Genomic DNA, 144,179 nt, shown 5'->3' with positions numbered 1-144,179 from the left:
CTGATGAACCTAGTTGCAGGGCAGGAATAAAGAGGTAGACATAGAAAATGGACTTGAGGACACGGGGTGGGAGGGTGAAGCTGGGGCAAAGTGAGAGTAGCATCGACATATATACACTACTGAATGTAAAATAGTTGGCTGGTGGGAATCAGCAGCATAGCACAGGGAGATCGGCTCGGTGCTTTGCGATGACCTAGAGGGGTGGGATAGGGAGGATGGGAGGGAGGCTCAAGACGGAAGGGATAGGGGGACATGTGTATGCATATGGCTGATTCACTTTGTTGTGCAACAGAAACTAACACAGTAATGTGAAGCAATTATACTCCAATAAAGATCTATTTAAAAAATAAAAAAACTAAAGTAACAGTCATCAAGGCTTAGGTGTAAACATGGGGAGTTAGGGTTGGGGCAGTCACCATCATTAATAGCATATGAGGATGAGGAACTGATGACATTCTTTGTGGAACAAGGAGGGGAATTAATCAGATATTGGGAGGATATCTGCATATCAGGCTGGACAGCCTACAAAGTAAAAAAATATATTTCTCAAACACTCAGAGAGGTCTCTAAGGAAAGAAGAGCGATTTATTAGATTGGTAAAACAAAAAAAAAAATGTGTCTGCACAAGTGTGACCCAGGGTCCAATCTTCCTTCACCTTCAGACTAGTTGGCCTACTGTATGGATACATATTCTTACTTCTACTACAGGAAGCTACAGAGACAGGCTTTGCCCTGAGAGGGGAGGCCTAAGGGTTTCCTGCTTCACTGCCTACAACTGGGTAAAAACGTCCATCCATTTCTGTCAAAAGACTGAGTCATCCAATTGTGGTCTCAGGCTGCATTCTTCAATTCAGCGTTACTGTAATAAAACTGGTATGTTGATCTCCATCCGCATCCTGTGTCTACTTCTCCATTGGTTCAGGAGCCACATTGGAAAGAGACATGATTATCACTCCCCAAGCCCCAATAACCACCAATGTTTAAGGAAGGAGACATGGAAAAAACAGTCTTACTGGTGAGTGGTGTACCATGAGAGTGCAGTGTCATGGAAACCAGAAGAGTCGAGTTTCAAGAAGGAGGGGGTGCTTAACCATCAAGTTAACAGAGACTTCCATTTCAGCCAGGATGAGAATGTCCAAGTGGGGTGTAGGGAGTCCGATCAAACTTCATCCTTACTAAAATTGCCAGCTAATCAGCATTCAGCCACCAGATTCCAGCAAAGAAAGAGAATGCAAAGGCAGGTTAAAAAGGTTCTGGTCACCAATTCAAGTGTGTGGAGGTGGGGTTTTTCCCACCAGACCAGCAAGCAAGCACTGCTCTGACACCAGCTGGGTGTCCTACAGTTTAACTCAATTTTGATGCTATCTGCCTAGAGATAGCATCAGACCTCACAGGTTGAGGGTTTAGTCCTACAAGACCCTCCCCTCTTCAGACACCAATCGAAAGCCCAAGTTATCACTGTATCTGACTGACAAGCTATAGATTGTAGGTTCCAGTGACCCTCTTCCTTGAATTTCAGACACCAGTCACACGTCCAGGTTGTCACCTGTACTTCTGACAAACTGGCTATAAATCAAATGTTCCCATGGTCCCCTCCTTGGGTTCAATTAGTTTGCTGGAATGGCTCACAGAACGCAGAGAAACATTTTACTTACTAGATCACCAGTTTATTATAAAAGGATGTAACTCAGGAATAGCCAGGTTGAAGAGATGCATAGGGCAACATATGAAGAAGAGGCACTGAGCTTCCACACCCCCTCCAAGTGCACTACTCTGCCCATACCTCCTTGTGTTTACCAACTGGGAAGTTCACTGAACTCGTCTTTTTTGGTTTTCATGGAGGCTTCAACACATAGATAAGGTTTGATTAAATAATTGTCCATTGGTGATTGATTCAACCTCCAGCCCCTCTCCCTTCCTTCCCAGAGGTTGTGGGGTGGGACTGAAAATTCCAACCCTCTAGTCATCTGGTTGGCTCCACTATCAACCAGCTTCCATCCTTAGGTGTTTTCCCCCAAAGTCACCTCATTAACCTAACAAAAGATACATATATTGCTCTCTCTTCATTTAAAAAATTCCAAGGGTTTTCATCATTTCCAATGCCAGAAATGACGAAAACCCTAATATACATTTCTTATAAATCACAGTGTCATGCAGATGCTCTAAAGTAAGATGGCAAAAGGATTAAAAGCAAATAATGTATATAACAAAACAGAAACAGACTCAAAGGTATAGAGAACAAACTAGTGGTTACCAGTGGGGAGAGGGAAGGGGGGGAGCGGCAAGACAGGGGTATGGGATTACGAGATACAAACTACAGCGTTTGAAGTAAATAAGCAACAAGGATATATTGTACAGTGCAGAGAAATATAGCCATTATTTTGTAACAAACTTAAATGGAGTATAGTCTATAAAAATATTGAATCACTAGTCATACACCTGAAACTAATATAATACTGTAAATCAACTATACTTCAATTTAAAAAAAAGAAAAAATAGATCCCAATTATAATCATACTTGGGGGTGAGGGGTGTCAGTCTGGTCCCTGGCCACTTTTTACTTAGTCAGTCCAATTAACTGTTCTTGTAATTGCTAAGTGACACATAAATAATGGAGGACTTGAGCCTAACTTTCTCTGCTGTTGCCAATGCCACACTGCACACTGACTAGTGTACCAAGAAGGGACTAAAGTAGATAAGAACAGAACATTCGAAACAGAAGAGTATGAAGGAATCATATGTCCTGTTTAACTTTTGCTGTGTATCTCTTTAACATCTCTTTACGCTGAGAAACAGGCCCATTTGTCTGATTATAAAAGCTCATTCCTCATTAGAGAAATTGCTAGGGTGAATGGACCATCCCATAACTTCATAAACGGCTAACATGAAGAATGTGTGTGTGTGTGTGTGTATGTGTGCGTGTGTATGTGTGTGTGTAGGATATGTGTTTGAAATAGCCTTGTTCACTACTAAAGAACTAAAGCAAGAAAATAAAAAACTATCCTCTTTCTACCATTCAGGGAAGTGGTTGCACACAGAGGAAAATTTCCTACTAAGAAACCATGCTTCCAGAAATAAAGTTGTATAGGAATTAGGGGAATAGCCCCATGGAAAGAAAAAGCATCAAAGCATCAGGTAATATGAAGAGAAGCAAATAGGAGAAAAGAGATAACAGATGAGATTACATTTTGGGCAACGAGCAAGGGAAGCAGGGACCTAAGGCACGGTTGAATTAGCTAGTGCCAAGCTTCCAGTGGGAGCCAACTCTAAGGTCAAGTTTGGCAAAGCCACTGTGGAGTCAGCCCCATGGCCCTTGAGAAAGGGCAAGCAGAAGGTAAGTGCCAGTGAATTGGGAGATTGGGATTGACACATATACATTAATATGTATAAAATAGGTAACTAATAAGAACCTGCTGTATAAAAAAATAAATAAAATTAAATTTAAAAAAAATTTTTAATTAAAAAAAAAAAAGTTAAGTGTCAGATGGATATGCAGGCTTTGTGTAAGCCCAGAACGAGTAGATTTAAATTCAATTACATTGTAATTCAAGGATGAAATTTTTTAAGAGAAAATGATATAAATCTTTGCCATGAAGATGAAATGAACGTAGAAGTTCTTAGAAAAAAGTCTCAGTTCAGAAATAGAGAAAATGTTTTAAACTTTTGAAGACATCTCAACAAAAATTGCGTTTCATTAACTGCCCCTATTCCAAATTTCCAATAAAATACTTAAGAAAATACAGTGAAGAATATTTACTGCATCAGTGAAATGTAAGGAAAGAAGACAGTAATCCAGAAGTTGGGATAAATTTCTAACTACAAGGTTGGTGTATCAAGGTTGAGAAACACAATAAACGGCCTATGCATGTTTTACAAGGTCAAAAAGTGGAGCCTGGCTCTCCTAGAGTAAGGCTGAAGGAAGCTATAACCAGTTCACATCCTCTATCCAAACCACATCATCACCCTCCCACTACCATCTAACCACAACTCAGCTGCTGGGTCTGTTCCAAACAGAAAAATGAAAAGCCATTACTTTACTGTATCAAAATTATACTAGTGGGACATTCCATGCCATATTCCTCTTCCTTTCCATGTTCCTTCAGCATCTCTTTTACACACATTCAGAGACTGCATTCCTGGCATTATTGGCCAAAGGTGGAGGAAAATGATGGGTGGTGCCAATCTGCAACTTGTAATCCCCACATGGAAAGCACAGTAGCCTGGGGAATAGACTGGGAGAGTATTTAGAGCAATGCATGCTGCAGGCTGAGGTATTTAACATACTTCATCTTCTCACAGATTCAGAGAATTATACACTGGGAATTAGAGAGGTTACCTATCTCAGTCCTGCAGATCTGCAAAGGTTGAAAATTTGATGGGCAAAAGAAATTGGCCTAGAAGTTATGCACATTAACCTAGGCAGCAGGCCATCTTGAAATAGCTATAAGAATGCCCTGGCAGTCCAGTGGTTAGGACTCCATGCTTCCTCTGCTGGGGGCACGGGTTCGATCCATGGTCAGGGAACTAAGATCCCGCATGCTGCACGGCACGGGCAAAATAAATAAATAAATAAATCCTCATAAAAGCACACAAATAATATATATTTTAAAAAAAGAAATAGCTACAAACCCTGTGTTTTGACAAACACTGAGTCTGTGTAAATCTTTCCTCATTCATAGAAAATTAAGAATGCGTGTACACAGAGAAAGACAAATACTGCGTGTGATCACTTATATGTGGAATCTAAAGAAATAAAACAAATGAATGTATATAACAAAACAGAAACAGACTTACAGATATAGAGAACAAACTAGTGGTTACCAGTGGAAAGAAGGAAGCAGGGAGTGGCAAGATATGAGTATGGGATTAAGAGGTACAAATTACTATGTATAAAAAGATAAGCAACAAGAATATATTGTACAGCACAGGGAAATATAGCCATTGTTTTATAATAACTTTAAATTGCGGAGAATCTATTTTAAGAAAAAGAATGAGTGTACAGAAAACAATCTAGCGTGGACTGAAAATAAAGTAAGGGTTCAGACCAAAAAAATTACTTTTAAAAATTATTTATTATAAAACCCAGAAAAAATAGTTTTTAGAAACTGCTTCATATCTAATTAAGAAAAAGGAAAGCATACCTTCTAAAACAATAGGAAGTGTTTATACAGAAAAATCAAGATGAGAAGAGATCACTGGCTCAGATACAAAAATGGAAATAGAGATGAAAAAGAAGATAGATGACATAAAGAATTTCCACAAGGAAAAAAAGTACACTCAATAATTAAAATCTTCATGAGAGGGACCAAAGACTACAAACTATATATGTTAAAAGTCAAATACAATGTGGATATAAAGCTTATAAAGTTCTCCGAGGACAGAGAAGACAAGAGTGAAGGGAGAAAATTACTTGAGAGAGAAGATGAGAGGTTTGAAAAAAGGAGAGCAAAGTACCAACCTGTGAGGTATTACTGAATCTTAAAGAAGACCCCAGAAATTAATGAAATAGAATGATTAAAGTTATTATAGGTAAACAACGACAATAAAACTCCTTAGAAGAAAAAGAGAGGCCAGATTAGAAATTTTATCCACTTACCAGCAAAAACTGATGACAGAAAGTGACCTATTACTGGACAAATTTTAGCAAAATAATTTTTATAAAAGTGTACAAAAATTTAAAAAAGTCTCCCTCTCTCTCTCTCTTTACACACGCACACACACACACACACACACACAAGACAGCCAGACAGAAAAGGCAACAAAATTAATTTCACCTTAGACTTTGTAACACTATGTCTCCTTTAATAACTTTAGAAGATAATAAAACTGTTATCTACAGAGCTGTAAAAAAGATCTATTCAGTGAGGTATCAATTGTGTAGAGTGAATAGAAAAAAATTCCTTTTACCTTTATAAACAGACCAGATACGTATACTTTTTAAATAAATTACTCAAAGATGTACTTCTAGCCAATCAAAGGATGAATTAAAATGAAGGATTCGAAAATGAGGAATTCATGTTACAAAGGGCTGGTGCTGAACAATAATGTCTTAGCCATGAAGTTAGTTTGAAATAGTTGGGTTACAACAGTTAAAATGGTTACACAATAAATGAAAATGTAAAATAATATATTTTTAAAGATAATATGCATAAAATAAAATATTAGTTTATTAATAATAATCTAGATTTATATTTACAGATTATCTTAACAACGACCAGGAAACAGAGGGAAAAAGAAAGTAGAAAGAGAGGTAGATGGAGTGAATAAATACCTTGTTTTATAGGGAAGTCTTCACTTGTAGATTTAGAAAAATGTAAATTTAATTATATTTTTACAAAACTTAATGGTGACCATAGAGGGAATTGCAAGTAGACATCTTTCAAATCACTCAAAAATAAAGAAGCAAACTATTGTTCCTACATAAAAAACCAGGAAACTTGGCAATCAGAAAGGTAATACAGAAGAGAAAAAGCATTAATTACAAAGAAAAAAAATTTTAAGTGTAAATGTTGATAATAAATATAAATATAATAACATAAAGAACTTAAACTCCTAGGTAAATGACATAGACTTTGAGAGAAAAGAAGGAACAAAATTCAAATATATGTGTTTAAAAGAAACACGCACAAACCAAATGATACTCGCTGGCTGAAATATAGGTATTATTACCATGTGAAAAAGAAGAAGTCAGGAAGAAAGCAAAAGAATGATGTACAAAATAAATTGATAAACAAAACAAAACTAATTTTAATTAGGTATTTGAACCTATCACTCTTACTGTTTTATAGGTTGCATAGAAAAAAATAAGACCATTTTAAGACCACAAAGGATTGTAATAATATAAGTGATAATGTCAGATTAAAAAATGATCAGGTTCAATCTTATATCCTATAAACAGAATTATACCTTCTTTGCAAACATCCGGAGAATATACATAGCTGTAGGTACTTGACCAGAAAAGTTATCTGACTAAATTCAAAAGAGTAAAAAAAAGCTATGGGCTTATTTTATGACCACTATGTATATGTAGTGATATTTATATATCACTATATATAAATACATATATTTTTTAAACTCTAAAGTGTATAGCAAAATTTTAAGAAACAAGCTCCTAAACAATTGAAATAAAACTGGAAACAATACCATTTACAATCACTCCAAAGAAAACAAAATACTTAGACATATATGTAACCAAACAAAAGTAGAATATGAATGCTGGAAATTACAAAATTCTGAAGAAACATATCAGTGACCTTTATCATGGATTGGATATCTTAGTACATAACACATTAATACAGAATAAAGATGTCACTTCTCCCCTAACTGATCTATGGGTTCAATGCAATCCCTACCAAAAGTTTATCTTAATGTTTATATGAAAAGCCAAAGGAACTAGAATAGCCCAAACATTCTGAAAATGAATAAAGTGGGAGGAATCACACTATTTGATTTAAGACTTACTATATAGCTACATTAATTAAAACAATTAATTAAGACAATTAAAAGGAGAGAAAAGTTTTAAGAGGTGAAGTCATAGAGCATTAGCCAGAAAGTCTGAAGCAGAGGCTTTGAGAGGCTTTCAAGGTTTGCTTTGGCCTCTAGTGCTCTTTACATCTACCATGAAAAGTTCAGGCCCTGGGGAGCCACTAGTCTCCAAATGAAGGATACAGGTCAGAGCCAAATTCACTCCATAGCCTGCAATAGAGCTGCCTCAGCAGACCTGCAGCCCTGTGACGGAGAAAAACTAATACACATTGTTGGGCTACAGAGATTTTGTTGTTTGTTAAGCAGTAACATTGAAGTGGAAACTTGACTAAAACAAGTAACCAGGGGCAAGACCATATATGACTCCTTGCCAAGAATATTGGACTTTATCCTAAAATGCGTCTGAAGACGTTGGAGGGTTTTGAGCAAAGGAATGACATGATATGGTTTATGTTATAACAGTATAATTCTACTGCTGGGTGAAGAGACTAAGGTGTAAAGGTAGAAGAAGGAACACCATTTTAAGAGTTTAATAATTTAAATCAAGCAAGATATGTTGGTGACATAGTTCAAGGTGGTAGTGGGAAAGATGGTCAGAAATGGTCAAATTCTGGATACAGCTTGAAACATGGAGGCAGCAGGATTTGCTAACAAGCTACATGCAGGTTGTGAGAGAAGACACAGCTGCCATCAGCTAAGATGGGCAAGACCACAGGAGGAGCAAGCGTGTGGCAAAATCAACATGGACACTTTATTTTTTCTGGTTTAATGGCCAAACACTGAAAATGTAGTCGCTAAATGAAGGAACCCCAGTAGAGAAAATGGCAAAATATTGTTTAAAACAATAGAGTTATACCAAGCTGAATGAAACTCATGAAGGATCATTACCAACCTTGGTATTGCCTAATTTAAGAAATTTAGAAGAAGCAGGAGATATTGAGGCCTCTCTAAATGTAGAAGTAATTTATTTATGAGGACTTTTTAATTTATTAAAATGACCCTAGGATGAATGCATGTCGTCATCGTTACAATAAAACAAAAACATTTCCATGGAACATCACTTATTTATAGGGTTCTATTCCAGATTGAGTCAAATCAGCTGTGGGAACTATGACAAAAATACAACAGGGTTGTGAAGGTACATTGGCATTTCTTATTGGACAGATAGAGGAAGAGACAGCTGTATGCATTCATGCTTATCAAATAGGCTCAAACACTATCTCACTCTAGGATGGAGACATGTCTGGGTTCACCCTAGGAATTCTAGGACTGCCTTTTTCTAAATAAATGAAAACATTTGAAAGAGAATCACAGAATGTCAGAAAAGCAATATTACAAAACATGTATTGCAAGCAGTGGGAATGTGTTGGTAATTAACCATGATTTTTGGAAGATCACAGCTATATCTCCAAACAGTGCATGGCTCCAGTACCTCAGCACCAGCTAATTAACAAGAAAGACTATTCCGAAAGAAAAATTCTATGGCATTAAATTTTTAATCTGCCATCTGTAGAGAGCCCCACAAAAAAAGAAAAATATTTTTCCCCACCTGTTACTTTAAAATTTGTTTTGTTAGAAAAAATCTTCTAAAGTAAATCATACTACCAAAAGCTTGCCTTGAAGAAATCTAAAGGTTACCGATCACGCCGACAGGTAGTAGCAACACGGTATGATTAGAGAGACTGTGTTGACACATGTGCCACACACATTGTTGAGCCCGTCTGTGGACAAAAGAATTAAAGTCAAAAGTGTGTTGCTATAAAATTTTATTATCCAGTACAAAATCACTGACATTTCTTCTAATGTTTTGAATCCAATCATGGTGGAAAAAAATCATTTTCCTTCAGCACTCAACAGGATAAAACTACTTACAAATGTAAGGGCAAATGAGCTCTTATAAGAATTCCTATTTTGTGAGCCCCTTTTAGAAACTCTAGGGGCTGTCAACATCATTTCTTTGCCAAGAAACACTTCAACTGAAAGAAAATTCTGGTGTTTTGTGCAAAATAGAGCACCTTTGATGCTTGGAAATGTATCTAGTTTTGTTGCTTCGGTGAAGAGAGAAGCAACCCATGACACTGGAATGCACTGCCGTAAAGACTGGTGTGTGTTGTGATCAAAGACTCGGCCAATAACAATGAAAGAAGTCTTTTCTCCTGCTGTGAAAGTTGTCAGCTTCATCAGAGCCAGATCCTTGAGTCACCACTTTAAGAAATTTGGTCAAAAAGTGGAATAAGATTATAATTTTTTTCTACTGTATGGACACTCATTGGCATTCTAGGGGACAAGTCAATGCACATGATTAAACTTCAGAGAAAAAAAGAGAAAAATAAAACCCACTCAGAACAATTTGAAAGGGAGATATTTATTCATTGCTTGGCTTACTTGGCAAGTATTTTTGGCCATGTGCAAAAGGTAAATCTTCTGATCCAAGGCCCTGCTGCTAAAAAACCATAAGCAATTTTTTACCAAGATGCCAAAGGAAGTGCTTCACAGGATAAGGTTGAGACTGACAAATCACTGTCGATTTCTCAGCTGGCAGAGTTGGAAATCCTGCAGACATTTTCTGAGGGTTTCCTCAGCTTCTTGGACCTTAATAATAAAATAGGCATTTGAAATCCATTCCTTGCTGACAGGTCATTAGTAGTGAAAATTTTATCAAAGATGATCCCATTGCCTTGGGAACTAAGGAAATGAAGTGACCCAAATTCAACGTGAAGTATCTTATTCAGTTTGCATGCTCCAACACTAGCTCACTCTAATCAAGCAAAGCAATTTTTAGGAGCTTTGATTCATTTTGCTTTTATATATATCTGTGAGTTAGGATTTTCAGAAATGTTGGCTTTAACACAAATATTCATAATCAATCAATTCAAGGCCAAAGATGACTTATATGTTGTATGTCAAAATCCATTCCACTAAACCAAAACAGCATCAGCCTAATTTTGGAAATGTACTACTAAGAATGAAAATTTATTTTGGTTTTATTTGCAAAATTTGAACTTCTTTCCATTTTTTCCCCTCAGAAGTCATGAATTTTTACATGATGTCCCCCCATCCCCAGAAGAATGCATATGAACATATAATCCCACAAAGCTATTGAATTGCTTTGTAACTTGACTTTATACACATACCAAAATAATCTCTAGGAAAGAAGTTGTGTCTTTTTAGGTTCTGTGTGTCTGGAATGCAAAATAAAATTGACAACCAAAGTGATGTAAGCTTCATGAAGATTAAATTGATGAATTGCCTTAATCCACTATTTCTGATACATATATAAAAATTACCACTATATAGACTGATAATCTGAGAACAGTCAACTTGCATCAAAGTTGATGAATCACCATATTTCCCTAGAATACCACGTTTTCAAAGATACACAGAGAACAAAGAAGTCCTGAATGCTTAGGACATGTTGCAATTTCAGAATTTATCAGCAAATATCCCAGAGCTTAAAAATCCTCAGGATGGCCTGGACATGGAAAATATCATGTGAAGAACACATATATATTACTATCTTTAACTTAACGAACTTAACTCTGATGATTAATTTTATGTGTCAACCTGACTGGGTCACAGAGTACTCAAATATTTGGTTAAACAATATTTCGGGTTTGAAGGTATTTCTAAATAAGATCAGCATTTGAAATGGTAGACCAAGTAAAGCAGACTGCTATCCCCAACGTGGGTAGGCATCATCCAATCCATTGAGGGCCTGAATAAAACAAAAAAGCAGAGGAAGAAAGAACTCACTCTCAGCCTCACTGCATAAGCTGGGACTTATGATGGGTAAGTCGCCTGACCTTGAACTGGAACTTACACCATCAGCACCTCCTGGTTCTCAAGCCTTCAGACTTGGACTGGAGCTACATTACTGACTTTTCTGGGTTTCTAGCTTGCTGATGGCAGAGCCTCCATAATCCTGTGAGCCAACTCCCCACAATAAATCTTTTAATAAATGTACCCCATTGGTCTATTTCTCTGGAGAATCCTTACTAATACATTAACTATCCTAAACCAAAGTGAATAGGCATTCACTGAAGTATCAAAAATGGTTTAAAGCTGAGTCTCATCAGTGCCCTGATTGTGTAATAATATTTTTTAAACCTTCTTCATAAGTTTAAAGAAGGTGTTTTAAAAACTCTTTTGGGACACACTGACTTTTGAACTCACTGCATACAGAGCTAATCTGCATGCTCCTAGGGTATATAGGACTACATCTGACATAATGTATATCTGGATACTATGAAGAAAATTCTATCTTCCAGCTTACAGACACAGCTTTTTCAACAACAGAAAGTACAAATTTACCTGCATATGAAAAGCCCATATTACGGTTGGAAGCCCATACATTGCTGACAGGTCTAGGGTGGTTATTCAAGACTATTAATCCACTAATTCCAAAATAACAGTAGTAATAATGTTACCACTAGAAGTGGAGCAGAGCAATGGAAAACATCACAGCAAAGAAAGAAATTCACACTCTTTAACAGAGGTTTGTATTACTGTTTTCATCAAAAGTAGCAAGCCACAAACCAAACAACTCACCAAAATTAGATTTTGGTTTATTCCCCTGTATTTAGGGTTATTATTTATTAACCCTATAATCCATCTCTCAAAAGCAATGAGATATTAGTACAAAATTAGGTTCAAGTTTATTGGTAATAGATTTTTCAAATGAACACAGTAAGAGTACTTACAAAACAGTAGTTTGAAGATAGTGATGACTTAGTGTCTAATAAAATAAATGCTGAATTTCTACAAAGATGATGGATTATCAAGCTTTATGGTTGATATTATATACAGTTTTGAAGATTATTGTGCTCTAGGTTTTGAAGATAATTAAAATCTTTATTGTTTGTGTTTGTTACAGAGTATGGTCTTCATTGAACATAAATTTCCATTAGAATTCTTATGTTTTTTCTCTTTTGGCTGCATACTAATACTCAATGAAATATTCTGATATATCTTGGAAAATTTGTCTTTAGTGTATGCATAAGAATGGCATTGTAATTCCTTCAATATTAGTTTTTGCTTTATATTTTGTACCAGTTATTTCATCAAATGATTTATTTTCACATACTTTTGTTACCTGTGTAGGCATTCATGTAAATGAATTTTATTTTACTATTTTAATTTGTACCAATGTTTACTGAGATATTTTGTCCCCTGCATGTTCTGTGTAAATTTTTCCACATTTATTTTATCTTGTGGATTGCTTTTTAGTCCCCAATATTCATTGAGATACAGTACCAGTATGTGTTCTATATGTGGTATGGAATTCAATTTACCAGTAAATTTATTATATTTTATTGGCTGTTATGTGTCACTATGAATATATTTCTTTTTAGCTATATGATTTTATACTTTTGTATAATTTATTGAAAATTACTGTATACTCAGAATTTACAACTTCCTACTGAGTTCTGGTATACTGCACAATGCGGTTTATGACCAACAGAACATCAAAAGAACACAGAAGCCAATATGAAGAGGCTCCCATCAACTAAAGATGAAACAATCTGAGCACGAAAAAAGTTTTGAATGCTAATGACTGAACATATTAACTATATAAAACTCACGTAAAGGAGAGAAAGCTACTCCCTCTCTCCTTCTCCCCCAAAAAACAGAACAGTCCCCAGATTTGTATGGAACCGCAAAAGACCCCAACTAGCCAAAGCAGTTCTTGAGAAAAAGGACACAGCTGGAGGCATCACACTTCCTAAGTTCAAACTATATTACAAAGCTATAGTAATCAGAACAGTAGGGCACTGGCATTAAAAACAGACACATAGACCAATGGAACAGAGTAAAGAGCTCAGAAATAAGCCCACACATACATGCCTAAACATATATGGTCAATTAATTTACAACAAAAGAGCCAAAAATGTACAATGGGGAAAGGACAATCTCTTCAATAAATGGTGCTGGGAAAAGTGGACAGCCAGATGCAAAAGAATGAAACTGGACCACTGTCTTAGACCATACACAAAAATCAACTCAAAATGGATTAAAGACTTGAACATAAGAAGAGCTGAAACCATAAAACTACTACCTAGAAGAAAACATATGAGGTAATAAGCTCCTTGATATTGGTCTTGATGATGATTTTTTGGATTTGACACCAAAAGCAAAGGCAATAAAAGCAAAAATAAACAAGTGGGACTATATCAAACTAAACAGCTTCTGCATAGCAAAGGAAACCATCAACTAAATAAAAAGGCAACCTATAGAATGGGAGAAAATATTTGCAAATCATATATCTGATAAGGGGTTATTATCCAAAATATATAAGGAAATCATATAACTCAATAGGAAAAAAACAAAAAACTCACAATCTGATTTTAAAATGTGCAGAGGATCTGAATAGTCATTTTTCCAAAGAGGACATACAGATGGCCAACAGGTACATAAAAAGGTGCTCAACATCACTAATCATCAAGGAAATGCAAATCACTGTTAGAATGGCTATTACCAAAAAGAACACAAATAACAAGTGCTGGCAAGGATGTGGAAATAAAGGAACCCTCGTGCACTGTTGGTGGAAATGTAAATTGATGTAGCCACTATGGAAAACAGCATGAAGATTCCTCAAAAAATTGAAAATAGAACTACCATATGATCCAACAATTTTACTTCTGGGTATTTATTCAAAGGAAATGAAAAAACTAATTTGAAAAAATATCTGCTCCCCCTTGTTCATTGTGGCATTATTTACAACAGCCAAAACATGGAAACAACCTAAGTGACTACAGATGGATGAATGGATAGAGAAAATGTGGGGTATATATATATACAATGGAATATTATTCAGCCATAAAAAGAAGAAAATCCTGCCAGTTTCAACAACATGGAAGGACCTTGAGGATATTATGCTTAGTGAAATAAGTCAGACAAAGACAAACACCATATGATCTCACTTATATGTGGAATTTAAAAAAAAACAAAAAACCGAACTCACAGATACAGAGAACAAGATTGGTGGTTGCTCTGGGTGGGAGTGGGGTGAAAGTGCGTGTGTGGAGGGTTGGCAAAATGGGTGAAGGGAGTCAAAATGTACGAACTTCGATTTATAAAATAAGTCCTGAGGATGTAATGTACACCATAGTAACTATAGTTAATGCTACTGTATTTTATGTTTGAAAGTTGCTAAAAGAGTAGATTTTTTAAAGTTCTCATCACAAGGGAAAAGAATTTGTAACTATGTGTGATGATGGATGTTAACTAGATTTACTATGGTGATCATTTCACAATATACACGTATATTGAATCATTAAGTTGTACACCTGAAACTAACATGTTAATTACATCTCAATAAAAAAAGATTTATAGTATGTATATGAATATGTATGTATATATGTATATGAATAAACATAAGATTGGAAGTAACACAAAAACCAGGAAAAGGAAAAATAAAAAAATTTGTTCAGTGTTTTTATTATTTTTTATATCTTTATTGGAGTATAAATGCTTTACAATGTTGTGTTAGTTTCTGTTGTACAGCAAAGTGAATCAGCTATACGTATACATATATCCCCATATCCCCTCCCTCTTGGGCCTCCCTCTCATCCTCCCTATCCCACCCCTCTAGGTCATCACAAAGCATCGAGCTGATCTCCCTGTGCTATGCAGCAGCTTGCCACTAGCCATCCATTTTACATTTGGTAGTGTATCAGTGTTTTTATTTGGTTTGCAAATAGATTCCTTTTTGTATTCTACTAAAATTTAAAAAAAACAAAAAACCCATACCAGACACCACTGAAAGTAACCAGGGGACTTCCCTGGTGGTGCAGCGGTTAAGAATCCACCTGCCAGTGCAGGGGACATGGGTTCAAGCCCTGGTCCAGGAAGATCCCACATGCCACAGAGCAACTAAGCCCGTGCACCACAACTGCTGAGCCTGCCCTCTAGAGTCCGCAAGCCACAACTACTGAGCCAGCGTGTTGCCACAACTACTGAGCCAGCGTGCTGCAACTACTGAAGCCCGCGCACCTAGAGCCGGTGCTCCGCCACAAAAGAAGCCACTGCAATGAGAAGCCCGCACACTGCAATGAAGACCCAATGCAGTAAAAAATAAATAAATAACTAATAAAGATCCCAACTCAAAGAAAAAAAAAGTAACAAGGATGCCAACCCAACTCCTTATTCTGAATATTAGCTATTAAAATAAAATATTGAGCATTTATTTTGCCTTATTCCTGGCTTTCCTTTACATCAGGGTAGACAAATAGCCCTAAATGATAAGAAAATCCTGACTATTAAATGTGCAAGAAATCATAGCATTAGAAAAATCATCATTTTGTAACTCCTAATGTAATTATTTGAGCCAGGAAAAGATCATCAACGGATGAAAGCATTAGATGAAAGGGTTTATCAGGAATTTTATAATGGAGGCATCAACTTGTCGCCACAGGAACTCAATGATCAATCTTAGCATCATAAAAGCGGGACAACCAGATGTTGTATGCTTCCTGCTGTGATATAATATGAAGCATCCAGTTCTACCTTTGAAACACTTTTACCAATAAAGTTAAACAGTCATCTATTAAAACTCCCAGAGCTAACTTCCAATCAAATGTAATAACGTTAACTTAACTTGGATGAAGCAAATGTAGTAAAATCATGATAATTATTGAATCTGGGTGTAAAGTACAGAGGGAGTCAATGATCTATTTTTCCTAATTTTGTGTATATTTAAAAATTTTATAATTGAAAATAACCATTTAACAGAATCGGGATGTTACATTCTTATATATCTTAAACCCCAAAAATATTGCCCCTTAGTGGTATATAGAGGCTAACCAGACCATAAAACATTATGAAAGGGATGATTTTTTAATCTGATATTTACTGGAGTTGGCACCAGCCAACAATAAGAATTGCATTTTTCACTGAAATTTAAGGGGCCAAAGTAGATGACCAGAGACAATAGCCCAGCTACAGCAGAAATAAATTGAACCCGTAATGACTGTTACCAATATTGATAACATTTATTAAGTGCATATTCTGTGCTGGGCACTGTGCTATGTACTTTACCTCATATCAATTATGATCATCACAACATAGTGAATATTGATATCTCCAGTTTAAAGATAAACTAAGGCTAAGAAAGATGTTAATTATTTTGATTAAGATCACAGAGCTACAATACGGAATTCAAACCCAGCACTTACACCACAAAGATCATATTTTTAATTCTACACCAGGGGCAGTCTGTACTCATATCCATGACCCCATTCCCCACAACCCAATAGTTCCCACAAAACCACAAAGAGTTTATTGCAAGCATGGTTAATGTAAATACATAATGATGTACTCCTCTATAGTTTCAAGAAAGAAAACTACACAATCTCAGCATCTGAATCTCTCTACTTTGTGAGTTTTGGAGGGAGAAAAAAACTGCCTTCCACTATCATGATTAAAAATGCAGGTGTTGGGCTTCCCTGGTGGCGCAGTGGTTGAGAATCTGCCTGCCAATGCAGGGGACATGGGTTTGAGCCCTGGTCTGGGAAGATCCCACATGCCGCGGAGCAGCTGGGCCCGTGAGCCACAATTACTGAGCCTGAGCGTCTGGAGCCTGTGCTCCGCAACAAGAGAGGCGGCGATAGTGAGAGGCCCGCGCACCGCGATGAAGAGTGGCCCCCGCTTGCCACAACTAGAGAAAGCCCTTGCACAGAAACGAAGACCCAACACAACCATAAAAATAAATAAATTTAAAAAAAAAAAATTTCTCCATATTTAAAAAAAAAAATGCAGGTGTTTACTTCCTCAATTTCCCTTGAGCTAGGGCATGAGCTATGCCCTACACTCTAGCATATAACACACTTGCCCCAGATATGGAATTGAGGACCAGTAGACCAAAGAAGCAGGGAACGTGAAGAATTCTCCCTGGTGGCAGTGGTTTTTGCAGCAAGGTTGAGTGTCCTGGGCTGCATGTGCCTGGAATATCCAATGTCCAAAGCCATTGGTTTCAAATGTGTAAACTACAGGCTTCAGTGCTCAGTCGGAGTAGCAGTGGGTCGGTCCTCAAGAGCAAATATGAAGCATGATATTAGACTATGCTGTCTGCATAGCCTCCACACTGTTTCCCTAAACCTTTGGTGATTCTGTGTCTTACCCAATATCCATTTAATAAGTGTCTTTTCTGCTCATACAGCCAGAGTGAATTTCTTGCTAACTAAAAACATTAGCTAATTTACCAAAAGAGAATCAATTTAGATCCTAATGTCAAAGTATACACCAAAATAAATGCCAAATGAATGAACAGATTAACTGTTTAAAAATAATATGTCTAAAATGAAGAAAATGTAGGTGAATATCTGTATCTGAATAGGAAAGTTCTTTGTGGCATTTCAAGTAAAAAATTTTTGCATGAATAAAAGAGTTTTATAATTGAAAGAATAATTATATAAACAATAAGCTAAAAGAAATATTTGCAACCTTTATGGTACAGTTGTACTATTATATATATATTAAATGTTTTACAGGTTAAGAATAAAAACATCAATCAGTAAAATGACAAAGGATATGAATAGAAAACTAACAAAAGAAAAAATATGAGCCAATATACATATGAGAAACTATTCAAGCTCACTCAATAATGATAAAAAGCCCACAAGTAACCCAGAATTCCCATTCATTTGTGCAACAAATACCGTGTGCCTTCTGTGTGCTATTTTAAGTGACAATAACACATCAGTGACCAAAGTCAAGTCAGTGATACTGTTCTGCTATCATCTCAAACCTCCTCTAGGGTTGTCATTAATCGTCGTAATAGCCAGTTGTATTTTTCACTCTTACTTTTTTTCTTGCCTAAAATCTGGTGAGAAAATTTAATGATCAGGAAAGTACTCAAAAGGCAGAGAATTAGAAGTGAGCAACTATACATAATAATCTACAAAGTGGATAAACATATGGGAATAGTTACATGAAATTTATCAGCCTAATGAGTAAGTGAACAATGGTCAGGAGGTGAAAAAATTAGTTACTCCCAAATATAAGTCAAAAAGTAAGTCATTTTCTAGGAAAAAAATGAGGCAGACATGTTATTTTAATTTATGTCTATGACTTGCTTACTCAGACTCCAAAATTTTTCAGAGGAAATTGCAGTATGTGACAAACACTCAAATATTCCCCACAGTCCTACAAACTCTGTACTTGACCTCATTTATCTTCTCTGCAGTGGTGATTTATGCTGGAAATAAAAGTATGCCTTGATTGTTGATTTTCATTTCTAAAACTACAAATTTATCTTTAACTTGGTGTGGTCGGTCAATCACTTAGGAGGGACCAATTTAGCCCTCATGGCTGTGATACATTATGGAAGGAAATTCTCAGAAAGCTACAGGTCATTGGTAATACATTTCATTGTATGACTTTACTGAACTATTCCTAGGGTTCATGGGCCCTGGGAAAGATGTTCACTCCAGGGTATCAATTACATGTTTTTAATTTATCCAGCAGTTTGGGATTTTCTGAGTTCCATCTTTAAAAAGTAATAATTAGATGATGAGAGTAATTAAAATGTGTTGAATTATGGAGTGTTAAATATTAGTTTAGCAATCATGTAGTACAAATCTCTACCAACTGTAGCCATTGATTCTTTCTCCCTCAAATCCTGACTTATTTCAATTCAACCTGGATTCAGAGTTAGCTTCACCACCTTCCATAAGAAGCCTGAACAAACTTGGTTTATAGCAACAAAGGTTGCATGATATATCCCCTTTGTTCTCACCAAAGAGAAAAATGTCAACATAATTTTGAATTTGATAAATTAATCTAAAACCAGCTAAATTTCCACTTGAAGTAAATAATACTTTTATTGACATTTTCAAGACTTAAAAATATAAAAATATTTAAATGATGTATTCATGAACTAATAATTTAGGATATTACATTAGTTTTCTATTGCTGTGTAACAGTTCACCACAAATTCAGTGCTTTAAAATAACCATGTATTATGTCACAGTTCCATAAGTCAGAAGTCCAGATGGGCTCCCCTAGGATCTCTGCTTATAGTATCCCAAAACCAAAATCATGGTGTCAGCCTGGCTAGAGAAAAAAATCCATTTCCAAGTTTATTAGGGCTCTAATAATAAAGATCCACAGACTAAGTGTCTTTAAACAATGGAAATTTATTTTCTCACAGTTCTGGAAGCCAGAAGTCAAGATTTGCTGTCAAGAGCGGTGATTTCTTCTGATGCTTCTCTCTTTGGCTTGCAGATAGCCATCTTTTCTTTGCCTTCACTTTGTCTTCCTTCTGTGCATGTTTGTGTCCTAATTTCCTTTTCTTACTGTATCAGATTAGGGCCCACTCTGATGACCTCTCATTCTAATTAAATTACTTCTTTAATCACCCTATCTCTAAATACAGTCACATTCTGAGGTACTGGCTGTTAGGACTTCAGCATGTAATGTTATGGGACACTATTTAGTCTATAACAAAGCTAAATCAGGTTGCTGATAGAATTCAGTTCTTTGCAGTTGTAGGTCTGAGGCCCCCTTTTTTTTTAAATGGCTGTCAACAGGGGACAACTCATGGCTCTCGAGGCCACCCATGTTCCTTTTCACCTGATTCCCTTAATCCTCAAACCAGCCTCCGGTCCTTGAATATTTATACCTCAAATATCCCTGACTTTCCCTTCTGCTATCAGCTGGAGAAAACTCTCTGCTTTTAAGGGCTCATGTGATTAGATTAGGTCCAGAAAGAAAACCTCCCTATCTTAAGGTCAACTGCACCAAATAATATAACATAATTGTGGGAGAGACAACTCAAACTCACAGGTTCCAGGGATTAGCACAGGACATCTTTGGAAGGCCATATTAGAAATCTTGCTTACCACAAATATTGAAGTTACGTTTTCAACAAATGGGTCATTTTGGCATGGCAAGAATTAAATATATAATGAAAGACATGAACTGGCCTAAAAGAATGTGGGTATGAGGAAGTTCTCCTGTGTGATTCTCATCACCTTCGTTGGATATTCCTTGAAGTTAGCAGATGGAAAAACAGCTCTGTGTTCTGTACTCTACATAGAATTTTACCAATGCTCTAAGCTAGTCCATAATATCTGAAGACAGTTTTAAATTTGGAACAGCAATAGAGCCACTGGCTAAACTTAGAGACAAGAACGTAACAGGAAATAACTTATTTAAAGATGGTTTTTCAGCTATTCAAAAAATACCCAATTTCATTTTCCCAATTGTCTAAATTACTCCCTGTTACTTGCTGAGGTGGTTACACAAGAATAAACTTTCATGCATACTGACTGAGCCCATGTGTATACCACATATGATAAAAAACTAATCACGTAGGCTCTAAACAATTAACATGCTAATGGGAGAGGGTGATTGGTGGTGGGCTTATGGAGGGGGAAATGCACAAAAATTATGTTTAAATGTCACATGATTCATAACTGAAATAAAACTTTGCTGGATTTATCATCATCTCTTGCCCAGATGATTCCAATAGCCTTCTTACTGGTCTCTTTTACTCCAATCTTGTTCTGTCTCCCTCCAATCCATTCCCTTCACTGCTGCCAGAATGATCTTCCCCCTAATACTCCCTACTACCTAGAGGGTGAAATCCAAACTCCTTAGCATGGCACATGTTATCCATGAATCCCTAATGGTCTTCAACTATTTTTCCAGGCCCATCTCCTGTCATGGCACTCTGGTACTCATGCTCTAGCCAAATGATATACCAATGAGTGTTTCTGTAAGCACATTATTTTTTACCATTTTATTCTCAGGATGTAATGGATATTACTAGAATGTGTTAAATGAATGAATAACTTACGTTCTGACCTGCCTCTGTACATTTCTATATGTTGGTACTTAACAGAAATTCTCACTCTAGTCCCTATTGTTTCTCTTTGAATTCTCATTCATGCTACCAAATCCTGCCCAAGTGTCATCCTCTGCTGAAGCTTTTCCTGATCACTACCTCCCTCCTACAGTGGGTTTAATTATTCTCTAATTAATCCCACTTTGTGTAACCTTGTGAATTCTTTAGCACATAAATCACACTTTAATCATACATTTTTATGTTCTTTTTGTGATCCATAGACCAACAGCATCAGCGTCACTTGAGAACTGTTTAAATTTTGGGTTCCCACCTCAGAGCTGCTGAATCAGAAAATTTGGGGGTGGGGTTAAGCAAGCTCTTCAGGTGATTCCAATAAAATTTGAGAACCTACTGTCCTAAGGACTTGCCTTACTCATATCCTTACTCATAGCACAAAGTAGGTAATAAGCAAATGTTTACTGAGCTGAACTTTAGCTTCTAAGCCTTTAATTTAGTACAAACATCACTAGTCTTCTGGATGACTTCCCCAGATAAGATTCTCAAATGTCTAAAAAAAAAAAAAAAAAAAACAGAGATTTGAAAGATAGTTATTGACCCTGAACTAATTTATTTTGGCAATGAAATTGGTAAAAAATATATACATATATAAAGTTGTGATGAACTTTTCCAAATAATCTTTATAAGAATGTTTACAGAATATGTCCAAAAAACATGGGACCAATGCCAGAATTTAGTGCCAATTTATTTTTCCCTTAAAAAAAATTGTCTTTAACCATGAATTTAAGTTATGTGAGGGTCATGAAGTTGTTGGCAGGAATAGTCTCTCATTGAAATGTAGAATCTGATTGTTGTAGTTGTTGTTATGAGTTTCTCTTTACCACAAGAAATTATGTGCTGGGCTATGAATCTTAGGCATCTAGGGAATTAAGAAATGCTGTGTCTCTCGCCATTTACCTCCAAAGAGCATCCTATTCTAACAAGAATGATACTATTAAATGAAAGAAATTAATTCTCTTCTGGTTGAAATCACCATTGCCTAGTTATCTGACATTGTGTTCTTCCAAAGGAGCCCAAAGGAATTAGAAGCAATCAAAAGTAGAGCCTGGAATGAACCAACATAACAAAACAGAAACAGAGCCATAGACACAGAGAACAACAGGTAGTTGCCAAAGGGCGTGGGGGATAAGTGAAATAGGTGAGGGAGATTAAGAGGTACAAACTTCCAGTTACAAAACAAACGAGTCACAGAGATGAAATGTACAGCATGGGGAACGTAGTCAATAAGAATGTACTATCTTTATATGGGGACAGATGGTAACTAGACTTATCATGGTGATCATTTTGAAATGCACAGAAGTATCGAATCACTACACTGTGCACCAGGAACTAACATAGTCTTATACTTCAAAAAGAAACAAACTCCTAGAAAAAGAGATAGATTTGTTATTACCAGAGGTGGGTGCAGGGCAGGGAGGGCAGGCAGGGAGTGGATTGTATGAAGGTGGTCAAAAGGTACAAACTTCCAGTTATAAGACAAATAAGTACTACGGATGTAAGGCACAACATGATTAACATAATTAACACTGCTGTATGTGACATATGAAAGTTAAGAGAGTAACCCTGAGTTCTCATCACAAGGAAAAAATATTTTTTCTTTTTCTTTTATTTTGTATTTATATGAGATAATGGATGTTCACTAAACTTATTGCGGTAATCATTTCATGATGTATGTAAGTCAAATTATTATTCTGTACACCTTAAACAGTGCTGAAGATCAATTATACCTCAATAAAACTGGAAGAAAAAAAACGAACAAATTTCAACAACAAAAAATTTTTAATAAAACTTTTAAAAAAAAATTTTTTTAACATCTTATTGGAGTATAATTGCTTTACAATGGTGTGTTAGTTTCTGCTTTATAACAAAGTGAATCATCTATACATATACATATATCCCCATATATCCTCCCTCTTGCGAGCCTGAAAGCAGCAAATGCTCTCAATTCAATCCCTAGTATTACATTAACCAAATAATAGTAAATAAGGAAATTATTTGACCAAGTAGTAGCCTAGTATTCTTTTTTTTTTTTTTTAATTATTTATTTGTTTATTTATTTATTTATGGATGTGTTGGGTCTTCACTTCTGTGCCAGGGCTTTCTCTAGTTGCGGCAAGTGGGGGCCACTCTTCATCGCGGTGCGCGGGCCTCTCACTATCGCGGCCTCTCTTGTTGCGGAGCACAGGCTCCAGACGCGCAGGCTCAGTAATTGTGGCTCACGGGCCTAGTTGCTCCGCGGCATGTGGGATCTTCCCAGACCAGGGCTCGAACCCGTGTCCCCTGCATTGGCAGGCAGATTCTCAACCACTGCGCCACCAGGGAAGCCCTAGCCTAGTATTCTTGAACACTGCTTCTGGCACCTTCTTTGCTTCAGACTAGTACCTATATCCAGAATACTCTGAGCAGTTCACTATTGATAACATTCCCGTGGTATAAATCAATACTTTTAATATTCCTCCCTGTGAAAGAGAAGATCAGAGCAGGAGGAGAAAGGTCTTTCATACCTATGATGAGCCTCCTCTCTAGAATGTATTATACCCACCAACGCCAACCAATCCATCAACACTTCCTATCCCTTTTTGAAAAGAGCTACTCTTTGTTCCATGAAAGTTAAAGATCAACACAGAAGAGCCTGAGATTGAGGTAAACTTTCTGAGCTGGCAAGAGGGATGTACAGAGCCTCCACGTTCTCTTTCCTCTGTCTTTCTGCTTACCAACTAAAAAAAAAATGGTTATGCAAATTTCAGCTACAGAGAAATAATACAGGAATTTTGATAAGAGAAGAGCTATAGACTAATAAATCTTTGTCTAAAACATTCAAGTCCTTAGAAGGGATTAAGAAACAAAGTTTTACTCCCTGCAATCCAAGGAACAAGATTCCAGAAACCTCTGCATTGCCTAGCACTATGGTATAAATGTTTGTGTACCCCCAAAATTCCTATGTTGAAATCCTAATGCCCAATGTGATGGTATTAGGATGTGGGACCTTTGGGAAGTGCTGGGGTCGTGAAGGTGGAACCCTCATGAATGGGATTAGTATTCATATAAAAGAGACCCCACAGAGCTCCCTAGCCCCTTCCACCACATGAGGACACAGTGAGAAGCTGTTAGCTAGAACCAAGAAAAAGGCCCTGACCAGAACATGACTATGCAGGCATCATGATCTCAGACTTCCCAGATTCCAAAACTGTAAGAAATAAATTTCTGTTTTTTGTAAACCACCCAAGCTGTGGTATTTTGTTAGAGTAGCTCAAATGGACTAAGACATCTACTATGTATCTGTTAATAGATCTGCTACATATAGATAAAAACTCAAAGGTCTCTGCTTATCTATCCAAATTGCTAAAATCCCTAAATAGCCTACTGTAAGCACCAAGGTCCATGTCAGATAATGCAACAGAAAGACTTGAAAGGTGTTTGGAAGAGCTGAAAAACTAAAGGTGGGTCCTTGAAGCAACCCAGAAATTAGTAACAAAATCTTTAACCACATCTAGGTCTGAACCGACTAAAAGAGGAGGAGATGAGGGGGCCAATCCCAAAAGCCAAGCTGTGCAGCAAGAGCTGGACCATCAGGGTTAGCAGGAACAATGATGGAGGGCCAGTCCCGCAAAAGCTATAACCGTGATGAGACGCAGCCAGTGCCCAAGAGGACTCTTCCCAACCCAAGCAAATGAAGGACGTCTTGTCCCCTGATCTCCCACCAAGATCTTCCATTAGCCAAATCTAGCCAGAAAGCATTTTCAAGAGAATACAAAAGGGCTTCCCTGGTGGCACAGTGGTTGAGAATCCACCTGCCAATGCAGGGGACACGGGTTCGATCACTGGTCTGGGAGGATCCCACATGCCGCGGAGCAACTAAGCCCGTGTGCCACAACTACTGAGCCTGCGCTCTAGAGCCCGTGAGCTGCAACTACTGAGCCCACGTGCCACAACTACTGAGCCCGTGTGCCACAACTACTGAAGCCTGCACGCCTAGAGCCCGTGCTCCACAACGAGAAGCCACTGCAGTGAGAAGCCCGCACACCGCAACGAAGACCCAATGCAGCCAAAAATAAATTAATTTTTTTAAAAAATAGAGAATACAAAAAAATAGAGTGGGTGGAGGGGAGTTAGGAAATGGATCTGAGAGCAAATAGGCCACTCTGAGTAACTCATTATTGATAACATTCCCATGGTATAAATCATCTCACCTACCATTCCTAGTTTTTGTTTTTAATGCTTATTGGGACAATAAAATGCAATGAGACATATAGAGCTGTCATTGTTTAACTTTTGAAGATTAATGAATGAATAGTAGCAGTTCTTCTACATGAACTATTCCTAACTTAGAAACAAAAACTGTTTTAAAGCTGTTCCCAGAGTGCAGCCATGAGAACATATACACTAGCACTTTTTATTTATATAGCATCATAAATGTATCCCACATGTTACAGCAATTATGCTTCTCTGAAATGAAATCCTTGCATCCCATGACAGCCTTTGAGAATGGGTTCCCTATGAAAGCATACGGTACTAACTTCATAAAACTCACATGGAAACACATGGCATTAAGTAAGGTTGCACGTAACTTGTAGAATGTAGAGAGGATTGCTGAGGATTTAGGTAAGAGCATCTTTTTAAAAAAATAGTAATTATGATGATAATAATTAAAATATATTTAATTAAAATACATTGACTAAGTCAAACATTAACTTACTAATCATCTCTTACAAATCTCCACCCACTACAGCCTTTGACCATTTCTCCCCCAAATCCTGACTTACTTCAATTCAACCTGGATTGCATGTCTCTCACCCACAGAGAATTAGATGCTTATGAGGCTACACAGCAAGGTAAAATTAGGTATCATTTGTTGATACCATCTGCAGCTATTGTGCTAAACACATTACATACTGCATCGCATTTAGTCCTCCACAAAATCCTATGATTCAGTTACAGAATAAATGAGTCACTGGTGTGAAGTGTACCATGTGGGAATATAGTCAATAGTAATGTAATATCCTTGTAGGGTGACAGATGACAACTAGACTTATCATGAGGATCATTTTGAAACGTAGAGAAATATTGAATCACTACACTGTATACCAGGAACTACACTGTATACCAGGAACTAACAGTGTTATAGGTCAGTTATACTACAAAAACAAACAAACAAACAAAAACTCACAGAAAAAGAGATCAGGTTGGTGGTTACCAGAGGTGGGGATTAAGGGGAGGGGGCATTGGATGAAGGCAGTCAAAAGACACAAACTTCCAGTTACAAGATAAATAAGTACTAGGGATGTAATGTACAACATGATAAATATAATTAACACTGCTCTATGTTGTATATGAAAATTGTTAAGAGAGTAAATCCTAAGAGTTCTCATTACTAGGAAAACAAATTTTTTCTATTTCTTTAATGTTATATCTATATGATATGATTGATGTTTACTGAACCTATTGTAGGAATGATTTCATGACATATGTAAGTCAAATTATTACAATGTACACCTTAATCTTCACTTTTTTTTTTTCTTTAAAGAGATTGGAGTTTATTTATTTATTTATTTTTTATTTTTGGCTGTGTTGGGTCTTCATTTCTGTGCGAGGGCTTTCTCTAGTTGCGGCAAGCGGGGGCCACTCTTCATCGTGGCGTGCGGGCCTTTCACTGTCGCAGCCTCTCTTGTTGCAGAGCACAGGCTCCAGACACGCAGGCTCAGTAGTTGTGGCTCACAGGCCTAGTTGCTCCGCGGCATGTGGGATCTTCCCAGACCAGGGCTCGAACCCGTGTCCCCTGCATTGGCAGGCAGATTCTCAACCACTGTGCCACCAGGGAAGCCCTACACCTTAATCTTATACAGTGCTCTATGTAAATTATATCACAATAAAACTGGAAGAAGAAAAAGAAACCCATGAAATGGATATTGTCAATATACTCATTTTACAGACAAAGACACTGAGGCATAGAGAGATTAAGGAATTTGCATATGGTTACACAGCATATTACCTAAGCAGATTTTTAGTCTGGCAGAGTATGCGACTCTGCCACTAAAATACACTGTTTCTCTAAAACAAAGAAAAGCAAAAGAGCAAAACTTAATGTTGAAGGTAAAGTAAATAGAAATGACAATGCCCCAACATGAGTGAAATAAATGCTACAAGGAAAGGTACAGTGTGTTACAGGGGCAGAATCAGGATAGTTTGGTCTATCAGAAGATCATTTAGCCCCTACTAAGTTTCAGCACTGTGCCAGGTTCTAGGCATATGAAGATCAAGAAGATATGGTACCTGCCTAGAAGAGCACACAAGCTAGTAAAGGGATCTGTGTATATACTACTTACAAAAGGATGCATTATACAAATCATATACAAATACAGAATGTGCAACGTGTAAAAGTAGGCACCATCATTTTATTTTATTTTATTTTTATTGGAGTATAGTTGCTTTACAATATTGTGTTAGTTTATACTGTACAGCAAAGTGAATCATCTATGTATATACATATATCCCCTCTTTTTTTGGATTTCCTTCTAATTTAGGTCACCACAGAGCATTGAGTAGAGTTCCCTGTGCTATACAGTAGGTTCTCATTAGGCACCATCATTTTAAAATTAAGATTACAAAAAAATATGTTACTGATCAGTTCTTGAGAAAATTCCCAAGAATTACAAATTCTAATTCGTAACATGCCTTCTAGATAGATGGTTTTATTTCCCTATTACCCGACACTATGCATTCCTTTGCAAAAATTAGTCACTTTTAGGACTGGATGGACCTTGAGAGGTCACCTCCACTCTCCTGCAACCATATCCCATCTCTGTCTTAACATACCAGACAGATGAGAAAACACTACTTCTGTAGGCAGCCAGAGGATGGGATTTCAGTCTCGCTTAGTAGCCCATTCCAAAGTTAAGCAGTCCCTTATAGCAGTCAGCCAGCTTTCCCTTCCATGTTGTCTTTTTTTTTTTTAGGATTTATTTATTTATTTTACTTATTTTTGGCTGCATCAGGTCTTAGTTGCTGCACGCAGGATCATCGTTGAAGCATGCAGGATCTTTTGTTGCGGCACACAGGCTTCTCTCTAGTTGTGGCATGTGGGTTTTCTCTCTCTAGTTGTGGCATGCAGGCTCCAGGGCACGTGGGCTTTGTAGTTTTGGCACGCAGGCTCTCTAGCTGAGGCGCACGAGCTCAGTAGTTGTGGCACGCGGGCTTATTTGCCTCGCGGCATGTGGTATCTTAGTTCACTGACCAGAGATGGAACCCGCGTCCCCTGCATTATGAGGCGGATTCTTTACCACTGGATCACCAGGGAAGTCCCCCATGTTGTCTTAAGGGCTGATATTTTGTTCTTTCTAGAAAAGGAAATTCTAGGCTCCTGACATCATACAGACAGATAGATAGATAATGTTTATATATATTTATACATATATGTTTATGTTTATATATAAACATAAACATATATATATATTATGAAAGTTGAAATATCCTCAGCAACTTCAAAGCTGTGCTCAAAACCCTTGATCTCTAGATATCCTAACCACTTGCTGTCATGACCTTCACCTGCAGAACACAGACTAATGGCCTTAAATCAATGCATTGAAAACAAAACAAAACAAAACAAAACTGGTACCTACAAAGTGTTAAGACTTACGTGACACATCTTCACCTTGAGCATCCCACCTAATTCCTACAACCTAAGGTGAAAAAAATGTTATTATATGTGTTCTTTGGAGAATGTCTTTCTATTCTATGGAGGACATTTTTCTCCATAGAATAGCTCTAATAATTTATTTTATTAATAAGATTAATAACATTATTTTTCACATAACAACTTTATTTTCCCCAAAGACAGAAATGAGATTTGAGTTTCACTATGAAAGTCATATATTGTGACACTGGTGATAAGGAAGGAAGCTTAATATTCTCTATTACCCGATTGAGAAATTCTTCCCAGGGCTCATTTTCCCAGGTAAACACCTGGCAAACACACACTTTCTTCTCCTTCTTCCATCAGAGGCTGTCTGCTGTTGAAGGCAAAAATAAACCCAACACTCTCTAGCTGGTTCTTGAATTGAATATTACAAGATGTGCACCACAATTTATTTCTCAGTGGTTTATATAATATTCTTAAAATGTGTGTTATGTTTAAAATTTTAAAATAAAGTCAGGCTTTTTCCAACAGAACATAAATCCAATTTGCTTAATTAATTTGAACACAAAGATTACTTTGGAAATTAGGTTTTTGGCCAATATGTTCTATAAATTGAATGAGCTAAATTTGCAACTTCAATATTTTTGAGAAAAATATATTTAAGGCAATATTAAAAGATAAAAATATATCAAAAATGTTAAATTGGCAAAGATTAAAAAATTACCATTCCAAATTTCCCACTTTTTTAGTATATTGAATTAAACAAGGAGCATCTAAGTTAAAAAGCAGCACAGGGCTTCCCTGGTGGCGCAGTGGTTAAGAATCCGCCTGCCAATGCAGGGGACACGGGTTCAAGCCCTGGTCCGGGAAGATCCCACATGCCGCGGCGCAACTAAGCCCGTGCGCCACAACTCCTGAGACTGCGCTCTAGAGCCCACGAGCCACAACTACTGAGCCCGCGTGCCACAACTACTGAAGCTCGTGTGCCTAGAGCCCGTGCTCCACAACGAGAGAAGCCACCGCAATGAGAAGCCCGCGCACTGCAACGAAGAGTAGCCCCCTCTCGCCACAACTAGAAAAAGCCCACGTGCAGCAACGGAGACCCAATACAGCCAAAAATATATAAATAAAATTAAAAAAAAAAAAAAAAAGCAGCACATATTACCTGTAATTATTTGTTAAGTCTTGGTAAAGCCATTTTGGATAAGATTCCCAGAAACTGAGAAAGTAAATTATTCTAATGATTGAGTAACAAATGCTTTTACAAGTCAAATGATTTCCTTTTCTTTGCTTTTAACTAAAATTGAAGATGTAAGTTAATAAATTATTAAATATAATTTTTCATGATAGATTTAGAATGTGTATGTTATCTATTGCTGAGTGATAGATTTCCTCAAAACTCAGTAGCTTAAGACAGCACACATTTCTTAGCTCATAGTTTCTATGGTTCGGGAGTCCAAGCATGGCTTATTTAGGTCCTCCAGGTAGGGGTATGTCAAGAAGCTGCAATGAAGGTATCAGCAGTGCTAATGTCATTTCAAAATTCAACTGGGGTAGAATCCACTTCCATGCTCAATTAGTGGTTATTGGCAAGATTTAGTTTCTTGCAGGCTCTTGGACTGAAGGCCTCTGTTCTTCATTGGCTGTCAGCCAGAGGCTGCTTCAGTTCCTTGTTATGTGAGCCTCTCCATAGAACAGCTCTTAGCATGGCAACTGGCTTCATCAGAGTGAGCAGGGGAGAGAGTAGGAAAGTGTCAGATGGAAGTCACAGTCTTTTATAACCTAATCTCAGAAGTGATTCCCATTACTTTTGTCATTCTACTCATTAGGAGCAAGTCACTCAGTCTAGCCTGCTCTTAAGAGGAAGGGACCAGAGAAGGGTGTAAATGCCAGGAGGTGGGGGTCAGCGGGACCATCTCAATGGCTGCCTACCTCAAATTGGTTTCTGTTGCTTTTAACAGAAAGAGTTCTAATTGAGTTTGCTGTGAAGTTTTAATGATATTAAGTTGGTATTATGACCATTGAAATGCAGGAATACCAGAATTCTAACAAAGCCACCCCTTTCGTGAGGTTCCAAATGGAATTTTAATACATGATTAAAACAACAATTTTAAGGCAATGCAAACCTTTTTACTTAACCGAACTTGCACTGAAACCCATACACACACATACACAAAATTAAGTTTAAGCCTGTGGTATGCCTCATAATCATTGCTAATTCAAAACCCTAACATTACTAAGGGCTGGCCACATAGGAATAAAGGAAACTAAAGAGATGAAAGTGCCTGAGAATAAACATGAGAGTGCCCAAATTTATACATGCCTAAATCCAGAAAACAAAGGAAGAAATGAGTCCTATGAATAAAGAGGGTTTTAAGAGGACATTTGAAAGACAAAACTCAACATGAACTGAAGCCAAATATGTAATTGTGATAATATGACTGCTTGTTGGCCTTGATGGAAGCAAAACAGAATCTCCTTCTTGTCAACTTCAAAACGTATATGCACTATTCTCAATTTCATAATAATAAAATGTAACTACTCACTTATCCAGATGTCATGTATCCAGCAAATTGAAGTTATTGAAACAGCTAAACACCAGAAAGAGAAATACTACAGAACAGCCTCAATTCATATACAAGGTCCATGTACTTTACTAAAGAAAGACTCTTAGGCTATTATTTTAAAATTATTTGCTCTAAGTACACGAAGTTTAGAAAGTAAGAAGATGGTAGAGAGCAAGTAAAAGAATGTATCTTTATAGTACTCCTAAGAAAGAGCAGAGACAGGAAATTAATAATCCACAAAATACATGGAGAAATTTAATTCAGAAAAACCTCGATCATCCCTGAGGTCATCACCCTAGTTCATTATGGCATAATAATCAATGTCCTCATCAATAAATATTTATTGAGCACGTACCTTGTGTTAATCCTGGGCACTGTGGATATGACAGATACTAAAACACGTTCTTACCCTGGCACTTGTATTCCAGGGTAGAGGGACATTAAAGAAAGAAAGAAAGAATATATCAGGGAGTGGTAAGTAGGTATTTACAAGGGAGTTCAACAATAACATCTCTCTGCTCTGGTTACAAGCAAACTGAAAAATAAGACAAAAGTGAAAGACTGACAATAGATCAAATATCAACTTTACTACTGACAAAGGCTAAGTTGGGGGATGTGCCTAACAAGTAAGTTAGCCAGTAATTCTGAACCCCTAAATTGGACAGGTTTTCCCACCCAGTCATAGGCAAGCCTAGAAAAGGGAGGACATTCTCTTATGGGAACAGCCTGGGCTAAGACTTATGGCATGTAGAACCAGGATGTCGCTGACTGCTCAGGAGAGAAATGAAGGAGCTGAACACCAAGTGTGCACAATTTATTCTTCCCAAATGTTTAAATAAGTCAGTTTCTCCTCCTTAGATGTGCTCTGAGCAAAGGATTGAAGAGATACCATTAGTATTACACTTACTTAACTCCTTCGACCTGGAAGGAGACATCAGCATTTAAGAAGCACTTCTATCCCCTTCTTCAAACATTTACCAGCTTTTTGATCTTTTAATCCACTGGGCTTGACCATTAAGTCTATGATTAACTATGGGTTTTGCTATCCCTCAGAGAATAGAAGAAAGCAATTTATTAGAATAATCCTGCTGTTGTCTTCTTGAGGCAACTCCTCCAATACCAGTCACTTCTTTGGGGAGTATATTCTTGGGAGGTTTAGAATTTGCTGCCAGAAAACCCTAAAATATTTAAAGCAACTCCAAGGTCACTCTGTGCCAAGGTTGGCAACCTATTTCTCCTGCCCAACTGTGATAAGCCACGTTGTCCAAAAGAGCACATCAGAGATTCTTCAGTAAAAGTAAACAATTTAAAGGACTTCCCTGGCAATCCAGTGGTTAAGACTCTGCACTTCCACTGCAAGGGGCATGGGTTCGATCCCTGGTCAGGGAACTAAGATCCCATATCCCACATGTCACGCGGCGAGGCCAAAAAAAGAAAAAAGTAAACAATTTAAGACACTCTATAATAACATGCCTACATAAAGATGATCGACAATTAATCAGCTCAGTGCTTTGTGACCACTTAGAGGGGTGGGATAGGGAGGGTGGGAGGGAGGCTCAAGAGGGAGGGGAAATGGGGAAATATGTATACATATAGCTGATCCACTTTGTTATACAGCAGAAATTAACACAACATTGTAAAGCAATTATACTCCAATAAAGACGTAAAAAAAAAAAAGATGATCCACAATTAGATATAAACTCTCTTCTATTATGTAATTTCAGAGAAAAATTAAAAGTTCAAAGATTACATCTCTGCAATTTAATGTCCAAAAGGATTAAAATTCAGTGGAACCAAATATGCTTGCCTATGTATGTTGAAGGTCAATAAAATTCAGATCCAAAATTTTTCCACCAAAGTCTCTTACTCTGCTCCAAAAGGGCTCATGTTGCCAGGGTGAAGTTGGGGGTCTTTTAATCAGCGGCAGTGTGCGTTGTCTCTTACGAGAAGGGAGTGGTTGCCTAGGGGCTACATAAGTGCAATGCCAAGACTTTGATGCACTTCCCTTATTACAGAGTCCAAAAAGTTAACTGGACACATAAGTATGTCCCAGCACCAGCCAGTACCCACTAAGTTAGAACATAAACATATCCCTCCAATACTATTACCTCAGGAAAAACTATGTTTCTTAAACCAAATATTTAGTGTTGCAGAGACTCAATGTTGTCTTTTTTAAAAAATGAGGATAGATAGTTTTGCCAGAATGTCAGTCAGCTTAACCTGATGCCTGAAGCCCAAGACCTGGGGACTTACCTTAGATTGAGTGAAATATTCCAGTAAGAAGTTAAGTTTGGCATTAAACATTTATCATGTGGAGGAGGGAAGAATCCACCTCCCTCCTGTATTCTGTCTCTCTTTTCAGTATGTGGCATTGTTAAGTTGCTGTCTTCTCACAAAACTGAAATTTTACACTGGTGAGAGCACCAATGACCACTTCTTTGTCAAGGATCCTTACATTTCCAATGTGCTTATCCGATTTCCGTTTCCCTTTTGAGCTACAAATTACGACACCCCATTCGAAAAGGAGTGTGGGCTCTATCCAGGATCTTCACGTTCATACTCCTTTGAAATCAGGTATCTCTTGGTTCTAGGCTACAATGGCTGTTTCTTCTACTCATCAAGAGAGTATTTAGACCTAAAAACCCTGCCTCCTGTCAATTTCTCCCTCTTACAAAACTAACCAGGTCAGGGTTTCCCTGGTGGCGCAGTGGTTGAGAATCTGCCTGCCAATGCAGGGGACACGGGTTCGAGCCCTGGTCTGGGAAGATCCCACATGCCGCGGAGCGACTAGGCCCGTGAGCCACAACTACTGAGCCTGCGCGTCCGGAGCCTGTGCTCCGCAACAGGAGAGGCCGCGATAATGAGAGGCCCACGCACCGCGATGAAGAGTGGCCCCCGGTTGCCGCAACTAGAGAAAGCCCTTGCACAGAAACGAAGACCCAACACAGCCATAAATAAATAAATAAATAAATAAATAAATAAATAAAAATTAAAAAAAAAAAACTAACCAGGTCAAGAACCAACTTGAGACCATGTGGTGAGAAGGAACTCTTGAGCCTATGGAAAGAGCACATAAATCCAAATTTAACTCTCCACAGTCCCTTCCTCAGGAATTCTGAATGGAGTATGGGGCCATGAATTTGGTTCTGCCTACCAGGCCTGGCACTAACAATTAAAACCGGATCCCAGTAATGCTCTGTAGTATACATAAGACTTAGTTGCCTTGATGTTGAATGGTAATGAATATCTTGCCTTCCCCTAGTGTCATAAAGGGCTGTATATGGAAAGTCCCTTCAGCCTACTGTCAAATCTTTGCCTCAGCAATATCCCAGGCAAAGCTGCATCCACCAATCTGGAGGTCCTTACACCTGCCAAGGCCTGCTCATCCTGCACCTGTGTGTTCCTGCTTTTGTGAGGGCTGCCCACACAGTCAGCATTTGCCAAGGCCCAAGAGACCCCTGTGCCCTTGCTAAGGCCCAAGCAGCCCTGGTTCTCTGAGGCCCAGAATCCACAGTCTTGACCCTGTGGAAATAAAGTGGACTATGGAGACATCTGTCCACAATGTAGTCATCACCAAGGGTAAAATATTGCATGGCCTAAGGCCTAAAGCCTCTTGTCCAGGCCACAGTAATTAAAAACTGCCCAAGTATAATCCTCTACAAATAGCTAAAGTCAGTACCCCCTACCCTCACAATAAAATCCCAAACCAAAAAGCTGCATGCTCTCACCACACCAGAATCCTCAATTGTTCACAAATTATTGTACTTCCCCAACATCCAGTCCTTTCTTCATTTCTCAGTGCATCAATCATTAGGGTCTCAAGGTGTCTGGTAAATATCACTCCTTTTCCCTAAGCTCTGAACAAACTAAGATATAAGATGACATAGCATAAAGAGCACAAAATAGCACCCTTGTTACTGATAAAGACTAAATAGGAGAGTCTGGCTAAAAAGGCCAAAACGTCATTGCACCTCAGATTGAGGAAAACTTACCCATGCAGTCACAGATAGCATGAAATGGAACAGATCCCCTCACTTGCCCTTGGAGGGAAACATACCTCCAAGAGAAAAAAAAAAAACAAAAACCAATGAGCACTGAGCCAAAAACACCCAGTCTTTTCTTACCAAATATGCCAATCAGATAAGTCAATCCACTTTCCGGGGGTGGAGTGAAAAAAGAGACCAAGAGTTTTACCCTAACTGTGCTCCCTCCACATTGAAGGAAACACCTGGATATAGTAAGTGACTAAAACTAGCCAACAGTAAATGAAACAGAGAAAAATAAAACCGTGTACGGTTGATAGGGAATAAGAGTGGGACAGCTAGTTTATCTTAAGATGGTATTTGAAACAGACCTCACCGAGTGAGGGAGCAAGCCATGTGGTACCTGGGAAAAGGCAGAGAGAACAAAAGAAGAAAAGTTCCTGAGGAAGAAGCATGCTTGATACATTAGAGCAGTGGTTTTTGACCAGGGTGTGTTTTGCTCCCCCATGCCCAGAAGATATTTGGCAAGGTCTGGGGATATTCTTTATTGTCACAACGCACAAATGATACTGTCATCTACTGAGTAGAGGCCAGGGATGCTACCAAACATCTTACAATGTACAGGACAACCCCCCCATAACAAAACATACGCCAGTAGCCTCGAGACTGAGAAACCCTGTATTAGGAGCACACAGAGGAAGCCAGTGATAAAACAGTGAGTCAGTAGAAGAGAAACAGAAGATGAAGTCAGAGAGGAGGTAGAGGCCAAGGCTGTGTGGGACCTTGTAGATCAAGGTAAGGACTTTGGATTTTACTCTGAAGGAGCTGCAAAGCCGTTGGAGGGTTCTGACCAGAGAAGTGACATGGTCTGATCACATTTTTAAAGGCTCGATCACCAATAACCACTAGGTAGAGAATGGGTGCTACGGAGGCAAGGGCAGAAGCAGGGAGAGGCTATTGAACTTGGAATGAGAGGCAATGGTAGTCACGGTAGAGGTGGAGAGACATGGTGGGTTTCTGAATATATTCTGAAGGTAGAGTAAAAAGAGCTTACTGATGGCTTGGATATGTGGGATGAGAGAAAGAGAGAAGTAAAAGATGACACCAAATTTTTTGGCCTAAGCAAATGGAAATGTCACTTGCTGAAATAAAATGACTGCAGGAGGAGGAACTTTTAGAAGGAAAATGAGGGGTTCATTTGGAGATGTCAGGTTTGAGATGCTCTACAGGCATCCAAGCGAAAGAGACAACTGTATAATTGGATATAAGCAAGAAGTCCAGAGGGAGGTTATGATGGCGATAAAGTATTTAAAACCAGGAAGTTAGGGAGCTCACCTGAGGACCACGTATGGAAAGAGAAGACTGGATATGCAAGGATTGAGCCCAGGGCACCTGAAAATTTAGGGCTTAGGGAAAACAAGAGGGAACCAACAAAGGAGACAAGAGGAGCCACTAGAGTAGGAGTAAAACAAAGAGAGTGGTATCTTGGACACAAATGGCATTTATAACCATGACTTCACATCATTTATAAAAAGGTGGAATATTATTCAGTATGTTCTTTTTAAGATATGGCAGTTAAGTTAGCTAAAATGCGTAATATTTTAAAAAGATATCCACTAAAATATAATTTAAATAGGCTTTATAAGTTACACTAGTTATTTTGAAAATTCAGGTATGGTAATGCTGGAGCTTCCAAAGAGCATTCTGATGCACTATGGGCACCCAGGACAAAAGCAAAAGACTAACTCATTTGGTTTTCAGCTTACATTGCTATTTTGTTGTATTTCACTGATTTTTAAGACACATATTTTTAACATGTTGACAGCTCTAAAATCAGGATGTGTCTCACAACTGAGGTGAGAAGAAGCATGGTGTTTCAATTGGCAGTGATTTTTTTTTTCTTTTACAGTGTATGACAAAATAAAACTATAAAAATAAAGGTGTTATATAAAATAATAAACATAAAAATGAAGGTGCATGATATAATCAGATGATTATAAACTTGATGATATAACTTCTTATGACTATAACTAAGGTTCAGATTTTCACATACTAAATTGTGAAATAAAGACAAGAAAACAAGTCAACATTAGCCTACTGCCATTGCATTAGGCATGCCACCATCTCCCCCTAGAGGCTAAGAGGATTCTCGCCACTCAGGCACAGAGCTGGAAGAGATGTTATCAGCAACCCCTCATATTTTCTCTTAAGTTTCTTAAGTTGCAGCCCAGAAGAAACACACTGACATGAAATGAGGCAGAGCAATAGTCTTCCCACATGAAAAGAGTATTAGGGGATAACTCCCTGCCCCAGCCACACCCCTTCACTACTACACAAAGCCAGCTTTTTACATAAAATCAATAAGCCACTGCCTTAGTTCCCACCAGCATCACCCCTTGTCTGGACTACTGAACTGCCTTCCAACCAGCCAAGCCCCTGCCTGACTTTTACTACTCCTAACCCACATGCAATCCATCTGCAAACCCTGTAATATTTATCTTCAAAGTATCTCCAGAATGCCATACCTTCTCACTTTCATGCCATCATTCTCTGTTGCAATAATCCCCCTACCTTTTCTCCTCCTTCTGTATTTGTTTCCCTGTAGTTAATTCTCAACACAGACCCAGGGTGATCCTTTTCTTGTTTTTAAAATTAGAAGGATATCTTTTAATTTTCTTTAAATTTAAATTTTTATACAGTTTTTAAAGGTTACTTTCCATTTACAGTTATTACACCGACTTCCTCCCTATATGCTCCTCCCCCACTTAAGCCTTCACACTCTGAGCTAGCAGAATACACTGCCAGGCAATGTTCATCCAGAGCGCTGACAACACAACGAAGCAAGGAAGAAAACTCAAGAAGGAAGAAAATATAGAAGTCACACCGAACCACAGTTTGAAGAAAGAGTGTGCTGACGAGGAGTTCTAGAAAATGAAAATCCTCCCTGGTGATCACAGATCAAAGGGTATGAGGGTAAAGTTGAAGGAGCATTCAATTTTCATAATGTAAGGCAGCCTTGGATAAAGCTGACAGAATTATATACATTAGTGGGACTTATAAATATACTCATTATGGGAAAAAAGTAAAGGTCATACTTTATTAAATTTAGTTGTAACCCAATTTGTCATCCCTGTAAATAACACAAGTAAATATACAAATTAAATGCATGGTATTTGCTTTTTTATAAAAAAAATCTATACTAGAACGATCCAGAGTGATCCTTTTCAAAGGTAAGACTATGCCATCCTTCTGCCCTGAACCCTCTAACAGCATCGTTTGTCCTCAGAGTAAAAGCCAAAGTCCTTACAATGGTTGACAAACCTCTACATCCGGTATCAGCAAATTATAATCCACCTGGTTTTGTTTTTAAAAAAAAGTGTTGTTTTCTACTTGGTACACAGCCACATCCCATCCACTTCCATATTGTCTGTGGCTCTTTTCATGCTACAACAGCAGTCATGAGTTGGTTATTCATTTACTGATAATGTTATTAGCACTATGCAACAAGATATAGCTTTTGATTCATCACAATTTCAGGAGAACTAATGCTTATGAGAAAATAAATCCAAATGAGAGAAAACCTAGGCTTCTCAGGGGCTGTACATAGTGGGGCTGGTCATACTTCAGGGGTGGGGAAGTGCATGGGAAGTGTGAGCATGAACTTCAACGGGGAGTTGGCTATTCAGGGAAGAGGGCAGGGGGCAATTAATGGGAAGACAAATTTACCCAAGAAAGTAACTGAGGTTTTAGCAGCTGTCATGAACGCCATGGAATTTGTGGAGACAGTGGAACAAACAACTAGGAATACTCTAAAGTGTTTCTCGGAAGCTTCTTATGTGTTAGACTCTATAAAATCTCTGGGCCATCTTCTTTAAGAAAATGACACCAAAGCTCTACATTATTCATCAAGGCTTCTGGAATTGGATTTCTGTTCCCTTCGATTTAATTCCATGTAAAGATTGGGCCACGTGGTACATCCATTTTTATTTATGTTACATTTGCCAACATTTTTTGAAGGCTTACTATGTGCTGGGAACTATACTATGTGCTTTGCATGAATTATCCAATTAAATCCTCCCCCCCAGGGACTTCCCTGGTGGCGCAGTGGTTAAGAAGCCACCTGCCAATGCAGGGGACACGGGTTCAAGCCCTGGTCCGGGAAGATCCCACATGGCCGCAGAGCAACTAAGCCTGTGCACCACAACTACTGAGCCTGCGCCCTAGAGCCCACAAGCCACAACTACTGAGCCCGCGTGCCACAACTACTGAAGCCCAAGTGCCTAGAGCCCGTGCTCCGCAACAAGAGAAGCCACCGCAAGGAGAAGCCCGCGCACCGCAACGAAGAGGAGCCGCCACTCGCCACAACTACAGAAAGCCTGCGCACAGCAACAAAAACCCAACGTAGCCAAAAATAAATAAAATTAAATCTTTAAAAAAAAAAATCCTCCCCCAAATAAGCAATTTAGGGATTATTTTTTCCTCATTTTCACAGATGAGGAAATTGGGGCTTGCGGGGGTAAATAAATGTGCTCGAGGTCACAGTTGGTAGGTTGTAGAGCCAAAATCTGAAGTGTCAGATTGGCTCCCTGACTGCGAGTACTGACAGACTTGCTTCCTGAGCGAGGACCTCACAGTAGAATGGGGAAGACAAGGCATGGGGGGTACAACGGGAAACAGAGGAGTGATTAGCATATCACTTGGAATCTCACAACTCTTCCCTGTAACTTAGGTGCTTCACACTCACACAGTGAATGACCTCCTCCCCCTCTAACATTCTCCTTTCACTAACATCTTCAGTGGCTCACTGACAACACGGTTTGTATTTTATGATCTTTGTTTTCGTATGTCCAGAACAGCCCCTGGCAAATAGTAGGTTTTATTAAATATGTGTTGAATTAGTTCTAAGACCTAGAATAATATTTTAATCTATATGCCTTTTTGGGTCAAAGGGTGATATTTAGAATAACAGCAAGAAGGAGTCTAAACTGCCTTATCCTGGGTTGGTCCTTTGGATAGAGGTGCAGAAAACTATTATTTAAATTACAAATATTACCTAAGAGAGATAACACATTGAACAGTAATTGGTCACTGAAATTATTGCTAAAATAGAATTTTTAGTTTTAGCATCAGAGTCTGAAAGAGCCTCAGGGGAAATGACACAGGAGGAGTTATGATGATGAACGATAAAGACTCTGGGTAACAGGAAAGGAGAGAAGAGCTTGGCAAAAGAGGAGAAAGAAGCTTAGGAAAATTATTTTACCCATGACTTTATTGTTTCTGGTTTCATATAATTATCATGTGTTTCAAGACAGAGCTGAAATTCTGTAACACATGAAATTGAAAGCCCTTCCCCATAAGGTTCACTCTAACTCTGTTAAACTTCCGTCTTTGACATAAAATATATTATCTAACCTTCTTCTCTTAGCCCCCACCAAGAAACCAAAGCAGTTCTCAGAACTGTGCGTTCCCATTAGCACCGAAAATTGCTTATCTGGGGAAACAGCAACAATCTCCCCCGCACTCCACCTTCCTGGATTTATTTTCCTTAGTATTCAAGAGCTGGACCCCTCCAATCTGTAAGTAAAAGCTACTTACTACGCAGAACTCATTTGCCAAGACGTCTGATTTTATTGTTAGAAATTGGCAGGCTATCCCACACTTCCAGGTCTAATTCTTCCTCAAAAGACCACTGTTCTCATACAGACACTGTCTCACAAGTAGCATCTAGTGCATTGCTTTTGCCTTTTGGTTAAATCAAAAATCATGTTATCCAATCCCAAGACAGTCACATAAATAACACCTTATGAGAAAGAAGGTCTGTAAGGAATATATTCTGGATTCAGATACTGGGATATTTGGCAAAAGCTTGGACTTGTGGTGAAACTGGGAATGAAATATGAATAGTATTTGACTTTTGGCTATTTGAAGCCTAGGGAAATCAATCCCAGAATCTCCAACTATTATAAGCGTACCTGAGATGGGTGGAAAAGCCTAGGCAAGTACAGACTGGTAAAGCCAGAGTTAGGTTTAGTGCCACTTGATACATTTCACTAATACCATCGTCTTCCTGCTTATTAAGGCATCTACCCAGTTTATTTCAAAGGCCAAGATAACAGAATTCATCAAAAACATACATTAGAGAACTTATCATACCTATACATTTTTTCACTCAGATTATTAAAATGCATCTTTCTCCTTTTTCCAACTCTAATTTTTCTTGAAGTTCAATCCAAGTAAACATGTTCTAAGGTCTTAGGGGAACATTTTCTCACTAAACTCAGACCATTTTGCACATAGAAAAAGAAGTGAAATTCAAAACACTGGGTCTCTTCTTTATTTGGTTTCATGGCTGCCTAGGGAATAATAAAAAGCCATGCTACAAATGTTTATTTCCTGCACTGACGAATCACAATGTCATATTGTTAAGTGAATGGTGAAATCCATATTAATTAATGGTTAAAAGGCAAAGACAAACTAAAAATCCTCAATAATATTACTGTTAATGTTCAACTCCATAAAATACATCAGAAATGTAAGGGATGATTCTGAAGAGTAGGCTGTCTTAATTAAGATGCAGTTGTTCAGTTTTTATAAACATGTGAATTCCTCTTAAGCTTGACTTACATTTCTTTCCTTTACTTGTCAATATACTGTACTACATAATGATTTAAGCAGCCATATACTGCTTTGAATCCCAAAGAAGATGTACTATTAGCATAAAATGTAGTATTTTTGAGTGCTTTAATTTAGAACTATTTTTGTTTAGTTTTTTTTTTTTTTTTTCAGATCTCCACACTGAATTCAATTTCTTAAGTGTGTATTGCCTGAGCCACCATGTGGGTCAATTTTCTTCATTCTAATACTATTAGAATGTATTAGAATGAGAAAAATCATTCCTAATACTATTGAAACTTGTACTAGTCAGTGTTTTCCAGAGAAACAAAACCAATAGGAGACATTTTTAAATTTATATTTGTATTTTTATTGCATAAAGAGATTTATTATAAGGAATTGATTCACATGATTACAAAGGTTAAGAAGTCCCAGGATCTGCAGTCAGCTGGAAACTCAAAAGAGCTGATGGATTTAGTTCCAGTCTGAAATCTGGTAGACCTGAGACCAAGAGGAGCCGACCTTTCAATTCAAGTACAAAAACTAAGAAAGGAAAAAAGACCAATGTCCCAGCTCAGCACTCAGGCAGGAAGAGTTCCCTGTTATTCTTGGAAAGGTCAGTCTTTTTATTCTATTCAGGCCTCTAGACTGAATGAGGGCCACCCACATTAGGGAGGGAAACCTGCTTTATTCAGTCTACTGACTTCAATTGTTAATCTCATCAAAAAAAACACCCTGACAGACACAAAACGAATATGTTTGACCAAATATCTGGGTACCCTGTGGCTCAGTCAAGTTGACACACAAAATTAACCATAACATAATTTGAGCATATCCTTCAGTTTGGCTATTTTTCTTCTCCAAATTCTGACTCTCCGGGCATAGTGAAGGAAAATGGAAGGGGGCCACACAGGGACCACAACTCAGGATGGTCTTCCTGGTCCTTAATCTTAGGAACCCATGTGAAAACAGTTTCCACCATTTTTAAACATTCTCAATATCAGTTCTCCTAAGTTTTTGCCTTTTCTACAGAACATAAAATGCTTCCTCACCTACCCATTTATGCCACCAATGGCACAGGCACCCAGAGGGTTTGACACGCATAAGTTTCATTACATGATTGGTTCCTTGAGCTGATCTTACCATCCTCTATGAAGATTCTCTCAATTATCTCCTCTTGTTCCCAACCAAGCAGAACAATCTGAACAATCCAACCCATTCAGGGCCTCCTAATAATTATAGCAATTATGTGCACACGTTCTACCTTTGGGGTCTGTTTTTATTTTTAAAGTCAAAGATATGTCTATTCTTTAATTTGACCCCAAATTAAAGATTCCACCATAGTGCTGATGCCTGATACAATTAATCTAATAGTGCTTTTCTGATCAATTTTCTTGCATTAAGTGAAATGCCTTTAAATGTCTCAAATAAATAGGATATGAATAACAAACAATAGCCTAGAAATTATCATTTCGAGAAAGAAAAGAACTTAGGGTCACTAAGAGCCAAAATCAAGAGTTCTTATTCTACGTTTACATGAAAAAAAAAAAGTTTGTTGCTTATTTCTATATATTAATGATACCAGGAAGCCTTTCTGCTCTCACTAAAAGTAAATGATGCAGTCTATATGATTCCATTGGATAAAATTCACCTGAATGGTAATACATTACATAAGGCTGAAATTGAACAGAAGAGGGAAGGCACCACTGTCAGCTCCTTCATGGTTTAGAACTCCATTCTTCTCTCAGATTCATAGTTGTTCCTAACACTCATATCATGCTTCTGTATATCAACAACTCTTCCAAACACTTTTCATCTATCAGCTCATTTATCTTCAGAACAATTCTATGAGATAAATATTATTTTCATTCCTATTTCACATGTGAGGCAAAAGAGGCACAGAAAGGTTAAGTAATTCATGTAAGTCACACAGATAGTTTGTATAAGAGATGAGACTCAACCCAGGGAATATGGTTGCAAAGTATATGATATGAGCCATACTGCATATTCTCTTTCTATCATGTACCACACATGGTAGCTCTAGTCTAACATGCAATCCAACTTAGGCTACCAGCTTTGATCTGTATATGAAATATCAGCAAAGTTTCATTTCCTTCTTAATTTTTAGATAAAGAATAAGTATAAGCAGAAATTAAATATCTTCTTTCTGCACTCCATCATTTTATCCTTGGGAGCGTGCACCCCTTTTGGAGCCCTCTGGCTAAGATATCTGGCCCATCTTCATCTCCACAACACTCTTGCTACCTGTGAAATTCCTTGAATTCCTGTTTTGGAAACTCTGAAACATTTTAGTCTTTTAATTCTCTCCTTGATTTTTACTATTCATATAACCAAAACCCCTTCCAGCATTTATGCATTTCCTTTAAAAAAACTCAACTTGGAGAAGTGTGAGAGGGGAGGTAGAACTAACCAATGCTTCCTGAATGCTGTCCATTTTGTGTATTATAACTCATTAATTTCATAAGCATTTGGCCAGTCAAAACAAGCCTTTATAAATTAAGCAAAATCTGTTATTTTTCTCATCCTATGTTCGTATCTTTAATCAATAATTCTCTTGATTCTTACATAAACTTCCTGGTTTTAAGATTTTTTACATTTTTTCTAGATAAAACTTGGTGAATTTCACCTATCAACTCCTTGATTTGCTCTTGACACTGCTTCCCAGATTTCAAATAAATGGAAATAAATTCAGGGTCTCTGCTCACTTCACAATGATCCCATTTCTTTAAGAACTGCTCACCACACCATACACACACCCCACCCCTCCCATGCACACACAACTGACCTTGACTAGGCTAAACATATTTTTCTTAGCAATTTGGAATAAAGGTTCAGAGACAGCTAATTAGCTTCTACCATATGACCAGAACCAAGATAAATCCAGCTTGAGAACTACGGGTAGCCATCTACCCCCACGCACACAAAGAAGCAGATAACTCCAGTTGATAGAAAAGAATAAAGCAGTATGGTGAGCAAATCAGAGACTAGAGACTGAAGAGAAAAAATTGTTGCCTGGGATAAAGATTTATTTTTTAATTCCTATCCCAGCAGGCTATAGATTCAGATATTTTGGGGTTCCATGAGATACCTAAATATCTTTCCAACAAATACTTTTTCTTGATGTTGTTGACTTTTTAAATTACCTCAAATTAGTTTCTTTTTTCATTAAAAATGAATGTAATATTGTGTTTCCAATTTACCCCTAAAGACTATTTATGTCAATTCATGGCCTAACAAGGCCACTTCTATACCAGCTACAAAAAATGCACTTTAGTAGAAATTCCACCCAATATATGCTGACATGCTATAATTAACCCAATCCATTAGCACGATCAGTGACTGGCAGTATACAAAAGATGACACTCAGTTACCCTCAAAGTTGCCAGGATACGCAGTAGCTTAAGGAGGAAAGAACATTTAACAAAAAGAGAAAAACCAATATGACCAAACTGTGATGAAGATGGAGAGTGGCAGGTGCATTAAGAATCATTCAAAGCTTCATTAGTAATTCAGGACTGTATCCTACAGCCAATGAGAATGCAGTATAGGCTGAATTATACTGTAGTAACCCCCAAATCCCAGTGGCTTAAGGAAAAAAAGTTTATATTTTAATTCACACTATATGTCTATTGCAGGTTGATAGGGACTCTTCTCCCCAAAGCCACTCAAAAATCCAGGCTGAAGGAAACTTGACTGACTTGTAACTTCACCATCGGGAATGTGCTCACAGCACAGACCTCACAGCAGAGGAAAGGCATTTGGTGAGTTAGACTCTAGTTTCTCTCTTCTTCTGCCTAAAACTGACAAGTCACTTCTGCCCACAGTCAACTGGCCAGAACTAGTCCCATAGCCTTCCTAACTCGAGGAGGCTGAGAAATGTCAGGGAGCAGATGGAGGGTTTGGTGAGCATCCTTGTCTCTCCCACAAGTCACATGAACAGATTTGAATTTTTTAAAGATCCCCTTGTCTGCTGAGTAAAGACTAGGAACCAACATAGATGTGAGGAAACCAGACAATCGTTGAGGTCCAAAAAGAGTGAGAAATGATAGTGGTTTGTAATGAAGGTGAAGAAAAATACAAAGATTTGATATACATTTTGGATGTAAAGTTGATAAAACTTGGCAACTTGATTGTAGAAGCTGAGGGACAGGGAAGAATCAAGTATAAATTGTGAGTTCCTGAAATGAGCAATTGAATGAGACAAGTGGTAGAAAAGAGATTTTTGAGGGGCAAAATGAATGTTTCAGAAAATGTAAATCTTAATTGCCTGGAGACATCCAAGTAAAAGTGTCAAGTTCTTTATAAGATAAAGTCATCTCTTTAGGTAACTTCTCATTAATTTATTAAATAGAATATATGTTTAGTAAGTTATTTTCTTTAAGATTAATGGTCTTGAATTTGGTATTTTTCAAATGCAATCAATTCAATAAATATCTGAATATGTTTAAGTATTTTATGAAATCTTGGGGCTCTTATTTTAATTGCTTCATTGAGCATACTTTCTACTTTCTAGAAGCTAAAAAATAACATGCTCTCAGTATAAACAGTATAAAGTGCCACACAAATAGTAGATAGCATTTTTATCATAATAATAATTGTACTTAACTCAGATTAAAGAATAGTAAAAAAGGGCCAAGATAACTTTATGAAATGTTATACCTCAGTGGGAAGATAATGTCTAAAGTGTCCAGTAGCTCAATTTTACTATCTTCACACACACGGAAAACTTCATTGTGATGGAGGAAAAGAAGGAAACTAGGAGTCAGGAAATCTGAGTCTTAGACTTGACTATATTGCTAAACATTTATCACTTTAGCATTAATTCACCTGAATCTCAGTACTTTTTTCTATAGTATGGGCATAAGAAAAGGATGGCATGGCCTGGATCAGTCTTTTCTGAACACTAATCAACAGATTACAAGTGGTTGATAAGTAAACTCTACTCATGTGACAAAATGAGGGAAAAATTAATAATGTAATTTTTCATGAACAAAACTTATTTTATAGAAAGGATTATCCTACATAGTGATAATATATATTTCTTAGTTTTTTACCATGAAATATCTTTTCTTTTAGGAAATGATGGCTATAGTAAGTATAAATTTTCCTTTTTTTTCCTTAATTAGAAAATTAAAAGTTCTTAATCCTACTACAGTCCTCAATTTTATAAATGATATTCATACATGAACCTCTGCTTCTAGCTGAAGAAACAGCAGTGACTGAATTTACCCTCCCACATTAAACAACTAGAAAACTAGACAAAATATATCAACAAATGCTTTCAGACACTGGACAACAGAGAGTGCAGCACTGTGAACTCTGATAGAATAGAAATGAATTAAATAAGCCCTAGTTTCCTGCCTCTGCATAGGGAGAGGAAAGCACAGAGCCCCACCATCTCACTAAGTTGAGGAAATAGAGATCAGAATTTGAGAAGGTAAAAGTATTTAGAATTTGTGGGGCACAGCACGTAAGAGGAGGGAGTTCCTTTTGAATCTTTTGTTGAGTATTGGTCTGTGCCCACAAGGAGTCACACTCCACAATGTGGGGTAAAGAACCACCAAAAAGGGGACTTCCCTGGTGGTGCAGTGGTTGAGTCTGCCTGCCAGTGCAAGGGACACGTGTTCGAGTCCTGCTCTGGGAGGATCCCACATGCTGCAGAGCAACTAAGCCCATGCACCACAACTACTGAGCCTGCACTCTAGAGCCTGCAAGCCACAACTACTGAGCCCCCATGCCACAACTACTGAAGCCCACATGCCTAGAGCCTGTGCTCTGCAACAAGAGAAGCCACCGCAATGAGAAGCCCGCACACCGCAAAGAAGAGCAGACCCTGCTCGCCACAACTAGAGAAAGCCCAAGCGCAGCAATGAAGACCCAACGCAGCCAAAAATTAGTTAATTAATTTTTAAAAAAGATTTTAAAAAAAAAGAACCACCAAAAAGCAGTGTGCCAAACAATCAAACAATTCTCAGATCTCACCCAGCACTAGGAATGATTTTTGTCCCACAAGACAGACTGAAAAGATTTCATAATAAAGGGGGCCATTGGTAGAGTCCTCAGAAGTAAATCTTTATAGCTTTAGTCTATAGACTACTCTATCTGTTTAAAGACTACTCTTAGACATGTCCAAACAAAGCTTAAAAGCAAGACGTAACTGGGTCAAACAGATTCCAAGTACTTACCTGCCTTCCAGAACAAAGCCCAAAGTTATTTAAAAGAATACAACAAAATCCAGCCGCCAACAACAAAAAATGCACAATGTCTGACATCAGAACAAAAATTACCAGGCATGAAAAGAAGCAGAAAAATACAGCCCATAAGCAGGAAAAATACCAATCAGTAGAAACAAATCCAAAAATGAGAGTTAATGGAATTAGCAGACAGAGACATTATAACGGTTATATAACAGTTTTTTTAAATTTGTTCCATATGCTCAGGAATATAGAGGAAAAACATAAACATTAGGAGGAGAGAAACAGAAGATATAAAAAGGACCCAACTGGTATTTACAGAGATTTTGTAGCCACTTCACAACAGAATATGCATGAATCACCAATAACTATATGAAAAACTGCTCAGCATCCTTGGTTGTCAGGATAATACAAATTAAAACCACTAAATGAGATACCACTACACACCCACTGGAATATTTAAAATTTTAAAACCTAACAATATCAAGGATTGGTGGTAGAGGTAGAGGTAGAGCAACCAGTACTCTCATAAATTGCTAGTGAGGATTTAAAATGGTATCACCATTGTTGGGCTTCCCTGGTGGCGCAGTGGTTGAGAATCTGCCTGCCAATGCAGGGGACATGGGTTCGAGCCCTGGTCTGGGAGGATCCCACATGCCGCGGAGCAGCTAGGGCCGTGAGCCACAATTACTAAGCCTGCGCGTCTGGAGCCTGTGCTCCGCAACAAGAGAGGCCGCAACAGTGAGAAGCCCGCGCACCGCGATGAAGAGTGGCCCCCGCTCGCCGCAACTAGAGAAAGCCCTCGCACAGAAACAAAGACCCAACAGAGCCATAAATAATAAATAAATAAATAAATAAAATTTAAAAATAAAAAAATAAATAAAATGGTATCACCATTGTGGAAAAGTCTGCCAGTTTCCCATAGACTTACCATATAGCTCAGTCATTCTACTCCTAGATATTTAACAAAGAGAAATAAAAACATATCACTACGTAAAGACTTGTACTTGTTTATGTTCATAGCAGCTTTGTTCATAATAGTCCAAAACTGGCAACTCAAATGTCCATCAGCGAGTGAATAGACCAAATTTAGTAAATCCATACGGTGTAAGGCCGTGCAGTAATAAAAAGGAATGCTGTCCTGATACATACAACACTGCGGATTAATTTCAAAAATAATATGATGAGAGAAGGAAGCCAGAAAAATCCATTCACATAAATGTCTAGTAAAGGGAAATCTAATCTATAATGACAGAAAGCAGATTAGTGGTTGCCTGGAGTTGGGGGTTGGTGGAGGAGGGCTGTCTGCAAAGGGGCACAAGGGAATCTTTAGGAGTGCAGAACTATTCTATAGCTTAATTGTGATGGTGATTACACACAGGTACATAGCTGTCAAAACTCATCAACTATGAGCTTAAGAAGTGTAAATTGTACTGAATGTAAATTACACCTCAATAAAGTACTTTTGTAAACAGACATCTAGAGCTCACAGAATACCTAGGAAGATTGAAGAACAATAATCTGCATTTGAAAGGTCATGCAAAGGCAGAGGTAAATTCCAAGGCTGAGGTCCTTAAAAGATTACAAGCCATCCTTTCCTTCCTTCACCCCACAACACCAAGACACACACATACACAGACACACACACACACATACAGCCTAACTGTGGATTCTGCAACTTGGTGAAAGATCAGGGCCTAAGGAGAGGCATGAAGAGTCTATCAGATATTCCCTAGGGTGGACAAAAGTGATGAAAGTCTAGGAAGGGAGGACTGATATTGAATTTGCTGTTTCCTGTTCTGCATGGAAATTAACACCCCAGCCCCCTTACCCCAGAATCACCAACAAAACCACTGAAAATCTGTTATTCACAATACTGACACATGAATGGTGCTTTGGAGAAAAAGGGAGATGTTCACACAGGGGTGGAGAGAGGGCAGCAACATTGAGTAAAAGGATAGACAGGGAACAGTAACTGAAGTTAACATGGAGAAAAAGCTTGGAGCAGAGAGTTCAAGTGTCAGGAGGAGAATGGAAGCGCCCCCCAAACCTTCCTTGAGAATCCACAAAAATGTTAGGAAGGCATTGGATTTCCTACTTTATCTGACAGGAGTCTAAGGACTTTTTTTGATAGAAGGCATGACTTCACATATCTGGAATACTAGGTGACATGAAGTAGCTGATTCGCACAATCTCATTAAATCTTCACAATCGTCCTGTGAGGCAAGGTATTATTTTCTCTACTTTATAGACAAGGAAACTGACATTCTCAGAGGCTGAGTAATGAATCAAAGGACACAGAGCCAGGATGTAGCTGTGCCACAATCTCAGGCTGCCGCAAACTGGCCCCTTGAAGGGACCACAGTGAGTGAAATCAACAGGTAAATAAATAACTATAGCAGTCCCCCCTTATCCACTGGCTTCACTTTCTGAGGTTTCAGTTACTTGTAGTCAACTACTGCAGTCCAAAAATATTAAGTGGAAAATTCCAGAAATAATCAATTTATAAATTTTAAACTGCATGCCACTCTGAGTAGAGTGATTAAGTCTCTTTTTTTTAATATAAATTTATTTATTTATTTATTTTTGGCTGCGTAGGGTCTTTGTTGCTGCATGTGGGCTTTCTCTAGTTGCAGCTAGCAGGGGCTACTCTTCATTGTGGTTCACGGGCTTCTCATTGAGGTGGTTTCTTTTTGCTTTGGAGCACGGGCTCTAAGCACATGGGCTTTAGTAGTTGTGGCACGTGGGCTCAGTAGTTGTGGCTCACAGGCCCTAGAGTGCAGGCTCAGTAGTTGCGGCTCACAGGCTTAGCTGTTCTGCAGCATGTGGGATCTTCCCCGACCAGAGCTTGAACCCATGTCCCCTGCATTGGCAGGTGGATTCTTAACCACTGCACCACCAGCAAAGTGCAAGTGATGAAGCCTCTTGCTCTCCCACTTTGTTTTCCCAGGGTCCCCCACCATCGACATTGCTCCTGACATCCAGCCAACTACATTGTCATGGTTCAATGATCCAGGATTACTCAAAGCAGATGATCCTCTTTCTGACACATTTTCAGTTCAGTAGTAGCCTAACACTAGTCACCATGCCTATGCCATTCACCTCACTTCATCTTAGCACATAGATATTTTATCACCTCATTATCACAAGAAGGAGAAGGGTGAGTACAGTATAATAAGATATTTTGAGGAAGACCACATTCACAGAACTTTTATTATAGTATATTGTTCTAATTTCTATTTTATTATTAGCTGTTAATCTGTTACTGTGCCTAATTTATAAATTAAACTTTAAGTATGCATAGGAAAAAACATAAGTATATATACAGGGTTTGGTATTACCCAAGGTTTCAGGCATCCAGCGGAGGTCTTGGAATATATCCCCCATGGATAAGGGTGGGGGGGACTACTGTATAAGCAATATCAGCCATAAAAATAAGAACTACAACAGATACAGACTAAGGAATGACAGTAGGGAAAATGCCCAATTTTGCTAGACCAGTCACAGAGAAGAGCAGTGTGGCCACTTGATTTTCTTATTTTGCCAAATATTTGTTTAGGACTTAATAACTGCTCTGCTCATAAGGAAATATTAACTCCTAAGCATATGCTTCATTTATAATCAGAATTAGCTTTCCTTATTATTAGATAAGTATTAAACATTAAAACAAATGCTACTTCTAGTAGAACACGTAATGCAAATCTATGATAAATGTAGACTCATTTATTTCATGAGCATTTACTTAGCACTGGCCTTAAGGTATTATCTAGGTGGACTAGACAGATACGATAAAACATGGTTCTTACTCAAAATAAACTTAAAGTTCATCATATGCCAACTCTAATAAATTTGCTGGAACCTATCATCATTCTGAAACTTACACATTGTCCTCTAAAGTAATTTTACATCAAAGTCTGGAAGTTTATTTTCAATTCAGTTAACTTAGTAAACTATTTCTGTAGCTGTCTTTTTTCTCAGTCTGCTGCTAAAGTTATTCCACACAGACTTCAACTCCACTCAGTTGTTTTAGCTCTAAATTGACTTATATAAAGAAAAGTTAAGAATCTAGCATCAAGAGAAAAAAATAGCACCTATTATAGTCCAGGAACTGGGCCAGTAGTTGGTATTATAAAGATGAAGAGATAGAGTTTCTGCTCAAGGAGCTCATAGACAATATAAGACAATAAAAATGGAAGCAAATAGCTGTAATATAGTGTGATGTATGCTATACAGGACGTGAGTATGATGTTCTATGAGAGAAGGATAAATGTGCAATTAATTTGGTCAGAGAACTACAAACTACAAAAAAGATCAACTTTTCCCCAAATCACATCATTTTATTACTTATGTTATTTAAAAAGACAGCTCTTTACACAATGCCTAGCATATAGCTGGTATTCAAAAAATGTTTGCTGATGAAAATGTAACCAGGTTGATTTCTATGTGTGCCTATACTCTTTAGTTTGATCTGAAAACAGCTTTTACAGTTTATCAGTTCATGAATAACCTTTAGACTTCTATGTTTATATACATGAATGTGTGCATGTATGATATGTGCATATATGTGCATAAATAAAAGCTCAAGAAGCTGCCATTTAAAAGTTGTGAGCTGCTTCTAAGTCTCTCAGTGATGATGATCTGTAACTTTAGACAGATCTTCATTCTTTGCTGAATCTTATCAGTGGACTATTTTAATCGTGTTTTATAAGTAGAAGGTAAAACGAGAGTTTCTAGGCTTGACTAAATAATACTCTAGGTATGCAGAATTCAAGGATATCGGAGAAAAGGTGCTTGAATTCACATTAGGAGATTGAGAGCTTCCATATATGAAAGAGATTGAAATTTATTCCCCATCTTTTAGGATTCAGTGCAAATAGAGTATCTCAGCAGCACTGTTAAGGTCCCAGCTGAGGCCATCTATCTGTAATGTATACTAAGGGTTCTGAAGAAGTCATTCAAGTTGACAAAAGAGATAGTCAAAGATCGATGAACTTGGCTCAATGACGGGACCTCAGTCGTCATGAGAGAGGCTAGGTTTGGGCATATTAAGTGGCTGAAATTAGAAACCTTTCTCTCTCTCCAATCACCCAACCACTCTAGGTTGGGTGGACTTTAAGGAGGGTGGTCATATAATTTATCATTCAAATCTAGACATTTTTAGAATGAAAGGGAATACTATTAACAATTTTTGCTTTGTTAAAAGTGGTTGTGTGAATGACTGTCAATTAAAGAGATTAAGAGTGGAAGCCCAGAACCATATGGATGTGTCCCACCTTAACAGTTTATAGCACTAAGCATGGGTGAGATGCAATTTTCCTCTCAACATCTTGAAGAATGACTGCAATTTAGTGAATGACCTGCATGAATGGCAATAGAAGATGTAGCCAGAGTCAAGCCCAGCGACATTGTTTCATCAAAGTGGAGAGCATGAGAATTTAACGCAAGAAGAAACAGCAGCAGTAAGTGGGGGATTTATTTGGAATGCCCTGTTTCAGATACCTCATGCTTGGTGGCTGACTTAAAGCCAAAGCAGCCTTTTCCAGGGCTACTCATTCCCTATAGTGGGCGTACAGTCCTCTGGCCTGTAGAGGTCAGGCCCATACTCATCCTGTAGGTCTCAGCACTTAATGTCACTCCTCAGAGGTTTTTTTCTCTGGTCTTTCAATATAAACTGAGTGCCTCATCATAATGTCAGCACAGTGGGGACAGATAAAACCACAGAGTAGATTATATTGCTTAGAAAGGATATGTAAAGTATGACATAAGAGAGAGACAAAAACCCTGGAAAACAGCAATATTTAAAGGGGTAGAGAGGAAAACAGAAGTTAAAGACTGCGGGCCAAAACTGTAATAGCTAACATTTTTGAGTAATAGCTATATGCCAGGAAACAATAAATTTCTTTTCACATATTATTTTATCTCTTTATTAAATGTTTATTTATGTAAAGTAAAGTGCTACATGCTGTTTACTTAGTTGTTAACAAGCAGACACATTAGCTGTCGTGGAGCTTGTACCATCTGGGAAAGAAGGTATCAAATAACTATTTATACAATTATAACTGTGATAACATTATGATAGAGAAATAGAGGATGATACGAACACTGAAATAGGGAGCTTGACCTAATCTAATAAGTATGGAAAAGATTTCTGGAAAGAAGTGATATTAGAAAACTCTGGATAAATCAGGGTTTGGTGAAGGAAGAGAACAACTTCAGTTTTTAAGGCACAGAGAGTTTGTGGATTCCCTGTGATATACAGGAGTAGATGGATGGATATATAACTGTGCAGCCCAGAGGACAGTTCCAGCTACAAAAATAAATTTAAAAATCATCAGTAGATAGATGAGAACTGAATTCATGACTATGGATGAAATCACCTGGCAAAGAACAGAGGATGAGAAGACAAGAGGGTTTCAAGACACTCTAACCACTTCAATATTAAATAAATAAGGATGAGTCAGAAAAGGTGATTGAAATGGGGGGTGGGGGTGGGTGGCAGAGAGATAGGAGAAAAACCAAGAGGGTATGGTATCCAGGAAACCAAGAGAAGAGAATGTTTTAAAGATAGGCAAGGGTATTGAATACTGTGAGTTCAAAACGATGAGAATGAAAAATGTGTGGGATTTAATGACACAGAGCTTCACATTGTACTAGGAGAGCCACTTCAGTGGGGCAGTAGGACTGAAGATTTTTAATGCCATGGACTAGAGTGAGAGCTTAGCAGGTACTGTTTTCTATTTTATTCTCACATCTACCCTATTAGGAGGATACTATTATTACCACTATTTCACAAATGGCAAAACTGAGGTTTTGAAAGGTTAAGCCTCACAGTAAGTGGTAGAAGTAGAATGCAAACCCCAGTCTAGTAGATTCCAGAGACTGCACGATGGAGTAATGCCATGAAACCCAAGAAGGGATTTCAAGGAAGAGTTGGTAAATGAGTTAAGTTATGCAGTGAGGAAAGCTGAATGATAAATGAAAAAGAGTCATTGGACTTAGTAATTAAGAATTCAATAGAGGACTTCCCTGGTGGCGCAGTGGTTAAGAATCCACATGCCAATGCAGGGGACACGGGTTTGATCCCTGGTCCGGGAAGATCCCACATGCCGTGGACCAACTAAGCCCGTGCACCACAACTACTTAAGCCTGTGCACCGCAACTACTGAGCCCACACACCACAACTACTGAAGTCCGCGTTCCTAAAGCCTGTGCTCTGCAACAAGAGAAGCCACTGCAATGAGAAGCCCATGCACCACAACTAGAGAAAGAATAGCCCCCACTCGCCACAACTAGAGAAAGTGCGTGTGCAGCAACAAAGACCCAACGCAGCCACAAAATAAATAATAAATTTTAAAAAAAAAGAATTCAATGGAGACCTTTATCAGAATAAATTCATTAGACTGGTGGTGTTGAAGCCTGACTTTAATGAGTTAAGAAAAAAAATGGACATAATGAAGAAATCAGTGAGGACAGACTACCCTTTAAAGGTACTTGTTTGTGAAGGGAAGAAGTGGGATAACGTCATGAGGAGACAGGGTAATGGGAAAGAATTCTAAGATGAAGGACACCTAAGTATGTTTACAGGCAGAAAAAGGAGACAGCAGGAGAGAAACTGGCAGTTCAGCAGAGAAGGTGCTAATAGATGGAGTAATGTCCTATATGCGGCTTGAGGGCATGAGATTAAAAGCAATGTAAAGTGGTTACCCCAAGAGTGGAACACCTCCTTTTTTGAAGGCTAGAGGAAAGAGGGGAAGGACCTTCATGATTTAAGGCAAAGGAAGAGACAGCTGGCTTGATTTTCCCTTTGAAATAGGAGATTAGATTGTCTTCTGAGACTGAAGGGTGAGAGGAGCAGGCATTAGGGATTTAGGATATTGGTAATAATGGAACATGACATTGGTGGTGAGCGGGGGTGTGCTATTTAAATTAGATGGGGTTTGGAGCTCGGGGATTTAGAACATGAGCCACCTGTCCTCCTTGTATTAGTGCCTTTACAATAAAGATGCACTCTCCTTCACCACAAAATAAAATAAAAATAAAAATAAAGTAGTTGGGGTTTGAGAAAACCAGCAAAAAGCCCCTCCTATCTCCACATAGGTTTGAAAATAACTGAGAAATTGACATGTAAAAGTCAAATAAATGGAGATCAAAATGTTTGCTCTATTACTTTGGGAGCTATGTAAGAATATGCCTTAGATCAGTAGAATGGAAAAAAAAAAGCTTCATAATACCTAGAATCTCAGAATTAGGTCTACCCATCCAGTCACAGGCAGCCTGGACAACCTTTGGGTCTTCCCAAAGAGAAGGACCTGCCCCTTAAAATTGACATCGCAGAAGAGCAATGCAGACTGTATACTCCTTCTAGGCAGGCAAACACCAAGACTCAGGCGGAGGAAAGATGTGAGCCATACATGCCCAGTCTCTTGTCCCAGATTCACCAAAGAACAGAACAAAGGGACAAGGAGAGGTCACGTGTGTTACCACAATGAAGGGGATGAGAACAAGTCTCCCCAAAATGTGCCACTTTGGCATGTAGACTATTTTGAGCTGAAGGCAATCAAGACCCAGCAGATTCAAGAAAAACTTTAATCTCTCCCTTAGCTGCCTAGAAGAATTTAGGTAGAAGGCCTGGTCCAGGAAAAGCACTATCACCAGAGATAACTACAAAAAATATGGGCTATAAGTGTGGTTAGCTGGAGGGGAGCTCAGCTGGGTCTGGAAATCAAATTCCTCTCTGTGTTCCACTGTCTCTGCATGGCATGGCAAATATTTGTTTACCAAACATTTGCTCTTCCCATCTTCCTGTGAATTGTCTTCTCCCCCTTTGAAGTCCCAGACCCCTACTCCCTTCTCCTTAGCTCAGGATGGCATATAAGCCTCAGTTGTCTGACTGCCTGTGGGTCTCATATTCTTATGAGGCCCCTGTACGTATGTAATTAAGTTTGTTTTTGTCCTGTTCATCTGTCCTATGTTAATTTGATTATTAGATCAGGCAAAGAAGGGTAGAGGAAAAGATTTTCCTCCCCTGCAGTAATGAATGTTTCTCTGCCTGGAAACAAGAAACCTGGGAAATAAGTATTCTCTATTAACAAAACAGACAATACTGACTGTAGCCTTTTGCTTTCGTAAGGAGGAGAAAGTCCTACCCAAGAAATTGAGCTGGCCCAAGATAAAAGAAAAACTGTCATTTCAAAGCTTCTCATGGTGCTTCATGCTGCTAACAGTACAGAAGTTATGTTTAGCAAGCTTTTTGTTGATTTGTTTTGAATATGCAAAAGTAGATCTGGAGATAAGTTTGCAGTCATGGCTGCAGAAAACTGAATTGCTGTGAATGACGGAATAGGATGAATTTTTTTGATCTGGGGAAAGTCAGCAAAGAATAGAGTGGAGAGAAGTAAAATGCAGAGCAGAGAGAGAGTTCAGAGAGGCAGAGGCAGGAATTCACAGCCAGAGACGTTCAGGGAAATCATAATCTCTACCCCCCCTGCCCAGCACCAAAAAAAATTTATTTGCCCAAAATATTAGGAATTGTTTTGCGTTCCCATCAAATATGATGTGAGGTTAGAGGAAGGGGGTTGTGTCAATTTCAGTGAAGTCTAACAGATAAAATAATCCCGGAGAGCTGGAGTACTTGGAGAATATTCAAGCATGGACACTCTCACAGCTTCCCCACCCTCATTGCTGAAATCACGCATGTGCAGTAGGGTGCAGAAAGAGAGAGGGATCAGGGATGGGGCGAGCCTCCAAGATCACTGGGAGTCAGACATACTCAAATTTTGATAACTGAAAAATTGTTCTTACGTTTTGACATTAAACATCCATGGGGACCTTGGAAAACTTGTTTCCTGGGGTGCAGGGGTGGGGTGCTGTTGGAAAAGGAATAAAACATGGGGGCCACTCTAGCTGATGTCTCTGAAACTGCTCCTTCCCACCTGTTCCTCTAGACACACAGCCTGTTTCACTTAATTTATACATCATGACTTTCTAATTATTAACTAAAGTGCCTCACATGGGAGGTTTCCTTAAAAACTGCTTTAGAAACAGTTTAATGTTACAAAATATCTAAACTTAGCCTGAAAATTGAGTAGAAAATTAAAAGACAATAAGTTGGTGTCCTTATCAGAATAAATGCTGTAACTGGATCTAGCAACAGTCACTGGCATCTGCATCCAAGCCATCGCCTCACATTGCTGGGACTTTTTTCCCCATGTATTCGAAAGAATAAAGATTTCTAAGATTTTTTTTTCTGCCTTTCCCATTTGGAAATGTTTGCATTAAAAAAAAAAAATCTCCTGCCCAAAGCAGAAACTCAGAGCACTCATAACATCCATTTAAAATCTTTATGCACCAGTCACTGTGCAAAACCACTAGGTCTCAAAAGCACTCTCACTGCAAACTTCGAACTTCTCCTTTCCTTCTAAAAAAGTTTAAACATTCAGAACGCTGTGGCAAAAGCAAGTTAGTGTAACAGGAGGTTAAAGAACTTGCCTTCAAATTTCAGTTCCACCATTTATTATGTTATATGACCCTGAGCAAGCTACAAAAACTCACCAGTCAACATTTCCTCATTAATAAAACAGAGATTAAAATAGTATCTATTATACTTGAGGGGTTTGAGAATTAAATGAGACAATGCGTTGTGTCAATCACAGTTTATGCACTCCTCTTTTCCAGTTGCTCAAGCTAAAACATTTATTGAATTCCTATTATATAAATCCCAGGCACCATACCAGGGTACCTTCATCATACAGAGATGAAGATGCAGATCTCTGAGCTCACAGCTTTGTTCTCTTCTCCACAACCTTTATGACACTGATAGGTAGGTTAATAACCACCAGACTCTATAGTGGATCACCTATAAAAATAAATTTCAGTAATAATCATCATCATCCTACACACGACTGCCAGTTGTATGTATGTGCCAGAAGTTTTCAGGAAATGTATTTGGTTACATAAAGGAACGTACTTGAGAGAGTAATAAAGTTTAATATAAAAACAGTGGATACACACTGATTGGGCTTAATCTAAATATGAACTGAGAGTTTTTTTCTAAATGCTGGGACTGGGCTTCCCTGGTGGCGCAGTGGTTAAGAATCCTCCTGCCAATGCAGGGGACACAGGTTCGATTCCTGGTCCGGGAAGATCCCACATGCTGCGGAGCACCTAGGCCCGTGCACCACAACTACCGAGGCTGTGCTCTGGAGCCCGTGAGCCACAACTACTGAAGCCCGTGTGCCTACAGCCCGTGCTCTGCAACAAGAGAAGCCATCGCAATGAGAAGCCTGTGCACCGCAAAGAAGATCCAGTGCAGCCAAAAATAAAAAAAAAAAATTAAAAAAAAATAAATTTAAATGCTGGGACTTTACAGCTTTACATTAAAAAAAAATAACTGGCATTCTGTGATTTTTTTTCCTATTCAGCTAACAAATATTTTTTAAAAATACATATCACAGTTCCTCTGATTTTTTTGTCTAAAGGGAGAACTCAAAGAACTTTCTAGCTCGCACTAGAAAGAGAATTTTGGGACCTATTCTATTTTGTCCCTTTCACCTCTCAGCCTCACCCTCATTAAACCTTTAACTGGAAACCTTTCAAAACTGATAAAATATGCTGTTAACATCCCTGAAATAAAAACAGTAAAGTGGTTCTCAAATGAAGGTAATGTGCCCAACCAACAAGGGTTTCACTATAATATAATTAAAAATAGTAACTCTTTCCCCCATTGTAGACAGGAAATCACTAGCAGAACAAGCACCAGCTTCAGATTTACTTCAAGATAACACATGAATGAGGTATCTTAAAAGGTTTGGTTCCCTTAATGATTAACACATTTTACAATATTCCTTCAAATGTTGGAGAAATACTACCCAACATCTTACTGCCTTCTGTAGTTCCTGCACATAAAACATCCCTTTTCCTGACACAGAATTTCTTTCCATCTTTTTCTCCCTGCTCCTTTACCAACTGTATCTTATGCATGTTCCCAATCACTTTTGTCTTTCAGTGTGAGTGCTGCTGTGTGAGCAGGCAAAGAGAAGAAACCCTAAGATGGATATAATTTGAACATGTGAAGGAAGAACTCTTTGGAGAAGAAAATTAGATTCATAACTGGTATATGCAAGGGTATAACTATATGTGTATTATACACAATTGAGTATACAAATATACAAAATGTAATATTTAATTTTGTGTTGAGAGCAAAGAGTAAAGCTCAAGTACCCATTGTTTGATATAAATTTTAAAGAAAGAAAAATCATTATTCTGCTCTTAAACATCAAAAGAATGAACCATTAATAAGCTAAAAGTCTGCTTGTAAGACAAAATCACAAGGTTTAAAGGAAATGACTCAAATATTCACAAATCCTCTTACCTGTCTCTTTCTAGTCCCATACATACTATTAGTGTTGCATTAAATACCCTTTATTCTGTTATAATATGATCCTTATGTTCCTAAGAAACTTTAGTTATCCAAATCCATGCTGTAAAAACAACTGTTTTAGTGGAGGGAAAAAGAGATTGGGAGCTAGAAAATTCCAGAGTCTTAATAACAAATTTAGCTTTCCTGCAGGACTTTCAGTAACAAAGCTGACTTTTTAATGGCTCTAAGGACATAGCTACAAATGGAACTTTCGATTCTTGGTAATTATCAACTTGCTTTAACATTATTGTACTAAGAGTAACACAATATTTCTTAGATTTGTATAATTGATTGCCCATTGTTATAAAGAACAAATCTCAAAGCCGGTCAAATAAGCTGCTGCAAACCGAGAGTTTTTTTTACCCATACATTCTGGGTGCGAGTTTTACATTATGATTTATTGCTTTATAAACTTATGCTCTATATAAGTCTTATTCCTTTATTCATCATTACTTTTTCATGTGGGATCTTCCCAGACCAGGGCTCGAACCCGTGTCCCCTGCATTAGCAGGCAGATTCTCAACCACTGCGCCACCAGGGAAGCCCATCATTACTTTTTAAATTTAAAAAAACTGGCATTTTTTTCTCAAAATAAGTATCAGCAAAAGAGTTAAAGTATAAAAACCATCAACTCACAAAGTCTCTCCTTTCTCCACAATGACCACAGAATTTAAGAATATGACAGATCTCTATATATGTGGATATTTTTAAGTGCATCTCCTGCTTTGGAGTAGGGAACAGGTCATATGATATCTACTCTCTCGAGGAGTAATCTGGAAATCATTACCACTAGAAATCTGGAAAGGTGTTAAGATATTTGTAATTTATTTTAAAATAATTCAGCAGAGACAGTGTGGTATTATGAATGTGCCAGCTAGTTTAAGCTTCAACTCTAAGGTAAGCAACCACTCTATAAAATTCAGACTACAAGAGAGTTAGCTGGTGTTACTTCAGAAAGGCCACACTCCAAGGTAGCCACTGCAGGCAATTCGGTTAGCCACATCTCAGTCAACAGCCGAGACTTTGTTAACTAGGGAAGTAAGCATCAGTGCTTACTTACTTATTTGTCTCACTAATTAACAAACCAGTCATTTCTCCAATAAATTATGAAGTAAGCATAATTTATTGGAGAAATGACTGGTTTGTTAATTAGTGAGACAAACGTTAGAAATATGCTCAAGGTATTCAAGACGTGGATTAGCTAAAATATTTTCATGACCCTTCAAACATACTTGAACAGAGACTGAGAATCTTGGAAGCTTCTGGCCTGCACCTTTATGGGTAATACTCAGGCTTGGTTCCTAAAAGACCTGCTTTGATCCCTTGGATCAGAAGGAATTCAGTTGCCTTATTCCTGTCTCTGTACTGATGGGTGTGTGCTTTGAGCAAAACATTCTTGTGATAAGGCGGCCAAAGCATCTGAGAAGACACAGAGCTGGGACTCGTCAAGCTTACCAAACAAAGAATATCAATTGTTTTGTGCCTATTTTCTAAAGAATGTCTATTTAACAAATACTTGAATGTGTGGCAATTTTTTTTCCTGCAAATTGCTTTCATTATAACCTAGTAGCCAGGTTGTAGGGGAGTAACTTAGAACAGGTCCCAGTAAAAAGTGTTACAAGTGGTCATATGCGATCGAAAAGTTTACGTCCTGGTTCCCAAACTAAACCTTCTATGTGATACTGGCTAAAATAAGGAACAATATTGATTCCTTTATTTCTGGTGGAAGTAGTTTAGGAAGAAAAAGGGATGAATGAGTTTAGAAAAACTAGACAATATATAGTTACTTTACTGCAAAGAAATTCTTTTGAGACCCCAGATTTTTAAAAAATTTAAACTATTACTCTAGAGTAATCTTCTGATTCTTTTATTTGGATAATGATGATATTCTCAGAATAACAATTTATCCCATGAGTTAAGCAAAGAAATGGTGAACAGAGTAACATAGAAAAACCTGAGGAGTCACATGACAAATCCAGTAGGTAAAAGGCTGATATTTTTTTATTTTATTCTCAATATTCAACATATCTCTTAGTTTCCAAATCATCTATAATCTAACACTTATAAGAATCAAGTAAGTCATGTAATTGTGTGAAACAAACGGGGTGTAATATCGAAGGACTTTGGTGAGCTAGAAAGCACATGCCTTATTCAAAGTAAAAAAGCTGCTCAGCTCCCATCAGTGGCAGCCAGGTTAACATGTGGGACAGATCATCCAGTTTTTCAAGAGAATCCAAAAATCCGTATTTAATGTGAAATCTCTTAAACCTCATAGGTTTTACGATTAATACTGTGCAGTAGAGTATTGGCTGGATACTCTGGATTGGCTGGATTGGCTCTTTACATTCCAAAGAAAGATTGGCCTTTGCTTGGTTCCAAGAAGGTAACCTCTAAGCCCTTGGAATATCCCGCCTGATAAGACTGCTTTGTTTACCTAAGGGCCTTGGACCACATCAGATAGTCTATGCTAACAATGTGATTTATGATACGGACCTAGTGTCATGTGATATCAGCCTGACCTCTGGAGAGAATGGAGAATAAGGCCAGCCACATAGGCAGTCAGTCACACCTATGTGACCAACCAAGAAAAACACTAGACACCAAGGTTCAGGTAGCTTTGCTGGTTGGCAATATTCCAAGCAGACTGTCATACACTGTTGCTGGAAGAATGAGCACTGTCCCCATGACTACTGGGATAGGACAACTGGAAGCTTCTGCCTGATGTCTCCTGAACTTTGCCCTATGCACCTTTTTTCATTGCTGATTTTAATCTTTATTCTTTTGATGTAATAAACTGTAACCATGAGTAAAACATTTTTCTTTGTTCTATAAGTCCTTCTAGTAAATCACACATTGAACCTGAGGGTGGCTTTAGGGACCCGCAAATACAAATACTAATTTTTTAAATACCAAAAGAAACCAACTATGTGAGCCATATTTGGGTGCAGACCACCAGTTTGCAACTTCTGATTCTAGTTTTAACCCCTCACAAGGCCAGTGTAAGAAATAACCAAATGCAGGTGATAAAGGAAGACACTAATGTATGAGTAGGTACAGAGGGGCATAGCTATTCATTGTTTGGCTTTAAGAGAAAGTTTAGGAAAGAAATTCTGAGGAATAATTGGACTGAACTCACTGGAAGTTAACATTTTATCTTCTTTGGGTAGACACTGGAAAAATGTCAAGTTTTCTGTAGACTGAATATAGAAATGGACATTCTATATTTAAGCCTGAAATTTGTCTCTAAGTCTTCTTCTGCATGTTGATTCATAAAAACAGATGATGTAAAAAAAAAAAAAAACAGATGATGTTACTATTTATGCCACTGCTGCTTAGTTGCTTCTTTCTAAGTCTTAGAAGAATAACAATCATAGTAACTCTATGATCCCTCAGTACAGCAGAATAAGCAAATCTAGAATAAATAGCATATAAAAAGAAATCAGTTTAGTTTGCGCAATTTAACAAATATTTCTTTAGCATCCAATCTTATTACAAGACAGATGTGAGGTTCCAGATATACAACAATAAATAAAACACAGTCCTTGCCTTAATAAATCTGGGGAAGCAGGAGGGAAGAAAATGTTCCTGTGGAGAGAGAAATACTAACTCAACTATAGAACACTATATATTCAAGTTTTTAAAATCTGCCCTTTCTCTTTTAGCCTCTGGCAATAAGTGAATGTTTTTTCTAGAACAATCTCAAAATCTAAAAAAAAAAAATGGTTCTGATGAACCTACGGGCAGGACAGGAAAAGACACAGACATAGAGAATGGACTTGAGGACACCAATAGGGGGAAGGGTAAGCTAGAATGAAGTGAGAGAGTTGTTAGTTGTGGTCATGGTAACTCCTGGCATGAAAAGTATAATTGGTCACATAGTTGAGACAGTTCCCATATGCAAAATAAACCACTCCAACACCAAACCCCCTAGAAGCCCCCAGATAAGGTCCACTCAGACCAGGGGGACATATCCTGGGGAAGGTTTGCAGACTGATTTCACTGTGATGCTGAGAGTATCGGGCAATTTCAGATATCTCTTGGTGCTAGTAGACACATTTTCTGGGTGGATAGAAGCATTCCCTGCTAGAACTGAAAAGGCAGCTGAAGTGGCTAAAAGAAATAATCCCCAGGTCTGGGCTCTTAGGATCCCTACAAAGTGATAATGGTCCAGCATTTGTGTCTCAAGTGATGAAGGGGATAACAAGTGCCCTAGGCATAAAATGAACCTTGCACTCAGCCTGGTGACCCCAATCATCGGGGAAAGTAGGGAGATTCAATCAGACCTTGAAACTGGCCTTAGACAAACTATACCAGGAGACTCAAGAAAATTGGATTAAGTTGCTTTTGACTGCCCCAAGGGAAAAATTAAAGTGTGTTTGAATTCAGGTATGGTAGACCCATTCCCCAAGCCCAAGAGAAGGGACACCTTAACCCCCTCAAAATGGAACAACTCAAGTGTGCCCTTCAGGTAGGAGAAACCATGAAAGCCCTCACGGAATATGGTAACCACGTGCTGCCCACACCCACTGACCTGGCTTTCCACTCTTTCTGGTCAGGAGACTGGGTGAACCTAAAAACCTGGAAAACCGGCAGCCTGCAAGATCAGCTCACTCCTAAGGGGAAATGACCCCACTTGGTGACCCCAACCACCCATTCTGCCCTGAAGTTGCAGGGGATCACTTTGTGGGTACATCACACTCCAGTAAAGAGAGAACCTAAGCCCCGAACAGCGGAGAGACAACCTGGGGCAACAGATCCCCTGGACTACTCCTTTTTTTTTTCTGTGGAATCATTATTAATTTTATTTGCCACTCTTTATGGACATTGGTCCACTTCCATATGAAAAGTAGGGAGCATCTATTTTCCACTTAACATTCTATAGAATGATGTTGTACTGCAAACCAGAGTAACTTACTTACACAAGGGGAAAAATTACTCAAATCATGCCCCAAGATGTCCCCCAAGTATGTTTTTGTGTGTATAATTACAAGCGTCTATAACTCCACAAAGCTAGTTCCTTCTTAGATCAATGTAGTATCTTTAATACCCACACCTGACCATTCGGATCACCAAACTTTCAGAAGAGGTTAAAAAACAGCAACAGGCCCCCTGGACTACTCCCTGTGAACCTTTCTCTGCTTCCGAAAAACAACAAAAGTGTGACTAGGGATATTCAGGCCATCGCAGTGAGCCTTCACATCAGGCCACACAGGTCTTGTGCCTACAGGCGAAAGACCTAGATACCTTTATTTTTAGAATAATTTGTCACTTGACCATTATTTTCTGGCTAATATTTGGGCCATGTATTTTATTTTTTAATTTAATTTTATTTCTTTTTGGCTGTGTTGGGTCTTTGTTGCTGCACACAGGCTTTCTCTAGTTGCGGCGAGAGGGGGCTACTATTTGTTGCAGTGCACGGGCTTCTCATTGCAGTGGCTTCTCTTGCTGCGGAGCACAGACTCTAGGTGTGTGGGTTTCAGTAGTTGTGGCGTGCGGGCTCAGTAGCTGCGGCATGCGGGCTCTAGAGAGCAGGCTCAGTAGTTGTGGCTCAGGGGCTTAGTTGCTCCGCAGCATGTGAGATCTTCCTGGAACGGGGCTCGAACCCGTGTCTCCTGCATTGGCAGGCGGATTCTTAGCCACTGTGCCACCAGGGAAGCCCTGGGCCATGTATTTTAAATAGCCTGGTGTTCTTTGTCTCCAAAAGGTTAAACAAATGGTGGTCGCTCAGGGACGCAGACAGGGCTGAGGCCTGGGGACAAACGTCTAAAGGCAGCTGCGGAGAAGTTCTGTTCCTCTCCCCGCGGTTATGACGATGTCCCAAACCTGCAGCAAATAGTTACAGACGGGCCTGCACCCCTCAAGAATGAGGAGCAGGACAAAAGACAGAGGGGAGATTTGTCACCGGCAAAGCCCATTAACAATTCCCGGGAAATAAAAATAGAATCTGAGTAATAAAATCTTACCTTTCTTTTCCCTTGTGTTTCGTCTAGTTTCATTTGCTTGTAGGGGGCTGTGGGCAGAGGCCTTGCCCCGACCCCTCAAACCAGAGGTCCTAGTGCAAAACCATTGTGCCCGACACTGCAGCTCAGCGGGCCATGTGCAAAAGCGCTGTGCATGACACAGCAATACAAGATGGCTGCGGCGGGCCGTGCGCAGAGACACTGCACCCGGCACTGCAAGCTGGAACCTGAGCAGCACAGCTGCGCCTGCCTCGCTCGCGCGAGAACTCCACTCTCTCCCCTCCCCGCTGATGAGATCCACATAAAGCAGCCCCGCCCACGGCCTGTCGGGTAGAGCAGCGGGAGGGTATGTGCAGCGCGAGCTCACACCTCTCCATTCTCTTACCAAGGAATGAAGCTTTCCTTTGCTTCTGACCGAACTCAGTCTCATTCTATTGCCTCAAACGACACTGGGCAGAGGGACCCTTATTGTGGACTTATTCAGGAGGGTCAGGACATAAGGACATAAAAGTAGAACAAAAGTCTCTAGCTTTACACGAAGTTATCTGCATATTTTGAAAACAATTTCACTATTTGGTGGGAATTCAAATGAAGGCGTACGCAAAGTTAATACTCAAAAGAGGGAAAACCTGGCATCAGGGCATTCACGGCTTGCCAAGCTGAAAGAATGTTATTGAAGATTCCTTATATAAATGTTCCTCGACCTTTGAGTGAACCAACAGATCTTAAAAGTTGCATTAGCCAAAGCAATTCCCATAGCAAATCAAGTTTTTAGATGAATGCATCAGATTTTTTCCTCTGCAGTCTAAAGAGGAATCAGCCATCATCACAAGCAGCAACTTAACTTCCAGGTTGTTTCTCAAAGACCACTGGGAGTCTGTGATACAGAGTGAACACTGTCCCAGCTCTGAAGGGTTTCAAGTGGCTGATGGGAAGATGACTTAAAGCTGACTATAAGATTGCTGCCTGAAACAATTACTGCTCAAAACGTCCAGTCCCCACATTCCATGATGTTCTTAGAACTCTGGGGTGTAGATTTTAGGGCCCCAGATGATGTGGGTATTTTAAAATCCATTACAGAAATGGAATGTTTTTAAGATTTTTTAAAAAATGTTTAAAAAAAATTTTTAAGTTGCACTGACTATAGTAGATTTTTATTATAAGACTATTTACTAGCCTAGAAGAAGATTAAGAATCAATTATTGTGGAATTTGCAGAGCTTTTTCATTAATGCTTTGATCACATGCTTAAAAGGGAGCATCCCATTTCCTAGATTGTCTCTGTACTCCTTCCCTGTTCTACTATAGTGTAGCATGAGAATGCATGGTGCTTAGCATTTTCAAAAGCATTTAAATGTCTGTTTTTTCATTATTTATGAAAAGATATGGTCCATTTTATCTTTTTGTCTATCTGGATTTAAGAATGGTGTTAATAGAAAAAAACTTAAAAGTCATGCCAATTAGGTCAACTTTCTCCTGAGCTGTTGTTAACTGACAATTTAATGGCAAACATTTTCATTCAAGTAACTAGATTCTGAAGACAACCATTAAACTTCAAAAGAAATCAAAGAGTTCAAAAGTGCTGGGAACATAGCAGAAAAGCTATGATTTTGTTTATTTAAGGCTTTTACAAAAGAAAAGATAAACTTTGAAGTGCTGTAGAATTAACGGTGGTACTGTATGAGGGCTCTTAGAGGAAATGATTAACCACAGGCCAAAACTCACTTGCTCTATAGCACTGGCATTGCCATTGTTGTGACTTAAGTTAATTTTTTATTCTTTCTTCCTCCGTTGGATGATGGTAGCAATTGCTAAGAATGAATTTATTGAACAAACAAATACTCCAAATCCAAAATACTTCTTGGAGACTTCACCAAAGTAAATAATAAAACAAATGACTTTCAACATGATGGCTGCTCCTTCTGGTTTCTTCGTTGCCCCAGATAAGCAGAAGTCAGCAACTGGGCCTCTCCTTTCAGTGGCCTCCACCTAGCTGTTGCACCAATCCGGACAATAACAGTCACAGCAACTTCTGTCCACCCCACATTTGCTTCTTCGAAAAGAGAAGTAGTATAATGCAGTGGTTAATGGCTTTGGAACCAGGCAATCATGAACTCTGAACTTTAAAATTTTCTAGACCTCCTCTGATCCTCAATGTCCTCACCAGTGAAAGGTTTTAATAGTCCTATCTCAAAGGCTTATCAACAGGATAAAATGGGATAAGGTTTGGGAGGGGCCTGGCAAATGATCATCATTCATGAATGGTAGCTGAAAATACACAGCCTCTCTTGTGAGTTTCTTCTCCTCTCCCTTTCTCCTTGCCCTGGAGACATACAGAAAAGGAAGTGTTAGAACAAGGCATGATGGCACTTGCTTTTTCTGATGCATCAAGTCCTTCCCCATGCTATCATCTGTTCTACAACTTACATGTTCAGGCTCTTCCACTCTCTCAGCCTTATCTCCTGCCACTTTTCTACCCCACAATAAACTTTTCTCTAACTGTCCAGCCAAACACTCCATGCATCTTCAAGCTCTATGCAAGATGTTTTCCCTGCTTAGAAGGCTCTTCTCAACCCTATTCCACCAAAGTCCTACTCATCCTTTAGTAGCAATATCACAGAACTTGAAGTACACCTCCATCAGCCTTCTGGGCTTCTTTCCCATCTGTACTCCCATAAGCACTTTGCACTCAGTTTGCTTAAGTAAGTCATGGGTCACCTTGGATTTTAATGAAGAATTGCTATGTCTGTGTTTCCTAAAAGAATGTGAGTCTCTCCAGGGCAGGACCCATGTCTTATGCCACCAGTGTTTAGCCCAGTGTCTGGCACCTAGTGAAGGTATGCCTCATTTTATTGCCCTTCGCTTTATTGTTTCATAGATGCCGTGTTTTAACAAATTGAATGTTTGTGGCAACTATGCATCAAGCAAGCCTATCAGTGCCATTTTTTTTTAAACAGCATTTGCTCACTTTGTGTCTCTGTGTCACATTTTGGTAATTCTCAAAATATTTCAAACTTTTTCATTATTATTATATTTGTTATGATCATCTGTGATCAGTGACTTTGATGTTACTATTGTAATTGTTTTGGGGTGCCATGAACATTTCTTTAAGCCAAAGCCTGATCCAGAGCAAAGCCCTAACTCTCTTCAATTCTGTGAAGGCTGAGAGAGGTGAGGAAGCTGCAGAGGAAAGGTTTGAAGCTAGCAGAGGTTGGTTCATGAGGTTTAAGGGAAGAAGCTGTCTCCGTAAGATAAAAGTGCAAAGTGAAACAGCAGGTGCTGATGTAGAAGCTGCAGCAAATTATCAAGGAGATCTAGCTAAGATCATTAATGAAGGTGGCTACACTAAACAACAGATTTTCAATGTAGATAAAACAGCCTTCTATCGGAATAAGATGCCATCTAGGACTTTCATAGCTAAAGAGGAGAAGTCAATGCCTGGCTTCAAAGGACAGGCTGACTCTCTTATTAGGGGCTAATGCAGCTGGTGACTTTAAGTAGAAGCCCATGTTCATTTACCATTCTGTAAACTTTACTGCCCTTAAGAATTATGCTAAAAAAAAAAGATTTATGCTAAATCTACTCTGCCTGTACCCTATAAATGGAATAACAAAGCCTGGATGACAGCACATCTGTTGACAACATGATTTACTGAATATTTTAAGCCCACTGTTGAGATCTACTGCTCAGAAAAAATTCCTTTCAAAATACTACTGCTCAATGACAATGCACCTGATCACCCAACAGCTCTGATGGAGGTGTTACAACAGATTAATGGTGTTTCCATGTCTCTTAACAAATAAAAATCCACTCTGCATCCCATGGATCAAGAAGTAATTTCAACTTCAAGTCTTATTATTTAAGTAATAAATTTCATAAGGCTATAGCTGCCATAGATAGTGATTCCTCTGATGGATCTGGACAAAGTCAACTGAAAACCTTCTGATAAGGATTCATCATTCTGGATGCCATTAAGAACATTTGTGATTCCTGGGAAGAGGTCAATATACCAACATTAACAAGAGTTTAGAAGTTGATTCCAACCCTCATTGATGACTTTAAGGGGTTCAAGTCTTCAGTGGAGGAAGTAACTGCAGACGTGGCAGAAATAGCAAGAGAACTAGAATTAGAAGTGGAGCCTGAAGATGGGACTGAATTGCTGCAATCTCATGATAAAATTTTAATGAATGAGGATGAGCAAAGAAAGTGGTTTCTTGAGATAAAATCTACTCCTGGTGAAGATGCTGTGAAAATTACTGACATGCCAACAAAGGATTTACAGTATTACCTAAACTTAGTTGATAAAGCAGCAGCAGGGTTTGAAAGGATTGACTCCAATTTTGAAAGAAGTTCTACTATGGGTAAAATGCTGTCAAACAGAATTACATGCTGCAGAGAAGTTGTCTGTGGAAGGAAGTGTCAATCAGTGCAGCAGACTTCACTGGTGTCTTATTTTTTGAAGCTGTCACGGCCACCCCAAGCTTCAGCAGCCGCCACCCTCATCAGCGAGCAGCCATCAGCATGGAGGCAGGACCCTCCACCAGCAAAAGATCAGGACTCCCTGAGGGCTCAGATGACGGTTGGCATTTTTTAGCAATAAAGTATTTTTTAATTAAGGTAAATATATCATTTTTTTAGACATAATGCTGTTGCACACTTAATACACTACAGTACAATGTAACATAACTTTTATATGTACTGGGAATACAAAAAATTGGTGTGACTTGCTTTACTGCTGTATTCGCTTTATTGCGGTGGTCTGGGACCAAACCTGCCATAGCTCCAAGGTATGCCTGTATTAAGTAACATGTTTGTAATTAAAATGAATGGACATTCTTCTTTCCAGTCCCCCCATAAATCCCATCCTTTCTCATCTGCATCAAATCTCTTATAATCTGTATTGTGATGAAAACATGAAAGATGCAATATATATGTGTATCAAATCAATACATTTTTCACCTTAAACTTACACAATTATATGTCAATTATGTGTCAGTTAAGCTGGAAAATATATAAATTACAAAAGAAAGTCACTGACACCCTGCCTCAGTTTGGCTCCCCCCAAAGCAGACTCTGAAACAAGGATTTTTAATGCAAGCAATTTACTTGAGAGGTGACCCCAAACACTGGAGGGAGAGTAGGGGAAAGGAGCCAAGGAAGATGAGGCAGCCAATATAGGTGAATTATCAAGCCAGTCCCATGTGAGTGACTGGGATGGCTCCCATGCGAAAAGAGTGTAAATGAATATTTTCTCACCCAAGGAGTAAAGAAGTTCAAGAACTCATCCACCAACTCCAACAGTCATTGGTGAGGGCTGCTCCTCGAGTGTCAATCCCCTGGTCCTTCCACCTGCCACATGCCCAGGCAAAGTAGACATCCTTGGCTTTGGAGAAAATACTGGGCAGATATGGCTGGTCTCACTGAAATAGTGAGGCTTGCCCGAGAGATAAGAGCAGGGCACATAGAGCAGCATATGCCTCAGACACTGACTCCCAACTGGAAACTTCAGTATAGTCCCATCAGCAGCCAGGCTGATTCCAACCCACTCTCAGAGTGACAAACATGAAATTTCAGTAGCAAAATTTTCCTTCCCAGAGATAGCCAGCCAACACTGAAAGAGTATAAAAAGTATTCTTACAACAGTTGCTCCTTATTTATAGTTTACTTCTAGGATCGTGGACTAGAAAAGTACGTAAATGGATCACCTGGAGAAGAATGTTGCTTGCAGACAGAGATGACCCTCTCATATCCTCAGCTGCTCTCAAGGGAAGGATTTACTCCTTTGATGATCCTCTCCAATATTTAAATTGTCCTTGACTTTGAACAATAAAAGTAGCTTACATTTATTGGATGTTTGCTGTGCATCAGGGTGCAGATTTGAGCCCATTTAATCCTCCCCACAACGTGATAAGGTAATTATTGTTATTATCTGTATTTTTCATATGGGAAAACTGAAGGTCAGATAATTAAGGAATCTGCCAAAGTTATAATCTGCTAGCGTTTGGAGATGGGACTCTTACCCAAGTCTATTTGAATCCAGTAATCATATCCTTAACTTATATTCTTTAAGTTCATTATCCTGTACCCTTAATAAAGAGAAAGATCTAGTCAGCATACTAATTCCATATTAATTGGTCTTCAAACACCCCTTACTTAGGTTAAATTACATCCATTTCTTTAGCCATTTCCCATATATGATTTACATGTTTTTTACTCATGTATGTTTCTTTCTCCCAACCTCTGAATTTTCTCTCTCTCAATAAAATATGTCAAACTGCTCTGTATATAGACTACATCTATTTCCTGGCAAGTTCATAAATCACAAAACTATTGTTAAAAAATTATTTATAAGCATTTATGTTTAAACCTTAAGCTAGCTAAATAAAAGCATCATGAAATTACTCCCAGCTTAAAAAATCAGAGCATATGGGACATAAGGCAATTCTAAAGCAGAGCAAATTCATTACAATCTGCAGAATAACCAAACAGTGCTTTGGGTGGTGAAAGTATTCTGATCATGCCCATAAAATAGGTTAACAAGGACATTCATTCTTTAACCATTCAAGGAAAATTACGTCTTAAAGTTGATTTATGTTTGCAAAAGTGTAGCGAGTTCTTTCAGTACAAGATCTTTTCCAAGAGTCCTTAAACTGGCAAAATTTCTATTAATTTCATTTTGCTTCTTTGCAATCAGATCTAGGGCATACGATGTACATTGTGTGGTAAGTTTCAATTTTTCTAAAGTTTCACATTACTGTCACTCTGTGGGTCTTAAATTGCCCCAGTTTCCAAAAATGTAACTGTATATTAATCAAAATCATTAGTTTTTATATGCTATTTTTAACTCCTTACATTAATAGCCAGAATATAAGAGGTTTAATGAGGGGAAGCACACTCATGCTTACACAGCCCTGAATAAGAGATGCAGCCACTTGCCCACTTACGACTTGAGTGACTCTTGGTGCATATGTTGGCTTTCTCAGTTCGCCCCTCCAGATCCACCCTTCTCCGTTCTGCTTTGTGCCCTTATGATTGACCTGGGTGGACGCTATTGAGCTCCCTTGCCCTCTGCCTTTTACTTGGGTTTGTGCAATAGAGAGCATTTACTCTATATTTAAGTCAGTTTTTAACATATTACAGTGGTTTATTCATTCACTCATGCAATAAATATCTGCTGAGTATCTACTATGTGCTATAAAATATACTAGTCATTGGAGATCCAGTGGTTGCTATATAGAGTTTATATCTCATAATCTTAATATTTTCCCTTTTGAATCCCATGTTGAAAGTATTTTTTATTGGGCTGTATTTATTAAGTAATTTTCCATTTTAAAAATTAATCAAAGACCATCAGCAGATGAGTGGATAAACAGAATATGGCATATACATACAATGGAATATTACTCAGCCATAAAAAAGGAATGAAGTACTGATCCATCCTACAATGTGGATGGACCTTGAAAATATTAAGCTAAGTGGAAGAAGCCAGACATAAAAGGTCACATACTGTATGATTCCATTTATAGGAAGTACCCAAAATAGGTAAATCCATAAAGACAGAAAGCAAATTGGTGGCTGCCAGGGGCTAGGGGGAGCAGGAAATGAGGAGTGACTGATTTATGGGCATGAGGTTTTGTTTGGGGTGATGAAATGTTTTGTAACTACATACAGGGAGTGTTTGCACAACACTGTGAATGTAGTAAATGCCAATGAACTGCACACTTTAAAATGGTTACTTGTATGTTATGTGAATTTCACCTCAGTAAAAAGAATTAATCAAAGATAAATTTACTCAGCATTCTATCAGCAGAGGTAAGCAGAGATTACTATAGTAAGATGGGTTCATACCAGCTAAAAGCAAAATAAATAAATAGATAAATAAATAAATAATTGATGCTTTAATTTGTCTATAAACTGAAATTTTGTCCTCATTAACCAGGCAGCTTTCTAACTATTGGTTCTATATCTAAATTATCTTTAAACCAAGAAATGAAGAGAGGTTACACAAGCATTCCAGGCACTATCCCATGTTTCATTATAAATTTACATTACATTAACTTTCTGGTTGATATGATATAAATACTCATGGTAGTAATAAAAAGATGAAGAACCACAACAGTCACAACATCATCAACAACAATCATAACATCTAACATTTATTAAGTCTTTAGTATTGCCAGGAGTTGTGCTCAGTGCTTGACAAGCATCATTTCATTCACACTTCATACAGATGAGGTACTGTTATTTTCCTAATTTTTCAGATGATGACACTGAGACCGACAGAGGTCACAAAACTTGACCAATGTTAAAGCCTAGTAAAAACCAAAGCCAGGGTTTCATCAAGCAGTCTGTCTCCAGCAACCTAGGTGATTAACCTCTCTACTAAATTGCTAAAGCTTTACATAAAGCTAAATTACTATACATAAAGGTAGGTGTGCTAAGCTCTGTTTAGTCTCCCTGATGCCTTGTAATTCAAGCACTAAAAAAACTGAGCACCCAGGCCAAAAGGTGAGGCCAGACCATGTTCAGTGGTAGCCCAGAGTAAGTCCTAAAAAAGCCCAGACTTGGCATGTTGATAGTTGATATACCCAGATAATGTTTTCTATCCAGTTGTTCTTTAATCGTAAATACATGAGCTTTCAAAATATTGAGAATGATATACCCTGTGCCGCTTCCCTGGTGGCACAGTGGTTAAGAATCCGCCTGCCAATGCAGGGGACACCGCTTCGAGCCCTGGTCCAGGAAGATCCCACATGCCGCAGAGCAACTAAGCTTGTGCACCACAACTACTGAGCCTGTGCTCTAGAACCCGTGCTCCGCAACAAGAGAAGCCACCGCGATGAGAAGCCCATGCACTGCAATAAGAGTAGCCCCCGCTAGCCACAACTAGAGAAAGCCCATGCACAGCAACGAAGACCCAACACAGCCAAAAATAAAATAAATTAATTAAAAAAAAACAACTAGGAAATTAAAAATTACCCCTTAATAAACATTTTTATTTCATAATTTACTTAGTGAATCACTAAAATATTAGACTGCAATATCTATAAATAGGTTCTTCAATTTTAGACACATAAAAGTATGTCTATTAAGATAGATTCAATTTTACAAAAAAGACAAGAGCAATGTGGGGCCTATGAAGATATAACACCCTGGTCAACTGTTCTGATCTGCTTTGCCCTATAAAGGAGAGTGTTGGCCAAGAGAAAAAACTCTGTACATGTTTTCTTCAATTGACTTAACAGCAAAGTTCTATTATACCCGTAGCATTGGTTCTACATGATAACACACTATTTTAAAAAGTAGTTGTAAAATAAAACCTCCACTTATTTAATCCTTAGGAGAAATAGGTTACCAAGCATTAGTTTATTACCAAGCATTAGTTTATTGAAACTTTTAAATTGCCAGACATGTGCAGCTGGGTTTAGGTTTTATTATAGAAAACAATAACATAAAAATATTACCCCTCAATTCACAGAAATTAGAGCATGAAATCCCCACTTGGAATTCACTACAATCACTGCTGTTACTATTTAAATGCACATTTCCCAAGTATACCTCACATCATGCTAAAGAAAGATTCAGAAGAAAGTGTATTGAACAACCCAGATATGTCATCATGCAAATGATTCTTCATCTGAAACTCACAAAGGAAAATACTGATTACTCAGAATGCTTGGGGAATCGAAGTTCTGATTAAATATTCTGGATTGTAAGAAATACTTCTACATTTCCAGAGTGGTTAAGATACTCCCTAAGCCATGTTTGTGTTGAATTTACTGTATGTGGAAACACAGCAAAGCAAAGTAATGATCTCTCTGGGTTAAGAATTTTTCCAGTTTCTAAAATGATTCTTAATATTCTCACCATGATTCGCGCAAAGCAGATACTCAAAAAAAAAAAATTATGTCAACCCATCGGAGAGGCTCTGTGTTTTTTATTTTTTTATTTTTAAAAAAATTTTTTGGCTGCGTTGGGTCTTTGTTGCTGTGCATGGGCTTTCTCTAGTTGCAGTGAGCAGGGGCTACTCTTTGTTGCATGTGCTGGCTTCTCATTGCGGTGGCTTCTCTTGTTGCGGAGCACGGGCTCTAGGCCCGTGGGCTTCAGTAGTTGTGGCATGAGGGCTCAGTAGTTGTGGCTCGCAGGCCCTAGAGGGCAGGCTCAGTAGTTGGGGCGCACGGGCTTAGTTGCTCTGCGGCATGTGGGATCTTCCCGGACCAGAGCTTGAACCCGTGTCTTCTGCACTGGCAGGCAGATTCTCAACCACTGCGCCACCAGGGGAGCCCTCACTGGCTTCTTTTCATTGACTTCTTTACATCCAGTTTGTTTCTTCACGTGCTGGGAAAGAGTACAAAATTCCAAGTTCCTGCTTTGCTTACAATCTCCTTCTAAGAACAGCAGCCCTAAGAGACACTTCCTACAAAAAATTTGCAATGATTTACACCAGATATGCCTTGTGAAACTTCTACTCTGGCCTCAGGAAAGAGTGCCCAAGTTAAAGGTAAGTTATCGCACAGTTTGGATGTGGAGGAAGCCACCACGTCTGAAGTGGTTTGGTGAACCTTGCCAGGCCAGGAACTTCATCGTGGGTAATGACAAGAGACCACATCAGATTATTTTTTTCTTGACAGTACTAATTCCAGTCTTGGAAATTTGGAGATGCAAAGTAACTATATAGTTGAAGACTCTGTAGTCCCTTGAATCCTTGTAATAAAGTCTCATTACCTAGAATCACAACACACTAGCAAAAGAGGAGTCCTAAATAATATATACAGGTTACTTCTGATCAATAAATTTTTAATGATTAATCAATTTAAACATAATCAACCCAGATATTATTATGTGGACAATATCGGGGCAGTGGAAAGAATATGGACTTTGGAATCAAAACGAAGTTTAAATCCAGATAACTTGACTTTACCATTAATAGAATATCAGGTAATATTAGACAAGTTATAAAGACCCTCACTGAGCCTCAGTCTCCCTTCTTTAAAATGGTCATAATAATTCTTACTTCACAGATTCTAACAAGGAAAGGACCTAGTAAAGGGGTCTGTCACACAGGTAGAACTCAAGAAATATTTTTTCCCTTCCCAATACTCCCACTTATTCCCCATTTTAACTTTTAGATGTATTTATGTTCCAAGATCCAACTAACATTCCCACTGCCAAATTTAAAAAATAGCAGTTAAGTACAATTAAAGGGAGAATTCTGAAAGTAGGCAAAAATGTTGAGAGTTCAGAAAGGGAGGAAAGCGATTTTAAAATGGTAACATTATTTTTCAAATATTAATATTGGATTGTCTTTCTGTTCATTTTAAAAGGGATACTTAAAATCAGGTCACACTTTCCAAGTCTAACGAATGGAATTCAGAATGGGAAAACAGTCTCTGTTGTTCTATCCATTTCCATAAGAATCCAAGAAAATCAGAGAGAAATCAAAACATGACCAAAGAGTATGACATCTTAAAAACTTTCCCCCCCAACTATGTCAAACTTTTCATAAGCTCACCTTTGGTTTCAGCTAAAACTTTCCTATTTTGTCTAAATGGGCCCATCTGATTCCTCCAACTGTAAATTCTCTCATGTTCTCAGAACAGGATCTTTTCTCCCTTGGGCCTTCACTTTCCATTTAAATACACTCTGCTACTTTTCTCCAAAATCCCTATCACATATATTAGCTTACATGCAAGGAAAGCAAGCAGAGTTTCAAAATGGGCCAGGGGTGGCATTCTTAAAAATAACTCTGAGGAACAACACTCACTTCTCCAATAAAAACACAAGCAGAATTCAGAATAGTTAACTGTGGGATTTGTACATTTATCTTTTCTTTGAGAAGGTAAAATAAACACGAAAAATTCCATAAAATCCAAACCAAAGTCACCTGCCATCACCACCACTCTGTCCTTTCCAATAAACACTTGTTGGCAGAGGCAGGAGGGAAATCGAAGTTTCTTGCCTCTTGAAGTGACAAGCACATTCTTTCCTCATTCGCCAAGCTGCTTTTTCTCCCTCCGAAGCTCCAGCTGCTCTCAACATCCAGACAGTGTTCCCTTCTCCAGCCGGCCTCTGGCTCTAACCCTCGGCCAAGACTGCTTCTCCCTGAAATCTCTCGGTGACTCCAGCAGCCAGGACTTGGAAGACGAGTCCAAGCTAGTTTGGTTTCTGGCGGGGAGAGAAAAAAAAGGAGAGAAAAGGGGCAAAGAGATGAATGGGAAATACTGTACGTCAGCACGAGAGCTCACAACAATTGTGTTTGGACGATGCCTGATCCGTTGGTGCTGCCAAGTGGTGGCTGATGAGTCTCAGAGTGGTTTCCAGACTTTGAGGCTGTGGGATCTTTTTCCACTGTTGTTCACAGCCTGGGACCCCCCAAGTTCTGCTGGGGAAAATAAAATATGCTCACAAGATAAGTATGTCTCTTATAACTACAATTTCTTTCAGCTATCGTATAACTGAGAAAATCCATAGGACCACGGGGGTGGCAGGAGGGTGAATTTTTAAACCCATTCATTTATATAAATAAGCTCCACAAAAGACAATGTGAATTAATTATTCCTCAGAGATTATAAGGAGTAAATTGTTTATGTTTCTCCCAATTAACAATGTTCCTGCCTTGGCCATAAGTGTGATAGACGGAGGAGAAAAGGGATATAAAGACACATTTGTTCACTTCCAAACTGCAGGAAATCAACAATCAGAAGAAAAGGCAAAAACCTGCAATTATTTAGAAATTCTGGTTTTAAAAACGTCAAAGCTGTCCTATATCCAGACTATCCTGACTTGATAAGGAACCAAGAGTGAGTTTTTTAACTCCACACATAGCTGTTAATCACTGTCTGCAGTGCTTCTTGAAAGTACTACACATTAACTTGTCATTACATTTAGAGATGTTAGCCAAAGTCTAACCAGCTGAATTAGTTAGAATATAGATTTGGCAAAGTGTGAAAAGGACCTAAAAACAGAGGTCCCTGTACAAAACAATTGTAGTTTTACTTGTCATTCTCATAACAGTATGACTGCACATGGCCCAGAGGCAGGAATTCTGGCTCTTTCTATTTGTTATACCATACCAAGGACATTTCTGACATCCACACGGTCCAAGGTGATCTTCATTCTAGCCAGTGGGAAGTGAAAAGGGGGGGAATAAAAGGGGAGAATCCACCACTTCCCTTTAAGAGCATGACTCAAAATTTTTACATATCATTTACACCTAATTCCCAGTAACCATAGCGTGGTTACATGGCTACTGTCTGAAAAAAGTGTTGTCTTTATCTTGGGCATCCATGTGCCAGCTAAATATCAAGAATTCTATTACTTTAGTACAGGAATTGGCAAACTACACCGTGGGCCAAATCTGGCCCACTGCCTGGTTTTAAGTGACCTACAAGTTAAGAATGGCTTTTACATTTTTGAGTGGGTGAAAAAAGCCAAAAGAAAAATAACATTTCGTGATGTGAAAATTATGTGAAATTCAAATTTCAGTGTCCATAAATAAACTTGTATTAGAACATAGCCACACTCATTCATTTAAATATTGTCTACAGCTGCTTTCATGCTACAAGGGCAGAGCTGAGTAATTGTCACAGAGACCCCATGGCCTACAAGGCCTAAACTATTTACTATCTGGCCCTCTATAAAAAGGGTTTTCTGACCCTGCTTTGGAAGAAAGAAAAAAGCAGGTATTGCTGGATAAGTAGCTAAGTCGGCAACACCAACGTGGTGAAATTGGGAATACAGGAGGGTGCGTTTTAAAAGAGGCTGTAAATGAGTTTTATTTCTTTAAAAAACTTTAATTGTTTTGTTATCCTTTTATACATTAAACATTACTCTGAAACTTAGTGGTTTAAACAGTAAACATGTATTACTCAGTTTCTATTCAGGGTCAGGAATTCAGAAGTGGCTTATCTGGGTGGCTCGGGCTCAGAGCCCCTCGTTAGGTTGTAGTTACGACGTTGGCAGATGCTGCAGTCTCACCTGAAGGCCTGACTGGGGCTGGAGGACCCCTGCTGGATGGCTCACGCACATGTCTATCTGCAGGAGGCCTTGGTTTCTTGCCATGTGGCAGCTAACTTTCCCACAGTGAATCATCTGAGAGAGAGACAGAAACAGAGAGAGAGAGAAAGAGAATTAGCAGTTAAGTCACAGTGCCTTTTATAGCCAGTCTTCAAAGTTTCACAGTCACTCCCATTATATTCTTTTTATTAGAAGAGATTCACTAAGTCCACTCCAGTCTATACTCAATGGAAGGGGAATTAGTTTCCCTCCATCAAAGAGAGAAATGTCAAAGAATTTGTGATTATTTTAAAACTACCACAATAGTATTTGAGGGGGAAAAAATCACCTGTCTTCAGCTAATGCTAGGGAGGTGAGTCTGCTGATTATAAAATAATTGAAGTTATTTGACCAGGAAAAAAGAATATTAAGTCTTACATTATAGATGGCAATAAGGTCTCTTGTCTACTCCAATCAATTGGTCGTAGTTACCTGGAGTACTATGTTTTGTTTTGTTTTGTTTTTCCTGGAGTACTATGTTGAGAAGGAATCTGATTGATAGCTATCAAGTCCACATATTTTCTGTCACTGGATTTTTATAAATCTCAAAATTCCAAACAATGAAGATTTGGAGAAAAAGCAGTATGTGAGGCATGTTCAAATCTCCAGAAAGCTAATAAAGCCATGGCTCTTGGACAGCTTTCCCAGGGTGTTTCTCTGGCGTACTGGTTTCTCAGGAGATTTCCTCTCTTCATTAAGCCTTCCTTCCATCAACAAGTATTTATTGAGCATCTATGTGTTACACAGGTACTCTGGCCATCAGAGATAAAGTAGAGAACAAAGTAAATATCCCACTCTCACGGTAAAATAGGAATTTCTGTCTTCTGTAAAAAGTCTTAATTTTTTTCCCCTTTTCCAAAAATCATATGTCTTATTTCTGATTATTATTTAACTGCATTAGACTTTCTAGGTCAACACTAAATAATAGTGGTAATTTTACATGTTTCTGGTCCCTGTATTATAGGGTTTCCCAGAGTCTCCGTCACATATTTCCAATGGGTATTAATTGACGTAACTTGGAAGAAGGGTTTCATAATCACACAAAAGATTGGGAAATGCTGGATTAAACAAAGTTGAACAGATTTCTCTACTGTAGGCAACTTTAATGGACCTTGAACCACCAGGAAAAGAATGGTATAACACTCTGTATTTCCAAAAGTACTTGAGTTTAAAATCCTGTGTGTTTTGTTTTGGCTGGTTTGTGCAGAATGCTTATTCAGGTGGTCTGACAAATGTTGCTGGAGGGAATCCAAAGTCACTGTTTCCTTATCTCCCTTTCAGCCAATCAGTTCTCTTATGTTTGTCTAAAACCTTAGAGTTCACTGCAACACAAAAATGTCCACTATCACAGCCATATACAAATCCTAACTGGAAAGTAAATAAATAGTGGCAATTATTCTCATAGAGTAATTCTTTAATATCTGAGTATTTTAAAGCCCTACAAGTATTTTTAAACACATAATTTATAATTATAACTATATACAATGTTTGCTCACATATACATTTATGTAAAGATATGTGTGCGAATGTGTGTGTGTATATATACACACAATTTGCCAAAACAACTTTCCAAATTGCCTGTAAATATATATTTATTAAGGGCACACAATGTGTCAGACACTTTGGCATTAAATACAGTGATGAGCAAGAGGAAATACTTTACAAATGTTAACTCATTAATGTAATTAATAGCTCAGAGGGTTTGAGAACAAAAATCCTTAAACACATCATTATCGTAATGGATACTTTATAAATAAAAATATAGGTTACAAAAAGAGACTATATCAAGGGCTTTGCATCATTTAGGATTTGTGTGCACTGGATGTAACAGAAATCTGATGACAGTGGCTTAACCAAACAGCCTCACATAATTTGCCTCACATAAAACGAAGTACAGACAAGAGTGGTCCAGGGGTTCCATGGTGTCATCGGTGCCCCAGGATCCTACTTCTTTTTCACTCCCCCATTCTCATTATGTAGCTTAATTCCTCATCCTTGCTGTGAGATGGTCTCAGGTTGGCCATTACCTTCACCCTCACTACCTGCTTTCCAGGCAAGAATGAGAAGGAAGAAAGAGCAAAGGGGCAGAACCTAGCAGGTTTTGTTAATTATTTCATCAGCTGAAAATGTCATGTAGTCACCCCTAACTACAAGCAAGTCTGGGAAAGTATTTTATCTGGACCCATGGACGCACTGAGCGAAATTCGGTTTCTGTTAAACACAAAGAAGAAATGAATGAATATTTGTTAGTCTACTTGCCTTGTCTTTTCCAGACTCACCTAGTTTTGTCAGAGTCAGAGAGGGCTGAAGCTAATAATAATAATGTTTTAAAATAGATACACTTGTTTCTTTCTACATCATCTCCTAGTTATCATACTTTTAGCCTCCAAATACCTTTACACTAGCAATTTACTTTTGTCATAAACACAAACTTTCATGGAATGCCTACTACTTCCCTTGAATAGCAATGAAATAAATGTGTAAAAAATTTTCATTAAATGTTTGAAATTTTCAGCTTTACTATGTTAAGAAATGGTGGCTTGCTTCTACTTTTATTTGAACTGTTTCTGCCAGCAAAAATAATTGTTCACATTAGCAGAAGCAAAACATTTGCCAGCATGAAAAAGCACTGTATAGAACAGCAGCATACTGTAACACATATTTTCTTACTCTCACAAATCTACTTTAAAACCTTAATTTTTTTTATAGCTATGGCCTCAGGACTTCAGAATTTTCTTTTTTTTTTTCAACTTTGTAGCACATAAAAGTACATGTGTGAGCTTACAGTGCCAAGAAAAGTTTTCTTAAAGTTATTCCATTTCTACTTGGAATTCTGGCTTCATTTCGCACAGACTATGCCGAATGTCTTCTTATATAGAACACAGAAATACATTATTATAGTCACTAATCTCTCTATTGATGTCTTAAATTCCTCATCGACTCTCCTTGACACCCAAAGAGCACTTTCCATTCCTTTATTCCTTTTTAATCTTCTTCTATTTTTTAGAATACTAATTCCATGTTACCAACTTTCTAATATTTATCTTCTACAAACGGCTGGTGGAATAGATACTGGGTAACTCTCATTTTTAATAAATCTATAGGTCCACTGAACCCAAGAGGGTTCCTAGAAACCAGATTCCTCCAGATGTAATGAACTGAAATACCACCTATGAAAAATCTATTTTAAGTTACCCATAAAACTGCATAGCTCCCAATATCCAACCATGGAGAAATGGTTTTTTATACATAATATGATGAACTAGTATGTTGCCATGTAAAATGATAATAATAAAGACTATGTGGGACTTCCCTGGTGGTGCAGTGGTTAAGAATCTGCCTGCTAATGCAGGGGACACGGGTTCGAGCCCTGGTCCAGGAGGATACCACATGCCGTGGAGCAACTAAGCCCATGTGCCACAACTACTGAGCCTGTGCTCCGCAACAAGAGAGGCCGCGATAGTGAGAGGCCCGCGCACCGCGATGAAGAGTGGCCCCCACTTGCCGCAACTGGAGAAGGCCCTAGCACAGAAACGAAGACCCAACACAGCCATAAATAAATAAATAAATAATTTTAAAAATAAATAAATAAATAAATAAATAAATAAATTACTTTTAAAAACCCATGAAACACAGACAGTGAAAGAGAGAGAAATTCTTACAAAATTCATTCAGGGGCTGTGATGCAACCTGGATTGACCATATCTAGACCCACAGCTGATTGAGACATAAGGGTGGACACTCTTGGGACTGAGAGGTTTGGTGAGGTTGGGTGAGCAAACGCAGACCCTTTAAAGTAATACTGCCTGGTACCCATCCCATGGGTCCCAAATCTCCAGGTTCAAGGGCATCTTCCTACATCGAAAACATGCATGAGAAACCCAGAAGATGGTACACCGTGTGATCAGGAAAGGTTTCTGAAACGCACCTCATTTCTCATCTCCTTGTGCTCGGGTTCGCCATTCCAGCCACTTTACTAGCAATCTCCTTACTTGGAGCATCAGCACCTTTAACCTCCTGTTCCGTACAGGTTGCAATTTGTCCTGAGGATGAACGGGAAGACGGGGAACCAATGAGAGACTAGCTCTTGGTGTTGGGACAGGCACAGGTCACTCTATTTTCCCATCAGGAAGAAGAATTAACCACAGGCTCAGCCTGCCCCCCGGAACCAGAAGAGGGCCTGAAGCCATCCTGTGCTTTTGCGGCCAGCTCCCAAAAAAGCGAGTTGTAAAATGGAGCTTCAGGGCACTGCAATTCACAAACCTGCAGAGTTATAAATGATAACTCTCGCCCACAAATATATTGAGGGAAGGCAAAGAAGAGGATTTGAAATCAAGGCAGAATTGCAGGAAACAGATTTCAGGAGGTAGATTCGAATCGCCTTTAAAGCACATGAAAAGCGGCAAAACGTTGACAATGATGCCCTTGGCCAAAAAGGGCGTATGCGTTTTTTCCTGAATATATTCAGGAAAAAACGCATACGCCCTTTTTGGCCAACCAAGCAACCTGGAAAGGCAAATCAGCGCTACAAGAAGTCGCTCTTCCCATCGGTCCAAAGGGCCATGCTGAAAAAAGTGTCAAAACCAGAAATGCAGGATAGGCCATGGAGAAATGGGAGCCTTGCTACACTGATGGGCGGGATGTAAATTGCCAACAGCCACTCTGGAGAAGTGTACGGTGTGTCCTGAAACATCTAAAAAACACAGCTTAGAGAGCATAGGGCACTTCCACTCATGGGCGTATAAATTGGGAAAATTAAAAATCAGCAAGACACAAGGCACCCCAAAGTTTAGGGCTGCTCTGTTGACAAGAACCTCCACTTCATTCCACCTTAAATATCCCAGGAAAGAGAAAAATGGATAAAGAAGTTGTGGTCCTTAAGTACAACGGAATATCACTCAGCCATGAAATCAATGTCATAAGGCTAGTACTACTGAGCCTGTGCTCTAGAGCCTGCGAGCCACAACTACTGAGCCCGCACGCCTAGAGCCCGCGCTCCGCAACAAGAGAAGCCTCTGCAATGAGAATCCCACGCACTGCAACGAAGAGTAGCCCCCCCTCGCCGCAACTAGAGAAAGCCCACGCACAGCAATGAAGACCCAACGCAGCCAAAAATAAATAAAATTTTAAAAAGTAAAATTAAAAATAAAAAAAGTATGTAACAACATGGGAAAATGTTTATGATTTAACATTAAGCAGACTGCAACCTGAGGAAAATGGGAACAGAGAAAAATTAGAAGGTAATATGCAGTAATGAGAATAATTGTGGAAAAGGGCCTATAGTATATTTTTCTTCGGTTCCTTAATTTTTTCTGTACTATCTGATTATTCTTCAGTGTGCATGTGTTATTTTCACAATTATAAAAAGGGGAGTAAAGATAATTTTTAGTGACAATCTGGTGTCCTAGCACCTTCCTCTTCTGTACTTTTCCCTGTCTTTCGGTTCCTCCTTGAGATGCTCAGCAACCTCCTCTGTCTCCCAAATGCCTCCCTCGGCCACTTCCCTGAACAAGGGAGCCCCCACCGGCCCACCCCTCATCACAGGCCTTTCCCACCTTCAAAAGCTCAGCAGCCTGTCTGAGTCCCATTTCCACTGGCCCTATTTACTGGCTGGGTGCCTTTTAACTGTCCATTTCCACTTGCACACTTTAATAACCTACATGAGATTCAGTTCCGCAGCTGTAAAGGGTGATCATCTCTCTTCTTAGGATCACTGTTCGGATTAAAGAAAGTGACAGATATAAATCACTCAAACTGTGGTGCCTGTCACAGAGTTGCCCCCATTACACAATACCAATGACACTATTCATAACAGCACTAACAGTATTCCTCCCAAATGCATATATATGCATTTAAAGAAAGTTTTGGTCAAAAGAGCTTTCAAGCAAAAGGACAGACCCATGAAAAAGTTGTTTGAACCAGAGCCAATGGTAAAGAGCGTTAAGTTTGGAAGGAGAGATTCAAAGACATGAAGGGCTTGTACTCGATCCTCCAACTAGCTAATAGCAGAACAGAGACAAGAACCCCAATCTCTGGGGTTGCTGGGAGAGTGTGGTGCTCTCCACATTGGAACACCCCCATCAGTGCTTGGTGCTTGGATGACTTAAAAATAGTCCAGCTGTCTGCTTAAAAGAAATCCCTTCTTTCTTTTTCCTCACTGATATTTATCTGTCAGACAATCCCATGGCTCCATGGACCTCGGACCACCCACAAGAACAACTTCCTTTTTGCCTTTGGCTGGTAGCACATATGAATTGCTAATCCTTTCTTAAATCTCTAGGCGAGCTTCTAATTCTCATGAGACACATATTTCCTCCAAAGAACTCATTACATAAAGGGCCATCCCCTCTGTAGGGCTCTTTCCTGACTGCTGCTCACAAACAGTTCAACGTGAAAAATTACAACCACTCCTAACTTCATCCTCTTAGTTGCCTCTGTCTATCCTCTGGCCTTAATTTTAAGGTAAGATTACCACCGGGTTTTTTCCAACTTTTTGTAGCAAGATTAGGAGGGAAGGGGTGAGTTTTATTGGACACTGAGAGGAAGGTTCCTATAACACCCACATAAAGAGGTAATGTGGGAAAGCCAAAGCAAGCAGAGGGATTTAAAACCAGCTGGAATACAGCCGGGAAAGAAGTTAACACCCCTAGGCTTTCCATGAACTTTTCTACCATGAATCCTAAGCCAAAGGATCTTTCATGATCAGAAATTATTTGGAAACCTGGTTTCAAACTCACTGGAAAGATGATACAAGAAATGCCTAACAGGGAAGGTTTTACTTAGATTAATTGATTAATTAATGACCACATAACAACTCAAGCTTACTTTGTGCGTGTAAAGGTATGAGTAATACCCAAAACCACAAACTCAGGAGCAATAAAAGACTTTAGGTTGAAAGCTCTACATTCAAAATTATCCTGATTTTCCTCTAAGCAACTAGGGAGATGAAAATAAAGAAATCAACAGGAAAACTCATAAATCTGTGACTCTGGAAGGAGAGGGTCACCACTCTACTGAGAAGACAGGTACTTTCCCTGGGTCCAGTAGGAATTGCTTTCTATGATGTGCTGGGAAGTGAATCCAGAGTAGAAATGTCCTTTTCAACTTGTGTCTGGACTCACCTACCTCTCCTGCTGGCTCACCCACACATTACCACTACCTTTACCCATGGTGAGCTCCATACGCCAAGCCACCTTGGAAGAGTATTATGCTTCTGATGGACCTACCCAGCCTCCAAGCAGTTCTCCAACCAAAGATGAATACCCAGGGACTCAGCTGGACTCCCAAATTTTATTGACTTAGAGCCTGAAAAAAACAAAACAAAAAAACCCAGAGAACATACAGAATTATCAAGGTTCTTGGTCAATTATCTGGCTACGAGTTAGCAATTTCTTTCCTCTAGAATTCTAACTTTCTCCTTGTTATGGGTTGAATTGTCACCCCCCTCCCCCCCGCAAACTCATATGTTGAAGTTCTAACTCCCAATATGTTAGTATGTGACCTTATTTGGAAATAGGGTTGTTGCAGGTGCAGTTAGTTAGGTTAAGATGAGGTCATGCTGGAACAGGGCAGGCCTCTATTCCAACATGACTGGTGCCCTTATAAAAAGGGGAAACTGAGACACAGAGACTGACAGAGGGAAGATGAGGTAAACACACACAAGGAATAGCCATCTGATAACAGATTGGAGTGATGCATCTGCAAGTCAAGGAATACCAAGGCTTGCTGGCAAACAACAGAAGCTAGAAGAGGCTAAGGATTCTCCATTATAGATTTAAGAGAGAATACGGCCCTGCTGACACCTTGGTACCAGGCTTCTAGCCTCTAGAACTGTAAGACAATCAATTTCTGTTGTTTTAAGCTACCCAGTTTGTAGTACTTTGTTATAGCAGACCCAGGAAACTAATACAGGGTTCTGTAACCAAAATTTGTTTAATGATCTATCAACTGATTAGTTACAGAATTGGAAAGTAGCTCACTTTGAAAAACATTTGTTACCCACTTTAGAGTCATCCACTGTCTCAATTTCTGGGAGGGATTCCAACAAAGACTCACCAAAACTTCTCAAATAACTATTAACTTTACCTTTTACTCTTACTTAGAGCCTCCTTGTTTACAGCACTAAAGTTAGATAAAACCAGGGCAAAACTGAAATACTGAAAAGAACATTTTACCTGGAGAAAGCTGAGTAGACACAGAACGGTTTTCCTGATCATTCTGAGGGAGAGTCCCCCATTTTCAGAATGGGAAGGTGACGAGGAAACTAAGGCTCAGATGAAGCAAGGCCCTTATCTACTGTTAAACAACTAGTGAGGAACAGAGCCTGTCTCCCCCACCCCCCGTCCCCCAAAAAACTAGGGCAAAACCAACCCTAAATATTAGAAATCAAATGGTTTCGTTTTCCCCTCCCCACTGGCTATGTTAAGGTATAATTTTTTAAAGACTAATATCATGACTCACACAAATATAAAGTTAACACATGTCAAAAATTTTATTAAACTGATTAATGAGGGCACCAATAATATGTAAAAAAAATACTGCTTCAAAAGAGAATTCAAATAGACACTAAAATGGATTTGCTAATAGACGCATACAGTGGAATCAATTATATCTTCACTGGCCAAAATTTCTTTGCATTTGAACAGGAATCACTATCAGTTTTCTAGAACTAAGTGTTGTAAAAAGGCAATGTGTTGTTCAAAGGCAATGATTCCTGTTCTGAGTAAGAAATCCACAAATTTATGACCTAATTTCTGCCCTTTGGAAGCTTGAACACCAAGGATATGGGTGCCAGAAATAAGGAGCACTGGAAATGAAGTTCAAAGACCCTTTAGCTTGTACATGAAGCAGGAGAAAACTGTAAGTATAGGATGGTACGGACAGAGGACAGGGAACATAAGGACAAGAGTTAAGGGCCGGGTGAGGCTTTCTTGATTGTGTGCATTTGAGAGGGAAGTGATGAAGACAGAGACAGAAATGGAGAGGCGGAGGAAAGAGGAGGGCAATTAATTACTCAGTATCTTTCTTTCTATTCTCAGGCTTAACAGTCAACAAACAGCAATTCTACGTTGCTTCCCATGTGAGTACCTGGCACATAGTCAGAATTTAGCACAGAAGATACAGACAGACACAGATATATAAAGACACGTGGGGATAGACAGGGAAGAAGTATAAGATCTTAAGGGAAAATATAGCTACTCCAAAAACACTTTTTCAAATTTGTGGGTGAACCCTGTTTCATGGACTGATAATTGTCAAACCTGGATACTTAGAAAGCAAGGTCAAAAGTTACCAGACAAAGAGCTAACTATGTCTCTTCCTCTTTCTCTTTTTTTAAATAAATGTATTTTTTAGATTTATTTATTTATTTATTTATTTTTGGCTGCGTTGGGTCTTCGTTGCTGCAAGCCACCTTTCTCTAGTTGCGGTGAGCGAGGGCTACTCTTCGTTGAGGTGCGTGGGCTTCTCATCGCGGTGGCTTCTCTTGTTGCAGAGCATGGGCTCTAGGCGCGCGGGCTTCAGTAGCTGCAGGACGCAGGCTTAGTAGTTGTGGTGCACGGGCTTAGCTGCTCCTCGGCATGTGGGATCTTCCCGGACCAGGGCTCGAACCCGTGTCCCCTGCATTGGCAGGTGGATTCTTAACCACTGCGTCACCAGGGAAGTCCCCTCTCTTTTTCTTATTTTATTTGTACTTATACATAAATAATGCTGCACCAAATAGGTCTGTGTACATAAGTGTTTCCATATATTAGATAACTTTCTTATAAACAGTTCCTGAAATTAGAATAACTATGACAAACTGTATGAAATACAAGGAACTTTTACACATATTGAACCAACTAAATTTCCCTACAACAGTGCAGGAAGTCCTATTATCTCCTTTACATGAATGAGACTCAGTTTAAGGTTTTGGCTAAGTGAAAAACAACGCTAGGATGTGACCTTATTCAATAACTAATCATGTCCTTTCCCCCAAACTGCATGGTACTAGCTTCTTAGTTCACTCTGTCTCCATTTTGGAGGCCTTGAAAGTGATAAATGCGTGTGGTGGGGGTAACTTTAGCCTGGAAAATACCAAGGCGGTGAAGTGGTCAGAGCTAGCTCCAGGTGTTAACCGCAAGTTCTAATTTGAACGGTTCCATATCTTTGATTAGTTAAGATTAAGAAACAAGTATCTTACAATAAATTCTCTCTGTTGGTAGACATTATTACTCAAAATACAGTTGGAGAAAATTGCTTTAAATCAATATTAAGTCAAGTTGCATGCATTTTAATGGAAAATAAAGGCTTTAACTTAGGATTGAAAAGCAAAGTATAGCATCTGTCAGGAGATTTTTTTTCTTTTTAAGTGGGGACAAGGGGAACTCTTCTGGAGCCCTGAAGTCATCTGAGTGAGGCTGACTCAAGCTTCTCAGCTTGTCAAAACTATTAAGATTTATGGAAGCTGCTTTTATTCCACAAGGACTTCTGTTTAATAGGTTGTGGGTGAACCCATTACACATGAATACCATGGCCTCATGATTCTTGTTTCCTTGTGAAAGTGTGTTTCTTGCACTGAATCATCCTGTAATTTGCTCCACAGGGTTTCCATCTGTTTAGATCAAGTGTGAAAAAGAATTGCCTGAATCACATACTTAATTTGGTGCAATGAAAACGCATATGGCAATGTAGCAAAGACATGCCACAGACTTTACGTTCAGGCATACAGGGGAGAAATGCAGCTTCGTCTTATTTTGAAACTGATCTAATCTCCCATGCCACTTAAAGGCATCTGCATCTCTTCCTGTTTAACTATTTCTACCAGGTTAACTCTCTTTTAGGTAAGTTTTCTGCCTTTTTAGAATATTTCATCTTCCCCTCTCTCCTCTCCAATGTCTGAAAGTATAAGGGAAATCATGTGATTTTAACCACCAGAGGAAAGTGGGCTTACATTCCTCACCTGTAGGTCTTTATGCCTTTTCTCGATACCTGGGTTTGGGATGTAGCTGGATATGGTTTGGCCCCTGGGCATTTTATGATGACGTCTACTGAAATGTGGCTGGTCACTCCTAGCCCTACGGAGCAGACACCCACTGGTGAAGTCAGTGGACACAGCCATTGGTTTGTTCTTAGCAAGTCCCCACATGTTGCTGCCTCTTTGTCCTGAGCCCAGTCTCCAGGCCTTTCATTTCCTTCATATCTTCTACACTGTGGAACCAGGCACAATACCTCTGGTTCATTTCTCTAGACACCATTCTCCACTTGTGTTTCTTTCCTTCTCTCACCATGTTAGATGTGGCTCAAGCCAAAAGCAAAGCTTTGCATAAAGACCTGTACAAATAAACCAGACACTCTGTGATTCCCTCATACCTATCCAGACGGCTTTATGGGCATCCCTCAAGAGTCAAACCCAAAGGAGAGGATAACAAGTTTACTAGCATCTGACCAACTTGCCCTACTTTCTCCTCTCTTCAAATATTTCATACTTTCATGAGCTCTAACACATATTATTTCATATTTTAACATTATTTATATGTATCTTCATAGATATGTGCAAGAAATTCTCTGGGACAAATACCCAAGAATACGCTAGGTCACAGGGTGTAACAACAATGAACATGCCACTTCACAGACCCACAAGAGAACATAGTATTTATCACTACATATCCTGACCAACACTTTGCATGTGCATTTCTAATGTTTGTGTTCTGATAGCTTTAACATGGTGCCTCAGTGTTTCTTTAATTTAATTTCTCTGATTACAGCATTTGAGGACTCTCTTTATGAACTTGTTAGCCATTCAGACTTCACTCTCTACATTGCCTTTACATATTGTCAACCCATTTTTTCCCTGGGTTTCTTGTCTTTTTTTGGTTGATGTTGTTGATCTTTTTGTATGAATATTTTTCTATTAGATTTACAAGATTTAACTTTCACAATGATGTCTTTAACTCATGCAGAATTGCCTCTGTATACAGTGTAAAGTAGGGATCCAAACTTCTCTTCGAGTGAAAATTTTCCCAATGCCACTAAAATAATCTGTTCTTTCATTTTCTAATATGTCACTTTATCTGTCAGCTGTGTAAGTCCCCCATATATACAGTTTAATTTCAGAGTCTTTATTCTATTCCACTGATCTATTTGTCTGTTCCATAACCAATAATGTGTTTTTTAAACCATATAATTGTCAAATGTCTTAATATCTGATATAATAAACTTTGTCTTTTCTCTTCTTTTTCAATTGTGGCTTACCTATTCATGGACTTTCATTTTCCCAAACAAATTTTGGAAGAGTTTTTCAAGTTCTTCAGAAAATATAGATGGAATTTTGACTGGAATTGTACTGCATTTATAGATTCATTTGAGGAAAATTGACATCTTTACTACATTAAATTGGCCTGTTTATTCAAAACTTTTCTTATGTCTTTAATAGAGTTTTAAATATTTCTCCACAAAGATATTGGCTTTCCTTTTTAGGTTTGTTCCTAGAAATTTATTCATTTTGATTGATATTATACATAGCATCTTATTTCAATTATATTTTCCAGTTGATAGTTGCTGGTATAGGAAAATATTACTGACTTTTACAAGTTGGTCTTGTCCTCAAAACTTTCCTAAATTCTCTTTATAGTGCTAATAGTCTTCTGTTAACTCTGTTGGAATTTCTATGCATATGATCATTTCACCACCAAACTAACACTACACAACACTAACATTTAGCACTATGCTGATTGGCACATAGTAGGCATAGAGGAATATTCTCCCCTTTCCCTCAGCCCATACACTCAAAATCATTCATAATTGATAGTGAGAAATTTTTTAATTGAAATAAAAAAGAGCTAGTTGCCACAATGTGAAAAATTGTCTGCAATTCTTTTTCTGTTGCTTAGCTTACGTTTTCTTTTATTTTTTTTTGTTTTCAGATTTTGAACTATTTGAATTTATTTATTTCATTGCTAGAACTTTAGTGGTTACCCTTATAATTTCCACATGCATAATTTGACTTAAAATCTAAAACAATTTATCTCTTCCTCCTGAATAATAAAAGGTTTTCAGAGTTTTTCATTCCAATCATATTCTTTCTATTTTACACATTATTATTGTCTGGTATTTTATTTCCACTTGTGTTTTACCTTCAAAGTAGTCAGTATTACTTTTATTATTTTACAGTTAGTGATTATTTAGATATTCTTTTATTTACCAATTTCTTTTTGTCACATCGCTTCTTGCTTCTCATTCCTTCCTTCTACTTTCAATGTTTTAATTCCTTTAAAGTGTGTCCTTCTCTTATCGATTACAGAATGAAATTCAAACTCTGTGGCTTAGCACTAAGACCCTCTATTGTCTGCTCTTCCCTAGCTCTCATTTCTTTTGCTTCTCCCAGGACAGCATGTTAATGCCACTGTTTGTAGATGACCACACCCCATGTTACCCATTTTCTTTATTTTTGAAACTGCTACCTGGCCAAATGCTCAGTACTGTGAACTACACTAGTAATTGCAGTAGGTGAACTACACTCCATTTAGGCAGGGGTTTTGTTTTGTTCATTGCTGTATTTCTAGTGCTTGGAACAGTACCTGGCATTGTAGTCAGTATGTGTTGAATAAATGATTAAAGGATTGAATCAATAAACGTAAATACAGGAAAAAAAATAAAGTGTGTCCTTGAGTAATTTTTTCAATGAGAATGAATAACTAGTAAATTCTTTCAAGATTACTGTTAAATGTCTTCATTTTACCTTTGCCCTTAAATCATAGTTGAGTTGGGTATACTAGATTGTCAACTGTTTTCTTGAAAAATATTTTCCTTTTTTCTTCTGTCCTCGATTGTTGCCACTGTGAAGTCTGTTGCAAATCTAACCTAATTATCTACCTTTGTAGATAATGCTTTTTCCTCCCTGTTAGTGTTTCAGGTTTTCTATTATGTTCTGTCTTTAGTGTTATGCAGTTTAATTATGATGTGTCCAAGTGTAGATTTAGTTATTTATTTACTTAGTCTTCCTTGGATCTAAGTTAACCACAAAATTCAAGGTTGAGCTGATTATTAACCTGCTCTACAGAAGTCCAATTAAAACACTGACATATGAAGAGGTAGCCTAATGAATGTACTATCAAGTCGTTCCTGTCTGGAATATTGTCTATTTAGACCTCATTAGCTTTCCACACTGCAAAATTATGTGAATTAAGTTACATGCTGGTTACATGCTTTTGGATGTTATCAAGGTTCAACATTATCCATATATATAATGTTTTTGTATTGTCTATAAATCATAGTTGAAAACAATATATATAAAACTAAGAGGTTAACAGTTCCAAACTTCTCTACCTCAACCCTCAGATATTAATCATTCTCTCCTTCCATCCTGGCTCTGAGAAACAGAAGAATCTTTCCCTTTCCAAGGTTCACCCACCTTTTCTTCCACTATCTCTGACACTTGGCTCAGTAATTATACCTTCACTCCAAGCTCATTTAAGTCTTTTCCATTCCACCCACTCATTTTTTTGCAGGTAAAGAAATTTCAAGTTTCACATTTTCTAAAAAATAAAAACTTTCCCGTATTCTTTCTTGTCCCTCCAGCTAATAACCTCTATTTGTCACCCTCACAGCCAAACTTCAAAAAGGAGGGAAAGGGGCTTTCCTGGTGGCGCAGCGGTTGAGAATCTGCCTGCCAATGCAGGGGACACGGGTTCGAGCCCTGGTCTGGGAAGATCCCACATGCCACGGAGCAACTGGGCCCGTGAGCCACAATTACTGAGCCTGCGTGTCTGGAGCCTGTGCTCCGCAACAAGAGAGGCCACGATAGTGAGAGGCCCGCGCACCGCGATGAAGAGAGGCCCCCGCTTGCCGCAACTAGAGAAAGCCCTCGCACAGAAACGAAGACCCAACACAGCAAAAATGAATAAAATTAAGAAGTGTTGTAAGAAAGGTTTAATTTAAAAAAAAAAAAAGGAGGGAAAGCTCTCTTATACCCTCCTGCTTACCCACACACACCAATTTCATCCTGGTTCTGCCGCAATTAAGCTTCTTCTAGCACCACTCACTGAAACCTCTCCAGGCAAAACTACTAACACTTCCTGACCTCTAAAGCCAAAGGAGTGTTTTTGTAACCAATCTTATTTGGATGCTATAAGGCTTGGACATCTTTGCCTGATTTGTCATTATTGACTTTAGGATTATCACTCTCTCAGAATTCTCCTCTGGCTTTTCAGATTGCTCCTCCTTGGATTACTTTTCATTCTGTACCACTATTCCTCTACTCCCCTTTAAATGGAGGAGAACTATGGGGTATTCCTGGTCCTCTTCTCATACCCATTTCCATGTCTTCAGCTAGTACTTATAAAGTGAAGACTCTGAAATATCTCTCTCTAACCCTTGCCTCCATCTTGAGCACAGATCTAATTTCCAGTAGCATGTTTGACATCTTCAGCTGACTGCCCGATAGCACCTCAAACTCACTGTGTCCAAGTCCTTTTCTTTTTCTTTCAAACTTTCTCTTTCTCTTATATTCCCTATTTTGATAAGTACCACTGTCATTCACTGTTCAAATTTAAAACAGAGTAATTCTCTAGTCTCGTGCTATCCAGAATGTTCTGTGATGATGGAAATACTCTGTGTCTATGCTGTCCAATATGGTAATACTAACCACTTGTAGCTACAGAGCACTTGAAATGTGGCTAGTATGACTGAGGAAATGAATTTTTACTGTATTTAATGTTGATTAATTTAAATAGCCATGTGTGGCTGCCCTATTGGAAAGCACAGCTCTAGCCCTTCGTCTCACCTAAATTACTTTTGCCATCAGGACACATAGATTCTATCCCTTAAATTTATCTTGAAGAGATCCTTCTCAAAGCAATCCCTCTTTTCTATCTCCGCCGCTACCATTTGAAAACACCAACCTGATTATGTCTTCTCCCTGTCCCAAATGTCTTCACTAACCTCACATTTTATATTTTATATAAGATAATATCTGAACTTCTAGTTGTAGCCTATAAAGACTTCCATGATCCGGTCCCCCAGCCACTCTCATCCACACCACTCTCCCAGCACCCTCTATAACAAGCATACTCAGCTCTTTGCTCTTTCCCTACATGCCCAGTAATACCTCCAAGCTTGTTTACACTCTGTACTTCTAAGTAGTTTATACTCTCTCTCTCTCAGTTCCATGGATTTTTACCTAAACTAAAGGGACCAGATCAAATGCCACCTCCTTCCTATATTTGTTTGTATATCTGTTTCTTTTTCCTCCAGAGTAAGGACAATGTTCTATGGAACATTTTCACTCTCATATGTGAATGAGTGAGTGAATGAATGAATGAATAATAAAATTTCAAACAATTCCTTCTATAATTAAGGGCCAAAAGTGTATCACCTGAAAAACTTGAGTGCTTCCTTTTTTCAGATAGCTGAAATTATAAACCTATAGTTTTTTCTTATCTCTATAAGTCATCTATTCTCATATGTATGAAAACAGAGCTTTCTTTATTTTTCCTAACTGAATTTAGGCAAATAACATTACATCTCTAGATTTATCACTTATTATCCCTATAACACAATCCCTCTAAGTCCCAACTTTCCCATCTGAAAAATGGGGATAATTGTGTGGAAGCAGGAAATGGTGGAAAAGGGAAAGAAAGAGAGAGAGAGAGAGAGAGAGAGAGAAGGAGGGAGGGAAGAAGGAAGGAAGGAAGAGAGAGAGAGAGGTGGGGAGGGAGGGAAGAAGGAAGTATGCAGTAAATCCTCAGGTGGAGGTACTGATACTTTTCCAGGCCTCCCCAGGTGATCACGGGAATACACAGACACCAATGATACTACTGATTTAGAGTGAAGTTTCACCAGATCTAAGAAGCATCCCACTTTTTAATTCCCTCTGTGAAGAAAGGTGAGTTGTAGGTCAATTCCCAGATAACCCTGGGTGTTCAATCAGAACTTGGGTCTGAGACATACCTGAAAACCAATTCCCCAATCTATGCCTGACTACACTTTTACATGGATGGTTCTAATTCTGCATTTGGTCTGCAGACCCTAAATATAAATTCATTTCTCTACAATAGTAGTCTATAACTGATAGGATTTTCATGAGGATTCAACGAGATCTTAATGTGCTAATCCTTTCAAAGTGTTTAGCACAGCGCCTCACCCACAATAAGGGCTCAAACGTAATAGTTATGATTATTATTTATGGGATTCAATAATTTCGCATGTTCTGAAACTGCAATAATTTTGAGTGCCAAATCATAAATTTCTTCTGCTCAAGTGCTGGGAAGTCAGACTGGAAAGGAACTAGTAGCTAAAATATGTATATGCTCAGCACTTATCAAGGTTGTATTTTTGTTCGTGTGATTATTTGATTCATATCTGTCTCCCTCACTAGACTGTATTCTCCAATTACAACTGAGCCTTGTCAATTTTTGGTTGTCCTTGGATCCCCAGCACTTAACAAAGTGCCTGGCACATGGGAAGCACTTGATAAATATTTGCTGAAATAAGTTGTTCACTTATTTGAAAACATTCCAGGTACTATGCTAGAAATTTGGGAGACAAAATGTCTCAGAGAAGGTCTTCTGCCATCAATGAACTCTAATCTAGTCAACAAGTCCCTAAATCAAACCGATGATTATAATGGAGCAAAGCACGTGTTATGAGAATTGTTCACATGGAGTGCTGTGGGAAAATATAAGAGGGGCATCTAACCAGTCAGGAGATGGGGAGTTAGGAAAAGGTTTCAAGAGGATGTGACAGTTGAGATAATCTCATAATAGTCAAGAAAAAGACAAAGAGCAGTCCAAGGAGAGCAAGAAGCATAGAAATGAGAAAGAGGAAAGGCAAGTTTTTCTGTTTAATTGGAGAAGGATCTGCAAGAAAAGAGTGGCAAGAAACAAGATGCAGAAGTAGGGAGAAATGAGAACATGTGTTGTGAACCATGTTAAGGATTTGAATTTAATTATGAAGGCAATCTGGAGACACTGGAGGATTTGAAACAGAGAGAGATGGTAACTTGAAAAATGAGTGGACTGGGCTAGGTCTCTAAAGTGTCTTCCAGTTGTAGAAATCAGTGATTTAGAAATTTTGAATGCTAAATTTAATACTCAAATACAGTAACTGTATGTATTAGAAGAGACTAAACTTCTGTAACAAGCAGACTCAAAATGTATGGACAGCAGAGGTTCATCACATGCTCAGATGGCAGCCGAGGGCAGGTGCTTTGATTACCTTGTGGAGGAAAGATAGGATCTGCTCCTAACAGTCATTCTAGGCTAACAAACCTCTGCCATATTCAATGCATGGCTTCCAAGCTCACTCTGGTCTCCACATCACCATTTCATCCTTTGTGAATGGGTTATGGCATGAGAAGCACCCTATAGGAGGCTTTATGAGTCAGGTCTGGAACTGGCACAGATCACTTCCATTCAGTAGGACTCACTGGCTAGAACCAAATCACATGGCCACTCTAACTGCAAAGAAGGCTGGGAATTGTAGTCTAGCTGTCTGCAAAGGCAGTCTTCACCACACTATTCTAGCTTAGAATTTGGGGTACATTTGTGTTCCCTTTCCCCCAGATGGTTTTATTTTCTATTTTAATCATCTTAGAGTTTGTGTATTTCATTATAAGATAGCTCAAATTCATTTTTAAAAATGCATAGTGAAAATTATAAATAAAGCAAAAATCATATAGTTGGTGAATGTCAACAAGACTATATGGTATTTTACAGTTCATAAAGGCCTTTCACACTCTTTAGTTTGTTTTTTAAAAGCAACCCTTTGATATAAGCAGGAAACGTTACCACCATCGTTTAAAATATAAGCATGACTCAGAGAGATAAATGACTAACCTGAGGTTGTCCAATTTCACTCATTCTAACAGTTATTTACATGTAGGAAATATTTAATTGTCCTTGAAATCCATCTAAAAATGTAAAAGTATTTTTTTCAAATATTAAGAACTATCAAAAATAAAGGACATATTCATCCAGAACTCATGTTGAGGTCTATTTTGAAACACTTAGATTCACATAAATCAGCAAAGCTCACCTCAACCACCTATACAGAAAGGACATTGAAACATAACCACTCGTAACAATACTGCAAACAGACTCCATCTGTGAGCTAGCTATCTTCATGCTATAGAAAAAAAGAGTTTGCAAAAGAGACAGAGAGAGAAGGCACTTGAAGCATAGATTCTGGCACTTACTTTGTTAAAGGTTTTAGATGGTGTGTATTAGTTTCCTAGGGCTGCCATAACAAAGTACCACAAAATGAATGGCTTAAAAAACCATATATTTATTGTCCCGCAGTTCTGGAGGCTAGAAGTTTGAGATCAAGGCGTCAGCAGGACCACACTCCTTCCAAAGGTGCTAGAGAAGGATCTGTTCCAGGCCTCTCTCCCAACTTCTGCTAGTTCTTTGGCTTTTAGTAGCATAACTCCAATTTTCACAGAACTGTGAGACCATAAATTTCTCATTTGCTCACCTTTGGCTTGGATTTAGTCAATGAGACAAAGGCTTACATATTAAGGAATTAACAACCTACAAGAAAATGAAGAGCGCTTTCCTAAGCCCAAGAAGGAGTTGGAAAATGAGGCAACAGAAAGAAGCCAACAAAAATTTCCAAATGCTCAGGCCATGTAATGTTTGCCCTTCAGAACATTTTACCAGCATTTGGCCTGCTGTCCCCCACCAAGCCTCCTCTGGAAAGTGAACAATGTGTCAACCTCCCACATCTATGTAAGTTTCCCACTTGTCTCCCCTGAGCAATATTCTTCCCATGAAGTCATGTACAGCTCCTATCGTTATTCCAAATGACTTTTCAATCCTTCTGACACCTAGCTTTTATGTATTTAAAGGATGGGCCCATGAAAACTAAAGCAAACAAAAGATATAGTACAAAGACCTCAGCTGTTCTACAGAAAAACACTTTTGCAGTTCTTCTTTCCTTTTCCCAGTCCAACCCAACTTTCCCACCCAACCTTTTCTAATACCACCTCCCCCGCCAAAAAAAGGAGAATAGACAGTAAAACATCTTCACTATTCACCAGTGGACTGGGAAGGTATTCTTCCTTTAAAGCTCATGCCCAGTACCTGGCACACTGAACACTCTGTTGTTTCATTTTTCTGACTGCCTTAATCACACTTGCCAGGCTAACCTCTGTGGACTGCAAGACTTAACAATTAGAGGAGGTGGGGGTTGAAGAACAAGGAGGAGGAGGAGGAAGAGGAAGAGGAAGAGGAAGAGGAGAAGGAGTTGAGAAAGGGGGAAGGAGGGGGAGAAGAAGAAACAAAAAACCAAAAAGAAACAAAAATCTTTTTCAAAGAAGAACACCATCTTCAGAGAAAACATCTGATAGGACTTGCACCTTAAACTTCCACCCACCTACTCACCACTCCAGGATTCTTTTCCCCAAATTTAACCTGAGATGGAATCACCTCTAGTCCAGACTGAGGCAAGTTTGGCAGCTTCAAGGGTTGAATGGTGAAAATTTAGTAACAATCTGCTTTTCTCTGCAAATTGCTAAGGCAACGGTGTTCCTTAGCCAATTCAAAAATCAAGTGATGCCCAAATAAACTACAGCACATTCTCGTCTAGGCCTTTTACCCAGCAGCCAAAGCGAGGTGCAGCCAGAGGCTGCTGGTCTTGCCTGAGTCTCCTGCTGAAACAGTCCTACCATGAGATTGGCATTCTGGGGTGGTTTCTTCTAGAAAGGGATGGGAGTTGGGGCAAAAAATTGTATGGTGATAGGGTAAAAGGAAGAGGAGGGAGACAAGAAGAAAGTAACTGTTTGTACAACGTGGTGCTACCATGAATGTGGTCATAACAGAGGTCAAATTGGGCATCGGTTTTACAGGATTATCATACCCAGATGAGAACAGGCTGAATTCATTATTAATCTGCAAAGAAGATCTTCCCTGTGATTTTTATTTCAATTCTCTTCCTACTCCCTCCCTTTGGTTGAATGGTACCATGAATAAATTGTATTAACCCCAAACCAGGGTATAATTAGCCTCTCTCTCAGCTTCCACAGTCTATCACAAGTCTTGTCAATGAGAGCTCCTAGATAGGTCTCTTTCAGACACATCTGTTTCTCTGCATAGCCACTGCCACTAGTATAGCTCAAGTCATCACCATCTTCTTTGCCTGGATTAATGGCAATGGATTCTTATCTCTCCCTCTCCCCCCACACATACTCTTCTCTTTCCAATCTATCCTGTAATCAGGATGATCTTTCTTAAATGCAAACACAAACACGTCACTCCACTGCTTAAAACTCTTCATGGCTCTCTGCTTTTATATTAAAGTTCGAACTTTCATCATGACTTTCAAGACCCTGCCTCCATGGCTTCTGCCCTACTCTCTAGCTTCTCCTCTTTTTCCTCCAAGTGCTCTATGCTCCATCCATACCAAACTCCTTGAGGTTCCTCTAATGCACCCTGTTTCTCCCCTGTGCCCCTCCTTGCCTCCCACCCACCCTTTCAGTTCTCTTCTGGCCTCTTGAGATCTTCCCATCCTCCCCTCCTTCTTCTCCTTCCCCACTCCTCCTCCTCTTCCTCCTTCTCCTCTTCTTTCTCCTCCTCTTCCTTCTTATTTTCATCATTTGCTAACTCCTACTTACCGTATAGTCTTCAATTGTGATTTCACTTCATCTGTAAAAACTTATTTGCCCCTGTGCCTTGCAAATCTGTGTTAAGTGCTCTTCCCATAAGCTTCCTCAGAACTGTCACTTTCTCCTTCGATAGAGTATAACATTCTATATTATAATTGCTTGGTCACTCATCTCTCTCCTGTTCTCCCCACCTGCCCCCCAACCCAGGACTACATACCCCAAGATCAAGGAGCATGTCTGTTTTGCTCACCATGACCCTAGCACCACACAGAGAGCACATTATAAGTGATTCAATCAGTCAGTCAATGAAAATACTCCATGCTGCAGTGGTGGAGGTAAGAAAAGTCTTTGGCTCATGCATTGCTTCCCAAGTCTTCCTATTTAATCCTTGTGGTTATACTTCGGCAAAAGGCAAATTCATTGCCTTTTCTGCCTTTCACTGCATAAAAAGCAACCGTGGGATAAAAGATGAACACCACCAACAAAAACACTTACTTCCCTACACAGTTGTTAGAAGACTCAGATAATTTTTTAACAAGTTATGGAGGCTTGATCCTTGCTTTAGACTCTTCTCAAGCTTAAATTGTTAGTGATATCAGATCACAGTTGGTTGGACCAGAATTCCTGAATCCTCAAACTCCTTCCATAACCACAGCCATCCCTAGGGGTTCAGGACCAACTTACCCATTAGACCCAGTAGTAACCCCATGCCTAGGGTCCACAATAGGTTTAGAAGCTCACGAAAATGTTTTAATTTATTTTAGAAGCAGAAGGAAAATAAACTCAGAGGTCAAAAAAATATTTTAAAATATAATATTTATCTTTATACCAACATAAAACATAATTTTCAATACTTTTTATGGAGGAAGGGGATAAATTAAATCAACAGTGCCAAATGCCCATGAAAATCATAACTTTAGTCCTGCTAAGTGCCTGGAAAATTGTATGTGCACAGAAGACAAGGCTAAGGAATCAAAATCATCTCACTATCTTGGAGCCTTGATGGAGCCCTTAGTCTTGGTGAGAAGGTTGAATCCCATGGAAGATTCAAGGATTGTTCCTGTGCCTCTGACCTGTATGATGAGCCAGCTGAGGTTTCTCTCACCCTTTTTCTTAGGTTTTTACAGGGACTATAGGCAATCCACCAAAGGAAACTAGAATATGTTGCCCCCAAATCTGCCTCTTTAACACAAAAATTCTTTTTTCAAAATGTGAAAAGTATTTAGCAAGAATAAAATGCACCCAACGGCAACATTAAAAACAAAGTAAACTAAATTTACAGAAAATATGGGCAAGCCTGTCTTTTTTTTTTTAATATATTTTTTTGAATTTTATTTAATTTATTGTTTTATACAGCGGGTTCTTATTAGTTATCCATTTTATACATGTTAGTGTATATATGTCAATCCCAATCTCCCAATTCATCACACCACCACCACCACCCCTGTCACTTTCCCCCCCTGGTGTCCATACATTTGTCCTCTACATCTGTGTCTCTATTTCTGCCCTGCAAACTGGTTCATCTGTACCGTTTTTCTAGGTTACACATATATGCGTTAATATACGATATGTGTTTTTCTCTTTCTGACTTACTTCACTCTGTATGGCAGTCTCTAGATCCATCCATGTCTCTACAAATGACCCAATTTCATTCCTTTTTATGGCTGAGTAATATTCCGTTGTATATATGTACCACATCTTCTTTATCCATTCATCTGTCAATGGGCATTTAGGTTGCTTCCATGACCTGGCTATTGTAAATAGTGCTGCAATGAACATTGGGGTGCATGTGTCTTTTTGAATTATGGTTTTCTCTGGGTATACGATGGGCAAGCCTGTCTTCACTCCCTCTTGACCCTTCTAGGCAAATGAGAACTTCCTGAGCAGGCAGAGCAATCCACACAGCAGATGGCTCCAGTCCAAGCCAATTTACACAGGTCACAATTTCCCAGTCCAGTGCTTTTTCTGGGCTATGATGGAAGAGATAATGTAGATATGCAACCACATGATTTACTATCTACCCTGCCTTCAGCCAGAGTCAGGAAAGAAACATTGCTATGTGCAGTGCTATACCCAGAAGCTTTCAAGCTCAGGGATATTTAAATTTTTTTTTTTTTTAATTGAAATCCTTTCCCTTTCATGACCTCATCCTTTGCCTTTAGCAAACTCCTCCCCTAACTTTCCCAGAAGTAGGAGTTGACTTGAACACATATTTCTCTATCTCCAATTCTTACTTCACTCACTCTATGATATTGCTAGCATGGGAAGGGGGCCCTGTTGCCAGGGCAACCAGTAGTACGTAAGTTCAGCCTCAGTTGGATCCTCTATTCTAACTGATCAAATTCCAACTATGCTCTTGACTCATCTCAATTTTATAGACATAAGAAGGTAAAATATTTCATAATTCCTCTGACATATATTTTATCTATATCTTCGTAAGATCCTGCTGACCTGTCTCTTCTCCTGAATTCATTAATTTAACTCATTTATTTCTACTAACCAGAGATGATATTCAAAGTATTTAAAACAGACATGGCATGAAAAATACATCAGAATGGATGTATTCACCAAATCAGAATGTATACTAGCTGTAAACAGGAACTGAACCAGAGCATACTAGCCACCAACTGGTCCAGTCTATAACTAAACTTGATACCTTTCCTTCCTGCTATCAAAGAGACTTCTCATCTGACCAGTTACTGTATACTTAATGTCCTAATTGCCCACCATCACATACAACTGAATAAGAATTTGATGTGAAATTCATCCGTGCCTTTTATGTCAATTCATAGTTACGATAATTTAAAAAAACTAGTTTAGATATTCCCTTCATAGGAAGAAAGATACTGTGTTAGAAGGTGGAGAAGGATGTTAAAGGCACTGTATGTAGGAAGGAGAAGGAGGATATCAGAAAGTACATAATCACTTCCTAACTGAGGTAGGAGTGGTCCCATATAGCAGTCAGCAGTGTTGTTCCTGAAATGCTCCGGTTCCCCCTTACAGGTATGTGGTACAATTGCACTTCTCAGCCCCATTCTGCTTGGGTAGGGCCAAATAACTAGTTCTAACCAAAGAGTTGTGGGCAGACATGATGTATGTCACTTCCAGGAAGAATGCTGAATTATTGCTGCGACCCCAAAGAGCAACTAGCAACCTTCCACATTCTAGCTGCTATTTCAACTTTGATCCCAGAGGGAGGGTGACTTGCATTAGAGACCTCCAGCTGACTCACAATGAAAATGTAGTGTGAGTAAAAAATAACCTTTGTAGTCTTAGACCATTGAAATTTTTGGCTTTGCTTGTTACTGAGACACACTTTAAGCTATCCTGACTGATATATTTTAGTTTTAAGATCTTATCATTAGAGGCTCCTGTTTAGTGCCCTCATTCTGAGACACCTACTTCAATAGTTTTTTTTTTTTTTTAAACATCTTTATTGAAGTATAATTGCCTTACAATGGTGTGTTAGCTTCTGCTTTATAACAAAGTGAATCAGTTATACACATACAATATGTTCCCATATCTCCTCCCTCTTGCATCTCCCTCCCTCCCACCCTCCCCATCCCACCCCTCTATGTGGTCACAAAGCACCGAGCTGATCTCCCTGTGCTATGTGGCTGCTTCCCACTAGCTATCTATTTTACATTTGGTAGTGTATGTATGTCCATGACACTCTCTTACCCTGTCACAATAGTTTTTAACGTCCATAAACTCCCTCATATTGTAAACAAAATTTAGGAAGCTCGTGAAGAACGTCCAGGGTGTTCATTAAATTCTCCAAAATGTGTGTGTGTGTTGTTTAAGAAACCTTTCCCTACATCAAGATCATAAACTTACTAAACGGAAAATGAGGAGTGTTAAGTTCCAGCTGAGCATGGTACTTCACTGGTTTGGAAGTCTCAGATACGTAAACAAATCTAAATTTCATAAACAAAGCAATGAACTTTTAAATATGAGTCATGATGTCTATAAATTGGCAAAGAATTTAAGAAGGCATTTTAATGACTCTTTCAATATTCAAGCTTTGAATGAAAATGAAGAATGACCATGAAATAGCTTTAATTCTTCAATATAGTACAAAACAGCAAATACAAATAACAGCTAATTAAAGTAGTGCTAATGATTATGGTTATCCTGCCTTTCATTTGCTAATGATATTTCACATTTCAAAAAAATTATTTTGAGTCCTAAAATATTTGTGTACTAAAGCATTCTTTTTCTTGGGCTGAAGGAAGCAATTTAATGTTGACAGAAATTGGTTTGAGAAGAGTATGCAATTTAAATTACTGACTCTGAAAAGTAATGGTTGGTTGTTTTCTAAGAAAGCTGACACAAAGGAGAAAGCCCTGAGTGTTGAAAATAAAAACATATTTGGGACCAAAAAAAAAAAAGGGATCATAAACTTATTCTCCTACGTTATCTTCTAGGAATTTTATAGATTGCTTAAACTTTTTATATGCAATGATGATCAAACTCAGATACATCTTATTCCACTCTCAAGGTTTCTATGTGAAACAGTATGAAGCTGGCAAATCTGTGTGAAGACTCTTCAATAACCACAACTTTTCTCCTCAGATGGACCCAGTGCTTGAAGTCAGAAGCACGTCACTCCATGAGTTCACACACATCACTACCTGGCCATGACCCTGAGGGGAACTGGGCAACCTGGACAACACCCTCTCCAGACCACGGGCCTGCGGCGAGGCCTACAAACACCCTCCGAACCTAAATGCAAAATACAGAATCCTCTGTCACAGCATGTGAAGGGTACCACCCTTCAATCACAGCAGGGCAGTGGGTGTAAACTATAAAATACAAGCTTCCTCGTATTTTCAAACATGTAAGGGAGTCATTGCATACATGGAGAAAGCTTTCATCTGGAGAAGCTTATGAAAATGTAAATGTTCAGAGATCCATCTAGAAGAAGTAGAATCAGGTAAGTTATAAAATATAAAATATGTAAATATTACTTCACTGCAAGATTGGTTACTAAAATCTGCATTCTGTAAATGTACAACCAGGCTGATATTTGGACTGACTGGGTCACAGGCAGTCAGCCAACAGAATGGAGAAATCTCCTGACCCCTTGGAATCTACAAAGAAAATTGTCTGTTTACATAACTAAGCTGTAGCAGTATCTGATTTTGCATTCTGTAGGCAACAGATACCAGATAAAAATTTGAATTTATTCATGATTAGACTACTAATAACACCATTATAAATATTACAAAAATGTCCAACAGCAAAGGAGCATTAGAACAGAGGAAAACAGAGGGAAAGATCATGTTCCCACTATGGTCAAAAACCTGTTCCGTACTTCCTTCAGAATAAAAGCCTAGATCTTTACAGTGGCCTACACCGCCCCCACCATCTGGCCCACTTTACCACTCTGAGCTCATCTCCCCTGCCTCTCTGCTCCAGGCACTCACCTCCTCACTGTTCCTCAAATATGCCAAGCATGCTCCTGCCTCAGGGCCTTTGCAAAGAGCGCTCCTGCTGTCTGGAAGCCTCTTCCTCAAGGTGTACACAGGGTTGCTCCCTCATCTTCAAGTCTTTGCTCTAAAGTCACCTTCTCAAGGAGGCCTACCCTAAAAACATAAACCACATAATTTGTTACAGTTAGTGTTTATTGTCTATCTCCCTCTGCTAGAGCCACGGTCAAGGACGGGGACTTTTTCCAGCTGGTTCATAGATTATTCCTAATCACCTAGTACAAGGCCTGATATATAGAAAATACTGGATGATATATTGTTGAATAATTGAAAAAGCAAATTTAATTTAACCATATAAAAAGACCAAAGTGAGTAATCTGGAAGGAAAAATTCAAGAAATTTGATGTGATTTAATAATTTTTTCAAGTGACAGAAAAATTAAGTACATCTGATTAACACTTCAACAGGAGAAAGGTGCTTTTCCAAACTGACATCAGAGAACTTCAGAAAGATATGGTATATATCGAGAGAGGTTATCTATATTAGCTTTTGAATATATTTAACTTAATCTGACTTAAAAATAATTGCATTATAGATTACTTTAGCACCTCAATATGTGTTAAAATTATAATTAGAATCTTATTTTTAAAGAAATAATCATGATTCTTTTATAATGCTGTATTTTACTTGCAGGGTTTTCACTCAGGGACTCACTAGCTGCAGAATTAGTGAAAAAGTCTTGCCCGTCACCTGACATTTCCTCTTCATAACCCCAGATGTCGGGACCTTTCTATGACAGATCAATTTAGGAAGTGCAAAATCACCACATTTACTTAAGAAGGATGCACATAAGCATGATGGAGGCTGATTTTGCAGAGCTGAAAAGATGTAACCTCAACCTTTAAGAACCTATTTAACCACACTGCTCCAAAGAAGCTTTTGGATACTACAGTTAAATGTTGAGCTCCCCTCTGTGTCTGGCAAAAGCCATCCAACAATTTCTAGAAAAGCAGACTGGTGGTTGGAAGCCTTCAGTAATAAGAAACAATTTTCTTATTGTTTTGTCTTATTGTTTGTCTTATTTGTCTTATTTGTCTTATTGTTATTGTCTTCCGGGAAGATCCCACATGCTGCGGAGCAACTAAGCCCGTGAGCCACAACTACTGAGCCTGTGCTCTGGAGCCCGCGAGCCACAACTGTTGAGCCCACGTGCCACAACTACTGAAGCCTGCGCGCCTAGAGCCCGTGATCCACAACAAGAGAAGTCACTGCAACGAGAAGCCTGCGCACCGCAGCGAAGAGTAGCCCCCACTCGCTGCAGCTAGAGAAAGCCCGCACACAGCAAGGAAGACCCAACACAGCCAAAAATAAATAAATTAATTAATTAAAAAAAAAGCGAATGGTTATTCATATCCCGTGTGTGTAAGCTTGCTTCATGAGGGAAAGAACTATGTCTTCTGTATCCCTGTATCTTATGTATACATGGTTGGTTTTCAGTAAATGGTTGTTGAATGAATGAATGGTTCAAAAACAAAAGAACTAATAACTGTTCCCTAGGTTCAGAGTGGGACTACAGCTAAATGCTGAGCACCTATTTCTTATCATTCTAAGCACACATATTTTACTTTTTCCTGTCTTTTTTTTTTTCATTATTAAACCCCATAAATGTTTCTTGAATTTTTTTCTGAGCTGCTTACTTTTATCTTTTTGCATAACTTAATTCTTTTATCTTTTCATTCATCCAACAAATATTTGTTCATCCTGAGCCAAACTTCCTACTTCAGAGATAATGAAAGAGCAAATGCCTTGGAAACAGACATATGGACCTATACTTATTCCATCAACCTCTTAAGTGTCCTCAAGCAAGCTGCCTAACCTCTCCCAGCCTCAGCAACTACATATGTTATCTAGAATCATACCCATTGAAGTAGATTGTTTGAGGGCCAATTGAGATCATATATGTATATAGTAGGCAACTGATAAGCGTTCATTGTCTTCTATGCTTCCATTTCCTACTAAAAGGTGGGAAATTTAATGACTGATGAGCAAATCCAATTTAAACTCCCAGAAATTAGAAAAGGTCAGCCTGAGAGATTCCTTCCAATGGCACAGACTATGCTATACGTCATTGAGACTCCACTTTGTTTCCCTCTGTGAACACAGAAAGACTGCAATTCTCAGACCACCTTTTAGTCAGTGGGTTATGTGGCCATTAGAATGTAGAAAAAGTGACATTCACCACTTCCAGACCTAGTGCCTAAAAAAATCTTCCAGGCCTGGCCCCTAACTGAAGCCCCAATGCAGAGAATCCAAGGGAGGACTCCAAGACCTTACATGATATAGAGGCATAGAAAAGAAGGAATCTAGGGCTCTAAATTACTGCGTGGACTAGACCCTTCACCCCCAATGACCTGCAAAAAAGTATGACACGTAAACTGCTCAGTTTGGGAGTTGTTTTGTTTTTACAGCAGTTAGCCTATCTTGAATAATTCATCACACAAACCACCACTCAGTCCTAGAACTGAAAACCTGGAAACAGATTAATAGTTTATCACTAAATTTGAGAGCTGAGACTGGGTCTTAACTTCTTGGTACCCTACTCGACACTTAGCACAATGCCCTAAATAAATTAGTTGCTTATTAACAATGTGTGAATTGAGTACTGCCACAAGATAGGATTAAATATACTTATATATTTATACTTACACACATACATATTTTAAATAACATCCACCCTGCACACTGTAGCTATTTTAATTTAAAATATAAAGCTTTTTTCCTGAAATCATTCCAGTTTAGGAAACAATCAAGATGTGATGACAATTAAAATGGCAATTAGAATATACCCCTGTTTCCCCAGGTCACTTATAAGAGGAGGGCTAGGGTAAGAAGGAGGAAGTTATAGGGACAATCAAGTGAATAGGTAAGAATCCTAGTTGTGTTTGAATAGTAAGCTCTGAGATTTCAAATCCCTAACACGTCTCTGTCTCACTGAGTCCTGGAGGGGTCAGGGGTCATTTTCTCCTTGGATTATAGTCTCCAACCAATTCTGTTACTGCTACTGTTACTTCCATTCTTTCTTCCAGCAGCCTTGCTTGTACCACTGCTGGCCCACTTTTTAACAAATTCTCGTATCTCACCTTTGATGAATTTCTCTTTCCATCACACAAGCAGCTATCTGCAAGTGTACAAGTATTTGTTTGACAACTAAAGTACAGATTGCTAGTTCAATTTTTATGGTCCCCTCCCTGATGGAACGTGGGACACTGTTGGAGCCCATCCAGATGCCGCGAAGTGAAACTAGCACAGCTAGTGCCCTGAGCAAAGCTTGGGACGCTTCGCGGATAAGAAAGCAAAGCTTCTCGCCATGGTTTGGTGGGAACCTCATAACATTACCCCTGTTGTTACTTGGAAGTGTGTTACTCATCCCGGGAGTGCTTGGGGGATTTCAGCCCCGAGAACAATTGTTGAGACGACCCCCTGAGAAAATTATAACAACTGTATTTCCCACATTGCCTATACCCACCCCACCTCCTCCTGTTTGGGTTAAAGGATTGGGGAATAATATGTTTAGATTACGAGATCCAACATTGTAGGAGAAACTAAAAGTATTATGGCCAAGATATGGTGTTTTGGATATGTCTGGTTTTATATTAAGGGATGTTTACGACCATTGAAAGTAGCCAGGAATAGATTTGAAGTTGATGTTTTATATGCAATCTATAGCAGATCCGGTAATTGGCGCGCGAAAGCAATACAGTCACAAGGTATATATTGTAAATACTTTAAGAATGATTTACCTTTTAATGTAACTTGCCCTTGAAGTGAATTTATGTTACACATTTATAAGAATTGTGTAATCATTGTATTATGAGAATGTTTTGAACTATACGCTCTTTCATAATTGATAACATCAAGGAAAGTAAACACCTGAGAGACTGTGGTCATGGACCAATGGTACACTTGAAACAGAGACTGCTAATACGAAGAGATATTCATCTAACCGAGAAAACCACAATGATCGGAACGTACCGTGCCTCAGGGCATGGAAAAAATAAGATGACCACAAAGAAAGATTATTATGTCTGGACCATTGTAGTATTGATATGACTATTTGAAAATAACTGAGAGCCTAATAACTAGTTGTTATGATAAGGTTAAATAATCATTTAATGATATATAAGGACTTAAGTTTTTACAATAAACTGTCAGATGCTTGCAACCCTTTTGAGTGGTGCTGCTCTGTCCTCGCCGACTCCGTTCCCTACCTCAGGTTATCCTGTCCCGCTGGAGCTGGACTCCGGCAGGACACATTCCCCCACAGCTACACTGGAGAATGTTTTTTAACTGACATTCTCAAAAACATTTCTCCCCCATAACAATCAAACAGTATTCCAAGCTCTAGGGCCACTTGTCAGCTATCTCCAGGTGAATTTCCTACCTAGAGGTGATATTTTCACCAGAAACCAGCAGTAACTATCTGTCTCTCTTTACTGTTTAAATGCCCTAATGCCAGTGGCCTGGGTACCTGTTAATCCCTAAATACTCTTCCCACTCTTTCTTAATGTAAATTTTGTTAAGTATATCGTATATTCAGAAAGATACACGCAGCACAAGTGTCCAATTCAACGAATCTCTTCACTGCTGTTAATCAGTAGGCCACTTAGTTAGTTGGCTTTTCCCAGAAGTCTTCAAGAAGCCTCTGAAAAAAGGAATATTGATAACAGTCCCTGATATCCTAACATCTTTGATGTGAGCAGGAAGATTCCCCCACCCTTGTCTACTGCCACTCACACATACTCCTACATGCTTTTGCTCCATAAATAACAAACTAGAGTTAGCACTGGTAATATGTCATGAAGAAAATCTGAAGGTTTGATATCTAGTTTACACCCTTGCATATATTGATTTTGATAAAGTAGCACTTCTTATTTACACAAAAGCATCTCAGGGATGGAACACATATTGACACCGTGAACAATACTCTGAAGAAGAGAGATTTGCATGCTTCACTGGAGTCATATTTATGATGGATTCGAGACAACTCTAGAAATGGTGGGGGAAGGTGAGGAGTGGAGAAACTGGTCTCTTTCGAGACTTCCCCGGTGGGGCAGTGGTGAAGAATCCACCTGCCGATGCAGGGGACACGGGTTCGAGCCCTGGTTGGGAAGATCCCACATACTGCGGAGCAACTAAGCCTGTGTGCCACAACTACTGAGCCTGTGCTCTAGAGCCCGCAAGCCACAACTACTGAGCCCGCGGGCCACAACTACTGAAGCCTGCGTGCCTAGAGCCCGTGCTCCGCCACAAGAGAAGCCACCACAATGAGAAGCCCGTGTACCACAACGAAGAGTATCCCCTGCTCGCTGTTACTAGAGAAAGCCCGTGCGCAGCAACGAAGACCCAACGCAGTCAAAAATAAATAAATAATTAATTTAAAAAAAAAAGAAATCCTTTCATGTCTCTATCCACATATTCACCACATGCTGTGCTCCCTCTCACCACCAGCTTCAAAAATCAAGAGGTAAACATACTGGATTTACACCTGGATATAAATTTCCATATAATCAAATCTTTCCTGCGTTCTCAAGCATATCCAAAACGTGTTCTTATTTAAATGCCATAAAAAAAATGGAAATTATTTCAAAAGGTGGCATTCTAATGTTCTTAAGAAGACAACTATGCCCACATTGAATTCACAGGAAAGGGGGGGTAATGGACGAAAGAAAAAGCATTCTTAGAATTCTTCTTTCATCCCACAAATCATTTCCTCTTTTTTAATACTCCAATTTTGGATTTTATTAAAACATCAGCTTTTCATTTTCCAAAACTATCCATGAACTTGGTCTGTCTTATCTATAATCCTACAATTGTCCATCTATCTTCAGACAGAACTAGAACTCCTATTTAAAGAATGCTATGAAAATTCCTTTTTCTCCCATTCATAACTAAACACACACACCACCCTACTGCAGCTGCTCTGCTGCAGTTGGCTGTGCTGGAATTTCTTAACTTATTCACACTACTGCTGCAGGGTCTGAAAGTATGGGTGATACGAGCACCTGGGGCTCTAAATGACTGCCCTCTTCCAACAGGAATATAGACATGCTGAAATTATTTAGACGTCCCTCACATGTTTATTTCACTGCTCTTGGGTGGAGTTAAGTGAAGCCTCTTCACCCATATATTTTATTGTAAATTTTCATGAAAAAAGGAACTGTCTCCTGACACAAGTAATCCTGTTTCGCCATTATTTAGGTCTAATGATGAAACATGCCCAGTGGGCCTGGAGTAATCTAGTAAAAGGCCAGATGACAGGAAAGGATGGTAGTACACCCTGCGAGCAAGCAATTATCTGAATCTATAAGCCACAGTCAGCACTCTTTTTTTTTTTTTTTAATTATTTATTTATTTATGACTGTGCTGGGTCTTCGTTTCTGTGCGAGGGCTTTCTCTAGTTGTGGCAAGCGGGGGGCCACTCTTCATCGCGGTGCGCGGGCCTCTCACTATCGCGGCTTCTCGTTGCGGAGCACAGGCTCCAGACGCGCAGGCTCAGCAACTGCGGCTCACGGGCCCAGCCGCTCCGCGGCATGTGGGATCTTCCCAGACCAGGGCTCGAACCCGTGTGCCCTGCATTGGCAGGCGGACTCTCAACCACTGCACCACCAGGGAAGCCCCACAGTCAGCACTCTTAAAAGATGCTGCTGAATTTAATTCCAACCTTTTATATACATGTAACATATGTATATCACATGTTTCTTTAAAAACATAGTTCATTATTAAAAAGTTTTACAAAGTGCAGAGGATTTTTAGGGCAGTGAAACTATTCTGTAAGACACTATAATGGTGAAAACATGACATCACACATTTGTCCAAACCCACAGAAGATACAACACCAAGACTAAACTGTAATATGGACTTTGGGTGCTAATAATGCTTCAATGTAGGTTCATCAGTTTAACCAATGTACCATTCTGGTGCAGGATGCTGGTAGTTGAGGAGTGTGAGTGTGTGGGGGCAGGGGGTATGTCTATTTTTTTTAAGTTTCTTATCTAGATATTTTTTCATTTACATTAAATCATGTGGAATAAATAAATAAGTACATAATATGGATATGCCTTCTCTGTGCTCTCTCATTCCTCTCTACTGGGCTAAAGATAATATTTTAACTGCTTCCAACATCCCTACAACGTCAGACAAATCACTTTCTGAATGTCTCCTTTTAGAGAGCTTTTTATTCTTTTCTCACACAATTCCTGGAACTACCCTTCTCTTTCTCATTGCCTGCAACTTCTTTTTATTTGTATTTACTGTTGCCTTGGCCACCAATCAGAGATGAAATCAGCTTTTCTAAAACCTGGCTGTATTTTTAGCAACATTCTTTTGAATCTGTATGAAGAAAGGACTTACAGAGTTAGATGGCACCTCTTCTCTCCAATCTTCTCATACCACCCACCACCCAATCAATTCTATGAGCTCCTATCAGAGATGTCATTTCAAAGAGCCCTTATCCAGTCAGTGATTTCTTGGTTGAAAGTTGGGTTGGCTCCCATGTCCACATGGGCATGCCATGCCATGAACGCCCTTCTCAATCTGACTTGCACTTACCTTGTCTCCTTTCATTTTCCCAAGAGATCACGCATGGCACTTTCCCACACCCACCCATTGCCTGGCCTTTGCTTTCCTCCTTCTACAATGCCTTTTCCCCTTCTATGCCTGGAAAAAAATGTTTATACATCCTTGCATGTCAACTTATCTTCTCAGTGAAACCCTCCTTAACATCCCAAGATAATATCAACACAATCCCTCTTCTGGTTTCTATCACTAGCATAAAATTTGTTAATTATACTCTGGTTAATTATTCACGCAGTTGTCTTTCCACTGGACTGTAAGAAACTTGGGACTCAAATGACCTTCGTCATTTTTGTATTCCCGACTTTCACCTGAGTGGCTGGCACCAAGGTGTCCTGTGAAGTGATTGTTTGGTGAACGCATTCACTTAATAACCAGGAATAGTTCACCTGACCAAAGAGGAGTCAGAATTTTCTAATCTCACCAGTGAGAGGAAGCAACAAAGGGTTTTTTCTTATTTCTGCTTGACGGATTAGAGTATGTACATTTTATTTCTATTATAGTCTTTCAATGGACATAGTATTACCTTCCTCTGCTCTTCAATTTAGTTTAAAATAGCAAAATTTCCCCCTTTTTCATGAAAATGGCCATGTAAATTTGAGTAATGGTCATTTACAAAGATTTATCCATTCAGTCACTCAAATATATTTTGTATCTTCCATAGGGAACAGGTGAAGTTCTTTTTACCTATGGATTTCATCTGGGAGACAGAGAACAAGACTATTTATATCAAGCTCACAAGCAAAGTACAAAATGTCTCTGAAAATTCAAAATCCTATGAAAATTTTCACATCAGCAAGATCTAACTCTCATGGGTTCCACAAGAATCAACTTCTACAGCACTCACTAAATAATGCTTTCCTCCAGCCGCCTGAAGCCTAAACCAGACTAATGGGCTTCAGGAAAGAGCTGTGGTTTCAGGAAATGCGAAAATACGACGATCTACTGTTGCAAGCTACCCACCACTGCTCCCACTACTACCACTCACCCCTCATTTACCCACTGTCTCATACACATACACACACACACACACACACACACACACACGTCCCCACAACTCCCCTTTTGAGCTAGGCTGCTGTCAGAGGCATATGTAGAGGTACATTACTCTTACAGCAGTTTTCTAGGTTTACTTAAATAGCACAGAAACCAGGTTAAATGGGGTCAGTCATGTTCCAGATTTTCCTAACTTCCAGAAGCTCTAGTTTCCAGGAACCCATGTGGAAAAGACATCAGGCTGAAACATCTGTCAGACACTGATGGGAAACCCACTGGGCTGGAAGTCACTGGCCCTGAATTCTCTGCTGATTCTACCATGGTGATCTTAAACAAATCTCCTTACATTTCATGGTGTCACTTCACTCATTTACTACAGGATATAATTGTCCAGTCTACATATTTCATATTGGACATGTCCTAAGTGCTACATAAAGGGGAAGGATAAATAGGGACCACTGTACTCATTGGTAAGTAATCTAAAACATTTATTAGAGGGCTTCCCTGGTGGCGCAGTGGTTAAGAATCTGCCTGGGCTTCCCTGGTGGCGCAGTGGTTGAGAATCTGCCTGCCAATGCAGGGGACACGGGTTCGTGCCCTGGTCTGGGAAGATCCCACATGCCGCGGAGCAACTAGGCCCGTGAGCCACAACTACTGAGCCTGCGCGTCTGGAGCCTGTGCTCCACACAAGAGAGGCCGCGATAGTGAGAGGCCCGCGCACCGCGATGAAGAGTGGCCCCCGCTTGCCACAACTAGAGAAAGCCCTCGCACAGAAACGAAGACCCAACACAGCCATAAATAAATAAATAAATAATTTTAAAAAAAGTCTCCAACTAGTCTATATGGGGCTAAGCTTCAAATTAAAAAAAAAAAAAAAAAGAATCTGCCTGCCAATGCAAGGGACATGGGGACATGGGTTCGAGCCCTGGACCGGGAAAATTCCACATGCCGCGGAGCAACTAAGCCCGTGCACCACAACCACTGAGCTTGTGCTCTAGAGTCCGCGTGCCACAACTACTGAAGCCCGCACGCCTAGGGCCCGTGCTCCGCAACAAGAGAAGCCACCGCAGTGAAGCCTGGGCACCGCGACAAAGAGTAGCCCCCGCTGGCCACAACTAGAGAAAGCCCGCGCACAGCAACAAAGACCCAACACAGCCAAAATTAAATAAAAATAAAATAAATAAATTTAAATTAAAAAAAAACATTTATTAGAAAATAAGTAAAGATATAACTTGGAGTCAGTTTCAAAGCTGCAGGATCAAAGACCTATTATGCTCCTTCTGAGGGGAACTATCTCTATGCCTTTTCATCCTATGATTCTGTGTATTAAATGACAACAGACTGTTTGCCAGGTTGATTTAAACCCTAGTTATAGCTCACTATTGAAATATAATGCTTTGCATAGAGAGACGTTAAAATTCCAGATTAAGGTATATCACAATCCTGAGTCAAATGTCCTTTCTTCGTGGTAGGGGAAGGAAAAAGTAGAGTTATAATGAGAGAAGATTCTGGCAAATGGGCAACTGATTCTCTACAGATGAGGGATAAAAGCAAGAGTGAGAAGTAGAGGAAACATGTAGAACTTGCCTGGAAATGGAGCTGGGACAAAATGGAACCGTCCCAAAGAGAAGGAGCAGAGAAGGAATGCTTCTGCAAGGTGGAAAAAAGCAACTTCTCCCTACAGGAATGTTGAAAAAACTAGACTCCAGTAAATACAGTCTAGGTAGCTTTTACTACTTTGGTTCTGGACATCTCTGAGAAGTAAAGGTCATGAAAGGTTAAATTGTACCATTCCCTTTCTCCATATTTCATGTGTACAGATTAATTGTAAATCTTGGTGTAACATACCTAGTCTTCATGGTGAATATGAAGCATTTGAATACTGTAACTAATCATAATATATCTAGCCAACTCTACAATGGCCCTTGAAATCAAGAATACAAATGCCCACAGATAAATGTGGTAAATTCAGATATTTTATCTTGACAATATCCATCAGCCAGGAAGCATACGCAGCACTGTTATTCATCACAGCTTTTATAAAATAGGAACTGGAAGAAACATGTCTAAACATGTCTAAAATAGACACAAAATATACTCTTGGGAAGACACATTCATGGGAAAATATTTTCTTGTACTTAAATTTCTGCTAAGGTTGTGATAACAGGGTTTGTGTTATAAGTACTAAACAAGGAATCAGTTTAAAGACTACACTTACGTAAGGGAACACTACTGTAAGTCAAAAGCTTTACAGGCACAACTGCAATTCAGCTGTGTGTGTATCTGGCAATGTGGTCATTTGTACATATTTTTTAAGGAGTGTGAAAAAAATGATATACTGAATAGATTATCCATGATTTATGAAAAGGAGAAATCATTATCTGCTTCCAAATTTATAAGCTCAGCATATTCTTTGTGTCTTATGGCTTCACATATTTATTAAAATGAAGATAAGAAAGGGAAAATGGAAGATGATAATTTTCTTTATGGCAGAGATACATGTTGTAAAATAGCTGGTAAAATAATTAGAACAGATAAATACACAAGCAAACTGGAAACTTCTATCTTGTACACATAGCTCTAATGAACCTGGAGAAGAAAACATTTTAAAGTCTTAGCTGTAGTGTTTTCTGTGGAGAACAATAAACTTCTGAAACTTTCATTGGGCTCTCCAAACAATTCAGGGTGTTGCCCTGATCTTCAATGCCCCAATATCTTTTGGGTTCAGGTTTCCATAGAAACTGCCTTTATGCAGCAGCATGCTTGTTTCAGCTGGCCAAAGAACAGGTGCCAACAGGCCTTAGGTGAAAATACCAAGGGCTGGAAGCAACACATTTTCCATGGAGAGAGTCCATTTTTAGAATTCATTTTTTCAGTTGGTTTCACCAAGTTCAGGAATATTGGCCTTCAGGCCATAGAATGGAGACCAATTACTTGATACTTATGAGAATATTTAGGGGTAAATAAACATCAAGTGACAACATTAAGATGGAATAAGTATCTTGGCTTAAATTCTCAAAATTCTTTGACTTCCTTCTGAATTGCTCCAAGCATGCCAATGTGTGTTGAAACTGTAATTAAGTCCTCCCACTTCTCCACGAAGAAAACTCAAGTCTGTCTAAATAATAAAGGTTCCTTTGCAAATGCAAGGTGTTTTAGAACAACTGGCAATGAGTTATTTAAAAAAAATAAAGCCTTCAGAACTAGAACATTTATTTGTATTGCATATCTGGAGAGCTCAAGTAGGGACACAGAAATTTCCATCAAATGCATTCACCTATGGAGATCCTCAGGGAAGGATCAATCCCCTGCTCCAATCTATGGAAGCAGAGTCTACAATTCAGTCTGAGGACAGTCCACCATCTTTAGGAAACAGTTCTTCAACCATGACCAAGTCTCAACTCAAGTGTCATCTCCTCAGAGGCCTTCCATATGTACTCTAGCTAAAGTAGTGCCCACTCCAACATTACTCTCTGCTGCTTCTTCATAACAGAACTGGCAGAAGAAAGAATCAGAAAACAGGTCAATTGAGATTAATTAGGCAAGAAACAGAAAGAAAAATGAATGAAGAAAATGAACAGAGCCTCAGATACCTGTGGGAAACCATCAAGCTATCAAATGTATGCACAGTGGAAGTCACAGAAGGAGAGAATAAAGAGTAAGTGGCAGAAAAAAAGTGTGAATAAATAGTGGCCAACAACTTAGCAAAATTGATATAAAAATTAATCTAACAGTCAACTAATATTTGACAAGGGAGCCAAAGAATACTCATATGGGAAAAAGATAGCTTCTTCAATAAATGTTGTTGGGAGAACGGGATAACCACATGCAAAAAAAAACAAAAAAAAAAAAAATTGGACCTCTATCTTATAACCCTCCCCAAAATTAACTCAAAATGGGTTAAAAACATAAATGTTAAGACCTGAAACTGTAAAACTCCTAGAAGAAAACATAGGGGAAAAGCTCCTTGACATAGCTCTTTGCAATGATTTTTTTGAATACGACACAAAAAACACAAGTAACAAGAGCAAAAATAAACAAGTGGGACTACTTCACACTAAAAAGCTTCTGCACAGCAAAAGAAACAATCAACAAAATGAAAAGGCAGGGTTTCCCTGGTGGCGCAGTGGTTAAGAATCTGCCTGCTAATGCAGGGGACACGGGTTCAAGCCCTGGTCCAGGAAGATCCCACATGCCGCGGAGCAACTAGGCCCGTGAGCCACAACTACTGAGCCTGCGCGTCTGGAGCCTGTGCTCCGCAACAAGAGAGGCCGCGATAGTGAGAGGCCCGCGCACCGCGATGAAGAGTGGCCCCCGCTTGCCGCAACTAGAGAAAGCCCTAGCACAGAAACGAAGACCCAACATAGCAATCAATCAATCAATAAAATAAATAAATCTTTAAAAAAAAAAAAAATGAAAAGGCAATCTATGAAACAGGAGAAAATATTTGCAATCCATATATCAGATAAGAGGTTAAAAACCAAAATATGTAAAGAATTTATACAAATCAGTAACATTAAAAAAATCCAATTTAAAAATGAGTAGATGGGGCTTCCCTGGTGGCTCAGTGGTTAAGAATCTGCCTGCCAATGCAATTCTGTGAGCCCTGACTCAGGAAGATCCCACATGCTGTGGAGCAACTAAGCCTGTGCACCACAACTACTGAGCCTGAGCTCTAGAGCCCACAAGCCACAACTACTGAGCCCACATGCCTAGAGCCTGTGCTCCGCAACAAGAGAAGCCACAACAATGAGAAGCCCGTGCACCACAACGAAGAGTAGCCCCCACTCACCGCAATTAGAGAAAGCCCGTGCACAGCAACGAAGACCCAACACAGCCAAAAATAAATAAATAAATAAATAAATAACAAATAAAAATGAGTAGAGAAACTAAACAGACATTTTTCCAAAGAACACATACAAATGACTAACAGATACCTGTAAAGATGCTCACCATCAATAATCATCAGGGAAATGCAAATCAAAACCACAGTAAAATATTACCTCACATGTGTTAGAATGGATATCATCAAAAAGACAAGAGATAACAAGTATTGTTGAGGATGTGGAGAAAAGAAAACACACACTGTTGACAGGAATGTAAATTGGCACAGACACTATGGAAAACAGGATGAAGGTTCCTCAAAAAATTAAAAAAGAACTACCATATGATCTAGCAATCCCTCTTCTGAGTATACCCAAAGGAAATAAAAACAAGATTTCAAAGAGATACATGAACCCTCATGTTCATTGCAACATTGTTTACAATAGCCAAGCTATGGAAGCAACCTAAGTGTCTATCAATGGATGAATGGTTAAAGAAGATGTGGTAAATATATATGCAATAAAATATTATTCAGCCATGAGAAAGAAAATCCTGGCATTTGTGAACACATGGATGGTCCTTGAGGACATTAGCTAAGTGAAATAAGTCAGAGAGAGAAAGACAAATACTGTATGATGTCACTTATATATGGACATCACTTATACATATTGTACCATAAGTGTAATATAATACTGTACTATACACTTGAAAGTTGCTAAGAGAATAGATCTTAAATGTTGTCACCACAAAAAAGAAATGGTAGTTATGTGATGTAATGGAGGTGTTAGCTAATGCTACCATGGTAACCACATTGTCATATATAAGTTCATCAAATCAACACATTGTATTGTACCTCTTAAAATCACACAATGTTATATTCAATTATATCTCAATAAAGTTAAGGAAAAAATTAATCTATTCACCCAAGAAGCTCAAGAACTCCAAGATAAACTCAAAGGTCAAGTACTTTATTCACTGCTGCATTTTCAGACCCTAAAACAGTGCCTAACACATAGAAGTCTCTCAGCAAATATTTGTTGAATCATTCAATAAATTGATCTTTATTTTGCAAATGAAAAGCCTGAAGCACAGAGAAGCAGAGTAATTTTCCCAAAGTCAAACAGCCAGTAAGTGATGGAGTCTGGTTTTAAATCCTGGCAGGTTGACAACAGAGCTCTCAATCTTAACCTCATGCTAGTGTACATCATGTACCAGCCCTAGAGGTGCTGAAGTGTTCAAATCTACAGCTTCTGTCTGAAACCCATGTTACATAATTAGCCATCTTCTACTGCCTCCCTCTGCTTCCATCTGAAGGACTTGACATTTCTGAAACATCGCTTCTCAGATCTTCAAAGGCAGTGAGGTATAGTGGAAAGAAAATGAGCTTTAGTGTCATACAGACCTCGGTTTGGATCTCTAATTGGGCCCTATCTGAGGCTTGTCACCTTGGATAGGTAACTTGATGTGCTTCCCAATTTTCACATCTTGGTAGGCATACAGAATTATAATATTTCTACAGCACACTGGGGCGAGGTAGCACTTGGTCAAAGGTGACTGGCCTGGAAATCCAGGTGCCTCATGCTCTTCCTACCCACCTCTAGGGCTAAGATGATCATAGGGGGGCGCTCCTACAATTGATTTGCGTACACCACTCTTGAGATGCTCTAATTTACCCAGTTTCCTTACCTTTAAAAATGGGGCACTGGTTCATAAAATGGGGCAAATGATGTCTATTTCACAGAGCCCTTGTGAACTATAAATAAAACATCATAGACGGGGCTTCCCTGGTGGCGCAGTGGTTGAGAGTCTGCCTGCCAATGCAGGGGACACGGGTTCGAGCCCTGGTCTGGGAAGATCCCACATGCCGTGGAGCAACTAGGCCTGTGAGCCACAATTACTGAGCCTGCGCGTCTGGAGCCTGTGCTCCGCAACAAGAGAGGCCGTGATAATGAGAGGCCCGCGCACCGTGATGAAGAGTGGCCCCACTTGCCACAACTAGAGAAAGCCCTCGCACAGAAACGAAGACCCAACACAGCCATAAATTAATTAATTAATTAATTAAAAAAAAAAAAACAAAAAAAACCCCACTTATTAAAAAAAAAATCATAGACAAAATGCTTGCTACAGACTATCAATATGTAGGTGCTCAGTTGATGGTAGATCAACATGGTTACTATGATTAGTATTGTTTAAAAAGAAATAACAGGTCCCAAATAGAGTCACTTGTGCTGAGCCCCACTTCAGCAAACAAAGACTTAATTGCAGTTTCAACCTCTCCCAGGAATGTGACCTTTAGCAGTCAATCTGGAATCACCTGATCAACACTAGTGAGGTAATCTGCATGACAGACTCCACTCTTCCCCCAAAGGAAGGTGATCTTACCTGAAAAAATCCTTTCTTTTGTTTATGACTTCCTTGTCCCACCCCCTTTCTGCCTTTAAAAACCTTCCATTTTGTACAGCTCCTGGGAGTTCCTTTCTCTTTGCTAGGTGGGATGCTGCCCAATACATGAATTGTTGACTCAAGCCAATTTGATCTTTAAATTACTCAGGTTGGACTTCCCTGGTGGCCCAGTGGTTAAGAATCCGCCTGCCAATGCAGGGGACACGGGTTCGAGCCCTGGGCTGGGAAGATCCCACATGCCGCGGAGCAGCTAAGCCCGTGCGCCACAACTACTGAGCCCGTGTGCTGCAACTACTGAAGCCTGTGCACCTAGAGCCCGTGCTCCGCAACAAGAGAAGCCACCGCAATGAGAAGCCCGCGCACCACAACAAAGAGTAGCCTCCGCTCGCCCCAACTAGAGAAAGCCCGCACGCAGCAATGAAGACCCAAAGCAGCCAAAAATAAATAAATAAATAAATATTTTAAAAAAAAATCTACTCAGGTGAATTCTGTTTTTTAACACTATTAACATCAGCAGTAGCATTTACTTACAGTTTCTATGGGCTCTCTATACCCAAGAAACAGCCTGGGCCAGATTTCATCATGCAGGTTTGTTTCTCTGCTTCCTGTAACACTGAAGTATTGTTGTACATTACTTTTAGTTTATTAATTTTGACTTCCTGTTCACTCAGTGACAAGGCACCTAACTGTGCACTGTGGGAGATTCCAAGGAATACAATCACAGACTCTCAGGACAGGATGAGACCACTACCCTGTTGAATTGCTTCCCTCAAAGGCTTGAGTCCCTTCTAAAACATTCACTGAATGAACATTCGATCAATTTTCAGATACCTCCAATGATGAGAGTATAACCATCCAAAGAAGCCCATTCTAACTTGGGACAAGATTTTATTAAAAATTCTTCTTTACATTGATTCCAATCCAGCTTCTGCTTATTGATAATTTTTCAATCTGGAGCCATGTTGAGGAGCTCCAATATATGTCATATAGAGCTCAGCTTGAAAGATCACATTCTAGGACTCAGACATACCTGGGATTGTCTGGAAAGAGGGAACCTGGATATGGTCTAGGGTATTATTTGTAGGAGGAACTGGAGAGTTTCCTGGAAAAGAAGTCATTCATCTAATCAAAAACTAGCTGTGGAACAGTAGCATATAGGAGCCATGGTCTACAAATACAGGAGAACAAGCAAACCACTTCTTTTCTATAATAACTTAATTTCTGACTAATAAAATAACCTACTTTTATCATGCATTTGTTCACAGATGATGAAAGAAGAGCATATGAGTAGAGCCCAACGTCAGTCTCTGAGACTGTCTTCCAATCCTGCCCCTATGGTCTCATGCTTAAGTCCCAGGGACAGGAAGGGCCTTACAATGAAAAGAGAGATAGTGACTTTTCTGAAATTAAATAATTATTATCTGCAAGTCTGTGCTGATAAATTCCAAAATCTCAATGAAATAAAAGGTTGATAGGAAAAATATATATAATAAAAACTCAAGAAAAATACCAAACATGAAAAGATCAATAAGCTTGGAAGAAACTGAACATTATCAACTAATTAACTCTAATAAAAGATTTTAGAACCAGACAATTTTGCTGGCAGGTAATTCAGTTCATTTTATTAAGCTAGCATAACCAAAATAGCAGAGGTGACCAAAGACGGTCTAAAATACAAAAGCTGGGGACTTCCCTGGTGGTCCAGTGGGTAAGACTCCATGCTCCCAATGCAGGGGGCCCAAGTTCTACCCCTGGCCGGGGAACTAGATCCTGCATGCATGCTGCAATTAAGAGTCCGCATGCCACAACTAAGAAGTCCACATGCTGCAGCTAAAAATACCAAAAGACAAAAAAGATCCCTCATGCTGCAACGAAGGTCCCACGTGCCACACTAAGACATGGCGCAGCCAAGAATAAATAAATAAATAAATATTTTTAAAAATAAAATACAAAAGCTGTAAATCTCTCTTATGTGGATTTGAAAGGTCAAAATAAAATAAGAGCAAATTTTGTAAATTGGAAACAAGTTTAAAAGATGGCTTTTCATTAAAGGAAGGGGTATACAAGGGTGCCAAGCACTAAATACCTATTTCTCTAAGATTTCTGGAAGGTATTTTATTTATTGTTCATTGTCTATACACCCCTGTTAGAATATAAGCTCCATAAAGGCAAGAATCTTGGTTTACTGGTATATCTCAAGTATCTAAACAGTGCCTGGCATATAGGAGACATTCAAGTATTTGTTTCAAAAACAAATGCAATAAGAAGAAGTTTATTTTTTAATCATTATTATGTAGTCCCAATGGCAAGATTTAATAGCAGGTTACAACATAACTGTCAAGTGAATACGTCCGTATGTCTATCTCATTCTCTGTTATTATTTATCATGACACAATTTGAGCTTGACTCATTTACTGCATGCCTACTTCAGATATAAAAGTTGCATTCCTTAGTTCTTATATGTAAGAGAAACTGCTAGTTGCCAATCTGATTTCAGTTTCTCTTGCTTTCTTGAAGACCATATACTCAACTAGAAGACCACTTTCTAATCTCCCTTGCAGACAGGTTGTGGTCAGATAATTAATATATCTGATTAATAATGAATATATCTGATAATTAAGATATATATGGAGGGGCTTCCCTGGTGGCACAGTGGTTAAGAATCTGCCTGCCAATGCAGGGGACACGGGTTCGATCTCTGGTCTGGGAACATCCTACATGCCACGGAGCAACTAAGCCCATGCGCCACAACTACTGAGCCCACATGCTGCAACTACTGAAGCCCACGCACCTAGAGCCCGTGCTTGGCAACAAGAGAAGCCACCACAATGAGAAGCCTGCGCACCACAACGAAGAGTAGCCCCCATTCTCCACAACTAGAGAAAACCTGTGTGCAGCAACGAAGACTCAACACAGCCAAAAAAAACAAAAAAAGCCAAAAAAAACCTGGGGGGAAATAAATAAAAACAAAACACAACGAAGGAAAGAAAGAAATGAAACGGATCTGACAGAAAATCAAAGTGCCATAATGACACAGAATTGAAAATTTCATTATGGGATCTACTTTCTGCCTGCCATATACTGTTTCTTCTTTGCTTTTGTGTGTGTCCTTCACTCAGCAACAGCTGAAAAGAGAAGAGTGTGAGAAAACTATCCATGTTCCTAACTATTGAAACTAACAAGGAAGACTCAGTTCTCTGCTACTCACTGGGCATATGACCTGAAACATATCAATTTATTTGGGTCTCAGTTTCTCCTTTTGAAAAACGGAAGAGATTGTCATAGATCAGTGATTCTCTAATGCAGCTCTTGGACCACCAACAAACTAAGAGGGGCTCATCTGTCCTAGGAGAAATGAACAATGTAGAAATCATGTAAGAAATTTAGTTTCTTTTTTTTAATAAATTTATTTATTTTATTTTATTTATTTTTGGCTGTATTGGGTCTTCATTGCTGTGCGCGGGCTTTCTCTAGTTGCGGCGAGCGGGGGCTACTCTTCGTTGTGGTGCGCGGGCTTCTCATTGTGGTGGCTTCTCTTGTTGCAGAGCATGGGCTCTAGGCACACAGGCTTCAGTAGCTGTGGCACGTGGGCTCAGTAGTTGTGGCACGTGGGCTCAGTAGTTGTGGCTCGCAGGCTTAGTTGCTCTGCAGCATGTGGGATCTTCCTGGACCAGGGCTCGAACCCGTGTCCCCTGCATTGGCAGGTGGATTCTTAACCACTGTGCCACCAGGGAAGTTCCAAGAAATTTCATTTCTTACATGAAATTAAGTTACTAAAATAAAAGATTGCCATTGATTCTGAGATCAAATCCTCTTACCCATCTGGTGTTAAAATATTCCTCCCTCTATGAAGCAGTGGTGACATGATTTGAGGGGTGGCTTGAATGTCCTCACTAAGTAAAACACTGCCAACCTAAAAGTGACCTCCAAATTTGGGGTCTATGAAATCATTGAAAATCCACTGAAAAAAAATTTTTTTTCTGAGTGTATAATAGCAAAAAGATAGTTCAGTTTGGAGACTGGTTGACCCAGGCTTCAATCCAGGCTCTGTTAATTACAGATTATGTGACCCAGGATGTGAATAGACTGTCTCTGCTTGAAAAGGTTATTGATCTTGAAAACCAAAAATCTGGAAACTCAGTTCCTTGCTGACCTCTAAAGGCCCTTGCAGCTCTGCTTTCTAAACTAATACATGGATGTCAACTGGAAAAATACACTTGAGTGATCAAATTAACCTTGACAAGCCAAAAACAGTGGATATTCTATATACTCTAGGGCTGAAATACAAAAGAAGAGGAAAAAACAGGCTGTGCATAAACATCACAGAGAAAGATTAGAATTCTAACAGAATGCCTTCTGTATATGCTTGTCACACAACTATTATACACTAATATACGCATGAAAGAGTCATTTCATCATTCCTGAAAACATAAACTGTTTGTCATGAGATTTTTAAATTCCAGATTTTCTTCTTGAATTTCATACTCTTATTTGTATCAGTTTTTTGAACTCTTTCTAAAACAGGAGAAAACAAAGGGAATTGGCAAAATGAGAACTGCATAACTATATTGGGTCCCCAAGCTCCTTTTGGTCTTTTAACACTGCCTCCCCACAGAGCTTGCAAAGTAGGAAACACACACACACACACACACACACTCACCCACAAAAGCCCCTTCTCCCCTGCAGTGTTTTTCCTCTGCCTCTGACAGACAAAGCTGCCAAATCCAAATGTAGGTCACAGGCACCACCTAGAGGCATTAATCCCAAATCTGACTCTCATTTCTGTGAACTGATACAAGTCAGTTCAAAATCCAGATGAGTTCTCCCTCTCGTCACAGACTTGCAAATTAATTAATCAAGTAAAGTGCTCCCATTTCTAAATGCTGTCAGGGGAAAAGACTAAATGAAGAGATGTGCAAATAGACACATCCTGTCAAATTGTTGACTTATCTGTCTCACCATCTCATTCGTTAACCATTCTGTGGTTTCACTTGCTGATTATTCCAAAAGAAAGATGTACAACACAAAGGCCACAATTCTACCTTTGGGGGATCAGGAGATTATGAAACTGGAACCACAATAATTCCACACAAGCCTTAATTCAAGAAATAACATGCCCTTTTAACAACGAAAATGTGTCTGCAAGAAATGATATTAGATCCTCCAGTTACCATTGCTATTAGGGACAAGGAGTCCATTTCCAGAAAGTTCATCTTTCATGTGCCAGCTTTATCTCATCAGCAATAACAAGACAGCTGAGTGCTGTTTTAATCATCTGCACATCTTGTCTAACTGGAATACATAAACAGAGTCCCCAAGATTCAAAGGCTAATCTAAACCCAAGGTATCACAAATCATCATGCAAAGTTAGGAGATAGTTTAAAATAATGAGGAGCTATGAGCATAACTCATATGCATAACTGAGTCCACAACTCAGGACACTGTTTTACAAATACCTCAAACTTTTAAGATGTCAGCAATCTAACTTAGATGGCAGCTCTGCTTGTCAGAAATTATGTTGGCTATAGACACTGGAGTCCCATGTTCTAGCATCTATATCACTATCAAGCTTTGGGATCTATAGCTATTCATTTAACCTCTCAGTTTTCTCATCTGTAAAATAAAGAGGCTGTTTCTTATGAATTATAAAGCTCTACAGGCAGAAAAATATTTCATTGTAATTTGAAAGTCTTAGGTGTAATTAAGCCTATAAAAAACACCTGCCCTTTATTAGCATCGATATTTTTTCTACAAACCACTAGTGGGCAGTGTTGGGCTATCTGGTTAAGACACAACCTGCAGGGTGGGCGAAGAGATTCCTTTAGCACAGAAGACCTGCCTCTGCAACTTTTCTCAGAACTGTCAGCAGGCCACCTGCCCATTGCTACCATCACTACCTCACCTGTGCTATAAGACACACCAATCAAGTAGATCAAGAAAAGTTTGAAGAATAAAAGGCTCAACATTAGATTTCATTTTATTTTCACTGTAAGTTAATCATTAGGCCCCACTCTGATATTTTAAGTTTAATCTTTAATTAATCACTTTAATTACCATATTAATTCATTAAAATCATAATTTTTCAAAAAAGACTTAAGACCTCATTTAATAAGAACAATTATATAAATTTTTGCTTTATCCAAATAAATGTTTCTGAAAAGATGTAACTACATTTTTTATGATGACAAAAGAAATGTTCCACTTTTTAACTTCAAATTATTCAGAAAACTCACAAAAAAGCAAGAAGCCCCTCAAATATTAACGTTTTGAAAATATCACTTTATATTTTGTGGTTTATCCTTTGTGTAAGCATTTAACTTCTGCTTTTTAAAATTTATTTTTTATTGAGCTATAGTTGATTTATAATACTAAATAAGTTTCAGGTGTACAACACAGTGATTCACAATTTTTAAAGATTATACTTCATTTATACTTATTATAAAATGTTGGTTATATTCCTTGTGCTGTACAATACATCTTTGTAGTTTGTTTCATACATAATAGTTTGTACTTCTTAATCCCCTATACTTACATTGCCCCTCTCCTCTTCTCTCTCCCTACTGGTAACCACTAGTTTGTTCTCTGTATCTGTAAGTCTGTTTCTGTTTTGTTATATTCACTAGTTTATTTTTAAAATTTTACATGTAAGTGATAACATACAGTATTTATCTTTCTCTGACTTATTTCACTAAGCATAACACTCTCCAAGTTCATCCATGTTGCTGCAAATGGCTAAATTTCATTTTTTATGGCTGAGTAGTATTCTATTGTGTATATATATGTATGTGTGTGTATATAAACACACAGTCACACATCTTCTTTATCAATTCATCTGTTGATGGACACAGGTTGCTTCCATATCTTGGCTATTGTAAATAATGCTGCTATAAACATTGAGGTGCATGTATCTTTTCAGATGACTATTTTTGTTTTCTTAGGATATATACCTAGGAGTGGAAGTGCTGGATTATATGGTAGTTCATTTTTAGTTTTTTGAGGAACCTCCATTACTGTTTTCCATAGTGGCTGCATCAATTTACATTCCCACCAACAGTGTACAAGGGTTCCTTTATTTCCACAACCTTGCCAACATTTGTTATTTGTGGTCTTTCTGATGATAGCCATTCTGACAGGTGTGAAGTGCTGTCTCCTCATGGTTTTTATTTGCATTTCTCTGATGTTTAGCCATGCTGAGCATTTTTTCATGTGCCTTTTGGTCATCTGCATGTCTTCTTTGGAAAAATGTTTATACAGATCTTCTGCCTATTTTTTAATTGGGCTGTGTGTTTTTCTGATGTTGAGTTCTAAGAGTTATTTATATAGTTTGGATATTAACTCTTTGTTGGTCATATCATTTGCAAATATTTTCTCCCATTCCATAGGTTGCTTTTCAATTTGCCAATGGTTTCCTTTGCTGTGCAAAAGCTTTTAAGTTTAATTAGGTCCCATTTTTTAATGTCTGCTTTTGTTTCCTTTGCCTTAGGGGACAGATCAAAAAAAATACTGCTACAAGTTATGTCAAAGAGTGTCCTGCCTATGTTTTCTTCTAGGAGTTTTATAGTTTATGATCTTACATTTAGGTCTTTAATACATTTTGAGTTTATTTTTGTGTATGGTGTGAAAAAATGCTCTAATTTCATTCTTACATGTAGCTGTCCAGTTTTCACAATACCACTTACAGAAGAGTCTTTCCCCATTGTATATTCTTGCCTCCTTTGTCATAGATTAATTGACCATAAGCACATGGGTTTATTTCTGGGCTCTCTATTCAGTTCCATTGGTCTCTGTTTCTGTTTTTGTGCCAGTGACCTACTGTTTTGATTACTGTAGCCTTGTAGTATAGTTTGAAGTCAGGGGGCATGATTCCTCCAGCTCTGTTCTTCTTTTTCAAGATTGTTTTGGCTATTCAGGGACTTTTGTGTTTTCATACATATTTTTAAATATTTGTTCTAGTTCTGAGAAAAATGTCATCGGTATTTTGATAGGGATTGCATTGAATCTGGAGATTGCCTTGGATAGTATGGTCATTTTAACAATATTAATTCTTCCAATACTAGAACATAATATATCTTCCCATCTGTTTGTGTCACATTCAATTCCTTTCATCAGTGTCTTATAGTTTTCTGAGTACAGGTCTTTTGTCTCCTTAGGTAGGTTTATTCCTAGGTATTTTATTCTTTTTTATGTGACTGTAAATGGGATTGCTTCCTTAATTTCTCTGATAGTTTGTTGTTACTGCATAGAAATGCAACAGATTTCTGTATATTAATGCTGTATCCTACAACTTTACCGAATTCATTAATGAGCTCTAGTAAGGTTTTGGTAGTGTCTTTAGGATTTTCTATGTATAGTATCATGCCATCTGCAAACGGTGTGACAGTTTTACTTCTTCCTTTCCAACTTGGATTCCTTTTATTTCTCTTTCTTCCCTGATTACTGTGGCTAAGACTTCCAATACTATGTTGAATAATAGTGGCAAGAGTGGGCATCCGTGTTTTGTTCCTGATCTTACAGGGAATGCTTTCAGTTTTTCACCATTGAGTATGATGTTAGCTGTGGGCTTATCATACATGGCCTTTATTATGTTGAAGCGTGTTCCCTCTATACCCCCTTTTTGGAGAGTTTTTATAAATGGATGTTGAATTTCGTCAAAAGCTTTTTCTGCATCTACTGAGATGATCATATGGTTTTTAGTCTTTAACTTGTTAATGTGTATCACATTAATTGATTTGTGGATACCAAACCATCCTTGCATCCCTGGGACAAGTCCCACTTGATCATGGTATATTATCCTTTTAATGTATTGTTGGATTTGGCTTGCTAACATTTTGTTGAGTTTTGCATCTACGTTCATAAGTGACACTATTGTGTAATTTTTTTAATGATAGCTTTGTCTGGTTTTGGTATCAGAGTGATGTTGGCCTCAAAGAATGAGTTTAGAACCATTCCTTCCTCTGCAACTTTTTGGAATAGCTTGAGAAGGAGAGGTGTTAACTCTTCTCTAAATGTTTGGTAGAATTCACCTGTGAAGCCATCCAGTCCTAGGCTTCTGTTTGTTGGGAGTTTTTTGTTGTTGTTGTTGAATTACTGATTCAATTTCATTTTAAAGAACCTCTATACATATTGTTCTATAATTTGCTCTTCCCCCATTAATTATGTCATGAATATCTATGTCATTAATTACCTTCTCCATCATCTTTGTTAATGTCTACACAGTATTACATCACGGTCATAGAAAAAACTGAGTCAACTGCCTTTTTGGAAACTTAAGGTTCTTTCTGATTTCACAACACTGAAATGAATATTCTTATTGATAAGTTTCTATACACATTTTTGATATCTAAGCATAACGTAAGGTTTAAAAAATCAGGCAACAATTACAGATGTTTCAACGTTCAGATGTCTTCATTTGAAGACATTTCAGACAGCCTGTTTTAAGTAGATTCCTGGGTATTTGAAGAAGCTTTGGGGTAACTGTTTACTAATCTTGATTTTTACCAACTCGGATACTGTCTTAGTCCATTTGGGATGCTATAATAGAATACATAGACTGGGTGGCTTAAACAACGAACATTTATTTCTCATAGTTCTGAAGGCTGGGAAGTCCAAAAGCAGAGTCCCAGAGGATTCAAGGTCTGGTGAGGTCCACTGCCTGGTTCATAGATGGCCATCTTCTTGCTGTATCCTCACATGGCAGAAGGGGGGCAGGAGCCCTCTAGGGTCTTTTTTTTTACGGGTACTAGTCTCATTTACAGGAGCTTCACACTCATGCCTAATCACCTCCCAAGGGCCCCACCTCCAAATAACATCATCTTGGGGGTTAATTTGGAAGGGGTGGGACACAAACATTCAGCCTATAGCAGATGCTTTGGTTTAAGTTACTGTAAAAGAATCATAAAGTATATGTCCTGGATCCACGTACCCCCCTCCACTATTCCCATACAAATCTGGTTAATACTCCTCTCCAGCCAATACCCTCCTTCCTTGCATTCACATTTTAGGATTCAGTAGAGACTTGGATTTAAATCCAAATTGAATTACTTATTACTATGTACTATGAACCCTTGAGCCTGAGATTTAACCTCTTTAAACCTTAATGTCTTCATTTGTCAACTGGGAATTGTAACAGCCTATAACTTACCAGGTTCTTGCAAGGAGTAAATAAGCTAAAGCATGAAAAGCATTCAGGACAGGGTTTGACACAAGTACTATGAAATATGTGGTAAATATTGTTATTATTTTGTTCATTCAGAATTTATTGTCTGTTCGTGTGCTAGGTCTAAGGGGTAAAACCCTGTACCTGACACTCTTTCTGCCCTTATACTGGGTATGTGCTAATGAGGATACACATCCAAGTCAGTTACAATACAGTGTAATAAGGGCCATGTAGAATCAGGCAAGAGCTATGGATGCAAAGAAGAGGACCACTCAACACTAATGTGTGAGGCAAGGGAAAGTTCCCAGAAGAAACGACACTTCAGCTGCAGGATGGTTGAAGTGCTAAGCAGTGTTGCTAGGAATGTGAAAAGTCCTGGGGGACAAAATCAGGAATAGAGTGACTGCATAAATTAAAGCTGAGTGTATAAGAGTCACCATGTTGAAGACTTTGTATTCTATTTTTAAAAACAGTGATTAGTAAAGCATTTTAGGCAGGAAACGGCAAGATTCTATTTCCTTTTGAGAAAGGTCTATAGCTACAGAATGAAGAATAGACTGAAAAGACAAGACTGCAGGTAGAGAGCAGTTAGAAAGATGTTGTAGAAATTCAAGTGAAATAATGGTGGCTCACAGGTACCAGCAATGGGGACTTACAGAAGCAGACACATGCAAAAGAATTTTATAACTTAGAGTATGAGGCAAGAAAGGAAGGTTACAGGAGAGGGTGAATTCAGGATATTTATTTCTCTAACCCGGGCAACTTGGTAGAGAATATAGAAAAAGGAAGGGTTTTGGTCAGAGGGTGATAGTGAGTTGAACTTTAGGTATACTGAATTTACTGCCCACAGACAGCCACGTGTGGAAATGTCCAATAGTCAGGTAACATTATTAGTCTCAAGCTCTAGAGAGCCAAAGAATTGGAGGTGCAGATTTTGAATACATAAGTGCATAGATGGTACTGTGGCCAACGGAACCAATGAGATCACCCTAGAGCAGGACGTAGCATGAGAAGACCTAGAAAAAACTCTAATGGTCAAGACTTAAGAGGAACAGGAGGCCACAAGGGAGGTACTGGAAATAGGAGAGGAAGACTCAAAGCATGCTTTGCCATGGAAATTAAAAAGGGTGTTTAAAGAAGAAAAAAGTGGTTAAGCATACCAAATGCTGCCAAGAGGTAGAAATCAAGAAGTGAAGCAAAATAAGGATTGAAAAAAGTTTGAGGAGGAATGTGGATGTTTATTGCGGTGGCATAGTGTTTGAAGAGAAAGGAGGAATCCACATAGCAGACTGGGGATACCTGTCTGACTGCTCAAACCTCTAGAAATTACCAAAAAAAAAAAAAAAAGGTATTTAAAAAAAATCTATAGCAGCAATGAAAAACGAGGGAATCATTAATGGAATAGAAATGATGAAGAAAACGTACGCAGGGAAGGAGTTACATGAAAGGCGGAAGCAGTTCTGAGGGTACTCTAAGCTTGGAAATTTCGCAAATATGAAGATAGACAAGGGAAAGGGCACTGTCCGCTTGTTTTTAGAGCCCTTCAACCACTTGATCTTGCTTATGTCAAATAACAGCCAGCAGAGTCATCTAACAGCTATAAGAAAAATGACTGTAAGTCCTTGAATTAGGGGGGCAATGTAATGCCCTGAGTGGCCAGCTACACTTAAGAGGAACAAGGAGCACTCCTCATAGAAGAAGACATTATTGACACCTTCTGCCTTGCAGCCTTTCCTCACAATTACTGGAGGCTGCTACAATAACAGATGCTAGCAGAGAAAGTTAAGTCAAAGACAAAAACACAACCAAGAATGACCAAATAGTTAAGTAAAATCGTGCCCTGAAATATAAGCATTGACCTAAATATGCAGAAGAACTCCTGAGGAAATAAAACTGAAAGTTCTTTTAAAAGAAGTATAATTAATATCTTCAGAAGCATTAAAGAGAAAGATCCATGTAGCAAAAGTAAGCTTACCCATGTAGCAAACGTCGGCTTTTGTGAAAAAAGAATTGAAAAGAAGTATAATTAATATCTTCAGAAGCATTAAACAGAAAGATCCATGTAGCAAAAGTAGGCTTACCCATGTAGCAAACGTCAGCTTTTGTGAAAAAAGAATTGATTAGAACAAATAAACTTTTAAATATTGTAACTGAAATTGTCAGGGGAACCACTGACTGAAACCGCCCGCCCTGGCCACGTCCAATAGTAGCCACTAGCATGCGTTATCTTAAACAGGAGGTCCTGGTAAGGAACACAGAACTAACAAGCCACCACCAACCGGAAGAACTCAGGAAAGGTCAAAAGGGGGCAGGAGACGCCGGTCCACATGTCCTCCCAGAAGCCTTCTCACTGGAATTGATCTTGGCTGAACGATGCGCATGCCACCGGAAAGGACCCTGAGTCAGAGTGTTTGGCCAGAGATAACCTGGAAACTAATCCTATCACCATAAAACCCGAGACTGTGAGCCATGTGGCGGAGCAGTTCTCCAGGGCTCCCTTATTCTCCTGCTCTCCACCTGGGCGCCCCTTCCCAATAAAGTCTCTTGCTTTGTCAGCACGTGTGTCTCCTCGGACAATTCACTTCCAAGTGTTAGACAAGAACCCACTCTCGGGCCCTGGAAGGGGTCCCCCTTCCTGCAACAAAATGAAACTAAGAATACTTAGAGTAGAACACTTCAGAGTAGACACAACTGAAGAACAGACACATATGAAGAACAAATTAGTGAACCAGAGCACAATGCAAAAGGTCAAAGTAATGGAGAGTGGGAGGCAGTGAAGAATGAGAGACTGAAAATAGCCAGTACAGACAACTTAAAAATAAAATGTCTAGGGAGTTCCCTGGTGCTCCAGTGGTTAGGACTTGGCGCTTTCACTGCCATGGCCTGGGTTCAGGACCACGAGGAAGAGTGAATTAGTTATTTGATCAGGCACTACCAGCTCAGCTGTGTTTTAAAAACAGGCTCTTACTCACGAGAGTTCAGGGCCTTTCTCTTCAAGGTGCCACATTTTTCTGCTTCTGCTGAGCTGGCCCTGTGATGGCAAACTCCTGGGGAATCCCTTCTGAGTACTGGAAAAGACCCAGGAATGCTGGGACTGACTGGCCATAGGGTTTAGTGTTATACCCCAGAGGTCCGTCCTCCATACTGTTAGTGACAATGCAGCCTGGCTGGCCCAGGCCCTTTTCCCTAGGACTTAGAAGAACTAAAGGAAAGTAAAACTCAAAGCAGGAGCTTGCCAGGTGGAGTTGGACACTCTCTATTATTTTCCTGTCACTATAGGAGAGGTGTGGCCCAGTGTCACCTACAGGTCCCAACAGGAAAATCTTTCCCCACTGCACTGCCTCTCCCCAGCAGTACCTCCTACAGTCCTCTTTCTGCCTAGCAATGATAGTAAGTACTGCCATTCTAAACAGCAATGCACTGGGATGCAGTCTAGCAGTGAAGAGGAGGTTTGCTCTGCAGAACGACCCCCAGTCTGTTGTTTCTGAAGAACAGGTCCATAAGAAGCAGTAAGCAGAGAACCAGAAGATGGGCAGTGCAGTAAGGCCTGCCCCTAAACAGGGTCAGGACTCACAGACCACACATCAACAAGCTCTCTGGCGTTTTTTGCTAGACCATGGAACTGTGAGAAAGCAAGTCAAGGGGAAGGCTGGAACGGTTTCAAAGTAAATATTTTGCCAGCAGAACCACAAGCCTGTTAACTCCCGAGGTGCCTCCCAGGCAGGAAAAGCAGTACCAAAAGGGAATTGGTGCAGCTCCGGAAGGGAAGTCCTCCTGGTGCTCATCTCACATGCGGCTGTGGGCAAGACAAGCTAAAACAGCTTTACTTCCCCGTCAGGGAGCCCCAGGGGCTGTGTGTGTGTGTGCGCTATGAACCTGCAGCCACGCGGTGATTTCCCTTCTTCCCTACTTCAAATGGGAACTTCTACTGTGATTTTCCTGTTTTCTCTCCCTTCCACTACTTATTATTGGACACAAGTATATTTCTTACCATGTAGAATCTCATGAACCTAACTCAGAGGGATATATATTATTCAAAGACCTTGGATCTAAGACCAAATGCAGGGCTTCCCTGGTGGTGCAGTGGTTGAGAATCCGCCTGCCAACGCAGGGGGCACGGGTTCGAGCCCTGGTCCGGGAAGATCCCACATGCCGCGGAGGAAATAAGCCCACGCGCCACAACTACTGAACCTGCACTCTACAGCCCGTGAGCCACAGCTACTGAGCCTGTGAGCCACAACTACTGAAGCCCGCGCACCTAGAGCCCGTGCTCTGCAACAAGAGAAGCCACCTCAATGAGACGCCCGCACACCACAATGAAGAGTAACCCCTGCTCACTACAACTAGAGAAGGCCCGTGCGCAGCAACAAAGACCCAACGCAGCCAAAAATAAATAAATTTACTAAAAAATAAATAAATAAAATAAAAGCAAATGCAGGAATTATATGAGAATTTGGAATTTGGGCTGTCTTCTGTTAAGGAGGAATAGCTACATTATGTTTTAAGTTATATATTTATATAAATTACATATTTATATATAACAAATGTAATGTTTAAATTACATTAAAATTAATATTAATTCTACATAATTATATATTAAATAAAATTAATTATACTATTAATTTTAATAATTTTAAATTAAATTAAAATTAATTTTATTCATTTATTAATAATTTTAATAAATTATATTATATACACATATGCTGCTGAGCAGCTAAGGAGCTGAATGGAGAAGTCCTGTATCCTTTGAAAATCCATTCCTTCCCAACACTCCATTCACATGGTTTAGGTTGGAGTTACCCCAACACTGGATCTGGGAGTGGTAAACGTAACCCATATCTGGCCAAACAATATACTACACCCACACAAGCCAATCAAGGTCTTCCCTAGAACATTTTCTAGAAGTACAGGAAGTACTAACTGAAGAGATATTGTAAGCCTAGAGCTACTAGTGGCCATATTTGCCACTTGAGCTTCAAAAATCAGGCCAACCCAAAGGAAAGCAAAGTTGGAAAATAAAATGGTCCTGAGGACACTGTTTAAACTTCTAGGACCACCCATGCCTAAACCCAACATTACCTATAAACTTTGTAGTTATATGAATAAATATAACCTTTTTCTGAAGTTAGATTGAATTAGGGTGCCACCTACTGTGATCAAAAGAGGTCTTATAATCAAACTAAGTAATGGAAAAGTAAACTATAAATCAGGATTTAGGTGTTCTGTATCATTGAATGGGATGTAAAATATGCTAGAGAGAAATAACACTGGCAACATGAAGCCCTCTACTTTTTAGGGAGTATCCTAGAAAAAAATGGCTTATTAGAGAAAATGACTAACTTAAGCATCATATTAATGAAGTATTAATGTCAGAGTGTCTGGATATTGGAGTGCAACAAAATTAAGACATATGTGGAGTATGGTATGGGACAAATGGGCTAAAACACATCAATATCCCACGTTGGGACTTCAAAATGCTGAAACTGCTGAGCCAGTGCTCGGTGGTGTGGTCCGTGGTGACGGGTTTCTTAAATTTAAGAAATGGGTATTTTCCCAGAGGACTTACCCTGTTGTTATGGGAAACCCTGGGACCCTCTGCTATTACCACATAATGATCTTAGTTCTCATGGAAATCAGATGAATTGGTACATCGTGAAAACTATCTCTTGTTCTTCCAACTACATACTGCAATTATCTGTCTGTCCCTTCTGAGGGTACATAATGCTACAAAGAAAGTGAATGTATAATGCTTGCGAAATTATTATGAAATAGCCTTCTTTCTGTCTGCAAAACATGCTTGGTCTTTATATATACATTAAAAATAGTGTAAGAGAAAAAAATAGTGTAAGAGACCCGAGAACCTTCCACTGGGTCCCTGCAACTGTTCCTCTCCACTCCCTTCTACATATGACCTTAGCCCCTTGTTGTTCTCCACTGCTCTTGATAAAATCCATGCCCAAACCACGGCTATGAATCAGCACAAACTATTCCTCTCTCTTAGGAGAACACCCTTGACTAATTTTCCAAACCATCTAAATGTTAAGTGACCCTTCGTGCTAAACTCTATACAATTTTGCCCTCCTCCCCCATGTCAGAATGTTCCATTGGACCTTCTCAGGGCCAGCATTTTAGAATAAAGATTTATGCTAATAGTGCTCTGGGTGGTTACTGTCTACAACAAAAGATAGGGGGAAACAATCCCTTTCCCTTCAATATACTGCATGAGATAAGAAAGTTTTGATTTAATATCACCCCAGGTCCACAATTTCTTTCCCAAAGAAAGCAAGAAAGAATACTTCCTTCCAGAGCAGGCAAAGTCTTGTCTGATGGTAGCAGACCTGCAATCTGACCCCTCAGACCAATTGAACTGATATCATTTTAAACCCATTTGAAGACTTTAAACCCATTTGGCCTCAGAGAGAGGTGAGTGTGCACATAATATCTGAATATACCTGGGAATAAAAGAGAAGAAAAACCTTGTAGACGAGTCAAAAGCAGTCTTATGGCAAGAAAGGAAAAGTTAGATGAAACAAAGGAAAGGTCTAGCTCAGGAAAACAAAAAAAAAGTTAATCCTACATTTTAGGGAACAAAAACACCAGATCTCTGGGGCTCCAACTACCTTTCAGCAGCTGATCTAGAGAAAGTGCTTGGGAACGCAAATTCCCTGGACATAATGGTGCATCTAGACAATCTCATTATATTTGTTAACTCTTTGGAAGAACAAGAGAAGAGACTTTAAAGCAGTAGACCAGGGCTTCCCTGGTGGCGCAATGGTTAAGAATCCGCCTGCTAGTGCAGGGGACAGGAGTTTGAGCCCTGGTCTAGGAAGATCCCACATGCTGCGGAGCAACTAAGCCTGTGCGCCACAACTACTGAGCCTGCGCTCTAGAGCCCACGCTCTGCAACAAGAGAAGCCACTGCAATGAGAAGCCCGTGCCCCGCAACGAAGAGTAACCCCCACTCGCTGCAGCTAGAGAAAGCCCACATGCAGCAACGAAGACCCAATGCAGCCAAAAATAAATAAATTAATTAATAATAAATAAATAAAAATAAAGCAGTAGACCATCTCAAAGAGGCGAATCTGAAACTTCGCCGTGGTAGTCGCCAATTGTACTGTATCTACTGTATCCCTGTTAAACATGTGCGGCACTTGTTATCTCAGCCAAAGGCAAACACAAAATCCCTTGGAAGACTTGCTCAAACACTGGCCCTGTCCCATGCACTTTAGAGAACTAGAGATCTTATACCTGGGAGTTATCAGTGGGCTGTTGTTGTTTTTTAAGGGTTTGGATTTCCAATTCCTCTCACTATTTTGACTTGAGGCTACACTTTCACCTTGTCTTCTCTCTCCTCTGATGACCCCCAGCAGCCTTGGGCACTGGAAGAGGAGTGGAGTCATTCTATCCTGGTCCCACTGGGAGAAGAAGCCTGCAGGCAAGCATTCTATGAATAAGTGGATTGACTTCTCAGTGTCACTCACTGTACCAACATCTGACCTACATATGACACACTCACATCTGTTTGGAAGGCTTAGGGGCAGTGCAATATGATTCCAGAGAAGAAAAGAACAGGAACAGGTGGTCGCCTTTGCTAGTTGAGGGCCTATGGAATTACAGAGCTTTGTACTCCACTTACAAACCAGAATTTTTAGGGAATTCCCTGGCAGTCCAGTAGCTAGGACTCCTTGCTTCCACTGCCATGGGCCCAAGTTCAATCCCTAGTTGGGGAATGGGGAATCAAGATTTTGTAAGACACGTGGTACAGCCAAAAAAAAAAAAAAACAACTACAAACTAGAATCTTTAGCACTGGAGTGGGCTATTAGATATAAATTTACGGAATGAAGAGGTACCATTTCAAGTGTGGGCTCATAACTACTCCCTTATCTTCCTATTCTGTGTAAATTGGATGCTTCCCAGGACTACTGTAAGGTGGTATTCTCGAACTATAACTTCAGCATCTATATTCAGTCTGGGGTAACCATGGAGATTCATGTGTCCCACCAGCAAGGGCATCAGAACAGTATGGAATACTGGAGGAGAGAGAACGTGGCGAGTAGACAGGTACCCGACAACCCACGCCTCTGTACCTGGGCACGTATAAAACCCTAAATTATATAATCCTAACCCTACTGTATCTCAGATAGAGGTTGAGGACTGGTCAAAGTCTGTCTGGAACATCTGAAGCTTCAGATGCGGTGAAGGGAGAACTGAGTCCTACTTGTGAGGATGAAATGGGAATAAGAGCATTCTTGAAAAAAAAGGCTGTGGGTGCAGCTGGCACCTCCTCAGAAATGCTGCCCATGGGAGGCTGAGGTCTATGCATCTTAACTTTGGACACTTGGGGAATAGAGGCACCCCGAGAGCTCATGTAGAAATGCTTCTTCTCCAGGACAAGGAGAGCTGAGTGTCTTGACTAAAATGTGACTCTGGTGGCCAGTGCATTCATTTCAGCTTATTACCCACCACAGTGGACTATCCAGGCTAATTTTAACGAACAAACTCATAGAATTCATATCCATGAAGCTTTTTCATGAGTAAAATCTGTATACACACGTTTGTTAGTGGATCAATCACTTTACTTCCTACCCTCAAGAAGGCCAAATTCTAGCTTAGACATTATGGGGAAAAATATCTCTGCTTTACTCTATGTGGTCAAGGGGGTAAGACTGAGAGGTGGTTACTAAAGAAATGTCTCATTTGGCAGGGCTTTTTTTTTTAAAAAAGTCTATTCCCATTTATCCTCAGAAGAACCCCAATCCTGAGAATTTTAATAGAACTTCATCAACAATGAATGTGAGCAACTCTGCATATAGAAAATAACAATGGAGCCAATGTGTGGGTTGCCATGCTTACAACGCCACCAGGAATTACCAGCTGCATGACGGCCTCACCTTTTTTGATTTCTGAATATGTGTCCTGCTTCCATTAAACAATTTTAGGGTAAGTGACAAGGTGTCAGAGCTAGTAAGCTGGGGCTGAGCTGGGGGAATGAACATCTTACCCCTTGGGCAGTTCAGCACATCACTGACATACAGAAAAGACAAGTTACTCATGTGCAGCAACAGGAATGGCAAGCCAGATATTGGTTCCAGAAATGTCACTTGTGCGTTCCAGACATATAAACAACTGACTACTGGAAGCTTATCATATGTAGTGGTGGACAGGTTAGGTTCCCTGAGGTGGATGATGTCAGAGACCATGGTCAGGATTACCTTGGTAAGGCATTTTAGTAAGCTCCTGCCCACAGGAAGAAGGCAGGGAGAAAACACACCCTGCCCAAGGCACTGACATTAACATCCAAGACACAAATTGGAGGGATTACTCTAAATAGTGTCAGAAAGTGACCCTGCTCTCCCCACCACCACCTAAAAGAAACAGGGGGCTACAGATAGGAAGAAAAAGGGAGGAGATGATGGGAGATGGAGTGACTCCTTAGATCGAGATAGTGCAGTGGCAACATGGAAGACAGAGGAGTGCACTCATCTCCACAGATCTTGATCTAGAAGTGGTGGTGCTTAGACATGAGAAACAAGGTCAAAAAATGTGCCTAAATTAAAGATCTTGAGATGGGAAGATTATCCTGGATTATCAGAGCAGCCCAATATAATTACAAGAGTCCTTATAAGAGGGAGGCAGGAGGGTCATAGTGAAAGAAAGAGATAAGACAAGAAAGAGACTGGGTGTGTGTTGTGGGGTGGGAGGGAGGCCATGAGCTAAGCAACTTGAGCAGCCTCTAGAAGCTGGAAAAGGCGGGAACTAGAGTCTCTCCTAGAGCCTCCAGAAGGAACGCAGCCCTGTGGATCCATTTCAGACATCTGACCTCCAGAGTTGTAAGATAATAAATGTGGGTTGTTCTAAGTCACTTAAGTTTGTGGTAATTCACTACAGCAGCAATAGGAAAATAACACATGGCTTGAACTTCAAAATCTGGAATTGTGGCTAATTGCTCCATCTCTTAAGGTGGTGGAGTCTATGAGATCTCTCAGTCTCAGCTTCTTTTTCCAAGATGGTGTAATTGTGCCTCCCCTCTTATCATAAGCTTTCTCCGCTACCCTTGCCTTCTCTGCAACATCCTAGTCTTATCACGCATGTGAGTTTGGGCTGGTGGATGGCTGGTCTAGCATTCATTGTGCATGAATCTGTTCCCCAACTGACTTGGTCTCCATACCTTAGTTCAAATCTCCAAGATTTAATCGGTCCAGCTTGAGCTACCTGAACAACCCTGACCCAATCATCTATGGCCTGCAATGGTAATGACTTGTCACCTGGTAAAAAAAAATTACTCCTGAAGGGTGGAGAGGAAATTACAAACCTAGCAAACATAACAGGTGAAACGACTGAGTGGCAAAGCTGTCTGATGGGACATC

The 144,179-nt window shown here is 39.0% G+C and overlaps 1 long non-coding RNA gene across 3 annotated transcripts; it reads right to left on the bottom strand.

Moving 5' to 3' along the window:
• Nucleotides 1-76,902: 76,902 nt before the first annotated feature.
• Nucleotides 76,903-115,495, bottom strand: LOC118896109. Of its 3 annotated transcripts, none has more exons than XR_005020086.1 (4): nucleotides 115,409-115,495; nucleotides 107,798-107,956; nucleotides 80,714-80,827; nucleotides 76,903-78,901 (listed from the first exon to the last, which is right to left on the bottom strand). It is a non-coding gene; the product is annotated as an uncharacterized LOC118896109 (long non-coding RNA). The 3 variants fall into 3 exon arrangements; XR_005020087.1 differs by lacking the exons at nucleotides 107,798-107,956; nucleotides 115,409-115,495 and adding exons at nucleotides 86,452-86,504; nucleotides 88,018-88,088; XR_005020088.1 differs by lacking the exons at nucleotides 107,798-107,956; nucleotides 115,409-115,495 and adding an exon at nucleotides 88,018-88,086.
• Nucleotides 115,496-144,179: the final 28,684 nt, after the last annotated feature.

Source organism: Balaenoptera musculus, chromosome 5 (genome assembly GCF_009873245.2).
Source record: "Balaenoptera musculus isolate JJ_BM4_2016_0621 chromosome 5, mBalMus1.pri.v3, whole genome shotgun sequence".
In the NCBI taxonomy this organism is placed as follows: Eukaryota; Metazoa; Chordata; class Mammalia; order Artiodactyla; family Balaenopteridae; genus Balaenoptera; species Balaenoptera musculus.
This window is presented reverse-complemented; position numbering and strand designations above follow the sequence as displayed.